This window comes from Hoplias malabaricus, chromosome 6 (assembly GCF_029633855.1).
Source record: "Hoplias malabaricus isolate fHopMal1 chromosome 6, fHopMal1.hap1, whole genome shotgun sequence".
Lineage (NCBI taxonomy): Eukaryota > Metazoa > Chordata > Actinopteri > Characiformes > Erythrinidae > Hoplias > Hoplias malabaricus.
This window is the reverse complement of record NC_089805.1, coordinates 31,332,143-31,452,627: the sequence shown is the minus strand read 5'-3', so window position 1 is coordinate 31,452,627 and position 120,485 is coordinate 31,332,143. Positions and strand designations below refer to the sequence as shown.

Genomic DNA, 120,485 nt, shown 5'->3' with positions numbered 1-120,485 from the left:
AATTTGGAACACACTTTGGACAGGGCACTATTTTCAAACGGCATCACACACTCACCTATTCACTCACATACTCACACCTATGGACACTTCAGCATGTGTTTTTGTGGAAGGGAGCTGGAGCACCTGGAGGAAACTCACACAGACACAGAGAGAACACACCAAACGTCTCACTGATAGTGACCCCAGGTGGTGTTTGAACCCACTAGCCCAGAACCTTGGAGTTGTGTGAAAGTGACAGGGACATTAACTGTTGAGCTATTGTGTGGCCCAGTAATAATTTTTCAATGACAATAATTTTATTTAATGATGTTAATACATAAATCCATATGTATGAAATATGCATATGTATAAATCCATAAGCTGCAGTTAACATGCACAATTCTAGACTAAATGTGCACATCCACTTTTATGTTTGTTTGCCATATTCCTCTGTGACATATTGTTCTGATCACTGCATTGATGTTTTTCTGTTCTTATGGAAACATCATAAACAACCTCCTGTGCATGAACCAGAAACAGATAAGGTGCTGTACTCCTGATTGGTTAAATGCAGTGGATCAGGAACAATGTTCAGTGCAAAAGAGCAGGACGTACCTTGCCAACAAATTGGGTGATAGTTACTCCGCTCTGGGTAACTGTCTGTGAGGAGTTTGGTGTGTTCTTCTTGTGTCTGTGTGGGTTTCCTCTGCTCTGGGTTTCTCCCACAGTCCAAAAACACACGTTGGTAGGTGGATTGGCGACTCAAAAGTGTCCATAGATGTGAGCGAATGTGTCAGTGTGTGTCGCCCTGTGAAGGACTGGCGCCCCCCGACACACACTCACACATTCATTCATTGTCTGTAACCGCTTATCCCGTGGGGGGGTCATGGTGAGTACGGAACACACACTCACACATTCATTCACATCTATGGACACTTTTGGGTCACCAATCCACCTACTGATGTGTGTTTTTTGGAAAGTGGGAGGAAACCGGAAGCACCCAGAGGAAACCCACGCAGACACGAGAAGAACATACAAACTCCTCAAACTAATTCACCTGGAGTGGGGCTTGAATCCACAACCTCCAGGTCACTGGAGCTGTGTGACAGCGAAACTACCTGCTGTACCACCGCGCCGCTCTGTTATTAATATGGAAAGGACAAAAATAATTCAGAATCAAGTACATTTGATGCATTAAAGTTACTTTTTAGGGAAGTTTTTTTTTTGGCCCAGGTGGACTTGTAGGTGCTAATTTAACACTGTAGATAAGTGACCACCAGTTCAGCTCCAGCTTTAGCTCCAGCCTGTATCCACCACCTGATCAAGCTAAGGTTTTTTCACTCATTGATAAGCTGGATCAGATGTGTGAGGAGGTAGGTCACTGGGAAAAGTGTGTGTATGTGTTTAATTGACACTGGGAATCTAGTGCATATAGGGGCTATTAGAAAAAATAGACAGGACTGGTATGTGCAGTATTAATTGTTCTATAAGATGTAAATAATCAAAATAGTGTAAATGTAATACATGGAGTGTATTAGATGTATCTATGCATACATGTCTATATACAGTATATACAGTGTACGGGAATTATACTGACAATGATCATACATAATGTATACATTGCCTGGCCAAAGCAAGGTCGCACACTCTAATATTCTACATTCATTGTCACTTTTTATCAGCTGCACAAAGCATAGGTAGAACTTATAGTTCCACAATTACAGACTGTAGTTGTATTTTGTTAGCTACTTTCACCCTGGTCTTCAGTGATCATTCCCCCATACAGGACCACCACAGAGCAGGTATCCTTTCTGTGCTGGATCATTTTCAGCACTGCAGTTACACGGACAGGATGGTGGTTAATATCTCTGAAATAGCAGCTTTAAAAAACAAGGGAAATAGAGTAAACAGGATTTTGGGAGTAATTCTATTGGTCCTTTCATCATGAAATCATGACAGTGTTAAGGGCATCTGGTGATTTCTGTCAAAACATGTAAAACAGCATTAATGGGGATACAAGCATTTGACAGTGACAATATAGTAAAAAAAACATTTCTGTTTTAGATGGTCATTCAGTAGAATAAAGCAAATTGAATTTGGAGTAATAAGAATGGATGGGACCTGATTGGTCGATCAGCCAGTGGTTGACCTTTGTTATTTAGTGTTTCTTGGTTGTGGCAGAGGGCAGTGCTGTCCACAGGCGTCTGGTTCACTGAGAGGCTGCGATGAACCGTGGTGCATCTTTTATTGGACACTCAGTCTTTATGAAGCTTTGTGATTGGCCCATGGTCAGCAGCTGTTATAAAGCCCCAGGGAGCATTGCAGCAGTTAAAAGGATTGGCAAAGAGGAAGGAAGACAAGTGAGAGGAGAGAAGAGGAGATGAGAGGAGAGGAGAGAGAAGTGAAGAGATACAGAGAACAGAATTTAAATGAGGAGGAGAGTGCATGAGAAGAGAAGTGAAGATGAGGGTGTATGAGAAAAGAGGACAGTGAAGGGGTGGAGAAGAGAGAGATGGAGGAGAAAAGTGAAAATGAAAGTGGAGAGAATGGAGGAGGCGAAAAAGAGGAGTGGTAGGGCAGTGTATCAAGTAAAGACAAATAAAGCTCCTTAAAGTGGACAGAGGGAGGAGAGGGTGGGGGGAGCATATAATGAAAGTGCTTGTGGCAAAAGACCACCACAAACTCCTCTTCTTAAGTCTATCACACACATACACATTCACATACTTTGTCTTTGACTTAATCCAGCTCACTAGCGTGCACTGGCACAGATATATATACAGAGCTGCCAAAACAGAGAGAAAAGAGGAGGTGAAGCTACAGACAAATCAGCGCTCTCTCTCTCTGTCTCTCTCTCTCTCTCAAGGGTTGGGTAGAGAGTGTGTCTATAGTGTGTGAATGTGCGTGTGTGTGTGTGTGTGTGTGCGTGTGTGAGGCATGCATGTGTGATTGTAATTAAAATGGTGATCTGCAGTTGTGCTCGCTCCTGTCTTCAGTTAGACTGATGCTTAATTAATGAATGGTATTAATTAAAGAGAGAAAACACGAGAGGCAGAAAGAGAGAGAGAGAGAGAGAGAGAGAGAGAGAGAGAGAGAGAGAGAGAGAGAGAGATAGTGAGAGAGTGTGTCTGGTGGTGTATGCAGCAGATCTAAGAGCTGTAGGTTTCTTGACACATTCAGTTGAGAAGAAGCGGACTCGTTGAGCAGTCTTAAAAAAGGTGCCAGAAAAGGTTCTCTGTGAATGACACTACTGGTTCCCTGACCTTTTGACTGAGTGCTTTCAACTGTGTGTTTTAAAGAACTATACACACGAAAAGGTTCTTTAGAGAACCTGAAGTAGACCGCTCCATTTGTAAAAGTGTGGGTTATAGGGGTTCTCTGCCAGCTTCTCATTTTTCATTAGAAGCACTACGTGTTCTGCACCCTTAAAGATAAACGTGCCTAAATGATTCTTTAAGTGTTGCTATAGATGGACCATGCTTTTCCTCATAAAGAACCATTCATTATATGGTCCATTTGAGGACACTTTAGGATGTGTAAAGAAACTTTGTAAAACGTGAGGTGCCTCCACACATTGTGTACGTTCCATAAAGGGCCTTAAAATACATTGGGTGAAGGTTCTGTACCCATTTACCAATTAAATTGGTTAAAATTAAAGAACGTTTCATTCTCTCCTTCTCTTATTAACCTCATTATGGTTCTTTGATAAACTGCACTCTATTGCATGGAAGTGCACAAAGAAAACTTTGTGGCACTTTTTATGAACATGTAATATTAAACCCCAACAAAAGAATGAAATAATAACTCTTTATTGATAGAATATTTTTGTAATTGGATCCATTTCCTCTTTTTCTCAGTCTACTTGTCAGTGCATCTTTAAGCACAGGGATGGTAAGCGTTGTTCAGGCCAGAGCACCACAGCACATGTTTCTGCTCCACTCCCTTACACAGTCTCTCTCTCTCTCTCTCTCTCTCTGTCTTCATCTTTCACTCTGCCTCCCTTCTCCTCGCCAGTGAGTAATAAGAACCATGTGGGAAAGCATCAGTGATGGATGGAAATGTGTGTGTACAAGGGAGTGTGTGCATGTGTGTGTGTGTATGTAAAAAAGAAGGAAAGAACAGGAGAGGGAGGGAATGAGAAAGTCCAGAGTATGGACTTGACAAACTGTAGATGTCTGTTTGTGATTAATGAATTTGTAAAATTTCTACCAACAACAACAACAACAACAGCAACAAAACCAGTCTCTCACTGTTGTGCATGTTTGTGGTTCATATGGAGGCATTCTTCCTTTTTGCCTCTCAGTGGTTTGTTGCAGCGGAGAGATGCATGCCAAGACCTCCTCACTCGCTGGACCTTTCCCTCCATCCACACTACCAAGCCCTCATTACCATGCAGTCTTTTCTCTCTTTGGAGGAACGCTCCAAACCTCTTCACTCCATTCCTCCCATCCCTCTGCTGCCCCCTGCTGATTACAATTTCCAATTCAACATCTATAACTTTCCTCTACATTGTTCAGGCCTGGGACTGTGTGAATATTCTTGCCTAATCTGTATAATGTATATAACAGTTATTCTGGACATTTCAAGAAGAAATAATAACTTTCTCTCACATGGCGTATTAATCTATTAATCTATAATTAATATTAAGTAAAAATTAATCTATAGGTATTGTTGTGATGTATTCTTATAAATAAAAGAGCGTAAGCTGTACACCAGTTCCCCAGCATTATATATATATGTTTAATATGAAATATTTTTGCAACAATTCTATTTTTTTCTGTTTTGATTATTTATGCCTTTTTCTTTAATGCCCACATTTAAGTGCATGTAAGCCATAGCCACACATCCTTAAAAGTATGCTTTTCATGTGTTTCATTTTTTATTTATTTTTTTAGCTTGCACCTGTAGCCACTACCTACTGACTGGGGAAAAATATAGCTGGAAACACGTTAGCACAGACATTATTTATAGGTTTTATTTGATCTGTTGTGAACTGAAGGACAGGTAAGAGTAGATACCAAAATTAATCAGGAATACGTTAATGGACATACAGTATGTGATGTGGGTGTTAGAATATAGTGGTTGGAGCTACAGAAATTAATTTCATCCAAATTGTAATGTATGTTTAAGGTAATTACATCTGTAGCGCTCCATGGAGTTGTGCAAGTATGGTAATATGTATGCAGGCACAGTAGAGTGTGTTTAGTCATTATAATATTACAGCAGTCCATGTAGATATTTTACATATTGTTTAAAAAAGTTACAGAAATATCTGCTTCTTGATACACAAACTATATTGCTATGGTAAAGACTCAAGCCATTGCACTGGAGAGGAAAAACTAAGTAACCATGGTTACCGTTCCACTCATATTCTATTGCCATGGTTACAGCTGTTCTCTAACTGTATCACCATGGTAACAATTGTCCTTTCGCCCACAGGGATAACACAAAACATGGCTGCAGCAAGAGAAACGGTATGAACAACTATGCTTAAGATTAAAGCATGACCAAAAAACATACTTGAAACTGGTACAATTTAATTTTATTGGTATTTTTTTGGTATTTATAATAAAAATATGTGTCTGTTATTTTGTATTTCTTTTCACAGACCAGCATTGCCTAATAATGTCCAGTGACTTCACATTTGAAATTCGTGAAGCCCCTGTTTATTAGAAGCCTTGCGCTCAGACTTGCAGCTAGGAGTTCCATGTTGAAAGCAAGATTGGTCTGGGTCAGCATCTCCATAGTGCCTCATAGGCTGTAAGATATTTGTTGCCTAAGGGACAACAGCCCTAGGGCACACAGATCGGAGGACTCCACATACATACTGTAGTATAGACAGTGACTTTTGGGGTAATGAGCCGGCTGTCAGGACGTCTGCGCTCTGGAGGTGTGCGTTTGGCTTGTGAAGCTCTGGCTGAGGAGGACTGCAGTGAGGCTGAAGGCTCTTGGATGGGAGATGTAGGGCCTGGAGTCACTTCAGCAGGGCCTATTGACTCTGGCCCGGCCACTTCACTACACTATGGATTTTACTCGCCTCCTTCCCTGGCTAATGGTCTGCGAAGCCACGATGACCAGTTTCAGCGGCGAGCAAGGAGACGCAGACAAATGGACCATGTGGAACAAATGCACACGCATGAACAAGTGCACGTTCAGCAGCACTTGCACACACAGATGCACACGCACCAGCAAACACACTTACTCGAACAGAACGTGTGTATGGAACACTCAAACACACATCTACATTCTCACGCAAATGTTCAGAGGGATGCGAATGTGCAGTTGGACACAGATAAGCTAATTCACAAACTTACACATACAGAGATGGACAAACACACAGATTCCAGTTCCTCACTCATGGAGCAGGACACATCTCTTATTCCAGAGGACTTGTCTATAACTCCCAAAAGTGAAAAGTACACTCCCCCTGCCCATAGAGCCTATCCTGTGCAAACCAGCCAATCCTCACAAAATTACTCAGTCCTTAAACCCAGTCCTGCTGCTACTTGTAAGGCAGAGATGGAAAAAGAAAAAAATGCTACAACCTGTAAACCTGAAGTAGATCACTTACCAACCCCTGACATGTGCCATAGTTCCAATGCAAGACACAACCTGGTCACCACGCCTATAGAGGCTGAAAGGAAGTATACCCTGAGGAGTTCTGGTCGACCACGTTTCCCTTGCCATCTTCGCAAATCGTCACGTTTACGTAGAGCCACAGAAGATCATGTAGTGAAAAGGGTAGAAGAACAAAAAGTGGAGGAGGAGGATGTGAACATCTGGAGAGGAGATGAGATCAGACCAAAGGAGGAGCCTTCTTCCAAAGTTGCTGTGGCCGCCTCATCCCTTGATGTTTCGCCAGCACCAACTAAAATGTCTTGTGTGGCCCCAAATCATAGCGTTAGTGCGCCATTTGACACTGAAGGCAGTACTGTGACTCAACACGCTACAAGAGGTAAGCGACGAGGTCGTATTTTGGGCATGAGAAAGATAGTGGTGAAAATAGCCAGAATCCCTGTTCACCTCAGTCGTCGCCAGAAAAGCTACAAGATCTCCTCCCTAGACCCTGTGGGGGTGGGGACACGTGGGGAAGGTAACACGGGCGGTGATGCTGCAGAAGTGGGATCTAGTAGTGAGATAAATGTCCCCGTTCCAAAAGAACCCACTGCTCTTCTCCGCATGAAAAACAACGGGAAGAGTGTAATGGTCATGTTCCCTCCAGGCGAGCTACCTGTAATCCTGAAGCGCCGTCGAGGACGGCCCCCTAAACAGGCTTTACCAGGGCAGCCTGACATGCGTGAGACTAGGGCGGGGGCTGCAAATGCTGCAGAGCCCAAGAAACCACGGAGACGACGACGAGTAAAGCTGCCATCTCCGCTGCCCTCATATGTTAACGACACCAATGATGTCAAGGTAGAATATGCAGATGTCCTTTCCAAACTGGCCTTCCTGAACAGACAACCCCCCAGCACTGGTCGCTGCTCCCCACCACGCTGCTGGACTCCGACTGAGCCTGAAACCTTTCATACATCTCCTGAGAACCCAAATCTGTCCACTCTACTGCACCGCCTCACAGGGTTTCGCCGACGAGGCGGACGAGCTGGCTGCATGGGAGGGAGGGGAGGAGGTGCTGGAGGGTGTTCGGAGGCTTTTAAGAGGTCATTCAGTGACTTCTTCGAGACAATTGGCAAGAAGCGGAAAGTACCTCCGTCTGAACCTGGAACTCCAAGAAAGAGAGGTAAAGGGGCTAGTGGGGCAATTAATAGGGCATCTTTGACTGAGCAAGGTACCCCTGTGTCTGGGGAAAAAATTAGAAAACGACGTCCACGAAAGAATGGAACATTAAAAGGAGGTCAGGGTATTCAGGACCAAGACTGGCACAATGAAAATAGTGGGTGGGGGGAAAAAGGTGGTCCAGGCACACCTGAAAGAGCAGGTAATTACCAAGGTTCTGGTTCTCCCCGTGGGAGCTTTCCCTATTCTGAGACTGGTAAAGGAGGAATGTACCACAGCCCTGCAATGAGGGGGGCTGGCAGTGGGGAGGAGTCTCAGGGACTGTTTGCAGGATATTTCCGCTCCTTACTTGATTCAGATGATTCCTCAGATTTGCTGGATATTTCCATGTCCAGCCCTACAGGACGTCAAGATGCTCGTAAACTCACTCCAGGGTATGAAGGAAGCAGCCCAGGTGCAGCCCAACGTTGGTCTCCTGCTTACCCTAAGAGAAGCCCTAAAGGATCTAGTTGTGCTGGGGAGGGGTCACAACTTGCTTCATCCCAATCTCAGAGCAATTCTGCAGCTAGACCCCCATATTCATACGTTTCCCAAAATTCTCCCACCACTTTTCCTAAATCTCCTGCTCTTTCCCTTTCCCGGTCGCCCAGTTCTCCCCATCCATCTACTGGTGGTTTTTCCCAGTACCCCTCACCTTATAGTGGAAGTGTCACACAAGGGGCAAGCATCTGCCCTGTGCCTCAGCAGCAGCACAGGCAAAGTGACTGCAGCTTTACATACGGCTCTAAAGCCTCCCCTGCTCCTTCTACACAAAGGCAGATTAGTTATTCAAGTTTCCAGACTTCGGTGAAACGTCATTATGGTGGATATCCTGGACCTGCTCAACCACCTATGCATCAAAGTGAGTCTGCTGGTCCAGCATCACCAGCTGGAAATTACATGTCAATATCAAAGACTAGCCCCTTCTCCTCATCCTCATCTCCTCCTGAGGGCTGCAGACAATTCCAGTCCTCTGCATCCTGGGGATACAGGCAGGGCCAGATCTGGGGAGGTGACGTATTTGGTAATCAGCAGTTCCACGGCTACTCAGAGTATGGAGTTGGTGGCTCAGAATCCAAAGACATCCTGGATATATCAAACTACACACCTCAAAAAGCAAAGCAACGTCCCTGTCTTGACACACTTTCTGAGTCATCCTCTGACTCCTCCCACACAGGAATGGGGAGCTTGGGGGGGCCTTATTGCTCTAGGGATGTTCCAGTGCCTGAGGGGCAATCTAGCCTATCAAGTCTGGAAAAACTGATGCTTGACTGGAATGAAAATTCGGCAGGCCCTTCATACAACTGGAGTCAGAATGTTTTGTTTCAAGGTGGGACTAAATCAGGCCGTGGCCGCAAGAAAAGATCAGAGCAACAGAGTGAACGAGAGCTATGCCCTATGCCTCCAGGATCACCTGCAAGTCCTTCTATGCAGGGAGGTGGACCAAAACGTAGTGCTTCTGCAGGCAGACAACCCAGGGGTGGTAGGGGAAGGGGGGGATTCTCTCCTTGCCAAAGGGACAGACCTGCACCACCCAAAGCCAAACCTCAAAAACCTGCAGCTACAGCTACAGCAGGGCCAATGACTTCAGCAGGGGCACTATTCCAAGAAACATTGGATTATTACAGTGGAGACAGTAGCAGCCTGTCCCCTCTCAGCCATGCCCCTGAGCCCTGTGAATACCCCTCCCCCTACTCTGCCCATACCTCTACTCCGTCTTCTGATGAGAGGTTTGCCCAAATTTATCCCTCAGACTCTGCCTCTCTTTCCCCGAGTCTGTCCACACAGTCCGATATCCTAAAGCAGTACCCTAAAACAGGCCCTTCCTCACAGACATACGGACATGTTGCCAGGACATTCAGCCCAACTCTATCCCCAAGCCCTCGTCTCCTGCCACAGTGTGGCTCTGCCATGAGCCCACACCGGGTTTCCACAAAGGACCAGTTTCCACAGTATGATTCCCCCAGTTACAGTGGCTCTCCTTGCTGGTATGGGCAGGGTGGGAGTGTTGCTAACAGTCCTCACAGCTATGAGGAGCAACGATCCACTACCATCGCTATGCCCTCCCAAAAACGGGACATATCATTAATGGGCCCTGGAATGAGGGTACCGTCCCATTCTCCTTATCCCCCACCTGTAAATAGAGGCCCTACCATGTCATCTTCTTGTACAAGTGGGACTCTAGACTCTTCTCCTCAGCATGAGGAGCTGGGTTACCATGGAAATATGGACAGCTATGCACCCCTTGGGCATCGTTATGTATCCCAAAATGCTCGAGGTGGGGTTCTCTGCCAGCTACTGGACCAACCCAGTGATGAAGGCTTCACTGTCACCAGCCTGTAGTTAGCATTCTTGCAGCAAACAACAAAGGTGAGCAAATGATTCTTAAAGATGGTTAACATGAAGGCAAATCATAAAGGGTATCACTTATCATACCAGTGTTAAAACAGGCACTATCAAGGTCATTTTTAATCTCCCATAGTGCTAAGTAGATGTTTCCTCAAAGGTTCATGGCCTTTAAGGTGCAAATGAATATTGTCTCTGTCCAAAGAAAAACATCTATCTCCAAAAGAATACCTTTGTAGGAGAAGGGAGAAAAACTTAACTTTCAGTGGAAGTCAGTGTAAAAGATTTTATTCCATGTAATGTTGGAGTATTTTGGTCCATTCATAAGGAAATTTTCAGTGTGTTAAGGAAAGCTGCAGTGTAAGAGAGCTGATGAGGTAAACTAAAAACTGACAAAAAATTTGATGTTTTTCTTTCGATAGCCAGCATCTTAAATAGCTAGTTGTATCTCAGGGAAAAGATTCATGTTTATTTTTTTTATAGTATGGAAAAAGGTCAGGAAAATGTGTATAGGGTGTAAATAAAATGTAATAGAACTGAGGTATAATTATATTCTGTTTTTGTTTTCTTTTTATCTTTTTCTGAATATGTTCAGTACTCTGAGAATGTTAGTGTATATAGGCCACAATCACCTCTGTGTCTTAAATATTATATTATATTTTTCTCCAGTTTTTGTTTGCTCATACTTTTTTCTCTTCTTTCAACAGATGATTTGGACTACACCCTTTTCATATTTTTAATATTTTGTACATTAGATGTTACAGAAGACACTTACTAAGTAAGACAAAAGAGATTTGGAACTGTGGACTATAAGCTGACTTCTCCAGCAGTGACAATCAAGATCCAAATTCACACACCACACAAACACACTCTCAAATGCATGCTCTACACTCACACAGTTGTTGACCTGTTTACACACACACACACACACACACACCTGAAAACGCACATTGATGCACAGATAGACACTATCTCGCGCACAAGACCAGTTGTGGACCTTGGGTGGAGTTTTTTAAGGACGGACGGGCACACTGCTAATATCTAATAGAAGAACTAACTGCAAAAATGCAGGAATCCTCTGAATGCAAGTATGACTCATTAAAGCTAAAACTCAGACATGCCTGCAACTGTCTGTCAAACCAATATGAGAGACCATGCCAAAAAAACAAACAAACAACAACAACAACAAAAAAAACATTTTGGTCTACATTCTGATCTCTCTTTCCTGTTTCCCCTCTACTCTGATTCTCTTTCTGTGTCTACCTGTTTCTTCTAGTCGCAGCATCATCTCTGACCATATCACTGAAGAGATTAATTACATACTCTCCCCAAAAACCAACCACCTTTTTAGGGTGACCCTGCTACCTACTTTCCCCTTATCTTACCTTATGTGCTACCTGCTCCAAGATACCAGCATCTGTACATAAGTCACACCGACAGACCCAATACGAGAGGAACAAACTACAATGAGAACACAGCTGAAGCTTAAACAATCACAGGAGTAAGGAAACATTTGAAAACTTGTACAAACCCATTGCAGAAATGACATGAGAATGTTTAAGAATTTTTGTTTTGAAATGTAAGAGGTGATGTCAGTTTTTAAGTGGCTTCAAACGGTTTATCTTGGTCCTGTACACAAAGTCACTGCAGTCTTTTTAACAGGGGGTCTGTCTGATTTGAATGCCCTTTTCCTCTGCTCTTGTGCTTGGCCTGCAGCATGGTCACACCCTAGCCAACCCCACCCCAGTTCTTGTCTCTGTGTCTTCATCACTTGCTGTCGGGAGGACAGACACTCATGCACTGACCCCAAAGAAGCTGCTCTGGCAAAGGTGCTGAGAGGCCAGTCCTCTGGCCATTCTGAGCACAGAGGTCTGGAACTCAGGGCGTGGACAATGCCTATTCTCCTACTCATTCTCCTTCTCCTTTTTTTCTCTCTCTTCACTGTTCCTATTTCTTGTGGTCCGCTGTGTCGTACAGTGATTTTTTGTGATGAAATACTGTATCTGTCTGTTCCATATACTGTATCTAAAGTGGGAATATTTAAATACACATTCTGTTCTTATCATTGCTTAACTCTGTGCTGCCTCTACTCTGTGGAATGATAGAGAACGAACATAAGAATACTGCAGATAAGGAGAGGTGAGCAACAGGAAGAAGAAATATGCAGTAGCATACACCATAATAGCATCATTTAAATTTAAACCATATTTTAAACTAATTGGGAAGTGGTCCATTCATTTTCATGGTTGATAAGTTTTATGTAGTAATTAATAAATATTCGATAAGCTACAACACTTCTGGTCAAATGAGAACAACTGTGCACTCTGCTTAAGAGAACATTACTGATGAAAGCACACAAAAATATGTGTTCCCTTGAACAGTCAAAGGAAATACAGATGTATTCAAAATCAAGATTTTGTTTTCAAGGTTAACCTAATGCTACATTGGGATTAACCCACTGTCAAAATGTTCCTGGATGAACAATGGCACCTCTGAAAAACATTAGTGTTAATCACTCTTAAGTGTTTAAATCATAGCCTCTATTTAACACATTCACAAAGCCACTTTTTATTAAGACTTGTCAGTGTTTTGTAGAGGTGAAAGACTGGTGGCTTAAAATCACATCATGTGATGAAAACATCTGGCAACTTTTTCGACTAGTTTGTACAAAAGTACCTGCTTATGTGCTAATTTGAGAAAAAATATATATTTAATTTCTTTTCAAGAGGAAATCAGCCACCTGTCTACAACGCGATTTGTTTCGGCCAGTGAGTGGCGCCAAGTGCCTTTTTCCCCCTACTGTAAAATCAACAAGAATATCGCGAATCTATCCAAACAGAGAGTAAACTTTTGGAAGAAGTTAAACCGTTGAATTTCTGATGAGAGATTCCACACCCCACCCACCTAAATATACAAGTATACAAATTATGCTAAAATAAATAGATACACAACCTACGTTTATACAAAACGTGAATGTAGCCTACATAAAAGGGAGTTGGGGACAATCCTGACCCTGTAAGCTAACTTATAGTCTACATTACATTTTTAAAAGCATTTTTTTTTTCAAAAATCAAAAGCACAAATACTGCGGTTCCAGTGTGAGAACCAGTTTTAAAGCTTATCAAAACATGAGCCCATAAATGCAACAGTCTAGTTTGTGTTTGTGTGTGAGAGAGACGCGGTGTGTGTGGTGGGGAGCTATATCTTTAGAATGGACGACTTCAGCAGCTGTTTTATGGCGTTCACTGCTGTGTTGTGCGGTGATGGATCCAGTGCCTTGTTGTTATTCTGGCCGTGCAGCGGCGCTCGCGCAGACGAGGCTCCGTGGTGTCTGCGTCAGTGACGAGCGCGCACGGTTCAAACGAGGACACGAGCGAGGGCGAAGGAGGAGTGCGGGAGACTCGGAAGAAAACAACACGAAGCCGAACAGCCGCTCTCAGCCTGTGTGAATGAGACCGACATTTAACAGATTATTTGTAGTCTGTTTCACAATATTTCCGACAGTGCTCTGTCCACAAGTATTCGGACGCGCCTGACCTCAATCCTGTGAGGTGGAAATTTCAAGATACATTACAAAGAGGCACCGATGTTTTACAGCTGTTCAGTGCGCATGCGCAGAATCAGCGCCTTTAGTTAAATTGAGATTATAATTCCAGTCACAAAGTTCAGGCGAAGATTAATCGCTTACCTTCCTTCACTTATTTTTTCTAATCTTGTTTTCACAGTTAATTTCGTTAGCTTTATTCTACAAGTGTACAGGACACAAACCCAACTCATACAGTCAGTGAGTGCACACTAATGTCCCTCAAATCCTGTGCACTGCGTAAATCTTCGAGTCCAAATTAAATGTTGTACCTTAACATATGCCATTGGTGTTGTTTATACCATAGACGACATATCGAGAAATTAACAGTCAGTGCCGTGGCTGAACCTTGGAGCTTAAAACTGCACTGCTCCAAAGACACTCTCAAAAAGGCAGATTCAGACAGCCATGGTTCCTTGCTTTATTAAACTAAGGAACCAATCAAATTGCAGGGCGGGGTTTTCAAGCTGCAAGGGAACAGTGCATATACATGTCTATGGATCGGTGTATATGCGAGGCGGGGACTGAGATTCCAGTCTTTTCCCTGGACAGTATTTATACTAATACTTATAATATCAGATGATCAGGGCAATTACTTCATGTAGTAAATGGCTATTTAAAATATTGTGAAATTAGTTATGCATCTCCAATGGCTCCAATATTCTTGGGAGAGAAAATATTTTTCAGTATGAGAAAAATATTTTTGCTGTAAGTAAACGTTATTGATAAAAGTAATATTTCGAGTTGTTGGTATGGGGTCACGCCCCTGTTTTGGATGCCTGTGTGTGTGTGTGTTTGTGTGTGTTTATAAAGAGGGGGTCGTTAAGAATGCACACATGCCGCTGGGAATGAGTGTCCAGCTAATTCTGCTGCTCCCCTCTTAGAGCCCGGAGCTATGTGGAGCTCCAGAGGGGGGGGCATGGCGGCCTGTGTTAGTGGCGGATTGAGGCGCTGTCTCCCCCGGGTCTTCATGCTCGCACTGGCGCTGGTGTTGCTCCTCCAGCTTCTGGTCAGTTCCGTAGTATTTCGGTCTTCAAACGGAGTCGCCGAGCAGCCCGACTTCACGGTCATCAGTATTAAGGCCGGACGCCACAGAGACTCAGCGCAGTCAGAAGCAGTTAACCCCGCTGAGAGTGCGGAGAGGGGCTTAGAGAAGGGACCACCAGCTCTGTGGACTCAGGAGGAATCTGCAGGGGTGGGCGCCTACGAGGAGGAAAATGAACTGAACTCTCACCAGGTAAAACAGCTTTAAAGAGCCCATATCAAGGAAAATATTTACTCATATTTTAAAATAGTATTACTCACTGCAATACATTGTTAACATTGTATATGATTATCCTTCCAGCCGTTATGGTCCGTTGGTGTTAACAGAAAATGCTGAAAAATGACCCTTCTTGAATTTCTAATTTTGGTGTAACAACACCAACACACTTTCTCAGCAGTAAACACCACTTTTTAACTTTAAACTTAAGTTATGCTTCAGTCAGTGCTGCATTGTGAATAAAGTGTAATACCCGGCAGCCAAATGAGAACAAAGATTATTAACATCTATAAATCTTAAAGGCACAGTAATCAGAGAAGCCTGTGTAATCTTAAGGGATAATGAAAGGTTGAAAAATGACTGTGTAGAACTGAATTCTGACAAGTTTGGTGCACCGATCATATGTAGATCTTTCGCAGTAAGCAAATGCAGTGTTTTATGTGAAGCAGCCAAGAATCTCCATGCACAGGGAAAATGTTCTGATCAATATTGATTGATTAATTATATATAATAAAGCACAATAATAAACAAATAATATATTATTAAAGCTATATATCCCTTGTCCTTATATTTTATGGATTCGTTTAAAGTGGGTTACACTACAAGGGGAATCCCTCTAAAAAAATTTGTGAAACTGGTACTCTGTCCTTCCTCTGAGTCAGAGTGGCTGTGACTCATCTTTTCCCCTGTTGCATTTCCATGGTTACATGTAGATTGGGTATTTGTGTGTTTGAGCATTAGAACTGTCTCTTGGTTCATGTTGAATTTTCTGAACTATGCTTTTAAAACACAGATACCCACGTTCGGATCAGACCTTAAAAGGTTTTCAGGCAACACAAAGAGCACATTCTATGACCCCAAAACATGCTGCAACTAGGCCTAATCCTGCCAGAGGCATTTCTCTCTCTCTCTCTCTCTCTCTCTCTCTCTCTCTCTCTCTCTCTCTCACACACACACATACACACACACTCTGTCTTGTTGAGAGTCAAACCTCAACCCTCTAACAAATTTTGCACTATGCTCTAAGATCTTCTGACCAGTCTTAAGTGCTCCAGATGACTGCTTATGTGGTTGTTTTGATTACCCAAGCCATTTATGTGATACATCAAACAAGTAATTTTACTAAGAGTGATGCAAACAATTTTATAAGTCATGTCATGTAAAGGGTTCACTTGTGTTTTTTTTAATTGCCTAGTGCAATTGGGTAATAGCACTATAGTTGTATTTGTTCCATATAATATATTCCTGTCTTGTGGATGTGTGTCTGCAGGTAACTGATAGAGGTTTAGTGCTTCAGCCATGGGCATCAGAACAACCATCCTTCAGTGCTGAAGTACAGCGGCTCACCCAGTTCATCTCTACACCAGAGGTAAATGAGTGGAGAAACATTTTGCTTTAAGATGCCTCCAGACCTGTGCACTGCATGATTAGGTGATTAGCATCTCTGCGCCGTACCGTGTGAAAAACACTGATCAAGATGGAAAGAGAAAGTGTTTCATGTTACAACTTGTAAGATTGTTGTGGTGCACACAACAGGTGCTTTGATTAAACCACCATCATCATAGGTCTCAGGGAAAGATATAAATAAATAGGGTTACAAATTGTGGTCTTAGTTCATATCCAAAGACAGTTTGATCTCTACAGTAAGGAAGCAGGTAGTATTTAGACGGTCCACTTGTATACTGAGTGGGGAAAGATGTATGATAAAATATTTGTATCCAGATTCAAGTGGTGTCTCTTAAATTACTGAAGAATTTGATGAGTATGAAAAAGCAAATGATGTAAATCTTAAAAAATATTTTTTTTGGCTGATTGGTAGCTACATTTATGTAGCTCTTTTCTAAATACCCACATTTTCTAGTCTCCTGTTACTGAGAGTCCCTTCAATCGCCATGAGTGTGCAGCATCAGCATCCAGACCAGTATGCTCACCACACAGCAGCTATTAGCTAGAGAGGTGACAAAAGAGAATGATTGAGCCAATCATTCATGGCCTTGAGTACCCAGATCTCAGCCCGGTTGGACACCTAAGGGAGATTTTGGTCCAATGTATTATACAGCATTTTCTACCAGCATCATTAAATGTCCAATTTAGGAAAGAGTGGTGTTCCATCCCTCCGGTCTAGTTTGAGGGACTTGTAGAAATTATGCTAAGTGAACCTGTCCTCGTGGCATGTGATGACACTTTACATTGTTGTTTTCCCTTTTCGTTTGTCACAAGTTCGTTCACATAGCACTTTTCAGTACTTCTTTACAACTTGTTTCTTTAGGTGAACTGTTCCAGATGGCAGGGTTCAGAGGGTTCCCAGCCTGTAGTAGAAAGGGCAGAGACTCCGTGTGTCAACTACTGGACCAGTGGCAATGCTTGTGTGGCTTATTCCTTCAGGTAAGGAATTCTTTAACACTGCTCCTAATGTAATGTGAGCCCATGAGCTTAAGGTCACCATGCTGAATGCATCAACCAAAGGGGTATAAAACTGTTGTGGTGGAGTGAAACTGCAGAGTGTGGAGTAAATGAACACCATTTAATACCCTGGGATGAGTTGGAGTGGCACTTGTGATCCACAACTAATCATCCAACACCAGCACCTGATCTTACTAATGGCAATGTGGCCTAATGTTATCTTATCCCCTCTTCATTGTAAGGGACTATAAATAATTGAACAAATGAATAAATGGACTTAATGTGAAATATGATTAAATTAAGTGTGGTACTCGTTTGCAAGTCCTAATCAGTGGAGCACTATCTATGTTTTACAAAGCAAGAGGAACTAATATTGGCTCTGTTAGAAACACCACTAGATAAATAGCATCTAGTGTTATTCTGTGGTGCAGTCTTTTTCGGTTCCTGTTTGTTTTGAGGTCTTCTTGCTTTCAGCCTTACGCTCAGTATAAAATGCAAGGTGATGTCTAAAAATTTAAAGTGTTTCAGTTTTTCTGCCCTGGAAACATCATAGTTACTTTAGAAGATTATCTGAGTAGTGGTTCTGCTGTAACGCAAAACCCACTAAACATTGCTCACTTGGTTTTGAGGCATCTGGCTGATTCTGAGCATTTACACTTCACTGAGCTTTACACTTCGCAATTTTACTGACAGCCACACATGCTGAAGCCACCACACAGAGATAAAATTAAATTAAGGAACACAGTTCTCAGCTTGATTTATACTGTGTATGCAAAATACAGTATATGCAGTTAGCAAATGTATTAACTGTTTGAAAATACTGTAACTCATTGATTGAGTTACAGAATTAGAAATAAATTATAAATACCTCTGAATGATTTGGTTATTCATTAGAGCATTCTTCTGCATTTTGCAAGGCTGTTTCCTTTTGCTCAGCTCACCAATGCATTCTTAACAACGTGATGATCAGTTTCTCATGATGTCAAATATGTTGGCACTGATTCAAGCCTTAAAATGAGCTGATTTACTAGCACTGACATATTTGTGTCATGATGCTGAGAGACACTAGCAGAAAACTCCAGATACAGATACCACATATAAATCAGTTCTAAGCCTTTGGATTGTTCATACGATGACATACAACTAATTAGGTAAGAAACAAACAACAAGCCTGTTGTCCCATTATTTATAGACCCCTAATATAGGACAGAAAGTAAAAACTGATTGTAATTTGACCACAGTTCACCAACATTTGGACAAGATGACATTCTGCACTTTAAATACGTACTCGTTATGTTGTTTAAAACTCAGTGAGGTACAGTGCAGAGTCAAAAATACACAATTTGTTCTTGTCCATTTTTAAGGACTTCAATTTGTATTATTTACTGGGGGTAAAATCCAAACTTTCTGTCACCTCGGGAGGCTCATTTATAAGATGTACTTGAATTTCCTTCTAAATTTGTTCTAAAGATAAATTCACACCATTTACCTTCAAATGATTCACAAAACAATGTTCACAAAACAGAAACCACAATGACACTGGTTGCTGACTATGAACTAATTTATGTCAGACTGAGTGAAAACAACCACAATTTATAGATAATTACATAAACGTTTTTTTCACATGCAGCTATTTTAAGATCAAACCTGTGTGCAAATATTTTATGAATGTGACATGGGGCAGTGTGGCCAAAACATTATATTATGATACTTAAGGACAATTTCATGATACGTACATTACTAACTCATGTATCTTTTCACATAATGTAGTCGACCAAATCCAGGTAAACAGATCTAATAAACCACTGTTTATAATTAAAAATGCAGTTGGTGCTTTAAGTTCAGAAAACTGAAGACAATAACGATTAAATATCAACACACTGCCCTCCTCTAAAGAAGCCCCAGGTTCTCTGCCATTATAAAGAAGAAGTCTCATTGACTGATTTATGTTGTACTTAATTTTTGTATATGATGTGTAGGTTTACATTAAATCTTAGTTTTTAAAATAATAGATTGTATTTCATAGTGATATTCATAAGAACACCTTTTAACAAGACAGGCTCTGAAACAATTTGGCTTTGCTGCTAGTACCAGAGTAGTATGGTGGATTTTGAAGAGAGCTGACTATCGCGGCAGTGTTTATTTGTGAAGCAGTTTGGAAGCACTGTGTTATTTACATTCCCTGAGAAGACTGAAGTTAGTGTTTCCTGTTCTTGTTGAAATACTGCCACTAATTTTGCTGGAGTTGGTGAAGGTTTTTCTACCTTCCTGACAGACAGAGCAGTTGTTGTCTTTTTTATCTCTGACCTTTTTCAGCTGAGAAAATAAATCTAAGACAAAGCACTTTTACTTCAGAGACAATCCAGTTGAGTAGAAGTTAAATATTCTCTCAAGAACTTCTGTGAACTAATGGTTATATTTCTAAAGGTACCTTTCAGGCCGACGTGCTCAAATGGATCTGGACAGACAGTTTGTCCCCAACTTCTGTAGAAGCAGCTTCTGCTATTTTGGGAAGAGACTTGATTAAAAGTTGCTCCAAGAATTTGACTGCATTCAGCTGGGAGAGCATTGAAAATGCCACTACAACCAATCTTAATGGCCAAAGAGTAGTAATGTACATTCCAGTAGGTTTTAGATATGACGTGACTAGCACAGTTCTCTTTCTTGATCCCCTTGTAGTTTGGATGGAAAAGATGCTGTGTTTCTAGAGCGAACATTAAACATGGGATGTGAGGTGCATCGCTTTGACCCCAGCAGACGGCTCATGCAGTCCAGTGGCTCTGGATTTGGATCAATCCAGCATCATCAAGCTTGGCTGGACTGGAGACGCCCCTACGGTCGCCCTCACAGAGGGGGTCAGGGCTCTGTGCCTCGTAGGCTGCTGGACATCATGGACTCTCTGGGTCACAGAACGGTACTGGCACACATCTGTCTTCTCATTTTCATTCTGACAGCAGCACAGAATCCCCTGCGTGATGCTTTATCACCATGGAGATAGAGTCTGTGGTCACGCATGGCTACCATGGCAACAGAGTCTGGTGACTCATATAGAGATGTGATGTCCTCAGGGAACATGTATATGTTGCTGGTAATCTTTGATCATTAGATAGACACTGCTCTCCCTCCATGGGGATCACATGGGTTTCCTTAGTGGAGAATGCCTCATTTCATATTCTCTCTGTCTTTTAACTTGCTCTGTATGTTCACCTTCTTTCTCCCATACAGTCTACGGTAAATATTGATTCAGGTTCATCTTTCAAGATGTATTATGTTACATTTATTGACCATCTTTATAAAACTGTAAACAGTAGGAATGTAACAAGGTATTAATTCAACCATCAGTAGTGTGCCTCCGCGATCCACCAATTTGAAACTGATTATAAAATTTCTCTTTCTTTAAAATTTAATTTTTTTTCTAACTTCATCAGTTGAGCACTGGCAATGAAAAAAATATTGTTGCTGTGTAAAGAAAAAAATAGTAACTTTATAGGAGAGGGGGGAAAATAATAAAAAAATAACTTTCAGTGGAAGCCAATGTTAAAAAGTATTAATTTCATGTCATTTTGGGGCATGACATTTCATGAAATTAGTACACTAAAAGAATTACAAGAGTTGGGATGTGTTTTTCTCTTGAGCCTCAGATGACAATGTTTAAAATAAAACTATCACTAAAAGGTTTCTTCCGTTTATTAGACAATACTATAACATTTCTGGTCTCTGATCTTTGCTCAGTGCTGTATATGCTCACTCTTCATTACAGAGCTCTTTATTTTTTGTTTTGTTTTGTTTTTTTATACATAGGTGGATGTCCTGCGAGTGGATCTGGAGAGTGCAGAGTGGCGTGTTTTGGAGAGTTGGGTTCAGGATGGAACCCTCCAGAAGATCACTAAGCTCATTGTAACTATACATCTTCAGTGGGCAGGGTTTGAAATAGGCGGGGCTGAAGTGGAAGTAGTGCGATTCTGGTACAGTGTACTGAGTGCACTCCGTAACTCAGGGTTCCGTCTTGCTCACTCAGCTTATGGCTCAGGACACACAGTACTGAGACATGAACTTCCTCATACACACAGCTCATACACACTCAGCTGGGTCAGGACTCGTGAGGTATAAACTTTGAAAATACACTGGAGAATCTCATCACCCCTAACTAGGAGCCACAGCTTTGAGGATCTAATTGCTCAAATCAGCCACTGAAGAGGAAGACAGAAACTAATGTGACTGAACTGTGTGAAACTGCTGCAGAAACCCAAACTAATCAAACATTGGGTAACCTTTTAGAAAAGGAATTTTGTTCTAGACACTGTGGAAGGCATAGGCACACTGGACTATTATTTTGCATATCATGCCCACTAAATTAAATGCAGATCCACATCTACAAAATCAGAGGTCACTGAAGGTTAAGCATTTGCGAGATTCAGGTTTGTTGCTGTAGATAAACAGAACAAGTATGGACATAATGCTGTTTTTAATAGAGAAGGAAAAAAATCAACTAAACAGTCACAAAATCTGTATTGTTGAACCACTGGCAATAAATGATTAATTATGGACAGCTAAATTCTAGTTCCCTGCTGAAGAAATGCTTTCAAATCTGGAGATGGTATTGCTGTATATAAAAAGAAAAGGCATGAACATAATAAAACATTTTAATTGTGAGAAAATAAAAACATCTAACCAGGCATATACTCAGTAAAATCAATCCAGGATGGAAAGTATCCATTATTCAGTATTCAGTCATTCATTGTCTATAACCACTTATCCAGTTCAGGGTCACATTGGGCACAAGGCAGGAACACACCCTGGAGGGGGCGCCAGTCCTTCACAGGGCTACACACACTCACACCCAGGGACACTTTTTGAGACCTACACCTACCAACATGTGTTTTTGGCCCATGGGAGGAGCACCCGTAAGAAACCCATGCAGACACAGGGAGAACACACCAAACTTCTCAAGGTCCCTGGAGCTGTGTGACTGCCTGCTACGCCACTGTGCCTCCCTATCAGATCCAGGGTCTTGAGGTCCTGCTTTCAATCCCTGAATGTATGAAATTCTTGAGTTTATGCTCACTGAAGTCTGATGAATCATTAGGAAAAGCACATTCCCATTCCAAATAAAAGAGCTGTTGGTAAACTGACATTTAAATACAATTAAAGTAAAATGTTTAAAAATGTGTCTTTTTTGTTGAATGTTAACATATATTCAATGGGAAAAATATACAAAAATCTGAAAACGAAGCACTGTTTATTGTTAGAGTTTGAATATTAAGACCATATGTGTTCATTGTTGAATTTTTATATATATAATGTGTGTGTGTTCATTGGTGATAATTTACGGAAATGAAGCAGTGGGCACCTACATCCAAACCCAATATTCATTCAAAATACAGTTTAACTCAAACCATACTATTTACATTTTAATTATTTAAGTGCGCAGTTGTGTGAGCAGAACTGAAGGACAGATTTAAGCTTAGCATTTGTCATAACTCATGAAAACAGTGAGATTTTCTTTTGTTTGTGCTTTGTGTGTGGTGTGAGATGTCATCTAGTGGTGGAGTTTGGAGCTGCAGTTTGTTTATAGTCTCCACAGGCCAGTTCTGTAAAGCACTTCAATGGTAGCCTTCTTTATTCCAGTGACATCTCATTATATTTTTCACGTTTGTACTGATACCTTTGCACAGCTCAAAGTATTTCAATAATTTCGTAATTTAATCATCAGATTAATCTTGTGATTTTTGACATACTGTGACTGAATGTACAACATCAGGGCTATTATTAATTTATTACAGTTCTGCTAGACTGATTGCGCTGTCAGGGGTGGAAAATACTTTGTGGATCTGTACTCAGGTATTACTTAAAATTGAATATAAATATTTGTAATCAAGCATTAAAAAAATATAATTAAAATCTCAACTGACATCATTTCATTTTTCAGTTATTTTCTTTTTCTCTTGTTAATCAGTCAAATTTTTGCTTTTAACTGCTTCATCCCAGGGGAGGCACGGTGCTGCAGTCACACAGCTCCAGGGACCTGGAGGTTGTGGGTTTGATTCCCGCTCCAGGAGCCTGTCTATGAGGAGTTTGGTGTGTTCTCCCTGTGTTGCCTCTTAATTTTCTGTTGAAATGTTTACAATGTTTATATAGTGATGCATTCAAGAATATCTATAATATGTAAGATTGTTTTGGTTGTTGTTCATACTTCCAGTCTAACTAGCATGATTTTGACAGTCTTTGTTTCACTTTCAAGATAAGTTTCGCTGTAGCTTTTCTACTCTGCATTGTCCTACACATTCTCTCAATTTGTTTTTGTTGCTAAAAGAGCTTTCCACAATGTAGCAGTGAGGCTGCTTTTCTATATGCTTGTAAAAGGAGATTAAAAGTATGTATCACAAACATTATGAAAATAGGATATTAAGTTGGCAGTAAAACAATAAAACATCTTTGGACAACCAATAATTTTAGCTGATTTACTATAACACAAATTTGATTATTTTAAATTATTTTAATTTTTTTTAGTTTGTGTTTCCTCGAGATAAAAATACAGTGTTTAAGTAGATTTCATTCAATTTGGATTAGAATCAGTAAATGGATTTTACTAAAAAGCAAGGTATTGAATTTTCTCAGCTGCTAAAACATACATTTTTTAATTCTTCATTCAGACCAGTTGCATTCTGAATTCTTACACAAATCCTCTCTTGCAGAAAACTACTAGGGCTATTCTTATACAGACAAGTCAGTTTGTGGAGGAAATGAGGTAGTTAGGCTAAATCTGATAACCACTTCCAGTTTTTCACATTCTTCATTCAACCATTTACAGTGTTGTGTACAACTTTCTGGAACTGTAATATGTGCGCACTATTTAGACCGTATAAATGTAAAACTTTTAAATTAAACTTAAAGATTTAAAAAATTGTAATAGTTTATAGTTCACCAATAAAAAGTCTTCATATCTTGTTTCATGATTTTCACCTCAGTGGCAAAATCCGAACCCGCCAGGGGAAATCTTTGACTGCCTAAATCTTCTGTAAATATAATTAAATGTGGCACTTAGCTTTGAGTGTGTGTTGTCTATGTTTGAGCAGTTTAATCTTTTACCATTTTGTTTATGTTACTGTTATTTACGTATTAATGATAAACTATCCGAGTGCCGTTGTGATTTCCTGTCGCTGGGCTTTACTCATTGGAGCTTAACAGGTATTTCGCCGTGTGTCTGATGTGCTGGAGCAGGTCTGAAGGTGAGGAATGTGGTCGGTCTTCAGGCGGAGGGCAGATGTTTTCTCTCGGGTGGAGCTCACCAACGCGCTCTAGACCCGCCCCTCGGCGCCTGACACACAGCTGTACCGACCAATCGCGTATCAGGACCGCCTTGCCTTGTCCAATGAAAAGTGAGTAAATCCGGGCCTTGAGGTCACTGGTTGTCCGATGGTTGTAGTGACGGGAGGTTCAGACATTTTTCTCGGTTAAGAAAATAAAGAACAGTGAAATAAAGTGATGTCAAGGTAGCGAGAAGCCCAAGCGCACACCGACTTCAGCAGCGAGGACCAGTATCTATTTTCTTCAGGTGAGAGGAGTGTTTAGTCTTTAATCCCAGTAGCGGAATGTCTGAGTGAGTTTGTGCTGTTTGCCTGTTAGCCGAAGAGCTAACCACTTACTTCCTGCTCTGTTCAGGGCGGGCCGCGGAGTTTCGCTCTCTCCAAGTTTACTAAAGTTACTGTCAGCTTAAGAAAAGTGGATAAAAAACAATACTCTATACATAGATGTATAATATTATGTCTGAACTGTAAGTTCCTCACTTCTTTTGCTAGGTTCAGTCTTATACTGCTGGAGACCGGGAGGTATTTTCCTGTTCACTGTAATATTGTATCAGCTGAGCTCAACATCAGCATAAAGTTAGTTACAGCCTTGCTGTAGACTGTTACTTCTACTGTCGCCTTCTCTCCTTCCGAGACCTTTACCCTCATGAAGAGTTTACTCAAATCTAAAACACATTTTCTCTTCTGAGCTGTGCAGTAAAACTCAGGATGTGGATTTGTGATTTCTTCTCAGTTAAATGGTCTAAACCCAGCCTTGCCCTGCTTTTAGAGAGATTAGGACATTCCTTTCGATTTAAACCAAGTCTACTCACTTGATACAGGTCTATAAGTAGAGCAGAATGAAGGAGCTGAATAAACTCTACACAAGAGGATTAACAGAAGCAGTAATGTACCCCATTTATATGTCTACACTGTATATTTATATATACAATCTCGTTTTAATTCTGCAAGGGGTTTGACAAGAGGGTTGTCAAAGAGTAGTTGGTAAAAGATAATAATCCTTTGCTAAAGGCAAAAGCACTATGCATATTGTTTTCTCTTCCTCAACAACCGCTTTGATTTCATTGCTGGTTGTGCAACATGTGGGGATTAAACCTTGGAGTGCTGGATTATGGTTGGACCTGAAGTTTACTGCCAACACTAGATCTCCCTTCCTATACATATATTTTGTATATTTGATTTCGATGTGATCATTGATGCCAGAGCATTATTTGATTTAGAATCGCAAGACTTATTCTTTATTCAGATTCAAAAACAAATGAGTTAATGTGTCACTGCACTGTAAAAGTAACAATAAGTAAGCAGTTTTCACTTGTAATGTGTATGTGTGTGTGTGTGTGTAAATATAATCATACACAAGGTAAGATGTAAATTATCCTATTACAAGCTTATAGCTTCACATAGGGCCCACCCCACTTTCTTCCCAGTGGCAGCCTCGTAATTTCTAATCCTACAGCTACACCCTAATGTTGCTGTGGCCGTTTATGATCCGATCAACAACCAGCTAACCATTGAGCCCATCACACGAGTACCCAAACCACTCATTGCATCACTAGCTCTTCACAGGGGTCATCAGGCAGGCACCTCCCCTCATCAGTGTTTCGCTGAAATAAGCCCACAACATCTCCAGAAGGCTCAACAGCAAAGTCTGGCATCCCAGACCCACCCCCCTCCAAGCTAGCTTTATAGTCCTACCTTACTCTTAAACACATTACCCCGTAAATTCACACTAGCCTCCCTGAACACTAGGGCTGTACCTAGCCCTACTGGCACTGTTAATGCATGCTCAGTGCCACCAGTTCCATGTGACATTTACGTGCTACATCACCAACCACCACAACAGCACCTCTATAGTGCATTTCCCCAACTAGTCTGTGTTCTCCATATCCACAACCACTGACTAGACCTTCTGATAATTCCTTTACAGCTGCCCTTATTTTCCAGCCCCTGATGCCGAACTGCACAAGCAGGGTGTGGCATACTTGGCTACAAATCCCCTAACACCTATCTCCACCGGTGTAACGTGCATGCCACCTGCTTCCCCTCACCTCAGCCGCCAAGTCCGCATACTTCAGCTTCTTCCTTTCGATTGCTTTGTCTACTGCATCCTCAAATGGAACTGTTACCTCTATGAAATAAACTATCAGTTTTCTTTCAGAGTACAGCACCATATCTGGCCTCAGTGCAGTTAACGCAATACACTCTGGGACCTTTAGTTTTTTACCTACGTCCACCAGCAATTTCCAATTGCTTGTGTACACTCTTGAATACGTTCACCCTCATGCACAAACCTAATCACTTTGATATAAATAACACATGAATAATAATATTCATGGGCCACCACACACACATACTCACACATTCCATAGAGTACTACTTGGCATAATTGGCCTTATCTAGCTTTATCTAAAAATAAAAGGGTTTCTGCTTCACTGGTTGAAGCTGCTCATTTTTTATTTATTTAATTTTTGTTCTGAAATTGTAAGAATATAAGCAAAAGGCTGTATAGCAGTCTGTATTGCAGCATATTAGTTTTGAAAAAAAAAACATACAAGAACATTCATAATTTACCAAAACTTGTCATAATTATTTTATTTAATATTAAAATGCTATTAACAAGCCACAATGTTTGAGATTACTTTTAACACTTAAGCTTTAATTGCCAATATCATTATTTATGCTATATTCATAACTTCAGTAACTCACTTATTTGCTGATAATTTAGATTTTGGATTTTTTTTTTACCACTAGGTTATGTGATTTTTGGGTTTCTATAATATAGTTGTTCACAATCACCCAGAATATAGTTACTTTAATTCACCTACTGCAGGTATATTTCTCACACAATTTAGTGCCTGTACAAATATGGTTATTAAAGGAAATTGCAATGCTTTCTCTGACAAGCCACATCACTTCTTAACAATTAGCTGATGCAGCTTTGCCTCTAAAATAAAAATGTGAGAAGGAATTGTCTGTGTCTGAGACGGAAGATGTGCAGCAGTTTTGGTTCTCCTTTGATCACCAGTCATTTTGTGTTGTGTTTCTACATATCTGCATGTGCTGGAAAGTGCATGAAAAAGCATGCAAATGTGGGTCAGTTTCCACAAAGAATGACCAGAAATAAGGATGTGAACCATTTGTTGGGATCCACAGTGAATTATATGTGAGAACTCATAGGACCCATTCTGTTTTGCTGTCTTTGGTTTAGCAGGTAGGAGAGAGACCTAATTTTCATCATGCCTTTGGTGATGCGGAACATCGAGCCACGGCACCTGTGTCGTCAAACCCTGCCCTCGGCTGTGAAGAGTGAGCTAGAGTGTGTGACCAACTTCACACTAGCCAATATCATCCGGCAACTTGGCTCCCTCAGTAAGTGTCACTGTTTTTGGAAGCTGTATTCAGCATTTAAACCAACTCTAACCTTAACTGAATGTGTCTGTGTGTGTTACAGGCAAATTTGCAGAGGATGTGTTTGGCGAGCTTTTTGTCCAGGCCAGCTCCTTTGCAGAACGAGTGAACACACTTGGTGAAAGGGTGGACAAACTGCAGGTCAAAGTCACACAACTTGACCCTAAAGAGGAAGAAGGTAAAACAGAGAGATAACAGAGAGATATGCTAAATATATAGAGCATTGATAATGCTTTAAATCTGAAATTTCAGTCAATGAAGTGAGCCTTAATCATTGTAAAAACTGTATATACAAATTGTTTCATTGTTAAATATTTACATATATTTTAATAGATGTTATGATGTAAATCTGCCTGATTGATTTCACAGGTGCGCACATTTCATTCCTTTCATTGTTTCATTTTCACCCTTAGATTTACTGACTTCCTTATGTTGTTTCATTGCTTAGTTTCTCTGCAGGCCATCACCACTCGTAAGGCTTTCCGCTCTAGTCTGATCCAAGACCAGCAGCTTTTCATCCGGTCTTCTCTGCCTCAGCCAGTGCAGGATACTTATGTGACCTGCAATGAACCGCCTCCACTCAACATCCTTAGTGTTTACAGGTATAAAATTACACTACGTATTTCATACTGATGATTACATTGGAAAAGCTTTCAAGGCATTGCTTCCCTTACTCTGAGACATCATGTTTTTTTTTTGTTTTTTTTTTATTTTTATTTTTTTTTATGGGAATTCAAATGTGTGTTGACTACCTAAAATACCTTTTTAAATGTGAATACATTAATTTAATTGCATTCAGTATTTTACATTTTGAGAAATCATAATTATGATCAATGTACTCAAAGGCAGCACAGTGTCGCTGTCACACAGCTCCAGGAACCAGGAGGTTGTGGGTTCAAGTCCCACACCAGGTGACTGTCTGTGAGGAGTTTGGTATGTTCTCCCCGTGTCTGCGTGGGTTTTCTCCCACGGTTCAAAAACGCGTATTGGTAGGTGGATTGGGTACTCAAGTGCCCATAAGTGTATGAATGTGTGTGTGCTACCCTGTGAAGGACTGGCACCCCATCTGGGGTGTGTTTCTGCCTTGCGCCCAATAATTCCGGGTAGGCTCCTGAACCACTGTGACCCTGAAGTGGATAGAGATTCTTTTGAGATTTTAGCCCAATGTTTTAAGCACAACCATTGTTAGAAAAATCTCTAAATGGGATTTACCATTTGCACTTTATGTATACTGGGCAGAACAGTATGAGATTTTAAATTCTTTTTGTATGTTTCTATTCCAGGGATGATGGAAAGGAGGCTCTTAAATTCTATACTGATCCATCATATTTCTTTGACCTGTGGAAAGAGCAGATGCTGCAAGACACCAAAGATATCATGAAAGAGAAACGGAAACACAGGGTAGGATTCACCAGCACAAAGTGTTCTGCCTTGTGGTCTTCTTAACGTATATTATATCTTACATTTTGTTTGTTTTCTTGAGTAGAAAGAAAAGAGAGAAAACCCAAATCGAGGCAACCTGAACCCTCGCAAAATCAAAACCCGCAAAGAAGAATGGGAACGCCGGAAGATGGGAGAAGAATTCGTTGTCCCTAAACATGATGCTCTGTAAGTTAAAGTGAAGGAAATGATTAAGAAGTAACATATTTAAGGTTGGAGCTGTTTAATGAGGATGTGTGCCTCTGTGTGTGTGCTTGCGTGTTTGTGCATTTGTGTGATTACTTTTCCTCTCTAGTCATCCCGATGTGTTCAATGGCAGCATTTGCTCAGGTGATGACATGGGAATAATGGATTCTGAGGGAACACTAGACCAAAGCACTGCTTCCTACAGTTACGATCCTGGCTCCCCTCTCCCGCCACCAGTGACTGATGATGATGGTTTCTTGCCACCACCCCCTCCAGATATGACGTAAGTATTTTCCACAGCTTAGCATTTACTCAGTGTTTATAGATCTTGTGCTGTGACTAATGTCTCTTCTCTTACAGGTATAATGAGGGACCATCTGCAGCTTCTCCTCAGAAGCGAAGTAGCTTGTTAAGTCCTTCTCAGCCTCCTCCAGCTCCCCCAGTTATGGCATCCTCTCCTCCTGGCCGTCCTACTGTGGCTCCTCCTGTAGCACCACCTCCTCCACCACCTATAGGGATGGCAGTTCCACCCCCACCTCCATCAGGCTTTGATTCCCCTCCTTCCCCTCCTCCTTTTTCCACTGCTCCTTCCTCTATCCCTCCTCCTCCACCTATGGCTTCAAGTATTCCATCTCCCCCACCTCCTCCTTCTGGTGGTGGACCACCCCCACCACCCCCGCCACCTCCTCCCCCAGGTCCTCCTCCTCCTTCTTTTGCACCAGCTGCTCCAGCCCCTCCTCCTCCCTCAGGTGGAGCCCCAGCCTCTTCTGCCCCCAAGGCCCAGCCTGCCCCTGCGGGTGATGGCCGCAGTGACCTCCTTGCAGCCATTCGGCAAGGTATGTCCAGGTCTACACAGGTTTTATTGGTATGGAATGGCTTTTCTACTGTTTCCTACATGAATATATAACATTTTTAAATTACTCTACTTGCACCCAATGATTCTGGACCCACCATGACCCTGAACTGGATAAGCGGTTACAGATTAATTAATTAATTAATTGCATTACATTCTGGTTTAGACATGCATCACAAACATTTGTCAGTGTGGATAAATTATTCACGCTCATCTGCTAGTTGTTAAGTGTGTCTGTGTTTGTTTTTGTGTTTGTGTAGGGTTTAACTTGCGTAAAGTGGAGGAGCAGAGAGAACAAGAGAAAAGAGACGTCGTGGGCAACGATGTGGCTGCTATCTTGTCCCGCCGTATTGCAGTGGAGTGCAGTGACTCTGAAGATGATTCTTCAGAGTTTGACGATGAGGAATGGTCTGAATAAGTCTACGTGTGATGCGAAATATAATTTTTATTAAGCCTTCCACTTATCAGATTGCTTGTTTCCCTTTATTGAGGCCAACTACAGTGCGTGTGTAAGATCATGGGTTCAGAATGTATGTGCACGTGCGCATGGTTTATTCTGACTCAGAGTGAATTATTTAGATCATTAGCTTGCTGCTCCTGTTTCAGAGCACCTGCTCCAGTGTATTGAGGCTATAAATGAGTAAATTGAGAAGTGAGAGCGAAAGAGAGAGAGAGAGAATTATATTTTTTCTTGTTGCATTCCGTCTCATATTTGTAAAAGCTTGGTATTAATCACCTAAAACTGTTTTTCCTACAGCCAAGCCAAGTAGGAGCCACATTATCAATTTATAATTTAGATACTAAACACTTAGTAACATGCCTTGTTGTGCTTGTAGGCTATATTTTCTCATGGCATTATCCCTTATTTAGATATCTTTTTGCCAGAGCGAAAAGCTCTAGCGGTCTGTTAAACCAAATGCCTGTTTTGTGTTCATGGCCTGTTGCCGTGGTAACTGATCTCTCTCTGTGTGGGTGCAGTATGTGTGTTCTCTGACCTCAATGCCTCATGTGGCATTATGGCATTCCATGTGGTGGTTTTCCTTGTCCTGTCCTGTCGCTAAAGTCCTTATCCTTTATTCCAAAGTGCCTGATTTATTATGGTTAAAGTGCCTATTCATTTAAAGCCAAAGTTTTATTTTTATTTGGTACATTTCGTTAATAATGCTTTACATTTTTTCTATCACTGGTTTAATTAAATAAAAATCTGATTTTCCAACATGCTGTGTGTGTTGCTTCTGGAGTGGTTTATGCAAATCTGCCAGTCGTGTGTGTGTGTTTTATTCTATGCATATCCCCACCCCCCCTTTCTTCAATTGTCAGGACGCCATAGGACCACCAGAGAGCGGGGAGTATATTAACTGTATCATTCTTAGAGCTGCAGTGACACTGATGTCATGGTGGTGTGTTAGTGCAGGTTGTGCTGGTAAATATGGATCAGATACAGCAGTACTGCTGAACTAAGGTTAGTCCACCAACCAATAAATATCCAGTCAACAGCGCCCAGTGTCCACCAGTTGAAGGATTAAAGGACGGTCAAAAAAAACTGCAGCTGCTTTCTCTGACTTCACATCAACAAGATGGGTCGTTGATGTAGGTGTGTCTAACAGAGTGGAGAGTGAGTGAACAAAAACTGTCTGATCCACTCGTACATTTCTGATCTAAATCCTATTGAACATCAATGGAAAACTGGAACCTGCCACAGAATGCACACTTCCAACCTGAAACAGCTGGAGCTCTCTGCTTAGGAAGAGTGAGCCAAGCTACCTGTTGACAGGAGCAGAAGAGAAAGCACTAGAAACAAAGCACCTGTCCATGTACTTTTCGTGTTTAATTTTTGAAATATTCTGTTGAATAGTCTTATTTTCAATAAAAATAGAAATGATGGGTACCAGATACTATACTTATAAGTTTTTTTTTTTTGTGTATAATATTTCAGCACGGCAGTGACACTGATGTGGCAGAGGAATGGTAATGTTTGATGTACTAGTATGAGTGGGTCAGACACAGCAGTGCATCTAGAATACACACTGGCATATTTTGTTCAGATCCAACTTGTAGATGCAAAGGGGATAACCCCCCCCCCCCCCCCCTCATTGGTGAACTGGTCAAAAATCACCATCTTTGGCAGGATATTTTTGATTGGTGGACTATTGTCTGGTCCAGCAGTGATACTGAAGTTGTTTTGTTTGTTTGTTTTGAACTCCAGGAACACTGCTGAGACATGTCACCATCATGTCAGTGTCATTGCAGAACTGAAAATCATCCACTACCCAAATCATACCTGGCTCTATGGTGGTTATTGTCATTCTAATCATTAGAGAAAAGAGTGAAATGGTGCTGATAACGTATGTATACAACAGATATATATGTTTACTACAGTTTGTAATTGTGGAAAATATGGAAAGTAGGTCTGAAAATGGGCAATGAGATTACAAACAAGGTCGTTTTAATGTTTTGGCTGTTGTAGTTGAAGCCAAACTATAAATAAAGATATATATAACCTAACGGTAGGTGCTTGATATGCTCCTACTCTAAACTTAAATATAATAAAGGGGTGTATGTTTGCTTACATTCATATGTTCACTTTGACTGTTACATAATAACTAATTTATAATCTACAAAAAGACATCTGCATCTGGTGCAGTTTCAATCTGGCTGCCAAAACGCTGGAATGTGGCTGACAGCTCAATAATCCTTTTTTGTTGTTTACACTGCTGTTTGTATTCCTCCCTCAGACATCCTCCTTGAACATGCCTAGTGGAAGCGAGCATGCAGGGAGGCCCGTTTCTCCTCCAGTGATGCAGTGAGTTTATGTAATACTAGCTGTGATTTGTCAGCAGCATTGCTCTCATGCCAGATTTATCCAAAATATGACAAGATTTTATGCAAGAGCTTTGCAAAGGTTTTTCATGGTAAAGACACAACACACATCAGTCATTTTACTAAAAGAGATCATTTCTTTATTTCTTGTTATAAACAAGACAGTGGTCTTCTTAAAACATTTTAGTTAAAAAACCACATTCACTCATGTTGGTAGACATTTTGTGCACCATCCATTTATCACATGTGCAAACAGGACTTTTATGATGTATAAAAACACCCATCATTTTGCAGTAGTACCAAATGGCAAGTAGTTCAATCAATAAATACATACATAAATAGGGCTACACAATTGGCAACAATAGTATTCAAACAAAACTTGTTTGAAAAGTCAAGTCATCATTTTAAAGTGCAAATAATGTTTTTTTATTATTATTATTATTATATTTCATCTCTCTGAATGTCAGAGTTTGAGAAGTATCAGGCACAAATTGAAGACAATTAAAGCAATACTATCCTTAAGGAAACATTCTCATCTCCATTTAGTATGAACGCTACTGCACTGGTGAAGTAGAGGTCATTACTGTTCTTGGTACTTTGAAAATGAATGAGAATAAACACAGATTTTTCACAGATACAAAAATCAGGACCCTGAAACAGTACACATTTGAAATGGAGCAGGAAGATGACTGTGAGTCATACAACAGATACACATGACTCGTGTTGCACGAGTCAGGCTGAGGTCTTGGTTATACTGGTACAGCGAACAAATGAGGTTTCTTGATGAGGATGAGGTTTTGACACTGGTTAAGAGGCAATGTATCATGGCACACTATGGTATGTTTTCTGCTGTGCTCTTTGAGGGAATGTAAAGTGTGCTGTGTTAGACGTCACTCGGTGTGTGCGTGTGTTTGTTGGATGTGTTTGGCAGGCAGCAACAGCAGGCCTTTCTGAGTACTCTCTGGATGTGTGTGTTCCGGTAGGCGTAAATGAGAGGGTTGAGCAGAGAGTTCCCTGTGACCGGGACCAGTGTGGCGTATGTGTATAGAGCTGGTGAAGATCCGTCGCCTAGTAGACCGTATAGAGCAAAGGGCACCCAGCAGCTGGCGAAGGTGGCGAGGATGAAGGCGAGGGTGTGTACCCGGCGGTGGGCGTGTGTGCGGACTGATGGCAGTGTGTGTCTCTGTAGAGCAATCTGGTGGGTGTGGCGCAGGACCACCTGACAAATCCAGGCATTGAGCTGCAGCATGAGGGCCAGGGCCAGCAAGAAGCTTCCGCAAAGGGTTGCCAGGTGCACGCGGGTCAGGGGCCGCACCACGCTGCAGGATTGTCCGTCATCCAGGCAGTTCCAGCCCAGAGCAGGCAGAGCTCCCTGCAGGCCGGCCAACGTCCACCCCACGGCCAGGGCGCAGCGTGTGTGTGTGTGTGTGCGGCGGGAGCCGTAGGTCAGTGCTCTGTGAAGGGACAGGAATCGGTCCAGAGTGATGCCCAGCAAAGAGAACACAGATGCACTGAGCGCGCTCACTAGCAGCCCCACGCTGCCCAGCTCCAGCACCTCAGAGGACACACACCAACGTGACAGGAAATGCAAAAGCAGTCCCACGCCGGCCAAAAAGTCCGCCCAGGCCAAGCTCCCGATCAGCAGGAACATGGGGGCCCGCAGAGACGACGAAGAGAAGATGGTCACTACCACGATGGCGTTCTCGCAGCAGATCAGTGCACCTGACACACACAGGGCCACGTCCCATGGGGTCATCACAGACACCGCCAGTGGGTCAGGTGTAAGATGGGCAGGGGAGAGCTCCAGGAGGGGGTCGATCTCCAAGACAACCTCCAAACCCACTTCGGAATTATTGAGGGACATTGCTGTGGAGGAGAGAAAATATGTGCATACCATAAATATCACAATCAACACATCCACTGATATTGATAATGATTGATAAAGTATCGGATTCCAGATTTAAACAGCCCTGATTTCAGCCATGTGATAAAACTAGGCGACTGATTATGCAGTACAGTCACATGAATTTAGATCAAAACCATGAACGGTCTCAAAACCAGCCAATTAAAAACCAATCTACACTCTCAAAACAAGGGTGCTGTCACTGGGGGTTTATCGCTCACTGGCGGTGCCCCTGCAGGGATAGGTCTCATTACCTTTAGATAAAGTATTTAAAGGTACCATGTTTATTTGCAATTGTGTTGATCCCATTTGGCCTGCCTTGACTAATGTTTTGGCTTGTAATGCCTCTTTAAGGTACACGACTGGACGTCAAACCCACAATGACATGGTCACATTGCTTATACCTTGATGAAAATCACTGTACCTGTGGATTTCCCACTTTTACACTTGTGAAAATTGTGTTATAGAGATGTAAGTTACAGCTATGACCAAACACCATCAGCGACCTATGTTTTGACCGACAGTATGTCCGAATATGACCCGAATATGTCTTCAGTCAAATGAACAGAACATCGTAGTGGAATCCACAGGCGATATCTAATCTTCACAAGATCGAGCTCCAAGACTAAACCCAAGTAATTTTGGCTGAGGATTGCCTGGACTCCCGCGCACGAAGAGCGACGCACGAGATCAGACGGAGGCGCGCGCGTGCAGAGATTACTGATTCTGCTACTGATACTGATTCAATGTCATGCGCTACAGGGTCTACAGCCTAACAACGCCGAAGAGATCAGTCCGTGGCTGAGTCCTCGTTCATTCAGTTCTAAAGCGCAGCAGCGAGAAGCAGCAGAGACTTACTGAAGGGTCCGGCAGCGCTCAGAGCATCAGGCGAAGAGTCCAGTGCAGTGAACGTCGAGCTGAGGGGAAATCACGGCGAGACTCAAGCAAAGTGTCGGTTCCAGCAGCGGCTTGTTAAAGCTCCTCGACTCCGCGGTTCCTCGCTGTTCGTCCGTGGCTCCTCTCCGTGCTCTCCGCTGAGTGTCAGTCTGATCCGCTGCGCTCTCCGCCTTCACTCAGTCCCCTCTGACGTCAGTTACGACGCAGGGGGTCGATTCCCCCTCCGCGCAGCCAATCACAGAGCGCGCGGACGCGGAGCCCACTGGCGTAATTTCATTCATAAAAATGCCGCATTGTTTCACCCCGCCCACTGCGACGGAGAGGGAGAGAGAGAGGAGTGGGGGAGTGGGGGAGGGGGTGGACTAGGTGTATACGACAATGACTCAATGTGATTTATACCACAGCTGTAGAACACAACAGAGACCTCGAGAGGACTCCATCAGCCCAGTGTTCAGATCTGTGTGTGAAACTGAGAGACCACCGTCTGTTTCTTTCAACTGCAGGCGAGTGTCACTCTATTTTATGGGGAGATCCTAGAAAACCCACCCCTTTATAAAAGAGTGAAGTCAAATGAATGAATGAAAGAGAAACCCCCTCCAGTGAAACACAGTTGTGTAACCTTTAACACGTCCGTGTGGTGTGGTCAGCCGGTCAGTCTCAAACAAGTGGATACACACAGCCGGAGCTTTTCATGTCCTAATCCTAAGGAAACAATCCTGTCAGCTTTTGGGGCGGGTCTTTTGAGGAGCTGAAGTGAGTGGCAGATTGGTGATGGCACTAACTGCATATTCAGCCACATGTACTGGAGGTATAGAGTTACATCTAAAGCACCTTTAAGGCATTATGGGACTTTCATGAAATTACTTATATCATGACTCTGAATGGTGGCGCAGTGTCGTAGTAACACAGCTCCAGGGACCTGGAGATTGTGGGTTCGAGTCCCGTTTGGTGTGTTCTCACCGTGTCCGCGTGGGTTTGCTCTGGTTCCCTCCCACGGTTCAAAAAACACGTTGGCGACGCAAGGATATGTGTGTGGCCCTGTGAAGGACTGGCGCCCTTGAAACACAGAATCACGTTCTGTGTTTCAAGCTCCAATTGTAGAGAATTGATGTTATGACGATGTTGTATGCTACGAAATCAACAGCAAATGAAGGGTGTTCTCAGATCGTTCACAGAATGAGCCTCAGGAACGAAGTCGGAAAACTCTTCAAGACGCTCCCATTTCAAACGTCATTTCCTATTGGTGGGCAAAACGGAATGAGTTCAGCCCAGATCCAGGCGGGCTCGAAGTCCGCGATTTGGTGACGTCAACAACGTGTATGTCCTCGAGGGTCACTGATTCAAACACGAGCATCTAGGACCAACTCTTCTGGGGCCTGCGTGCATTCGCATTTAGCAAAGTAAACACTCCTTATAGCCTGATGTCCCAATGTGTGTGTGTGTGTGTGTGTGTGTGTGAGTCACCGCTGTCGGTGGTGCTGAAACTCCGACAAAACCGGAGCCGAGCTGATCCAGGTGACGTCAGAGCTGTCTGCGTGGCTGCTGTACATTCACCTTCACTCGATTTAACGACCTGCTTTGCCTCACAGCTTCACCTGTCTCTGTGTTTTATCTGTCTTTGCTCTTCTGCCTCAGTCCTGCATGTCCCCCCTCTCCATCTGTCTCACTGCTTTATTTGTCTCACCTCTCCCTCACCGTTTCATTTGTTTCACTGATGTATCTGTTTACTTCATGCGTGTGTTCACTCCATCTGTCTGCCTTGCCTTTTTATTTCTCACTCTCATCTTTTCTCACCCCTTTATCTATCTCACCATTCCACCATTTGTTGTATTTCTTCATCTGCCTCACTTCAACTGTCTGTGCACAGTACAAACCCTCCTGAGCCTGGTCAGGCTGATAGCACTTTCCGTGATAAAGCCCACCAGTTAGACGGGGAAACGCGCAGAAGGAGGATGACATAATTTCCTGGCACATGAAGGGGATTCTCGCTCTGACCGATGGAGAGTGTACGGGGGCGGAAGCATAGAGCATGTGGCTGTGCATAACGATGAAACTGGTCGGCAAGATGAGGAAGAGAAGGGAAGAGAAGAAAAGAAATGAAGTTAAAAGAAAAGAGAATTCTAATACAAAAGACAAGTGTGGAGAAAAAAAGGCAAAGAGAGGAGAGTGGGGGTTAGGTCTATATAAGGGCATGGGTTTCCGGGGCTTTTCAGCTGGACATAAAGGATAGAGATGTATTTTATCAAAACATTAAAATCATCCTGTTGTCAATAAAGCAATTTAAAATTCCCAGGGTGGGTTTAAGACAATGACATTAGGATGTCAAGTAATGAAACCACATTCACTCGATGTGTGTGTGTGTGTGTGTGTGTGTGTGTGTGAGTACTGCAGTTGTGTTATGCAGTGATACATTTTGACGTTTATTGTGAGAGAACCTTACGTGCCCTGTTCTGTGATCTCCATGGCAGCAGGAGGTGCGAGGGAGTATGTGTGTGTCTGAGAAAGAGAGAGAGCAAGTGTGTGTGTGAGTGACAGAGAGAGAGAGAGAGAGAGAGAGAGAGAGAGAGAGAGAGAGAGAGAGAGAGAGAGAGAGAGAGAGAGAGAGAGAGAGAGGAGAGAGAGAGAGAGAGGACTGCGGAATTTCTCCCAGTTACCTAATAAAAAGAGCACATGCGCCGTCTTCACCCTCCAACAGGACAAGCACACTCACAGCTTGGTGCATTGTGTGTGTGTGTGTGTGTGTGTGTGTGTGTGTGTGCCAGGAACATATCACAATGTGGGGACAAAACCTGTTTCCACACTCAGGATGACTGGCCGATGCTCACATTGTAAATCATTATAATCATTTTAAGGTGAAGACATGTTTCAAGATTAATGTTAATGTTAAAAGTTAATGGTAAGTCTAAATAAGTGGAAGTCTATGTAATGTCCCCACAGTTCATAGATACATGACCATGTCTCTGTCCACAGAGAGGTGTTACAGAACAAGAAAGAGAAATAGAGGTGCAGAGAGAGGGAAATGGAATGAGTGTGGGTATGTGTGGGTATGATTGGTCAATGTGGGCTGGAAGTAGGATGGAGGGATTAGCCGGAGAGTGGGAGAGTGGGAGTGGGCTCCTCCACTTTCACTCAATATGATGCATTAAAAATGAGTTTCAGTCTGTGTGCAATAGCTTGCTGTTTCTCTCTCTCTCATGCGCGCGCACACACACACACACACACACACACACCACCTACAAATCCTGCTCCAGTTCAAACCCAGGCAAAGTGCTTGTAGTATTAACAGGTGATAATTGGATACTGATTAATTGTTCTAATGGTTGTTGTTTTGAAAAAGGTTATGGAATCAGAGACTAGGCTTTTGGGGTCTTGTCAAATGAGAGAGTAAAAGGAGCACAGAAGAGTGCATGAGACTGCAAAGAGGTGAAGGACTGAAGAGTGTATTACATAACTATACCAGCCTCTCTCTTCACACCAGTATTCATTTTTTCCTTTTTCTCATACACACACACACACACACAAACGCACACATTGCTTCTGGACATGCACAGAATTTCTCATTCACTTTCAAAGTTCTGCAGTGGCGAGAGAGAGAGAAAATACGGTTTGTAGAGATAAAACATAGAACAAGAAAGAGACTGGGTAGGAAGAGAATGTAGAAAGAAAGAGAGTGAGAGAGAGAGAGAGAGAGAGAGAGAGAAGGAATTCCTAAGAGTAATATGAGTCAAAGAGAGTGAGAGAGAATGAAGGGTCTTATTTAATACTCCTCCAAATGGACCTTAGTGCTTTTCTTCAAGAAGAATATAAGAGCAGTGTCAATCATGTGAGTCTTACATATAACATCAGGACTGCAGGGATATGACTCAAACCTGAGCCATGTGTTCAGTTCTATTCAGAATTCTCAACAGCTGGAATTCTCAGATGCAGGGCAGTATTTTATATGAACGACAATAAGAAACACACAGTGCCTAAAACTGAGGGAGAAAGTCATTTTAAACTGTATGCGTGTGTTGCTTTTTGCAGCCCCTGCTTGAGGTTTCATGTAAACAGCTTCTTGATGTGTGTGTGTGTGTGTGTGTGAGAGAGAGAGAGAGAGAGAGAGAATGTGTACATTATTGTGTATAATTTATGTATGCCTGCCCAGATTGTGCATTAACATCTAGCATTTAGATTCAGAGTACCCATATGTTATGTCCTGGGGGGGGATGCCGTGCAGTGTTTGTGGTGGACCAAGGGCCAAAATAAGAATATGCAAGTAAAAATTAGATAGATAGATAGATAGATAGACAGACAGACAGACATACAATACTTTATTGTCAGATCAAAGATCTGAAATTTGTCTTACATAGAAACAGTAGCTGTACTGAGACACAGTAAAATCTTCAAAGCGCCTCAAATCTTCAAAGCCGTGGTGATACATGTAGCATCACTCCTACACAGCTCCAAGGTCCTGGGGTCATGAGTTTGGTACTCCTCTGGCTCATTGTTCATCTCAAGTTGTTTTTAACCAGTTTCATTTTGCTGAAAGCCCACTCACAACCAGCAATAGTTACAGGTAAGGTACAGAAAATCCTCAATGCAATGAATATTTTTCCAAAAATGCTCTTATATATGGCATTAAGAAGCTGAAGAGGGGAAAATTTATGAGGAAATGTGGCATTATAAACTGTGGTCCGGCCTGATGCTTTTATCAGTTCTTCTGACATATCCCCCAACCTCAGAAGAGGTGCAAAAGATTTGCATATGGCAGCTGTAGTCTGGAACCTTGCACTACAGTATCAGTCTGTTGCTGCATCACCCTCTGTGACAGTTTCTGTCATGTGTTTCATAAGTTAGCTTTGCTACTAATGTGACAGCCTATCCTAATGAACCTATGACATTGAGCCAACTAAGTTAGCCTTTGTCTATTAAGGCCCAATAATTAATATTAATTATTTTTTTGAATTAGTATACTATTGCAATGTTGTGGTAGACTATGGAAACAAAACATTATTTAGAGTTTACCTCAGGTTACAGATAAGACATCATGTTATTTCTGATTGTGTATTATGCAGTTTTCAGCACTGACATTCACGGTAGTATTGAAGCATTTTATAACCACAGGAGTCTGTTTAATGCAAATTATTTGCTTTCACATTTGTGCTCACCTTTCTTGGGAAACAGTTTTGTAAGCATTTGCTTTCCCTCATTTCTTTTTTTGTGTCTTTCCTGTCTCTTTTCTGAAAACCGGATTGGACATCATCTTCCATAGCACAGATACAATGTGCACTGCTGCTTCTGCCGAATGAACGCTGTTAAATGTGCCTATAATTAAAAAGCCTGGACTAAACCATTTTGTGCAGGAGGTTGAGGGTACCTGTCCTGAGTCCTGAGACTCTGTATGTAGACTAGGAAGCACAATATAATCCATCAATCAATCGATTTATTTACCCAAAACATTAGTGTAATCTCTAAATGATGTTAATATTTAAAGGAAAATAAAATTCCAGACTCATCAAGGGCCCTCCCCCAACATGGGGCCCTGGTAATGCAGTCCCACTTTTTACCCCACTATGATGTCCTGGATGTAGCTACATGCCAAAGAGCAAACATATATACGATATCTAATAGATAATTTGTAATTAGGTTGGTATTTAATGTTAAGCCACACTCACAATAAATATTTACAGTTTGTAAAACTCTTTCTGCAAAGTAGGCAAGGACGGATATTAGCAACGCTAACAGTTCATCTAACAAACTAAATCAAAACCCCAAAACACACACCCGCACACAGCAAAAGATATATACCATCAAATCCAACATCCCAACATCACTGTCCAGGACCAGAGGTGTAGCCCCCTGGGCTCCTGCCAGTAAACCTACAAAGTACATATATATAAATTGTTTCAGATATAAAAAAAAATAAAGTAAATGCTTCTAATATAAATGTACATATGTTTGTTTATATATATTTTTTCTATGTGATTGTGGTCATTTTCATCCGTGTGTGTGTGTGTGTGTGTGCACTTGTGTGATAATGGGCAGACACTGGCCTTTGTATATTGAGACAGGGAGACCAGCTGTCAGGTTGCAAGGGAACCTCTCATGTTACACACCTTCCAGTCCCTCTGGTTCAGAATGCATGACGTCAAAAGACACACGCACACACATACTGACACAGACAGACACACTCATCACTGCATCACAGCTCAGCAGACTGTGCCTTTCCTGAAGGACACAGCTGGGATGCTGCTTTAACTGGTAGTTGCTGTTTTTTGGCAGTGGTCCATTTGCTTGTTCTTCAGAATGTACATTTGGCATCAGGCAGGTTTTTTTTATTTTTAGACTTTAGCTATTTTTAAAAGTTAGTTTGATTAATTGTACATTAAAAGCCAGTTTCAGGAGGTGATACCAGTCAAGTTATTAGTCTTACGTGATCTTCGGTTTTCTAAAGTGTAACTTTATATTGAAAGTTCACACATACAAAGAAAGAGGGAGAGAGTAGCGAGGGTAAGGATGAGGTGTGTAGCAGTTGCTCTGTGTTGTACAGTGCTGCTAATGCAGCTGATCACGACCAGTTCACAAACTGCAGGTAAGACTCAAACAGAAGTGTGTGTGTGTTTATGTTTCATATTCTGTAGCAGATTATACTTTACTATTAAAGTATAAACTGACTGGATTTCAACATGGCCTCCACCTATAACTTTTAACCTCTAACATTTTCCCCTTGGTCTATTACTCACCTTAAAAAAAGCCATGTTGCTGTCATTATCTCCCAAGAATTCTCTGTATATGATTTTATAAGAAAACTGGACAAGCTTTATAACACTGGTATGTTATTGGACTCCAATGGCTCGGCAGTTAGCAACATTAGGACAAAATGGCAGCACAGCGACTCAGCTTAAGGTCTTACATGGGGACATTTTCAAGTTTCAAACATAGTTCTGCCATTTCATCAATTTGAATCATAAACCCAGACATGCATGGAATTTTAAATTAATATGAGACTAGGTTTGATCCATGTCAGTTACGTTAGATATTTAAGGTTTAGGATACTTTAGAGGTCAGAGCTCAAATTATATACTGAAGGACACTGATAAAGGCCTGTTGGGAAATAAGGCAGTTTATTAGAAATCCATTACCTGAAGATTCTTTCACAAAGAGTTATGATATGATAATCCCATGTCCTGGATTTAACCAATTATATCACTGTGTTTGACTGCTAGATTATTCATCCAGTGGAGACTGTTCGCAGTTCAGTTCATGTGGTAGCTGCACCAGTGGAGACCCCACCCTCAATCTCACACGCTGCATCTGGAGAAGCTGTGACAATGGTGAGAAAGAGTAATATTCATAACATAATATACATCCCTCTGTCTGTCTCTCTCTCTGCACACACACACACACACACACACACACACACACACACACACAAGCTCAGGTTGACATGTGAATCCATCTCTGTAGAGCGCTTTGAGGGAACAGCACAGTGAATAATTAAAGTGCACGCTTACACACACACACACAGAGGCCCAGCAGGCATCACACACAGACACCATCCTCAGTAAATAATTCAGAGGTATTATCTACCCTGAGGAAAATGTGGTGTGTATGAGAGAGCGAGGGGGGCGGGGGGCAGACAGAAAGACAGACAGACAGACAGAGAGAGAGAAAAGGGGACGAGCAAGCAGATGCAACAACTTCAATCCCTCTCTCTTCTTCCTGTCTGTCTGACTCGCTCTCTAGTTCTCTCTCTCGCTTTCTCACAGACAGTCTGCAAACTGTGGTTTAGTGATAAAAGTACCCTGCTCCCACTCTGCACTGCACACACCCTCTCACTGTGCTCACAGATACAGACTCAAACGTGAGCTGCTACTGTTGCTTTAGCTGTTTTGAAATTCCTCTTTTTCTGTTCAGACAATGACACACGCTGCATTTCTGACACTGAAGATTCTGGAGACTGTGCAGTGTACAATGACACCAGCTCCTGCCCAAGTGAGAAACACACATACACACAGTCGTCTCTCACACATCACAAACACATTTGCATTAATTGTTAACTTCATATGTGTGTTTTATTTGTATATGTGTAGTTAATGGGGGTCCTGATGACAGTGGTTCAGGTGAGTATTTATATGTTTAATAGCCAAAAGTGGCTATTAGTTTATTTATTAAAAGTGAATTTTTATTTACAGTTTTTCTCAGTCACATTTCTCAAAACATTCCCTATAAACAGCACCACATGGTGCCTGCAACTAGCTTAAAATCCTTATTTCAAATACCAGAATGAAGTATCTGTGTCAATAAACTGTCAGTTTCATCAGAATGACAAGGCTTTTGTCATCAGTTATGAACAAGACAGTTGAGGAATATAACAGTACAACATTAAATATCACTGTATGTGGGAGACTGACTTTAAGAAACTGGACCAGATTCATATTTGTGTTCTGTACTATTTTTTGTTGTAGGTCAGTGAGAGACTGTGTCAGTATGATTAAAAAAAGAAAGACAAGGCGGTTTAGCACAATGCAAAACAAAAATGTGGCAAATTAGAAATATGAACATGGGAAACCCTTTAGCAGAAATGTACATACAGGGCTATGTAGACCTCATGATGCCCCTGCCTGTTGTGCCTCAGATTCTCATCAACAACACATCGTATACATCTTCCCTTGCAATGCAGCATGAAAAGAATATTTTTGAATGCCTCATTCAGCCTCTACAGGCATCAGCTTTGATCTCCTCACATGCTGCATCAATAGCAGCCAGCAGGGTCATCTGAGTATGTGGCTGGCTACTTACTTATTTCAAACTATTGATCCTGGTTATTTTCTTGTTCTTTCATTGTCAGAAACTGTAACACTGTTGTGCTCTTTCTAGATATGTTTGGCAAGTGATGGTTCCTGAAATGCACCTCTACTTTAGAGAACTGGTTGATTATTGGTTGATCTAAAGCTTCAAACACTGCCCTTTATCAGTGAAAATCATAATTCACCTGAGAGCTAATCACCAGTTCAGTAGAAATGTACTGAAACAGAAATGTACAATGAATCACAGCTCATGACAACTGGATCAAAATTTCTGAGTGTACTGACTTTCAATGGACTTGTGCCTGGATGTTTTGGGGTTTTGAACTGTTCAACAGAGAACCAGTCTAATAAATTCTGATCAACATAACATTAATTAATAATGTAAGAGAAAGCAGACAGTGATACAAAAGCATGTGCGTGATTAAAGTCAAGCGTGTGCTGTTTGTCCAAGATAAATGAGAAATGGCGTTTTTCAGGGGTGATTATAGGAACAGAGCTTTTACCGTGCATTCATACTAGCGGGTGACAAGTTGCTTATGTCACCCTAACAATAACCCTGGCCGAACTTCAGACCATGTGTCTACGAATGGTTCAAATAATTTCTTGCAGCCAATCATCTAGAATGTTGCCTCACAGCGTCATAACTTATTTGCATAAAGCTGAGGAAATCTCAACTTGATTTGTTGCTTGCCTCACACCCCCAAAACATTTACTGTCTACGGGAAATGCGTTCAGTATTTCGGACTGCTCTGGCATCTGGTCACCCTACTGTGGGCAACGAATCTACATCTTTTTCACCTTTCTCTCTCACTTGAACCTGGCTGATTTTTTCTTGAAAAAATTCGAATATCCTTGGCGGACCACACACATCAGGTTAGAAGTTGGGTGGGCATCATCATGTCTTCTATTCTAATATACATACAGACCATACGAGTCTAGCACTTTGGCTATACCAGTGGTGCAAGAGCTCTCTATAGTGCTTGAATGACATCCAGCAAAATAATAATAATAATGTATTGGTACTGACTGAGTGATAAAGTACAGAAATCCTCATCAGAACTTACGTCACTTACTGAACTCACCTGCAAACCTCGTCATTCGTGTGTTTGTGCGCGCGCACGGCTTCAGGAAAAGAGGCGGGGGAGGTGGGTGGGGGTAGAAGAGAAAGTGGATTATACCATTTGGGTGAGGGGCGGGGGAGTAGGGATTGCAGAATTATCCTTATTAATAAATATTTTGTTTAAACCATATGTACGTTCTATGGATATATTTACATAAAAAAAATAGCTTATGAGAGATGAACCTGCATACACTTTATTTATTTATTTCTATTTATTTATTTATTTTTTTCTTTTTGGTAAAAGTGGCTAGAAACGCCCATGGCTTTTATGAGGGACACAAGAAATTAGATGATGTGTAATTTGAACCAGTAATTTTAAGAAATCCACCCTGATCTGAGTTTTTCTGCGAGTGACTGAGAAAAACAATAAATCTGAAGGATATATCTGAGAATGGACATCTAGACCATGTAGGGTTTTACTAAGAACTAGAAACTTAAGAGTGAAGTGAAGTTAAACTATTATTGTCACATTAAACTGTATTTGATTGTGTATGACTATGCTTATTTTCCAATGTAGTAAATAAGTAGGTGACTAGGAAGAAAATAAGCAGCAACAATTTGTGTAAACTAACATGTTGCAAACTTTTGTGAATATGTAAAAAAAAAAATTACAAAAATCAAAAAACTTAAAAAGCAACTTTGCTGTTAAAACCAAGCCCCTTTACAAGAGAAGGAACAAAACATTCTTAACTGTGTGCTGTGAATGAAATAATTCTAAATACGTTTTTGAATATATCTGTTGGTCTGACCATCATTAAATGTTAGCACAATGTCAATAGCAAATGACAATTTAAAATCATGTTCAGAAATGACAAAAAAATGAAATATTAAGTATTTTTTTATGATTGCTAATAATTACTAGCAACTAAATGCAACAATATATATATATATATATATGCAATAGATTTATTCAAAAAAGTATTTAGAATTAAGACCTTATTTCATTCACAGCACACAGATAAGAATGTTTTGTTCCTTCTCCTGTAAAGGGCTTGGTTTTAACAGCAAAGTTGCTTTTTAAGTTTCTTTGATTTTTGTAATTTTATATATATATAAACAGCAGGTTTAATCTCTGGACACAATTATTTGACTTTTAGTCAAAAGTCAGGCTTCGATAAGAAATTGAGTCTTACCTCATCTAGGTCTCTCTCTCTTTCAGATGACTCCTCTTCTGGCTCTGTGCCACAGTTTTCTCAGGCTTCTTTTGACATGGCCAGCTTTATAGGGGGAATCATACTGGTACTGGTGCTCCAGGCAGGGGCCTTCTTTGCCATGCGATTCCTCAAGACCAAGGACAGTACCTATGAGACCATGTGCGTGTCACTTATTTTCACCCACATATATTTTTGTCATATATTGATATATTATTCAGATAAAACAGCCAAAGTATTATAATCTCCTTTGTGTTTCTACACTCCCTGTCCATTCTCCAGTGACCATACAGGAGCATGTTGTAGTTTTACACTTACAGAGTGTAGTTCATTGGTTGCACGGCATATATTGTTTGCCCGGTTTCACTCATTTTTTAATAGTTAGGACCCACATATGACCACAGCAATGCAGTTACGAATTGTGTGGTGGACCATTCTCAGCACTGCAGTGACACCAATGTGGTCTTGGTGTCTTAGTGTCTTAGTCTTGGTGTGTTATGCTGTTACAAGTGCACCAGACACAGCAATGCAGCTGGAGGCCTGACAATATGTCATCCACATTTCATTTATTCATTTATTGACCACTGTTAAAGACTACAGAATGAACAATATAAAATATACAACACCAGATGAGCTTTTTCTCTTGACTTTATACCTACAAGATATGTTTTCTAATTCAGTGAACACTGAGTGGGCACAGTGTTTAAAAACATTCTAATGCAGCTACCACATCTGTGTCACTGCAGCACTGAGAATGATCTACCTCCCAAATAACAGGCACTCCTCTGATTCTAACCATCATATAACTGGGGGCTAAAAATGGGGCTAACAATGAGCAACAGTTGTACAAAGGTCTAGCAGTAGAACTACAAAGTGCACATGTATTTTATAGCTGATAATATGGACGATGAATACAGACGATTTACGGACGATTTAAACCTGTTTGAATAGTTTACATAATTGCTGTGTGTGTGTGTGTGGGGGGGGGGGGGTTAATAGAGTGACCCACAGTTTACAAATTTCGAGTAGCACTGCTGTGTCTGATCCACTTATGCAGTTATCTCCACCACGTCAGTGTCAATGCAGCTCTGAGAAAGAGCTGTGGGGGTCAAAGTGCTCCTGTGTGGTCAGTAGAACTAGTAGTACCAGTTTTATTTTCCAAAGCCAGTCCTGATGCCTGATGCTGATCTGTTATGTTTTTTTCAAACTGTTCTCTCTGCATCTCTCTCTCTTCCTTTCTGTGTCTCTCAAATCTCTGTATATCCCCATCTAAAACACTTGTGGCACATTCTTTTAAAAAAATTAATGTTTACTTTCTGGAAAGGTATTACATGACTTGCCAAGGTTTTGTTCTGATTGCAAATTTATATATAGTGATTCCAAACAATACAAAATTGGAAGACACTTTAAATCAGAAAATGCGTTTTGCTTTTGTTCATGTCAGTAAATTGACATATATATGAAAATAAGAATAAGACAATGCACAGCCTCAGTAATGTGTTTGATCTTGTTTTGTTTTGTTTTTCTGTAGTGATCAAGCCCAGTGAAGCAAAAAGTATCAGTAAAAAGAAAAACAGGAACTTGCAGAAGAACAAGACAAATGCTAAATATAGCAGAGACAGTGGGACCATCCAACACAAGCATTGGAGAACTTAGACTGTGGTGCTTTTTCTGTTGGCCTTCTCTTTTTATTTGTTAGATTATTTGAAAGGTTCCATTCCAAATAACTTTATAAGTCTTTTTCCTTTTTAATTAAATTAATTTTATGTTAGACATTAATGAGACTGAACTTTACTCACACTAGAATGTATTAGAGAAATAAGCGCGTACTCTCTTCAAACCTCGTTATATCCAAATTTGTTTAGAATGGAAATAGAGTATTTTGGAATTAAACTTTTCATTTATTTATTTATGCAAATTGATTTGTTAGTTTCAGTTTTGTTTGCCTAGACAGAGACAGTAACACATGCAAAAGTCACATTACACACACTATTTATTTAGCTATGTTTCCCCAAGAGCGATTGTGTCTGTTGTTTCACATGAATATTGTCATTGTTCATTGAAAAATATTTATCTCCAAAATAGCAACTTTACCGTAGAAGGAAAAAAACCTTCTTAACTTTCAATAGAAGTCAGTGTAAAAAGATTTAATTCAAAATAATTCTGGAGCATACCTAATGGTCGATTCTTTGTTTTTGTTTGGTTATTGGTTGATTCTGCTTTGTTCAAATGATGTGGTAAACTAAAAATTGACAAAAATGGAAAAACATTTTTCATTGGACAGCGACAATTTATATTGTTTATGGTTTGATCAGTTTTTCTAAAAGTTATAACATGGATTGTTATCCTCTATATATTTAATTTACTGTTGTGTTTCACTTTTGTTTCTTTACCAAACAATAAATTGATGTGGTTATACAATCAGAGTGGTTGTAATTATGGTTACAATTAAGGGCATGAGTCATTTTAAGCAAAATATTTCTCATGTCGCATAGACAATAGAATCTCTATTATATTATGGGGTGGCAGAGTTCCCAGGATTCACAATTTTTTTCAGATGTGGAGAGCAAATTTTTTCAGATGTGGAGTTTTGACCCTTCCAATTTTCTGATATTATTATTGACCAGTTAACACAAAAACAAACATTTACTGGTTTTGTTTTGCAGTCACCTAATACTGACTGGCATGAGATGAAGACCAATTCATGCACAGCAACCTGTTTTCAAGCCATAGTCACTACAGGTCTTCCTCTTATAATTTCACAGTATACACTGAACCCTGTGGTCTAGTCTACTCTTAAAATATGGGCTCAATTACAAAAGCACTTAGAATTACTTCAAAGTCTGTTCACGCAAAGCCTGAAATGTAATAATTATACTTTCCCTTCAGCTTAAACTGACCTAGCTTGTTTTGCTATGGTAAGAAAATGGCATTGCCGAATTTGGTCATTTCTACATTAATGAAAATTCCTAATTGTATTCATTTATGCATTAAAAATAATATTTGACAAAAAGATCTATTTCTGTATTTTCAGATTTGTCGTTTAGCTTGAAGTTACAGCCCATCATTTCCCAATCTTCATATGGAGAAATTCTTAAATTCTTATTGAGGTTCCCTCTTATTCAGGAGGTGTCATATCACAAATATATTAATTAATCATGTCCACAAACAACACAGACAAAATAAAACCTGACTGGGAAAAAGGACTTGGATTAGAACTTTCAGAGGAAGAAGGGAACTGTGCATTGCAAATAGTAAATGGAAGCACCTCCTGTGCAAAACTGGGTTTGATACAGTTTAAGTTCTTTACTGCTTACATCCATAGAGCCAGGATAGCCTCATTTTACCCAGTTGTTGACAAAACTTGTATAAGGCATCATGCCGACTGCAAACTTATCACAACTCTTGGTCTTGTCCTGCTGGCAGGACACTATATTTGAAATTCTTTTTAGGAAAGTGAGGTAGTTAAAAAGCCCAGTGCTATAGTTGCTATTGGTGTCACATCAAATTTCCAGCTTAACTTATAAAAAAACATCATTGCATTGCATCTCTGTTGGCCCACAGACAAATTCTACTACAAACCGGATTCCAAAAAAGTTGGGACACTAAACAAATTGTGAATAAAAACTGAATGCAATGATGTGGAGATGGCAAATGTCAATATTTTATACATAATAGAACATAGATGACAGATCAAAAGTTTAATCTGAATAAATGTAACATTTTAAAGGAAAAATATGTTGATTCAAAATTTCACAGTGTCAACAAATCCCAAAAAAGTTGGGACAAGTAGCAATAAGTGGCTGGAAAAAGGAAATTGAGCATATAACGAACAGCTGGAAGACCAATTAACACTAATTAGGTCAATTGACAATGTGATTGGGTATAAAAAGAGCTTCTCAGAGTGTCAGTGTCTCTCTGAAGCCAAGATGGTAAGAGGATCACCAATTCCACCATTGTTGCACAGAAGGAGAGTGCCACAATACCAGAATGGTGTTACCCAGTGTAAAATAGCAAAGACTTTTAAGTTATCATCATCAACCGTGCATAACATCATCAAAAGATTCAGAGACTCTAGAACAATTGCTGTGCGTAAGGGTCAAGGCCGTAAAACTCTACTGGATGCTTGTGATCTCCGGGTCCTTAAACATCACTGCACCTCAAACAGGAATGCCACTGTCAAGGAAATAACAGAACGGGCTCAGGAATACTTCCGAAAGCATTGTTAGTGAACACAATCCACCGTGCCATCCGCTGTTGCCAGCTGAAACTCTACAGTGCAAAGAGGAAGCCATTTCTAAGCAAGTTCCACAAGCTCAGATGTTTGCACTGGGCCAGGGGTCTTTTAAAATGGAGTGTGGCAAAATGGAAGACTGTTCTGTGGTCAGACGAGTCACGATTTGAAGTTCTTTATGGAACACTGAGACGCCATGTCATCCGGACCAGAGAGGACAAGGATAACCCAAGTTGTTATCAACGCTCCGTTCAGAAGCCTGCATCACTGATGGTATGGGGTTGCATGAGTGCTTGTGGAATGGGCAGCTTGCATGTCTGAAAAGGCACCATTAATGCAGAGAACTATGTTCAGGTTCTAGAACAACATATGCTCCCATCTAGACGTCATCTCTTTCAGGGAAGACCCTGCATTTTTCAACAAGATAATGCCAGACCACATTCTGCAGCAATCACAACATCATGGCTACGTAGGAGAAGGATCTGGGTACTGAAATGGCCAGTCTGCAGTCCAGATCTTTCACCTATAGAGAACATTTGGTGCATCATAAAGAGGAAGGTGCGACAAAGAAGGCCCAAGACGATTGAACAGTTAGAGGCCTGTATTAGACATGAATGAGAGAGCATTCCTATTTCTAAACTTGAGAAACTGGTCTCCTCTGTCCCCCAAAAATGGCCTTGTCCCAACTTTTTTGGGATTTGTTGATGCCATGAAATTTTGAAACAACATATTTTTCCCTTAAAATTATACATTCGCTCAGTTTAAACTTTTGATCTGTGATTTGTGTTCTATTCTGAATAAAATATTAGATGTTGGCATCTCCACATTATCGCATTCAGTTTTTATTCACAATTTGTTTAGTGTCTCAACTTTTTTGGAATCCGGTTTGTATAATGGAATTAACAAGTCCATTTAAAGCAGTGCAGTGGCTTCAGTATCTGATTTTGCATTTAGAAAAAAATCAATAATTCTACTGTTTGGTAGCCTTTGTCCTATTTTTCTAGCATTTAGTTTGCTGTGAGTAAGCAAACAGACCCCCACACACACACACCAATAATTGTGTACATTGTGATTTTAGACTTCATTTGTATCCACACTATACTTAAATCAGTGTTCATTATGTTATTTTCATGTTTGTACATAGTTATACCCCTGATTTTGTAATTATCCCTGTACTGTGATTTTTTTATATATAAATATTGTTATTTATTTTAGGCCTTTTTCCTCTCTTAATTTGTTTTACAAAGATGTTAAAATAAAGAAAACATAAACCAGAATTTATAATGCAAATGTAAACTTACAAATTAATATGTTAATAAAAATAAAAATGAAGGGTGTGACTACAAGATCAGTTCTATAGAGGGCGACACAGGCACACCTCACCATTTTGGATCAGACTGAAAATCAACAGCTTTGATAACTTACGCTAACAGTGATTTAAAAACACGTTGTTAATCTTCTGCAATGGTTCGATGATGATGAAGAAATTTTATGCCGACACCATATTGAGATGTAAATAAAATTTTGATGAAAAAAAGAACAGCATTTGATAAACTTCTAAGAAGCTTGTGGAGAGCGTTAGCCAGTTCTGAACTTTCCTCTCTCCCTCTGTCCAAAGCTCTCTCGTTTATATGGGTTGTTTTTTTCTGTGAATCTAAAGTAAACATGTAGCTCTTATTTACGTAATCTTATCTTTCTTGGACTAAGAGAGAAACCTGTCTCTAGTGAGTCCTGGACCCCTAACCTTATCATTGAAAATCCATAAAAACAGAAACCATATGGTGTTTCAGACACATGCATGTGCAAATTTCTATGTATAATATGTATCTTCTACAAACTGAAGTACTCTAACAATTCATTTACATTGTGTGCGTGTATAAATATTAAGAGAAGTTTAACTTGTGAACCACAAACAAACCTAGACTGACTTTTTTCTTTATAGCTTGCTCAGATTCCACTACTACGGAGCCCCTAAAGGGACTGGGGGAAAAATAAATGGGGACTATTGATTTTGCGTTCCCTTGCAAAATATTTTGTGTTCCCTCGCAAATACATTGCTCCTTTGCAAATGTTTTATGATACACAATTGTCTTTGTGGCAACACATCAGCACACTGCAGTTTCCAGGGAAATCCAGCCACTTGAAACAGATATTATATATGTATTTATTTATCTCTACTAACACACAATTTAGTTGCCAGTGTGATTCGTTCATACATCTGTATGGAACTGCCTAATATCAGAGGAGGTTGTGAACAACAAGTTTGTATTCGATTGGTAGCGTCCTGAAAGTGCTAGTCAGAACGCCGTAGTTCCACACTAACAGGACGTAGGCGGCTTTGTGAAAGGAAGTGTAATTTATTTTCAGTATTGTGAAGAAGACGTTGAAAAAGACTTCTACGCTAACACCATTCTTTCATTGCAAAATAATCAGGTTTATTACAATGAAAAGAACAGCATCTTAACAAGGCCCTACAGACAGCTTGCTGAGAATTAGCCAATGTCTTCTGACATGTTAACTGCAGGTTTAGCTTATATAGGTTGGTCAGTGTCAACATGGTGTATACTATGTCTTTTGTTCACTTGATTTCCTCTCCTGGTAAAAAGAGATAACTTTTAAGGACATCCTGTCTTGCTACCGCCAGGAAAGCTTACCCAACATCCCATTCACACAGAGACAAAAACCCCTGTAAAGCCAAAAATTTAAGAACAATGTGTCATCCTATGTACTGTACCCACTTAATAACATATGCCTATGCAGACATTGAATTCTACTTCATTTTAATATACTTCAAAAGTAAAAGTGTGGACGGCTGGGTTGTTTTTATTATTGTTATTGACTGGGGTACCAAGCAAAGTCTCTTGCAAAAATCCGGTTATTCAATAACAAGATGGAGGGTGTAAGGCAGTGGCTCAACACACAGAGATCTCAGGGAACGTTGCTGACTGATCTTTATAGAGACGTGGCTCAGCGTGATGACTTCGGACACGGCTGTGGAGCTAGAGCCGTTTGCTACACCATGCATTTTGTTTTATCTGGGAATTCTGTTTTTTTCAAGCTGCAGTAAAAACAGGATACCATTTTCTGCCAGAACTGACTTTTACACACATTACTCCAATACACTACCAATAGCTACACATTTATTCAGGTGTTCACTCTCCATTCTCTCCCACTGTTTGGAAACTGTTCATTGTCTGTATCTCTGTACTGTTCATAGCAATTAACAACACAGCAACAAACGTTTCAGTTGGTGCTCCCCAATAACATATCCATGTTTTCTGCTCAGAAGAGATGCTATGTCTTTATATTCCAGTCCAAGATCAAAGTAAAATTCAACAAGCTGCTCCATAGTTCACCTGACACGCACAGCAAGCACATAATCAGCAGCAAGCACATAATCAACAGCAAGCACAGTACTACGGAGCCCACAAAGTATTTGCGAGGGAACGCAAAACTATTTGCGAGGGAATGCATTATCTTTGTGAAGGAACGCAAAAGTCTTTTTTCGCCCCCAGTCCCTTTAGGGGCTCCGTACAATTCTGCCTCCAGGCTTTCTGTAGCTGATTACATTAATATCTATGATTTTCTCCACAATTGCTTTTTCATCTTAGATACTGTAACCACTCTAGATACATATTCTGTACATCTATGAATATCATATTATTATTCACCATCACACCACCATCATATTATTCTGGTTAATAAATATATAAAGGTATATACATTTAGTAACGTAAAAAATATCACTGTTTAAATATAATGTATTCATGATCTGACCATTTTTGTACATTGTCTTTTTTTTTTGTAAAGTTAAAGAGAAAAGCGGTGAACTCATCAGAAAGACAGAATTAGTGTGGGTAATGGACAGAGGAGCTCAAAAAGTGAAAGGCCTGTGTCACAGAAACGTCACACATGAATAAGAATTTATGAGTAAATGTCGTTACCACGACGTGTTAATCTTGTATCTAGTCTAACTATAATACTTGAAAGAATAAGTTCTAATAAAAGTTTCTAGTTCTTTTTAAAAAAAATGCTTAAAAGATGACCTCCAGTTTTGTGTACACCAGTTTTTCTACAGAGTTCAGGCCCGAGTTATAAACTCAAGTATCCCTTTGACCATTTTAATATTTTTTGCCATAAAACTCATTTGTTTAAAATAATTCTCATGTCTCTATATTATTTGTTTATTACAGTCACATGTTTTCTATATTCTTGCCTCTGGGGAAATGTCCCATGCCTGATCTATGAATAAGTGGATTCAAATATTTTTCATATGCTCAGTTTTTTCCTAATTTTTTATCCTAAATTTCATAAATATTCCTAAATTTCATCATAAATCTCAACAAATTTGAACACATTTCTCTCTGAGCGTCTAATAAAACACTGTAATGTTGAGCAGAGCTTTGCTAAACAGTGTGAACAGTGTTAGAGCTGTAATGATGGACTTTGAGGTGTATTTTATTGTCCATATAAGGTAAAGGACTCACAGGAGATGGGTCTCTCTCTCCCTCTCTCAGTTCTAGAGCATGAGCTAATGTAAATAAGGGCCATATGTTTACCTTAGTTTCACTAAAAAAACCTTATGGATGCTGAGAGCTTAGGGCTGGAGAGTAGAAAGAATTGACTCTTTCTAATCTCCAAGCTCAATAGGAAGCTTGTTAGACGCTGTTCTTCTGTGCAATAAAAATTTATTTACAACTCAAGATGGTGTCTGCAGAGACTTCCATCAACATCATTGATATTTAGTAAACTACAACACAAAGAGACAAGGAAACGTGTGTCCCAGTTCTACTCTCTCTCTAACCCTTCATTACTTGAACACTGCTCCCCATTTGTTCAAGCTTACCCTGCCATTAAAGTGATTACTTCAAGGAAGGACTTAGTGCTCTGGGCAGGATGGTGTGAGACTACTCTGTGTTTGGTGGTTTGAGAAAAGGGCACTGATAGAGCTAAACATATACATTTACATTGTATATGTATAAACATATACAATGTACTTTTTTAACTAATAAATCTGACAAAGGTCTAAAACTAAAAAAGGGTCCCTATAGGAAAAAAAATAACCCAGATATTAGTCAAGAGGTGATTACATTCCAAAGGAATGTGAAAAACAAAGGCATAATTCGTAAAGGAAGGAAAAGGGATTATGGGATACATAAAATGACTTTGAACATAGTGTTGTTCACTAAATAGCGATGATGTGAAGAGGTGAAGGTAGTCTCCGCTGACACACTGTCTTTACTTGTATAAAAAGATTTATATATAAAGAAAGAGCAGCATCAAACCAAGAACTTTGGGCTACTTGTGAGAGGGTTCCAGTCAATACTTCTCTGAATAACAGTGTGTGCTTCTGCCTTGTGCACAGTGATTTCAGGTAGGTTCTGGACCCACCACAACCCTGATCAGAATGAAGCAGTTATCCACATGGAAGTAATGTCTCCTCTGTCTCTCCAGAAATGAACACTCAGATTAATATCATCCATAAATATTTATAGTAATAAAATTTATACTGATATTGTAGTGTCTGAAGCTCCATATGGTTTCAGTCTTCATGGGTTTGCTATGTTTAGTTTAGCAGCCCCTGGGCCAAAGGTCAAGGTCTCACAGGAGAATCCTCTCTCAAGCAAATCCATGGTGCTTGATTTGATGCTTCTTTGTAATAAACATTTTTGTACACATTTATACCATTATCTGGACCTCTGGTATGGTGTCATATGATGAAGCCAAATTGCTTTATAGTTCATAAAGATATTAAATAGAAATACCCTAAATTAAAGTATAAGCTGTAGTTAGTGCAAACCAGAGACTTATTCATAGATCAGGCATGGGACATTTCCTCAGAGGCAAGAATATAGAGACATGTAACTGTTTTAAACAAAAGAGTCTTATGGTAAAAATATTAAATTGGTCATAGTATGTACAAAGAGACACTTGAGTTCATGACTCAGGCATGAGCTCTGTAGAAAAAAAGGTGAATGGTGTGTGGAACAGCGTGGGATGGCCTGGTACCGCATGATGTGAGTGTAGTTTTTTTTTAAAAAATACCTTGTATCATGCGGTACCAGGTCTCACAGGAGATGGGCCACTCTCTCTCTCTCAGTTCCAGACAGATGAGATCATTTTAAATAAGGGCTTTTACTTTTGTTTCAACTTTTTTGTACACAGGTAAGATGGCATCAGCAGAGATTCTTTCATAATCTTCACACCATCATGATATTGTAATATTATATTATGATTATGATATGAATTGTTATTTATTACTGAAATCCTAAAGTGGATGAGTGGTTACAGAAAGTGAATGAATAAAAAAGATAAATACTTAATTAAATATATTACAGTATTCAAAGTAATATTATAAATGTCTGAAATGTCTGTCTGAATCTATAGCAGATTAACTGTAAAAAAAAAAAAGTGAAACACATCACTGCTACAAAGTGTATTATGAAGTAAAACTGACTAGGAATAGTGAAGAGGAAGTTGTCAGATCAAAAAGACTTAATTAAAAAAAAATAATATGTCAAACTTTTCCCAAAACTCTATGACCCATGTGTCAGGTCAAAAAGAGAACCGGTTCCAAACTTTATTAAGGCTTTACATGGCCTTGCCCCTATCTGTCCCCTCTCCTACATCCCTATGTCCCTCCATTCGAGAGATATTTGTTCAAGACTTTGACAGAGATAAATGACTGAAACGCTGATTTAATCATAGAATATGGAAATACATAAATGAAAAGAATATCCCCTCATTAATATAGGCTAGTGAGATTCCACGTTGACCCAGGAAAAAACAAGTGTGTTTGTGTGAAGAAACGCATGAACTAGGCCTTCTTATAAACAGAGAAATAATTCAGTACCAGACAGAAGGGACTATGAGAGTGTTCTTGAAACATATATAAGGGCCAGCTTTTATCTGGACCTAATGGTATGGTGTCATATGATGAAGCCAAATTGCTTTATAGTTCATAAAGATATTAAAAAGAAATACCCTAAATTAAAGTATAAGCTGTAGTTAGTGCAAACCAGAGATAACTCCAGATGGCCCTGGAAAATAAGTTGAACATGGGCCAAACTCTCTGCATAAACAAAGGCATACGAGAGTCTGGATTGAAGGGAGTGTGGTAAACAGAGAATGACCTTGAACTGAGAATGACTTTGAAATACAGATAACAGCAAAAATGTCCAAAAATTTGTTTAAACTTAAAGAAATCCTACTCATAATATTTAAACTAATGGCACATCAGAACCTTTCAGCATCTATATAATATTATGTTTGCATGGAAAGGAAGGGACTTTTGAAAGTAATGGGACCCATCTTATCATCCCCAGAAATGGTATAAATGTGTGAGCACGATGTGTGTTATGTATGCATCTTTCTGAACCTACTCAGGTCAATGACTATGAACACCTTAACCTGCTTTAATGTCAAGAACAGGATTTTATATTTAATGAATTCTGTAACTAGAAGCCACTGAAACTGCTGGAGGACAGGGGTGATATGGGCAGCTTTATTAGTGGGTGCTAAGACTCTGGTCATGGAGTTTTGAACTGAAAATGGTGGAGTGTATTAAAAGGTAAGGTAATAGAGAATTACAGTAATCTAACCATGATGCAATGAAAGAATGAACCATTATCTCAGCATCAATACAAGAAAGCAGAGGAAGGAATCCAGCTATACCAAGGGATGGAATAATGCAGACTTAGTTAGAGATTTGATATGTGAGACAAAGATGAATTTAGGGCCAAACAGGTGTTGTTTGCTTGCAATGGTGTGAAAAAGATTCAACGCTGACACGGTCTTGAGTTGTAAATACATTTTTATTACACAAAAGAACAGCATCTAACAAGCTGAATGGAGTCTGGAGAGAGTCAGCCAATCCTTTGTTCTCTCTCCCTAGACCCTCAGCTCCTCCATATAAATATATCTGTCTGGCACTGAGAAAGAGGGAGAGAGAGAGAGAGAGACCCATATGTTGTGGGCCATTGACCTTTGGACCGGGGACCCCCAAATTAGACATTCCAAACCCATGAAAATAAAAACCATATAGAGTCTCAGACACTTAGAAACACAAGCATAAGTGACACATTTTCATGTACAATACACTTCACAGGACACAGAGATCTCGTATAGATGATGGGCTGACATTCGTATCACCAATAATAGTCACACAGCTCCAAGTCCCACTCCGGGTGACTGTCCACACTGTGAGTGTGTGAGTCGCCCCGTGAAGGACTGTGTACCCAGTGATTCCGGTTTGCTTTTATAGTAAATTTGTTGTAATTTTTCCTAGTTTTAATGCTTTGGCTGTATTTATTTATTTTAAGCCATTTTTTCTTTATGCTGCGTTCGAGGGGTGTCGGAAACTGGGAAATTACATTTCCATAAATTGCACACAAACGGCGGACAAAGTCACATTTACCATTTGGGATTCTAGAGTTTATGAGTTTACGAGATGTGGCTTATATCGTGACTCTTTTGATTGTTTTATTATGCATGTTTTCTGTAAATAAAAGCCAAATATTATGATCAGATTTGTTATTGTTCCAAAACCGTTTAGTTCTTATTTATTGATAAAACTATGGAAACAAATCTGTCTTACCACCTTTGAATTTGTAGAACTGAATTTTTTTTTGCACTGAAATTATGCATCTGAATATAATTGCTCTTGAATTGAACTCATGAACTTTCGAGAACATGTTTTCACTGTTATTATTCAGGGTTAATAAATTCAGAAAAAAAATTCAAGCTCAAAAAAATTCAAACAATATATTTCGAAGTTGCTCAAATTCGGTAGACGAAATTCAGACACCAAAATACGAGGTACAAAAAATTCAGAGTACGTACACATCCGGGACACAAATGATTAATTTGGATTTTCTCTTTCACCTTAAATGCTGCAGTAGTTGCATTCTGTCACCGCTAGATGGCGAAATACGAACACAACTTCCATACCGTGGAAAAACTACGTTTAGCTTCATTCCGCGGATATTATCTCTTTATTTTCAAAGTGTCCCAAAAATCTAAAAGTCTCACTAAAGATACAATATAACGGACTATTGATGTCCTGAAGATGAATAAATTTTGCTGTGGAATTTTTTTGTAATGGCCCTGTGAACAAAACATGTGCAAAGCAGGTGAAAGAGAAAATCCAAATGAATCGATTGCTCATCCTTGGTGTCCCGGATGTGTATCTGGATTTTTTTTGTACCTCGTATTTTGGTGTCTGAGTTTCGTACCGAATTTGAGCAACTTCGAAATATATTGTTTGAATTTTTTAATCTGAATTTATAAACATTGAATAATAACAGTGAAACGTGTTCACGAGTTCTATTCAAGAGCAATTATATTCAGATGCATAATTTCAGTGCAAAAAAAAATTCAGTGCTACAAATTCTAAGGTGGTAATATTTCAAAGACCGATGAGGCAGATTTGCTTCCATACAAAACACTTTTTGGGGACATATTGTGTACAGTGGGTGGATCTTCAGTCAAGCACCTGAACGCACGTAACCGCCCGGTACACACAACCTTCCGATGAGCCCCCGAACGCCGCATTAGTCTCCGGTTGAGAGGAGGGCGGGCTCGAGCAGCTGGGGCTGCGAGCACGTGGTGGTGCCGTCTTTAAAAACGGAGGCGTAGCCTTCAAAGGTCGGAGTCTTCGCGAAGTAACTTCTTATGACTTGGATTTTACGCGTTTTATTAAAAGAGTAATACGCAAACTTATCATTTTTCGAGAAAAGAAAGGAAAGAGTGTGTATCCAGAGGGCCGTGCATGTAGGTGAGTTACCACTGCCCTTAACATTAAATGTATGTTTTTTATGTGGTTTAAACCAGAACACGGCGTTTGAACGTGCAGTAATATATTAGTTAAGTGTTGCGACTTCTTTAGTTGCGCTTTTGCTCACAGATATTACATTCATGTGGTTTTAATGTACCAAGAACTGACATAATCCAACCTTTTTTTGGGGGGTGCTGTACTTAAGATGCTGTTTATGTCCCGTGGGGTGGGGGGGCTGCTTCCTGCAGCTCAGTAGCAACTGCTTTAATACGTAGACCCCCTGGGCGGCTGGAAATCTTGAGAAATGAAACCTAAGAGACCCAGGGACCTGTTTTGTCTTTCCGTTTTAGGAGTGTTTTTATTGAAATGACATGCTACAGCTGGCTTCTTCTTTTACCCATCTGTTGAAACACACTAAGCCTGAAATACACAACATTTAAGTGTCTTTACCGCGGTTTTCGTGTACACGCTCAACGGGAAATGCCTACATCAGCATTTCACGCCCGAGCGGGACAAAGTGTAAATCTGCAAATCATAGCTGCTATGTGTATATCAGTCTTTAACAAGAAGTGGCAGGATGTCATTTACTGTATAAACAAGGTTTATACAAAGTGTGAACGCCGTCCTTAATCATCACAGGAGCAACTGGAGACTGAAGGATTAGGTCTGCATTTTAAGACAAAACACGAGGAAACACTGTTCTCTCTCGCTTGTGTATGTTCAGTGAAGTATATTGTATTGTCCACATATGCATGTGTTTTTGAATGTTTGAGACTCTGTCTTCATGGAGGATGAACTAATTGATTTAAGGGTTCATTGGTCCAAAGATCAATAACTCTATCCCTGTCCCAGAGCATGAGATAATGTAATTAAGAGCTGTAAGCCTTAACTCATTTGGACAAAAACTAATCGTATATAACAGTGAGATGTGAGCTGAACAGGAGAGATGAGACGACTTGAATTGGCTGAACTCTCTCTGGGTTTCCATAAGGGCCCATCAGACATTCTTTTGTGAAATAAAGTTTATTTACAAAAGTTCTGTGGCCATAAATCTCCTTTGTACACGAATTACACATATAGCAAAAAAAAAAAAAAAGATATTAAAAAAAAAAAAGCCTCCAGATGCCGTTTCTCTGCTATAAAAATTTTTTCATGCTAGAAAAATCCTAGAATACAAGACAGGTGCAGTGTGTTTAGACTTGTCAGTTTTAGTTTAATTAAAACAAGCCCTGGTGTAATCGCTCTGTTAGTGCACACCAAGACTTGCCTGAGCAGCAATTTCTGAATGAATTTGGTTGAGGTGTCTTTGAAGTGTGAATGTAATACAAACTGAGGTATATTTAATCATAAGGCCTCATAAGACAGTATTAAGGAATGTTCAGTGTTTATGTTCAGCCATATGCTATGTGTCTGTGCTACACAGAGAGAAATGTTGAGGATGAGCTGTCAGTGAGGACAGGAAACTATCAATTTTACACCCCCCCTTAAGAACATGCAAATGTAAACTATCCTCTATGTTTACCTTATTTGGAAAGGAGAGGACTATATAGATCGGGGTCCTAGCCAGGAACGGGGGAGAGAGAGACGTTTAGACATGGAAGAGAGAATATTGGAGAGAATCTGAGCGCTCAATTGAACACTACTCTCACGGGATCCTTAAGAACCCGTAAGACCCTGTTTTGGTAAATAAAGATGTATTTACACTTTTAACCGTGTCTGCGGAGATTCTTTTCCATCACCTGTCTTCACAACACAGCAAAATTTAACAACAAAACCAAAAGCATCGAAACAAACCAAACACAAGATATGATGTCCCAAGACACAATCATTAGTATGTGAGAAACCGCATGCATTTTTTTTTTTTTTTTTTTTTTTTTTTTTTTTTAAATGCCGAGAATAGACCTAATGTTGTCTTTCTGTAGCGGAGTTCTCTGGTTTTTGCAGTGGAAGAAAGTCTGCTGCTGTTTTGAATTTTTATTTACTTTATTTCAAGAACAACGACAATGATACAATTTATTATTTTTATTATTATTTATAAAACTGATGTTTCCTTGTTTTTGTGTCAAATGAGTTTATGAAGCCTCAGATGGTGAGTAATTTGGTTATTTATTCTGCCCTTTCTCAAGTTAAAATTGTGAACGATACCCTTCATATACAAATCCAGATTTGTGGGAAGTTGGTCATATCTTATTGAGGTATTTAGTGAAAGAGCAGTCAGCTTCTTACTAGGGTGTTTATGGCATGGAATTTTAAATATCTCTGCCCAATGCATGCTAAACAATCAGGTTGTATTCTACATTTTGGCGTAGGTTTCATTATTTTTGTTTTAAAATGTGAACCAAGGGTTTTTATTTTATTTTTTTATTCCCCCCACTCCCCCTCCTTCCTCTATGACAATATGTAACTATGCTCTCTCTCCCTCTCAGCTTGTACACATAGACATTGCCAGTGGTAAACTGGGAATTTAGAGGAGCAAGCCAAAAATGTCACAAGATATCCAGATGAAGACAAAAGCACAAATGAGAATTTTCCAGCTGACTTGTCAGGTCAGTATAAACTCTTAAAATGTTATGAATAATGCTGTGATTAGATCACGTGGCAACTGTTTAACTTTTATTGATCATCAATCAATCTCTCTCTCTCTCTCATGGAGAGTTGATCAGTTCATAATGGGTAATGTTAAGAGTTGCCATTATGAGTCAGATTTAAACACAAACTTGACTGCTGTTGTGGAGATTTTATAAGAGGCTTGTTTGTGCTGGAGGTCTACATTTTGTGGTGATTGACAGGTTTCTCTGGCCAGTCAGTGCTCTGCAAGGTTTACATCAGAGTCAATAAGGTTCCACACAGTGGAAAAGCACCATCAAATTCTTGTTTAGACAAGTTGGTATGTTTTATCTAATTAAGTGGTGCTGTGTATTGTTGGACATTAATTTAAATTTGTCTGTTCTCTGCAGAACTGTCATAAGCGGTATAAGACGATGAAAGACTTCAAAGCGCACGTCCGCAGTTATAGTCATAAACAGGTATTCAGGTTTCATATCAGTACATATTCGGGTATCAAAACAGAAATTTGAACATAATAGTAAAAATTGGAACTTTTCCACAAAACTTGAGAGCTAAATAAAAGTGGGACATACACAATCAACGCGTCAGAAGGGGAAAGTGAAAACATTTCTTGATTGTCTTAGATCAGTGTATGTGAACAGCTGTGACACTGAATTGAATGCAGCACCCCTTTTGCATTCTTATCCCAAGCATTTTTTAAATGTTACACCCAGATTTTTATTCCAATTAAAAATGAATACTAAATATCAAGCACACAGGTTTTTTTTTTTTTTTTACTAAACTTACCCTGCTTTTCAAATATCAAGTTGCATTGAAGTTGAAGTAAATCACTTTCTAAATTTTAATTTTGCTCTTTTTCATACACAGCAAGTGGCGTTGCTCTTTAAGACAGGTAGGACAGGAGTTCTCTCTCACTTTTGTATGCTTCTGGTATAGGCATGTGTGTTTTTAAACTCTGTACTAGAGGTTAAATCCCAGCAAAACAGTGGTCCTAATGTGACTGGAACAAAATATGTTCACCTCCAAAGGCTGCTGGCATGGTGTATGACTAAATATAAATAAAAAAAATACATCTGTATTTTCAAGTGTGAAATCTGAATAGTTTCAGAATATGGTGTGACTTTTAGAACGGAGAGACACACACCTAAAATGTGCCATTGTAGTTTTGCACATCGTTTGGTCTTTATCTACTAGAAACAGCATCTGATTTCTTGGTGCTGTGTTGTAAAACCCTCCTTTGTTTAACAGAGTGAGCTTATCAGATGAGCCCAAGTTAGGGAGTGTGTGGCCCTCCAAACTGGTTTAAATGTTAAGCGAAATTGTGTAATTCAACTAAAGCCAAAAAAAAAAAAAAAAAAAAAAAACAATAATAACTGCAACAGTGCAGTTATGTCAGCTGCAACCAAATGATCATAGTAACCAAAGTATTGGGTACTTCATTACTCACAAAACTCAGGGGGGAAAAAAAGCACCTGTGATGCTTTAAATTTCTTTATTCTTACTTTCAACACTTTAACCCTGTGCACAGGGTGAGGGAGGAAATGGGTTTTTATTGCCACTCGATCTGTGAAAACAAGTATTTCCTTTTAAGTCCAATCCACAGGCAGCATTCTGGGCTTGAATGTGGAGGAAAGCAGTGACCATTTTGTAAACAACAAACAGCAGGGTTGTTTGTGAACAACATTTCTGTCCATCTTTATCATTGTCCATTTAAATACACTTTCCATATTTCTATATACATTTACGACATCTGTCACTGACTGATTACAGAGCATTGTCATCAGTTCAGCACTTAATTTAAAATTTAGTTTCAAAATATTAATATTGACAAAGCCAATAGGTTTGTTTGTCACGTTTGGTCTATGGTGTGGATTATGTTTGTATCTGAGTTTTATTGTATCAACCAAAATCAAGAAATGTACTATTATATAAAATTTGGCCATATTGTCTAGCTCCGAGTATGCTACAGTGTGTTGTGGTGGTTGTTGTGTTAGTATCCGGTAGTATTACAGTGAGATGAAACTCAATGATTACAATGAGTAAATACAAATGGTGAAATAAAACAAGCTAGTGTCAGATTGAAAAGGCCTGTTGTCCTAAATGTCTGACATGGTTACTTGCCTAATGTAAAGTTCACGAACACAGGTTACATGTTAAGAGTACAGGTTCCATTCTTCACTAAAGTATTAAAACAGATTAAGGTACAAGGATGGTAGGTCCAGGAGGATAAACAAATATGCTTTCTCAACCCCAGAGCTCACCATCACCCCTCTAGTAAATTCTATTTACATAACTGCAATGTAACAGTTCCTTTTACCTTCCCCTCCCTCTTCCCTCTCCACTCTCTCTCTATTTGGCACATCAATGTAGCTCTGCATAAAGGACCCGGTAAGACTTGCTTTTTGTACACCTCATATATGGGAGTATGTGTAATTTGTATATAATGTTAGTTATGATTTTTATTTCACCTGCAGTTTTCTTGCCTATGCTTGTTGTTCTGGATCATTTGAGAGTCCCTGATGAGAGAAACCCACTAATTGGTGAGTGTGTGTGTGTGTGTGTGTATAAATATGTTGAGATATCACAAATTCAATGTTAATTTACTAATTCACATGCACCCATGTGTAGGTCTTGACATGGTGACGTTCTGTATAACACCAGAGAAATGTGGTGCCTTTTACCTATGTCATGTTTGTGAGGAGCAACTGAGCAGTCAGCATATTATGGATCATCTGTTTTCTTTTGAGCATTACTTCAAGTACTTGGTGAGTGGATTAATGTACACGTTAGTAGTAATGTTTACTGTACAAGGTATATTTATTCATTTTATTTTATCCCCCTCCCCCCTTTGTGTTTAGGCCTACAGTAATCCAGAATTTCTGCATTTTGCATGGTTAAAGGACTCGTTTTCTTATCTACAAACCAGTGCTTTGAAAGAAAACCGTGCCAATGGGCCTGGAACTCTGCGGGTAAGTAACTTTATGCTGAAAAGTGAAGACGTAACTTCCACTTCTGTATATTTGAAGTCTCTGTGTCACTTTTGTGTCTGTGTATAGGTTTTTGAACTGCCTAAGATGATGCTAAAGAAGGGTAAAAAACTGACATATCAGCAAGGTAACATTTTAATATTTGTTTGCATACAATTTTTTTTTTTTTTTTTTTTTTTTTTAAAATGAATGAGGCCCACTGAGTTCCACTGACCATAAAGAGGCACTTTGTAGTTTTAATTACAGACTACTTGTTGCTATGCATACATTATTTCTCCCCCTTCGCCCCATGTTCTTTAATGGTAAGGACCCTCACAGCACCACCACAGAGCAGGCATGATTTGGCTGATGGATCAGTCTCAGTAATGCAGTGACACGGTGGTGGTGTGTTAATGCATTTTGCTGGTACAAGGGTCAGACAGAGGTGCTGCTGGAGTCTTTAAACAGAGTTTAGTTGTTGGCCCACCTTGTAAATGTAAAGTCAGACAATAGTTCATCTGTTGCTGCAGTTTGTGTTGGTCATCCTCTTGACTTTCATCCGTGGATACAGGAGTCTGTTGGTAAAAATTTTTTGTGGACTATTCTATTCAGCACCGCTGTTTCTGATTTTATTTATACCAGCTCAACACCCACTAACGCAACCCCACCACGTTGGTGTCACTGCAGCTCTGAAGTATATCCACCACTCAAACTATACCTGCTTTGTGCAGGTCCTGACCCTTCACCAGAGTAAAAGGTGACAATGTATACAGATAATCGGATGGACTCCGGTCTGTAATTGTAGAACTACATAGTGCTTTTGTCTGGTCAGTGGAAATGGACAGTGAGTGTAAAACAGAGGTGGTCATGATATTATGGTAGAACGGTGTATGTTCTTACAGGTGTACTCTTCCAACATATGTAATATTCTCTTTATAGTTTAGATTTTTGTAACGAGATGGCTTATTTTGAATGATTCTTTATTATTCTCTCTTGTACTCTAGTCATGGAAATGTTCTCCAAAACAGAAACACTGACAGAATCAGTCCAAGGTTAGAGCTCTAATTTCCTCAATTTCCTGACTATATTGTCAGGGTTTCCCCATTTTTATTACATTTCCCATTTCATTTTACAGCCCAAAGACCTAAGAGGAAAACACTTCAGGATTATATTACCAACCCTGCAAGGACAAACCCTTTACTAGGTGAGGAAATGGGTCCTATAAAAATGTTTGGGCATATTAGTTGTGGTAGAAAAACAATACCAAGTACTGTAAGTAAGCAAACAGGTAAGAGGCATATTAGTGCAGGGTATTTATGAAGAACTTCTGAGGAGGATGCCCAGTGAATTCCTCTCATAGAAGCAGTCTGAGGTTGTAGCCAAACTCTTTAAAAATTTTAATTACTTATATAATTTGTATTTTTTTTTTTTTTAACTGATTACATGTTTTAGTCAGTACAGATATTTTGTTTTTCTGTATATGCTGCTTCATTGCATGCCGTTTTTGACTAGACATATTCAACCTGCCTTATAACATTTTTATCTCTGCTCTATACTTGGTTCATGAACCTATTTACTATTGAGCCATTTCTCTATTACTGCTTTTGACTTAAAGCATTTTAATATTATTTATTTAGAAATAGAAAGGCTATTTTTGTATTCTTCTAAAGAGGTGGGAGGGGGTAAATTACATTTTGAATAAAGGTGTACACTTGAATGCAGCAGTTCATAATGCATGCAACATGCAGAGGTATATTTTTGCTGAATTGTGTAAAGTGATAGTGCTGAAGCATGTTTGTTGTTGTGCATCTAGGTTTCATAGGAAAGGGACAATGTCTGTGTATGACTTAAATAAATAACTTAAAAATTTATTTATAAATAATAAATAACAATCTCTGCTTGAAAAATGTCTGTTAACTAGGTAAATGGAGTATTAGATATAGCAGTTTAATTTTCTCTTTCCCAGGTTTGAACTTTCTGCTTGAGTACTCTTGCCCAGAAAATGAATGGCACTGTGGGTATCTTTGCATTCTGTGCAAGAAGAAACTTCCAGCCACTGAGAGCATCTCTCATTGCATCAGTTTTGATCATGTTTACTACTACTTGGTATGTATTTATGGCTGTGCAAGAATCTGGTGGAGATAAAAGACAAAATATGGGAAAAATATGATTTGATAACTGAATTAGGGATATTACAAATATGGGGAAATTATTTGTATTAATATAAGGTAATATTAAAAAGTATAACCTTTATATTACCCCTGAAAATGCCTACATGCAGAAAATCATGGTCTAGGGGTACAGGGCACAGATGTTGCAGATGAGGTTATGCAGTCTACTTGGATTCAGTTATCTCCAGGTCAAAGATACTTTTTAAAAAGTACCTAACCGGGAACTCGCCTTCCCTCCATGTAATGTTATATTTTGGATATAATGTAACCAACTAAGAAATTGAATGTTAAACATTAAAGTATTGGGGTAATTTTAATTGTCTAATTGATCAGTTTTTGTGCCACAACACTGGTAGAAATCAAGAGAATTCTCATGTTAAAGGAGGAATGAGTAAATCCCATTCCATGCTGAAATTATCTCACCAATGTGATCGGTAATGACTCAAGCCACAGTTGGGTTTTGATTTAGCCCTGTTCACCTGAATTAACTAAACCTCAAATGCTATGATAATAAAATAATTCATTGTGTGCTTGCATGTTCATATTTTAGGAAGAAGCTCACCCAGCCAGCTTGGAATGTCCTAAGAGTAGTTACACTCACTACTCCTACAGTTTCCACAAGAAGATTTTTTACCTGGCCAATCAGGCACAAAAAGAAAACCCACCAGGAGAAATACAGGTAATCCAGCTCTCCAGTTTAGAATTCAGTGACTTCTTTCCAGTTAAGCAAAAGAAGATTTTTAAATGTTTTCTTGAAATGCGTAATTGGACAGACACTGGTGCAAAAAACAGTGAATATAATTTTTATAGAACCATTATGTATCATACAGCACTGTTTTAAATCACAAAACATGAAGTGTTTGGCATTATTACTAAACTTTTCTTGGCTTTCTTTGTCAGTGTGTGCATCTGGATTCCTCATGCTTTAAAGAGATTGTCTTCTCAAACTACACAAGTGGTAAGAATACACATGTCCCTGAAAAAAACAACTCTTAAAACCTAGTTGTAAGTGTCAAGATTTGAATTTAATACATTTTTAAAAACCTTGTGGAGATTGTGATGTTGGATTTTAATTTGCCCTTTGCTTTGTTAATCCTATTTTGAATTTGTTTGAAATCCACACAATAACCGGCAAGCCAGATCAACAAACTGAATCAAATGCTCACTTTTTTACATGCTTATATCTGGTTCAGCTTCCAAGGGCAGGCCAAATCTAAATGTTCCATGTTGATTGAGGTCCAGTCATGACCCTATGTATCACTGTTTTGAGTGTTAATTTAGACTTGAGCATTTTTTTTACCCTTCCCTCCCCCACCCCCTTCTCTTTAAAGCTCTGGACAAACTGCAGCTGAAAAGACAAGAAAGAAACCAAAGCGAATTCACAGCCAGTGTTGTATCAGGGGAACGAATCTGTAAGCTATATATATATATATATATATATAATATAATATAATATAATTTTTTTTTATTTGTCTCACATTAATCTGTTCTGCTAATTGTAATCCTCTGGATTTTTCTTCTGCAGCATACACTCAAGAGGCTGCTGCATCCCCTGCATGTCTTACAGCCACAGAGAGCTCTTCAGAAAAGAAAGCTGTGGAAAAGCCCACAGGTACTGTGTACATGACAAAACCCCAAATCTTATTTCAAGACAGTGTATGCAAAAGACCAACCATAGTTAGAGTTAAAGCTTTTCAAGGTTGATTTGTATGTGTACACTATTGAGGAATGGTCATTTTATTTTATCTAATTACATTACATTTCTTTACTTGATTACTGCTTACAAAATGCCCCATGTTACAAACAGATCACTGATATTAAGGTCACCCCCATCAGGTTATCAGGAACCAGACATCCTCTTAGTGATGTCAGAGGTCATCTAACACCAGACAGGAAGTAATCAGTCAGCAGAAATACATCTGTTGGCTTGTCTTATGGCACTTTGACACATGTATGGTAACCCAGACTTTACCAGGAGGAGCTGAATGTGTGTACTGTGGTGGAAAAATCATGACAGAAAATAAGACAGCTCTTTAGTCTCTGAGTCGGCGTCAAGTAAGACAACATTTATTAATTAACGTGAGAGAGGGACGTGCGCGCAACCCTGTTTTTCACCTCTCTGCTGACCATTTTTGATCAGCATCTTTTTATACATGGAAAACCCTTTGAAGTACACCATCTGTTCACTCTTTTACATTTCAGTCATCTTTCGCTGTATCCTGTTCCCAAAACTCAGTCTCCTGTATTTCTAACACCTTTCCAGACGTGGCCTGTGCCTCCCCCTCTACCTCCTTGGTCTGGAGACAAAGGGAGGTGTCGATATGTTATTTGAAACACACACACAAGTCTGCGGTCTCACACAGAGAATAAGGAATAAAACAATTTCAGTTTACACAAGCATGCGTGGCCATTGCCGATTAAATATCTTTATGGATTATGAATAATTTATATAAACACATTTATACAGTACACAAACACCTGTAACATGTATGGGGTATTAACTTGACTATAATCTGCTAGCCCCTAGTGCAAAATCAGTGAGCTCCTGTGAATAGAACCAGCAATGTTCTGGGAATCTCCTGCAAAATTGCGGCCCCATGCCTAAAGTACCCATAACATTTCCAGCTACACACAGAACATCTCCCACTCTGCCCTACATGTGTTAAAGGACCACTCTGGAAAAGGCCTGGATCTAATTCTTTGGAACTTTTCTGGATTAAATATGTGAATACGACTTTAGATTGCAGCCCTTGGTGTCTTTTAAAACTGTTAGTCTCGTGCATTGTGGTCCTAACAAAATAATAATGTAAAGTAAAACATTCTTTTCTAGGGCCTGAGAATTTCCAATAGAAAATTTGACCTGAAGTAGTTCTGAAGGGTGACTGGACCAGACTGTCTACCCTTAGCTCCCCACACATCAATGAACAATGTACCTTCAGGACTGAATTTTAGGACTGTATTTAATGTAATAAGATATAGCCCACTTTATTAACATGGGCTGAGAGTGAGATATAAATTGTATTTAAAAAAAAAAAAAAAAAAAAAAAAACCTAGAAACAATGGTAAATCTTTTTTACCATCTTTTTTACCCCCCCCCCCCTCCCCCCAACCTCTTTCTCATCAAGTAGGTTCTGGCACTGACAGTGGAAACAACTGTCAATATGTTTTCTGTGTGGTAAGTGCAAATGCATTTTCTTTTATACCATGTAAAACATTTTATTTTCAAAATTGTTAGTTAAAGTTACATTTATGGTGATATTTATATATTGTATTACAATTATATATTTATTGCAACCTTTTTCTTGAGTTTGGCATTGACATCCTGTTTGCTTTGTATAGTTTCAGTATGCGTCAGTAACCACAATACAAAATATTATGCTGAGTTGGTACACTTTGCATGTCATGCAAAATTTATATTTAGCTATCCAATGTCTTTACTGAGCTTGGGTGTTGTGACCTTTTATCTATTGGAACAAATTGAACTGACATTAAACATAGGATGTGGTAGCCATAAACATCCTGGCACTATTGTAAAGCTGACCGTGATTGTGTCTAGCAGACAGAGTGGATCAGGTGTGGGTGGGTGGTTAAATGGTAAACATTCTAATATATGCTTTAGTACGTAAATAAGCATTTATGTACAAACTGGTTGTAGCTCAAACCAGAGACGTATCCCACTGGTCATGGAAAAAACCTAGATGTGAAATAAGAGAAGATTGTAAGCCAAAAGAATGCACATGGAAAGACATAATTAAATGACTGAAAGGGAGTGAATTTTGGAAATCCACATTTTGTTTAAGTGTTCTTATCTATGCTTCAAGGCCATTGTGTAAGACCAGATACCACACTTCAAACTAAAATGAATACATTTTATGTATTAGATCTCTTTTCTGATGCTGTAAGCTGAGACTTCCTTCAACATCTTCACATCATTGCTATTTAGTAAAGAGAACCTAATGGTGACAGTCAATATTTCAAACTAATCGTATACACATCAGAACCTAATGGTGTCCATAGGTCATTATGTATACAAGGAAGGGTATTTGGATGTAATGGGATTCAACTCAGCATTTTATTTATTTAATTTTTTTATTTTATTTTAATTGCCGGGCGGTGTAGAAGAGACATCTGGGCTGACACCTAATGTTGAAACATTGGGCATGTGCAAGTAGCAACTGTTAATTCAGCCATATTTCACATTCCAGTTTGTGAAATATTTGGAACCGTTTGATGGTGACCAGACGTTCTTTTCCTTGGACTGTACTCTTTTTGGGACCTAAAAAATGCATCCAGCAGGGATTTCTAAATTGCTAAAAATGTCTGGGATTTTGCTGCCTGCAGGCTTTCCCCTGTCCCATTTCTTGCTATAAGCCCTAAATACTTCATTAAAATATTTATTGTTGCATGGACATGCACCAGGACCTGGGTGAGATGCTGCTGTTTGACACCATTGGCTCTACGTCTCTATTGCTTTCTTGATAGAATACGCACACGTAGTTCTGACAACCATCCGGTTAAATACAGAATCATCTCTTATTTGAACACTAAAAGATGCTTTTTGTTTTTAACTGATACGGGGCTCCTTTTGTTTAGTAACTGAGGTCACACTGGTGATGGAAACATGCAGCTCTCTCTCAGCCAGCGAGGGACAGATCTTCCACCTAAACAAAACGTGCTTTTCATTGGTTGCCACCATTTATTAATCCAATCTGCAGCCAGAGATCTGTTGATCACTCAGTGCTGCAGCCAATGGAGTCAGTCCCTCCTACAGGGGGTGCTTTTGTGGCGGCGAAAAGAACTGGGAACTACAGCTCTGCATTTAGATAGAACAAATTTTAGCACTGTGTCCTGGAGAAACTACATACACAAATCACATTAGGGGATTCAATTTCGTATAGATTAACAATAACATTAACAAACTATTATTAGAGTAAGTCAAAAGTCCAAAGAAATTAATTCTATGATATTTTTGACTGGACATATGATAATGTAATGAGGACAAGGCTTTCTTTTACACTCTTGGACCAATAGGATTCTTTCACTTCACATCTTATTTTAGCTAAGGAACAACTTAAAATAGTTATTTTAAACTGGTAATACAGTACTTGCAAAATATATGGACAGATTCTGCTTTGCCATTGTTCAAAAAGGCTACTGACAGGCGCTGACCATTCTCATGGCAGTTGGCATAAATGTCTGACGCCAAACATGTTTTATCTGGCTGACTACAGTCGAGAAGGATTTACACGTGCATACTGGTCTTCCCGCCCTTGCATTCCTTATTTTGATTTCACAAGGTTGGCAACCCGACTCGCACTGTGTATGCTGAGAGAAGGTGTAGTGAGTTTCCGGACTGCGAGTGTAATTTCAAAACAACAACACAAAAAAAATAAAAAACTTGACTTGAATACCTGTTACAACCTATAATTAACCAAATTGAAAAGCCACTGAGGCACTCATTAAGATACCATTACAGTAGCAGAGGAAACCTTATTATTGATGAATGTAAAGTAAGCCTGCTGAAAAAGCCAGTTAAAATGTTCATGCATTAAACACGGAAGTATTTAGGACAGACTGATGTTTGTTACTTAATGACATTGACTGTATATTTTACAGATATTTGTATGAGTTAATTATTCACAACTCAGTTTTGTTTTACTGCCTGTAGATGTTTATTCACCTTTTTCTGGTAAATACAGCAGCTCCTTGCTTTACTTATTTTATACCTTGGCAAAACGTTTGCTGCTATGAAGCAATTACCCCAGATCCCCCTGGTTAAAGCTTAGCCCCTCCTAATCAACCATCTCTAGTGACGGCCTGTGGAAAGGTGAGCAGAAGGAGTGAGGGTTGAAGTGTTTAAGGGGTCAGAGTTGAAAGCTTAATTGGGACATACTCGCGCTGCTTCAGCGCTGCAGGTCCTCCGTCCACCGCAGTGAGCAGCTCAGTGTTTTACTGCATCCTCGAACAGAATTGGGTTGAATTGTGATAAACATTCTCCAAACATAAAGAAGAGACTGTGTTAAATATATAGTAGGAAAAGGCTGGGTCACAATATTTATCAAAGTCATCTTGTCTGTCCCTATAACGACATGAATACATGGATGCATCTGACCGTTACTGATTTTGAAGAGTAAACGATATGTGCAGAGCTTTGTTTACCTTTGTACAAAAACGGAAAAAAAATTCAAGCCAGAACACCAGAGCGAGGTGTTACATATCTATAAGGGTCCAATTGATAAAACAGTGCTATAGCAAATTCAGTGTTCTTTATTTTGAGTAAGTCAGTAGCTAGTTCCCATTGATTCCCTGTTCCCTTATCAAGTATAGATTACTTGGTTGCTAAAATGTTAAGGTGCTTGCTTTTAGAAATGTTCAAAAAATTAAATGTTAAAATGTTTCCTTCTTGCTACTGTGACAAAACTGAAGCACCATGTTGAGATGACACTTTGTATGAACAGAAAATAACAAGCTTTCCATGATCATACATACACTGTCCGCAACTGACAAGATAAACTATTCTTATAGTTTTTGTTATTATTGTAAACAAAGACATTGATAGGAAACACCAAAACTTCTCCAGACCTTCCAATGAAAAGTTGGGATTTTGAAATGCCAGAAACACCTCTGACGATGGCAAATGGTGGTCAATCAAATCTAGCTTTGCTCTTGTTTTTAAAGTGATATATTATCACCCCAGAAACTAAATAAAAGTGTGAGCTCCCTTGTTAATTGAAGCAGTTTAAAGCATAGAGGTTTCAACCTGGCTAGGTCTTAGGAAGATGTACAAATAACACAATGGAATATCTGTTACTTTATTGTTTTTATTATATGAGTCAGACCTTTGGTGCAAAAGGCCTTTGTGATCTGACAGTGGCAGCTGTGTAAAGTGTCAAGGAAACTGTTCAAAGCATTTTTGTTTTGTTTAAAAAAAAACAAAAAAAAAAAAAAAATTTAGGAAATGGAAAAACATGTGAAACTCCTTAATCCGGGTTCTTGTGTCTCATTTATAAGAAGATAAAACACATGGACATTTGTATAAAAGGGATTTTATATATATATATATATATATACAAAACAAAGTTCATGAGCGTTTGGAGTGAAAGAAACATTGGTTTTATGTGATACAGTGCTGTAAAGTCTGATCCCATTCCTTCATTTCAAAAACAAAAGTGCGTTGTATGAAACAGACGGACATTTTCTTCTGGTCAGCGTCTGAAGCTTCGTCCTTTGCGCCTGCAGGTCAGTTGAGGAGTGTAATCTTTTCAGACTGATGTCAAATATAGGTTACATTTTATAAAGACTCTAAACAGAAGAACAAAAAATCAGTTTTGTTCCACTCTTACCTGCTGTGTGAACATGCCTATGTTTCTCATACTCCATTCAGTTCACTATATGAATTATGTCTTTGTTTTTCACAATCCCTTAGCATGTAGTCATTACCAATAACTGGGTTTTTTCCCACTCACCAGTGAACATGTCTCTGACAAATGTCCAAAGCTAAAAGGGTTGTCTTGACCCAGCCAGGTTTATATGTACAGTAAAGATATTGTAAATGTTTTAAACTTGTACCTCACAAATTTCAGTGTTACTGGTTATCCCCCCCACCCCCAGTTTTTGTGGGTAGAAGTGTTTTATTAATAAAATGAGTGTATTTTGCTGAAAATGCATATTCTCAAAGTCCATGGCTGTGGAAATGATAAATCTGTGTTGCTGACTTGAGGGGGAGTGCCATCCAGTGCTGCATACACAATCTGTTGGACTCCAATATTTAAATATATTATTTAATATAATGTACCAGAACAGTTATAAATCTTCATATAGTTCATGTAATCTGTTGGTTGCAATAAACTGACATGGTTTTCTTAAGCAAGTTCTACCACCTCTATCTTGAGGCATACTAAACTTATGGGGAATTATTAGTCATAGTGACACTTGAACACTGGTTTAATGTGTTTGTGTGAAATAAATGTAAAAAAAAAATTAATTAAAGTGATATTTAGTTGAGACACAGTTTATTTTTCTTTCTGCAGCAATGTGACCAGACCTTATCTTCTATATCAGACTTCAAATTTCATATTAAAGGAACGGAACATAAAGCGGTAAGTCTGAATGTTTGTTTTTCATGGGTGGAGAGTACTTACCTGTAGTGGGTTGCAGATAGATGTATCACACACACGTATATGAACACAGAAGTGACTAATATTTTAATGGTTTTGTGTGATTGCAGAAATTTTATGAGCTGTTTGGATCAGGTAATATCTTAAAAATAATGTTACTCTTATAGCTTAAATGTTTGTTTGAGGGATATGTAGATGGTACATATTTGAATTTCTTGGTTACTACTGTTGTTGATATTGTGCCCAGTGCTGGATTTGTGACTCAAGGCATTTTAAACTCTCAATTTAATTCAGGAATAAAATGTCAAAACTTGGCAGGCATTAGTCTCATATAGAAAGATTAAATGATGTGACTTTTAGTCCATTCAGAAGACAAATTCAGAGCATTTTTAACAAACTGTCTTAGCATTGTCCATTTGCCTGATATGATTTAAAAGCTAGTAAAACTAAGGATTTATAGTGGTCCTTTGTCAAGAGTTTACAATTAGCATCAGTAATAAAGGGACATTGTGGGACAACCCAAAAGTAGCTGACACCATAAGATGCATCAAAATATCAGAACTACTTTTTAGTTTATACCATGTTTTCTGAATTGGGCAGATGACAAAATCTGTGGGTTTTTTAAGTTGGTCGATAGTTTTAGTTGGAGGTCCAGTTCACCAAATCATTGTGCTAATGCAAGGAAGCATCAGTTGCACTTTGTAGTTCTTGAAATGCAAACTGAAGTCCACCTGTGTCTTTGCCTACTTGGTTAGCCTGGTTTACCCTGTTCTTTAGTGGTCAAGAAAAAGTATCACAAAATGTAACTGTTGGCTTGCTCAAACCCAGGTTCTGCCTTTGAGAACACTGTATAATCTCTTCTCAAATCACTGCTTGTATTCTTGTAGTGTGTACTGTTGCAATCAATTATTCAAGCTACATTGCAGAGTGGTTTATTGCAAACAGTGGCCAATAAAACTAATCAAACAATGGCAATGTAAACAGCTCAACACAACCACTCTATCTTAAGATGCCACGTTGAGTTAATGCACTCAAATATTCAACCCCATCATAAATGTCTTTTAGTGCTTCATTTTTATTTATTTATTTTTAGATGGAATGCTAATTAACCTAATTTGCAATAGCTTTTTGTAATGTATGTATTCAACATGATCAAATCTGTGCTAATGCAGCTTTGATTATCCAGGGGCTGATTGTATGGCTTATTTGAGCTCTTCCTTTTGCCTAACTGAGTGTATTTGTCTTTCTTTTTAGGCTTGTACAATGGTATGTATTTCTTTAAGTCACATCAAACTTGAAAGCCAATTATACAACAATTTGGTTAAAATAAATAACTGAAACTTGTCCTAGGGGCGCATACCCCTGTACCATGTTTGACAATGATAATTGGGGTAACACACAGGCTGTTTATATCTGGGCCCAGGGGCCGACAATTTGTGTTAAGTGTGTTGCATATATGGCGACCCTGCCCACCTCCTGGGCATGGGGAAAAAAAATTCAGACTCTGAATTTTTTTCCATTATCAGCCCTGTAATAAACACACAGGCCAATTAGACCTGACAGTCTGTTATATTTAAAGCAGCCGGGGATAAGATGCTTTAAGTATAGAGCATCATAACTGAATACAGAAATGTTATCATCCAAAATGTTTTGTTAAAAGAAGCAAAAGTCAAACTCAATACAATAGGATATTGTATTGAGCATGCAGTCATGCTAATGCAATCAATATACTGTCCACTGGACAGATCTACTGTGCAAAGATGTGTGCTACATGTGCACAAACTTCTTCCACAGATATGAGAGGTTTGTTTGGGTTCATTTAATTTACAGCTTACACAATTACCTGTGTTTATTTTGCCTGGTTAGGACCCATTCCAGAGATTACATTGTACCAGTATCTGTCATCTTCCGACATGAAGTCAGCACCCCCATTGATAGGTGAGCATAAACTGCTTACTATAAGTGTTCGGATATCCTGATTATGCTTCAAACTGAAATTATGATGTTCCTGATTTACCCATTTGCTCCCTGTTGTCATATCAGGCCTGCAGCTACTCACAGTGCTTGTGGACAGACAGGCTAAAGGCGAGACCACACCGATTTACCTGTGCCATGCATGTGAATTTAACATCTCCACATCAGCCTCAGTCCATCTTGCCTCTCCTCAGCACTATTACAACTTTTTTGTAAGCACATTTAAAATAACCACAGAATATTTATTATAATAACAGATTTATTGTGTTATGTCATTTTAACGATGTTTTAAAATCAGGAAAACAATTTGTCTGTTTTATTAGGCACACACGAAACCAGACCTTTTATTACTTGGTACTTGTAATTTGGACCGAATTACAAGTTATGCACAAGACGAAGAAAGTAAGAGAAAAAAGGATGTGATGGTGCTACGGGTAAGGGTTTTTATTTTTTATTTATTTAATTTTAATGTATATATATATATATTAAACATATTAGGCAATGCTGAATTAATGTGAGTATGTATGCAAATCTAATCACATTATCAGGTGTGTGAGATTCCAAGTCAGCTGTGGAGGAATTTCAAAAATCAGTCTTATGAAAAAAGTAAGATGGAAAAATTCTGCCTATTGTTGTAAAGGCTGGAAATTACCCTTTTCTATTAATTCATGTTTGTTTCTCTCACCCTGCATCTCACTAGTCATGGCAACAATTTGGAAGCACTTCTCAAAGTTGAGCCCGTGTTTTGAAGGTTGGTATCTCATCTTTGGATAAGCTGATCTTGCTTTGATTTCTGACACTTGACATCAGTGTTTAGGAAAAAAAAAACTCAAATTACACTTGGCAAACCAATACTGATTTGTCCAAAACACATTCCTTTTCCTCAAACTCCTCAGACAGGTTTCAAGATGACTTAATGTCTGAGATGTTAATCTGGGTAGGTCTAGACAAATAATGCACTCTGCTGACTATGGCAGATGGACATGAGCCAAACCTGTCACAAATGACTTTCTTTGTGTAGAAGTCTTTATGATCTGACATAGGGCTCAGATATTTAAGCAGTTTTTAGGGGCAATGGGGCAGTCAAAGTATAAGTAGAAAGAGTAAGTTTATAGGACGGGCCTTTACATTTGTATGTGGTTTTCCATAGTTCAAAAACGAGAGACTCTGCAGACATACACACAGAGTTGTGAGAGGAAGTCGCCAATAGTTGGTGAGTACTGGTACTTGACATATGGAGCCATTTTAATTTGAAATGTCAAATATTATAATAAGTGTCAAATATATTAACTTCCTCATGGGACCTCATGAGAAACATTGCATATGTTCTTGCTGGTTACACATTGCTGTATATGTATGTAGTATTTTTAATTTAACTTAAACCTGTAGCTTAAGTGTGGAATTGTTTATATTGCTTTCTTATTGCTCTAAACTAGGTTTGCAGTTTATAGTGAAATACAGCACAACCTTGCCTTATCCAAAATGTGGATACCTTTGCTTGCTTTGTGAAAAGAAGCTTTCAGAAATGGAAGCTATTGCCCACGTTCTGAGCTTTTCTCATGTGTTCAGCTACCTTGTGAGTATTCTAAACCTCAACATGCTTTGGTTACCCATACATGAAGACTGTACATTATTTTGTTTTGCATAAATACTTGTATTTAATTGCATAAATACTTTGAATTTTTTTCCAAAGAATTTGGCACATCCTGGTTCTTTGAGCAAGAATGATGAGAATCAAAAGTCATTGGTTATAGACTTGGCCCAGCAGGCAGAGAAAATCAATCCTGATATGGCTTTGCGGGTATGAATGTAAACTTATTACTAAATGCAGTTTCTATTTTTAGTGTTTGGTATCTTTGGGTTAGACCAAACAAAGAAAATGACCCATTGTTACATTCTGGTCCTGGTTTGCTGATTATTCACACTGACATCTACAGTTGGACCAATATAGCCACTCCTATTTTTCCAGTTGGTAAAAATACTGCCATACTGTTGCTGTTTTGACTACCAACTCTGGGATTAATAGACTTATCTGTACATGTATCACAGATAAGTGCATTACTCCCAGAGTTGGTAGTCAAAACAGCACCAGAACCTCCTCCACCGCACAAACCAAGAGAGGGTTTTCCTAGGCTTATTCAGTGTCTTGTGATTCACATTTGAAAAGTTTTGGTGCTTTTGGTTTGTGTTGTGTTAATACCTGAAACAAAACACCTCAGAATATTTGAAAGGGGCCAAGATCCACTTGCTCAAATGGTCTCAGTGTACTTGTTTGCTGCACATTCGACTTCAAAGGGAAGCATGCACACTTAAACTAACAAACCTCACAAATGTACTTGGTTCAATTAAAATGAGACCTGGTATGATTTGTTCTATCACCTTTTGGGTTATTTAGCGATTCATCCAAACTGGCAATTTACTCTTGCTATCTATTATTATTATTATTATTATTATTATTCCTTTACACAAATTAACATTTCAGCAAGTCCTCTACATACAAAGGAGGTTGTAAGGTAACTACAACGCTACATGTCAGTTAGTTTGAATGTCACACCTTTGCCTTGACATGCAGCGTTGTAGTTACCTTACGACACAGTACTCTATGGTACTGAGTAGAAGAAAAGATGGTGGGGATGGATCATCAGCAGCAGGAGACAAGAGGTTACCACTGATGCCATTTGGAATGGTTAAAGTTCATGGCAAGACTCATTATCCACAGTCTTGAAAAATTTATTTAGGGTGTGGATTTTTTTTTCCTCCCCCGTCATAGATGAGACAGTAACAATACATTGTATCATGTGTAACTCTTAGTTAAACAAATGGACACTGAGTTTTGTAATGTAGAGGACTTACTTTACTAATATTAGAATTATGCCTTTATCAAGGTGTTATCTCGTCTCCTCCAGCAAGATATTGTTATTAAAATAATAGTTTTTATATAATTTTCTATCCGTTTCTAGCAAGTGGAACTAGACTTTGGGAAATTTCATGAAATCAATACCAGCACCTTTAATGTTGGTAAGTAGTTTCTACCTGTTGGAGAAATGGTTGGCGTATAATGCTGTTTGTGTTTTCTTAATTTTTTTCATGACTTTGGAATTTATCATTTCTGCCACCATTAGGCATTAAACATTTAAGACCTAAAACCAAACTCTGAATGAAATTACATTTTTCTCCACTGCAGCTTTGGATGCTCTCCAGTTGTATTTTGGGCAAAAGGACCTGGAAGAGCTAAAGCCTTTTCTTGTTCCAGGAGCCAGATTAGGTAATTGCTTTATTTATTTATTTTTTTCCCCCCTCCCACAATCACAAACTAGACTACTAAAAGTTGCCCCGATTCTCCCAAAAAGAACTTCAGACACCTGGGCGTGATTTCAAAAGAAAAAAGGGTCCAAACTTATTTTCATGTTAAGAGCCTCAGAGATTAACCTGGGCATAATCCTGGAAAAAATATATACAGTGCTCATGAGACTTCAACATTGATGGAGTGCAGGGCAGCAGACTAATGCCTCCCTTTTGTTCCAGGGCCATTTTAAAAATGGCACACTGAATTAGACAAACTCTTTTGGGGCTTTTTTTGTATGATGTTGAATGCAGTAAAACCTAGTGTCTGTAAAAGGCATTAGTGTTGGCAGATCACTGTCAGCGGATTACTTGCTTAATGCTGCGCCCTCCTTAATTCCCATAGCAATGGTAAAAGCGAAAGATGTGTCAGTCTACACACATCAAACCTACAGCCTTTTGTAGTTTCTATAGGCCTTTATTTTTTATTTGTTTATTTTTTCTTCCCCCAAGGAAGAAAAAAAAAAATATATATATATATATATTCATTCATTAAACAACACTTGCATGACAATGATTAAGATTGGGTTTCCAACCATTTGCAAGCCACAGCCAGTGTTTAGGGTTTTGGAGTATCTCAAGTTGGATGTGAATAACCAGAATCAATCATTTTGAAATAATTTTGAAAACCTACTGCATACCTCTTTTGGCAGCAGAGGCAGAAGGGGTTATGGAGTTGGTCAAGTTAATTTATAAACTTATTTCAAGTAAATTTGTGTACTGTGCATGGTTTTACAACTTTAAACTTAATATATCCTATTCTTTGTTTGGAAAAAAAAAAAAGTCTCCAGTTTGGAAAAGAAGCATGCAGAATGTGTCGAACGAAGATGCATTTCTACATCAGACACCGGGCTGATTAACTTGGATCCAACACATGCAGAAAATTCTGCACACAAAGCCAATTCATTACCACCTCACCTCCAACCGAACAAAGAGCCTCTAAAAATTAATTCTGCAAATTTAGCCTCCAACCATATAGAACAAGGGGATCCTTCATCCATTACCACAGAACCTTCATTGCATCCTGAAGCATCATTACACATTCAGCAGGAAGACCCAATGGAATTGGACACAGAACACCTCAGGCAAGCATTGCCTCCTTGCAAAAACAAACAACAAACAGCAATAACTTCTCAACCTCAAGAGACAAGCTTTGCTAAAGAATGTCAGAAACTGGTACAAAATCAAAAGGAACTGTTGGAATTTACTCAGAATCAGAGGCAGTCTCCAAATTGTTTGAAGAACAAGGAACAGCCAGGTGTGTTGACTTTTATAATGTTGGGAATGTTAAACAGGGTTTTGTATAAGGCATGGGTGTATTTTGTTGTTTTTAAATTTCTCTCCTCATCTATTTGGTCTAGGAATTCTTTTACTTACAATTTAATTAGTAACCTCTGGTTAATATTTTAAAAATGAATAAGAATAGTCAGTTTATTTTTGAATGATTAAAATTCTGTTATAGATATAGTAGCCAGCAAAGAATAATACGTGTCCAGTTGTTACAGTACTTATAAAATTGTTGGGGAGGGGGTATTATGCAGCTTAATTGCAAAAGGAGTGAACTGTTGGAGCTGAAGGTCACTCAACCGATTTGCAGTTGAGGAAATCAGGCAGTTTATAAACCCAAAATCATTTGCTGGCTTGTCTGACTATAACATACTGCAAACCTACTGTACGTTTGAAAAAGTCCTTCTGCTTAAAATGTCTGACCTGTTATTCTCTGCCAAATTAAAATAATATACTTCTGCATAAAAGACTCACAGGTTTCAGTTTAAAAGAGAACAGGTTCCATTCTTTATTAAAGCAGATTAAAGCTCTAGTGGCGTTAAACCTGGTAGCTTTTAAATAAAATGGAAGGAGTGTACTCATTTATAAAACCTTTCAATCACTCCTCTTTTATACATTCCATTTTCTGAGCTGAATCTCATTACGTCCAAAAGTCTTGTCCATTTTTGTAAACATAATTTATGTACACTATTAGATTCTAATAGTTATCAGTTTAGGGCTTGAAATATTGCTTGTTGGACACTAAATTTAAACCAAATTTAATATGCTTTTTATTCAATTGAAGTAGAGCTAAGTGTCCTTATCTATACTTGAAGGCTGTTCTGTTTCCCAGATTCCTTATAACACTACATGAATTGTTTTTCCACTCATACTATTCTCTTATCTTCAATGGGTCATGGACAAAACCGAGGTCCAAGCTATCTCCAGCCTTGAGTTTGTTACAAGTTGGTATTGACAGAGCTAAACTATTTAAAGTTTTATACAATGTCTTTAATATTGTTTCAAGTGTGTGTAAACAGACAGAATTTAAACCCTAACCCTAGACATCTTTTAATTTTAGAGTTAACATACACTAACATATGACTGCTCACCTAAACATCCAAGCTGTCATACTGTAAAGTTTGCTGACAACATGCCAGTGCTTGGATGTGTATAAAATAATGAGTCTGGCTACAGGCAGGGGGTTGTGGTGGAAGTTTTTACCCTGAAAATATCAGACAGGCAGTTCTTGTGTCAAGTAACAAAAAGATTTATTAAGAGTAAGAGAGCGTGTGTTGTTGCATGAAACCAGCAGGCACACTCCCCTGAGAGAAGGTTACACACAGTTTTATCTTTTCCTGACACTGACGTGAGGAAGTGAAACAGAGCTTGCTCCATGTTCTGTAGCCTTGTTCTCCTGTCTTATCAGCTTTAGCAGCCTTGTAAGCTTGGTTGTGAGTACGCGATGTTCGTGTTGCAAGGTGCAACTGTCTGTTTAATCTGATGAACGTGAGCACATGCTGGTCACTTCTTCACGTCAAACGCCAAGGTACATTTTGCTCAGTATCAATCATAAATGAGTTTGTCTTTACAATCCCCCCTATGATACTATCAAAATTTACCTTAAAACAGTCCCACTAGACATGGCTATGATAATATGGTGTAAGCGTCCTAAGTCAGCTTGTCGCTGAATTTTACTAGGCAATCGCGTGCGCTGCATTGTATATGAGTAAGCGTATTTCTACAAATTCACTATGCACATGTGAACATAAGCGAGTGTTTTATTAAACAGAAACAGGTGGTCCATCAAACAGGTCTCCCAACTCCAAGGCATCCTCGTCCGGGAGGGGCAGTGTTGCTATGTAAGTCAGCTGATTCTGCTGGAGAGAGAAAGAGCGGAGGAGGAGAGAGGAACAATGGGAAAGCATACATGGGATTAACAGTATGATGAAGAAAAGCCCTATCAGCATGGGCAGGACCACGGTCAGCAGCCAGTGGCCCCATGGCCCCCACAGGGCAGTCAACTGTTCGAGCCACCCAGTTGGTTCGGCGCCCCGAGTGGCGTCTTCTACGTATCTCTGTAGTGCAGTTAGGTTTCTTAGGGCTTCCGCAATCTTGCCATGGTCTTGTCCTTCATCCGGGATGTATGTGCAGCAAGTAGTACCGATTATTTTGCACACAGTTTACATGCAATGGCTGCTACTTTTTATTTATTTATTTATTAATTTAGTTTTGTTTATTGAATGTTCTTCTCTTCTATACTTAATGTATATTTATTTTATATAAAGTATAAAATATATAGTGCTTCTTTTGGGAAACTCGGACCTTGGGTACTCAATTTAGTTCCACCTCATGTACCACGTGTTGTGAGTGACGAAGTCTCCTTGAATCCTTGAATGTCTCTAGGCTCAGCCAGAGATCTCTCCACTGGCAAGTGGAAGAAACCAAGGAGATTCCATGCCAAATGTATGTGACATAATTCATAAAGTGAACGATATTATTATTATTTTCTTTTTAAGCGTGTACTTCAAGTGGACATTAATGGTGTCTGATCAACATTTCAAGACCTAATATGGTAGCACAGTGGAACTTAATGCAGTCCATAGGTCACAATTTGTATATGTAAAGTACAGAACTTTTGGTTGTAATGGGATCTAACTCAGCATACAGAATGTTTAAAAAAAAAAAGGAAAAAAAAAAGTCAATTGTCCCTGAAAACTGTATAAAAGTGTGAGCTCCCTGCATGCTGTTTTTAAATCTTCCTAAACCTGCCCAAGTTAACGTGTCTGTACCTTAACCTGCTTCAATAAAGAATGGAACCTGTTTATCATAGACAATTTGCTCATTTTTGCAAAAAAATAGACTTGTAACACACAAATTACATTTCCAACATGTAAAATTAGACTTGTAAAACTGTCACAGTGCAGGTAACTATGTCAATATTTATGTACACCTTTCACTTTATTCTTAAGGATTTTTCTCTCTTCCTATGACAGTGCCTCAAAGCTCTGCTTACAAGGAATTCAGTCTGCTGTGGAACTACTTGAAGACAACAAACCGAGAACCTGTTATAGGTTGGTAGTTAAATTAAAAAAAAATTGTATATTAATTAAATTAGTTTCTGTGGTGGATGGTCTAATAGGGGTGTAGCATGAGTTGAAAAATTTGCCATGCCATGAAGTAAGGCAATTGAAATTATTTGCAAAATCATTCAAATAGCATAAATACTATTAAAAAGTACCAGTACCAAGCTAGGCTAATGTCTCTGGAAGCCAGAAACAATTGTTCACTGTTGGGCATAATGGCACCTTTTCCCAGAAGAATTCAAGGTGTGTTTTTTTTTTTTTTTTTTTTTTTGTTTTTTTTGTTTTTTTTTTTTTTTTCTTTCCCCTTTTTCCCCCCAGTTGAACTGTGTGAATATATTATACAAGAATGTGCATGTATTAAATATGTTGTGTCTCCACAATAAGTAAACATCCACCTTATTTGAAACCTAGAATGAATGGCTCTTAGTTAAAAAGCCCTTCATGTGTATTTTACATATTGTGTTTAGGCCCTTGAGGTAATTGGGTGAACAATGGGCAACTACAGGAGCACAGAGGCTCATCAGTTTCTCCAGATTTGAGAATCCGGACAGTGCTGATGCACAAAATTCACTACCACCTGGTGTTTCTGAAAGCTGATGTGCTGCCTGCTCAAATCAAAATGTTCACTCTCAACAAAATCACATATTAAGGAATGATTATTTATAAAATATTTGTTCCTATTGGGTATAAAATTGTTACTACAGCATCCAGTTGCCATACAAACAATGTCAGTAGAGTCTATGACCACTAGCAAAATACCTGTGTGCAGTAATAAACAGCTGGAAATTGCCAACATGGAAATCTCTTGAAAGGACCAAACCCATCATAACACTGAAAATAATATGGATAGTTTAATTATATAAAAAAAAATTCCAGGCTGACTGTAGCAGACATCAATTTTACACCTTATTGTGTATATACACACTGATATTGGTGAATGCATTAGTCTCAGGAAGAAGTACCAAATGTTAGAATTCTAAAGTGCCCATAAACGCTAAACTGTCAGGCACAATTTTCTTGTCTGTATAAGTAGCTGTTAGTTTTACCACTGAAACATGTTATTCATTTGGCGAAAGGGAATGCCAGGATACTTGACCAAACAATCTTTGCTCTGAATAGAAATTTCCCACACCTTCATCCTAAGTATTCAAGTCATGAGTCCTGAGATGGATTCCAAACATGTACAAATGCTTGTTCTTGTAAATTTTTTTGGTCTGAGGCCCTCAATGATTTTGAAACTCAGAACTGCTCTACATTTGTTTTGTGATTTGTGGTCTTATTGACATGCTGAACAGTGCTGTTATGCTCACTGGTGTTGCTTACACAAACTGAACAAAACATAAATGTTACGTCTATGGTAGGATAGCTGGTTGGAAGAGAATGGTTTGGTGAATAGATTTTCACCAGTCCCTGTGTCCCACGAGTTGTGTGAATTGGAAAAAGACAAAACAAATAATTAACCTCCTTTATGGTTAGGGCTCGGATGCCTTGTCCTGTATGTACAATATATTTGGTGATGTGAAACCTACAGAAGTCTGAGAGCACAATTGGCCCCAATGCTGTCTCAGCAAAAGAATGGGAGGATGAAGCATATTTTGGCTGGTTAATGGGACTGATGTCAATCTCTGGTAAGAAGTCTATGGATAGGTATTCAAGTATAAAAGAAATAAGTAGAGATGGACAGAAGTTGGATGCAAAGATTTTGTTTTAATGTCCTGGCTCATGTTTTTCTCATGGTGACACTTTTTTCCATGATTAATATATTAACGAAAGGCTTCCATTTTAATAATGTTTCCATATCTTCCATATCTGGTTAGACAATCATTAAAAATCTGTTATTGAAACATTTTATATTCTGATATATATTGATTTTTAAATACATGTTCAATATTTCAATATGTATTATTTATTGCTCAAGTCACTGACTGATGGTCATTACAGAGTACTGTCATGAGTTAATTGCAGTCAGTTTTAAAGTTGCTTTTTAAAATATTAATATTAACAAAGCCAAGAGGTTTTTGTTTGATGTTGCTTTCAGTTCTTGGCAGTTTTTCTGTCTCTCATTTTGACAGAAATTAAGAAATATATTGATACAAATTTTGTCCATATAGTCCAGCCCTATTTACGTATTTAATGATTAAATCAATGGTCATTTAATTTTTAAGCTTTTTAGCTCTGTCAGCTCTTCATTGATTCTGATTGGCTATGACTTACTAGCATTATGGATGATAAAATTACTTGTCCATAGTGTCAATGGAAATGGCTAATTCTGTGATAAAGGTCTCTCTTTGCGCTACTTTGTGCAATTTAAGTGTAGGAAATTTTGTGATCTTATGGGTTGTGTTTCTTGCTAGAAGTCATTAACATGCAGCTAATAATGAAGTTGTTGTTATTCATATATAAGACTGCTGCAGTATGAAATCTGAAGTGGGATAACACAGGAGCTTATTTTAAGCAGAGTAACAGCAATTAGGTTATTACTTGTTTTAAGAATTTGTACTAGGAAAAGGGCAATGACTGGAAACTGATGTATTGTAACAGTATTTGGCAGGCTAAGTGCTTTATTGAATGTGAATTTTGTATCGTAGGGATGAAAGTACCCACCATGCTGATGAATAAAGGATGAGAGTCCATTGTATGTCAAGTTTTAGTAACTGGGAGCGATTTAATGACGCCTAGTTGGGACCCCTCCATCAGAAGTAGAGAATGATTCTAAATGGTTGGTCCATTCAATACACCAGAAGCGGCAGGGACAAATTTATTAGTGGAAATATCTGATATAGAAATTTTGGAAAATGATGACTGTCACCAGGAAGGAAGACCAAAGTTCAAAATGATTCTTGTACTCTAGGGGACATTGGAGGAATAAAGAGAGAGTCAAGCATTCTCTCCAATCTTTAGTTTAATCAGTTATTTGTAGTAGTATATCTAGAGCATTTGTCATGCACACCGTTCCGTTATTCTTACATGTCTCAGATTGTCCCAGATGTTCCCAATATTGGACTATTAGGCCATACATCTTTGTTACCAACTACCCTCTCAATTCTCTCTTGTCAGCATTATCTCTTGCAGAGAGTCAGATCAAGTCGCCCTTTTCCACTCAGGATGCACATTGGAAGTTGATTAGACTTCCCTAAATCTAAATAAAGTAGGTTACTGCTAAGCACTTTCTCTCCCCAACAGGCAATCAAGGGTCACGACCTAAGGCCAGCATTTAAAAGGCACTTAAGACATGTATTCAAGCACAGAATGTTCTGTATCACAATCAACACGTTGATTAGTGTATTATAATCATTTCAGATTATATAGTGTTAGTTTGCCTTTACTCATTAAATTGTTTTAGATGTTTCCATCACATTTCTCTTTTTATGATTAATAAACATATAAATGAATAATACTTAATCATTAAACAAAGGTAAAAATAAAATGTATAAGATAACATCAACCACAGACCAGCTATACTTTGGGCCTAGGTATCATAACTCATGCATGTAAAAGAAATGAGTATAATAAGAGTAAATGCAAAATATATACGGAGTAGGTTATATAGGAGAGTACATGTGATTATGATTTAACCCTCAACTTCAGCAGGCTTGTTATCAACAAGACACTCAATGGAGACATAAATGAGCTGAGGCATTTCGAGGGGCAGCTCATCTAGCAGGATATGAGCTTCATATTCATATAAACTTCCTCTCTACCCATAGTGAATGTAATGATGCTCAGTAGTTTTAGTAATCAGACTTTTCAAACATGGGATGATGCAGCATCCCAGAGATCAGAGAAATTGTCACTGCCACAGCCTTGATTAGGGATTAAAGTGCAACAGTGGTTACCAAACATGTGACACACCACCTCACTTTTCTGCCCAGATCTTGTCAAGTGCCAGGCAGTTCTGATAAAACATTTACGAGGCATAATATAGTTGTTAGCCTAAATGACTCATGACACAGTGCATGTTATTGGTGAAGTGTTGTTGTTTATATCAAATGTAATTAATCCACATTTAGTCACTCTAACCAGGACGGATTCAAAGCCTGCAGCTACAGGATTTCGTGCTTTGAAAGAATCTGGAACCCATCTTGGGGCTCTGATAGCATCTAGATATTTCAAATGATTCCCCAAGATAGCTCTTTTCTGTCTGATTTTTGTCAGAAGCAAGAACCGTAATTTTTCCAATAGAGAGAGAACCATCAAATCCCATTTGGCTTTGAACTCTTTATCAGGCTCTTTATGTACGTGGACAGTGCAGTGAAGATCTTCAGCTGACATGACATCGATGCATTCTGCTTGGAAGTCCATTGTAGAAATTTAGACTTAACTTTGTCAGTAGTTTATTGTCCACTGTTAAGTTGTCCAGCTTCCTCTCATGTGTACAAGGACAAGCAAGTTAAAGATATACTGCGTTTTTAAACATAAAACCCTGTCCAGGAGATTAATTGGGCAAACCTCAGAAAACAAACGTGTGTGAGAATTTTTCTCCTGTCTTGCAAAGAACATTCTGATGGCTCTGTTATAAAATCTGTGACTTTTGTGCCAGACGCACCTATCAAATGAATTGCTTTATGTGTAAGCTGAGGTCTAATTGGGGAAATATGAAGCTCTAAGAGTCTTTTAAATGTGTTGTATAAATAAATATGACTTGACTTAACTAGATGTAGTTGCCCCTGAATCCAAGTTCTACTACTGCCACTGTCATCTTTATTCTAGGCATGGTAGTGTAAGCAATAGTTTGTGTTAATAACAGTTATCTGCTTGTGGTCTTGTTCAGGCATTCCATCCTCATCTGGCTCCTCTGTCCTGCTCCCCTCATCTCAGTCTGCCTGCCTCCATGGTTCTCGGGCCTGCCCCCATGTCTGTTTCTGGCAGTAGGACAGTCTCTTATGAAGTGATCATGCCGTCTGCAGGCAAAACAGCCTGAGCTCTATCCTGAATTTTCTTGTCCTCGACCATAAGTGCCTCGTGGCACTTTGCCAGCTACCCTTTTCCACAGGGTTTCTGTCAGTTGACGCTCTTCCTTCTGCTTCTTTGTCTTTCTTGCTATTCAAACTCCTTTTCTGCATGTGCAGCAAACTTCTCCACCTCTTTCAAGCAACCTCATTGACCATGCAGTGTGCTTCCACATAGGGACGCAAGTCTGGGTGCAACCACAAAAATAATTAATATTTTAGATGAATTCTCCTTGGGTCATGTTGAGATTGATACTGGCCTTTGATACATGCACACAGCGCATCCAACTTGGTCATGTAGGCATGACCCAGCTCTGTGGTTGCATATCTGTGTCATGGTGTCCTTGCACTCTAGTCTAATCTACCCTCATTCAAGCTGCCAACATTCCTCTCCCCATCATTGAGATCAAGGAGTGAGGTCCCCACCTCTTATCTCAGCAAATGTCCATGGCCTAAACACCTGTCCTATGTTGTCACCCTTGGGCACTTGCCTCATAGGCATGCTGAACTGCTCCATTGCCTCCAGCCCAGAAACATCGTCTTCTGTATCGCTAGAATAGAGCTTCATGCTTAATGGGGCAATTCCTTTCGCTTTTGGTTTCACACATTTTTATTTATTTATTCATTTTTTAATCCTTGCAATCGTCATTGTATGGACGAGGAAAAAGTGTTGTCTCAATAGTGTCCTCAGCAGCTTGCTCGTCATACTTTAGCTGCACCTGGCGACCCAGCCAGTGGTAAGGTATGAATGCTTTGTCTCCAGCGCATTAATCATATGCTTAAGTCCCTTTGGTAGTAGTAATGACTTTGGATCTCGATTGGGGTTGATTAGCAAGATGCCTGGTGAGGACCAGTCGAGATGGACCTGGCCATGCCTGCTGAGATATGACTGGAAACCTGTCTAAGAAGGTGGGACAAAAGGTTTAATCTGAGATTATGATGGTAGTATGAGGAATCCTGTGTAATTTCAGCTTTAATCTTGGCTGAGTAGCAATGTGCTCAAGCAGCATGGATTTTTGCATCAAGTGTATAGTGAGATCTGCAAGCTAATTTAGAAGGACAGTTATTGGTGTAGTGCAGCACGGTGTCGCAGCAGGTACTGTCAAAGTCACACAGCTCCAGATGACTGTCAGTGAGGAGTTTGGTGTGTTCCCCCATGTCTGCGAGGGTTTCCCTAGGGTGCTCCAGTTTTCTCCCACAGTCCAAAAAAAAACTTGTTTGTAGGAGGATTGGCTACTCAAATGTCTGTAGGTGTGACTTTGTCACCCTGTGAAGGACTGGTGTCCCTCCAGGGTGTGTTCCTGCCTTGAGCCCAGTGATTCTGGGTAGGCTCCGGACACACTGCGACCCTGAACTGGATAAGCGCTTACAGACAATGAATGAATGAATTACGGGTGTAGGATTCGCAAGATGTAAGAAAATTATGCAGCATCAGTGCAGAATTTTTGAGATGCTCAAACAATGTAATGAAGTATTTGGACATGCAAAATCTTAAATTCTGATTCATCTTCCTAGTTCTTGAATGTAAAGGATATTTTCTGGCTGAGGGCACATAAGGCAGACACAGCAGGAATAAATAACTCAATTTATTAATTATGTGAAAAACAGGATATCTTCTTGTTAATTAATTCTTTGCCCCTTTGAAGCATGCATCATAAGCCTCAATGAAATATTTGGGCAGATGTGTGTAATTAGGGGGAAGGTTGTCCAAAGCCTAAATTGAACACTAAGTAACATATACGAAATTTCCCCAGAGTTAACTGAACTGGGTGAAGCCCATTGTTATGGCAATTAGTTTGGCCACCAGAAAGGAAAACAGATTCTTCTCAGCTCTGAGGAGAAACCAAAGTAATAAAGACAGAGTCAAGTATTCACTCCAATCTCTAGTTTATTTGGATAATCACAACAATTTATATATGGTATTTGTCATGTACAATTGTCTTATCTCTGGTTACTTCCCCAAGTCCTAGACATTCTCGATATGATTCTGCTAGCTCAATTCTTACTTCTCCTTGTGTTGCCCTCTTATGTATATGTGATATTTTGATTAAGCTTCCTGAAATCTAACTGAAGCATTGCCTGCAAAGGACTTCTTTCTCAAAGCTACACACAGCATGTTCTGTTCTGTACCATTATCACTGCATGTCGTCTACAGTGTTAAATCATCATACACAGATTACAGTGTTAGTTTACTGCTGAGATGGGTGTAATGGAAAAATGCAGAGGGCTTGATTCTACTGTCAAGAATGGTGGTGCCAAATCCATCACACTTTGGAGTTCTGTGTGTCACTCTGCAAGTTGAAGTAGCCTGTGGCTACTGTTAGAGCTAGTTCCTAGGTAGTTGCAAGTATTTTGAGTAAATTACTGTTAGTAATACAAAAGACTATGAAAGTTGCAAACACAATGAGTCTGAAATATAAGAGCAACTAGTAACATATTGCTTACTTCTTTCTGACTAAAATTGACTGAATTTATTTCCCAGCCTTTCACTATTAGCATTTACGATGGAGGTAGTAATCAGGGCAGGGAGAGGTTTTACATGATGGTACTCGGCTATGGCATCAAAATAGCTTCTAAATTTCTGAGAACCAAAAATCAAAATCCATAAACAAAAAAATTAATTTTATAATTGAGAAAACTGTCATTGATATTGAGAGTTATAAAACAGGTTTGTAAACAGAATATTTCTGTATATATCATCTATTTTAAGTTTAATATTCTTGAAGAATCCATTTTTGCTTTCATTCATTCCACATTTTCTCAGTTGCGCTTCTCTGTCTCCCTTTTGCCTCCAGAAGTTTCTTGCTTTTGATGGGGGTCGGGATCTAGACAGTCATTGGCTGCTGAAGTTGTGCCCCGCCCACCCAGACGATTCTGCACATAAATGACTCTCAGCTTCTATGACGAACTGTGCACCACTAAAAGACATAATAGTTAATAAATATTTGTTATGGCTTACCTGTGTTTGCCGGTCGGTCATTTTCCAATCAGGGTAAGATTGGCACAATCTCGCTGACATAGCGGGGTGTGCAGAATCGGCTGGGTGGGCGTGACTTAACGACAGCAGCCAATGACTGTCTAGATCCTGACCACCATCAAAAGCGAGAAACTTCTGGAGGCAAAAGCGAGAGTAAGAGAAGCACAAGTGAGAAAAGGTGGAATGAAAGGGAAAACGGATTCTTCAAGAATTTTAAACTTAAATTAGATACAAATATTCTGTTTACAAACCTGTTTTTATAACTCTCAATTTTAATTACAGTTTTCTCAATTACAAAATGACTTTTATTGGTTATGGAGTCTTTTTTTTTTTTTTTTTTTTTTTTTTTTTTTTTTTTGTTCTCACAAATGTAGAACCTATTTTGACGCCATACTCGGCTTCCGGCAATTACGGCTTGTAATGGACAGCATGACGACCCTGACAACTACTGTGCCTTGCACACAGCAGTTGCTGGGGTAGTTAAATGAAAATCTAAGGTTGGCTAGGCTGAAAGTTTAACGGAGTAAGTCTAGAAGTCTGTCGCTTGTCAAAGGAAAACTTGTACAGGAACATTTTTGGACAGAGGAGAAATGATTCCTACAGTATTAGAATGACCAGTGAACAGTTTAGGTAGATGGTATAGTGCAGCGCTAAATGCTTCTGACCAAATTTTAGGACTAAAGGCTGAATTTGTGAAGGCTATTAATAGCATTGATAGTTCATGTCTGCCAGGGAAGTTAAAATTGTTGTGTCTGCAGTTTGACTTACTGCCTCGTATTAGATGGCCGTTGACAGTTTATGATGTTTTGGTCACAGATGTAGAGAGGATGGAAAGGGTTATGAACAAGGCTACAAGGAAGTGGCTAGGGATGCAACAGTGTTTAACCCCCTGAAGTCTGAGGTCTTTCAGCCACATCTGAGGTGATCTGACATGCCTAGAAACATTTAACAAATTTCACCTACCTAAAAAATTTGTTCCCAAAAACCTACACATGTTCATATTCAGCATAAACCCAGCAACAATAATGATAGAGACTTGTGCATGTCATTCATGTGTTTTTTGTTTAAATTAACTCTAAACAGGTACTTTCCAAAAATCTATTTTCAAAAGTGATAATATATAGTGAAAAACACATTGAACATTAAGTTTTCTTTAGAGCTCTGAACTTTGGAAACATGGGTGTTGGCTAGACATTAGTGTTTACAGCTTTCTGATATTCTGAGAAATCCCCTCCCCACTGTCAAAGATAATGGCACGTTATAGGGGTGTGCGATATGATGATATCAGATCGTGAAGGATCAGAATTTATCCATGATACACTATCACAGGGAGGTCTTTGGATCGTGCTAATGCACGTTAAGTCCACTAAAGTTCTTATACGTTTTTTGTTGTTTTTTTTTACATACAGTGTACGTATTACACATCAGTCGAATAGGCAGACTCTTGGGACACAGATGATGCAATAATGTAAGTCAGTACTCTAAATTGTATGACTACTAAATTAAAACCAAAAGAATTTCACATTCCATGCATGAGATCATGCATTAGATCATCTCCAAACCTGAAGAGCCCATAAGCAATTCACACAAGCACAAAGCATTCCAGCACTTATGTACGTTGTTCCCTTCAAAACAAGACCAAATTTTGGTCTTTCCATCAATCCACTCATTAGTTATCCTCATGTTTGTGTAAAGAGGACTTGCAAAAAAAAGAAAAACAACAGTTTAAAATAATTACAACAAATGAAAAAAATAGTAATTTAAATATGTTCCCCGTGGATCTCCCACCATGGCCGTGTAGCTTGGGCTCAGCATTAACGACAGGTCCATCAAGTCTGTAGACCAATCAGAGGCAATGCTTAACCAAGGAGGCAGGGAAGCAACCATGCTTTGGTGCCTAACAGATGTGCACCATGAGAGACAACGCAAACAGTTTTTATGGCAACAGCAATCAAAATAAACAACAATCAAAACAATAAATATGTTTTCAAAGCTTAGATCCCTTTCTCTGTCTGCCCTTAACCGACTGAGACCATTTAAACAAAGGAGGGGAGTGAGGGAGGTTGCCTCAATCTACAGCCAATCAGGGAAAGCTCCCTCCTTCCAATGCGTCTGGCCTTAAAGGGGAAAGAATACTGGATTAGACTCTAAATATCTGAATAAATCTAGGTGAGTCAGACCTTTTTCCCTATTTGGCAAGGGTAAGAAGCCATTTGGAGAGGTGCATGAGGTCAGTTTGTCAAGGAAGGTAAAATGTTGCCATTAAGCTTAGATAATTTAGTCTGAGTCTCAGAGACTTATCTTTCTAAAACAACCAGGTAAAAAAAAAAACAATATCTTTTAAAAATCCATATATTTGAGAAATAGACCCTTTTAAGATTTCTGGGGGTATGATTTTACGTTTAGGTCAAAAACTCACTGAGTTGCACAAGTATTTTGGCACAAGTTCTGACTTATCCTGAGAGCAGGAGTGCCTACTCCAGAGGGTTAAAAAGTGTGACATAGTATGGGAGAGGTGTACTGGAGCTACCACTCACAAGTTGTGAGATGATTTTGTCAGGATTGAAGAATGCAGTGGTAAAAGCAGCAGCACCAGTCACAAGAGCAGGAAGTAAGGGGAATCCGAAAATACCTGTACAGGTAGCCAGGAGTTCATTAGAGCTAAGGGATGTGATTGGCTAAGTACAATGCAGAAGAGCAGGCCTTGGGTCAGGTGATTCGTGGAAAGCTTTTAGTAAGGCCACTTCACCAGAAAGAAGGCAAATGATGATTAGATTCATTTGTGATCAGAAAGAGGAAGCACAGTGCGCAACAGCAGCGTCACAGGCAAAACAGAGCCAGTGGCTTCGCTGGCAGAATCTAGAGAAGCAGATCATCACTTGGCAAGAGTTGTGGGCAATGGAGGCAAGTCGTATCAAGTTTTTGCTTGGAGTAACTTATGTCCATCCAACTCTACAAAATCTTGGACAGTGGGTAGGTGAAGACCCTAGTTCTAGATTATTTACAGGGGTTTGCACGCTGAGGCATGTTCTGTCAGTTTGTCGCAGGGGCAGTATACATGGAGACATAATCAGGTGCTAAGGTTTTAACATGTTTGTTGGACAGCAAACGCATAGAGGTAAATGCATCGACGAGTGGGTGGGTGTAGTAACAAAGTGGTTAGGTTTGTGCATGAGGGGGAACATTTGAGAGAGTGCACAGGCTATAAATATTGGTAGATGGGGTAAAGCACAAGATTGAAAATTGCTGGTGGATGTAGGTAGAAAACAGCAGGTACCAGAGTACATTGTGTTAACTACCCTGAGGCCAGATATGGTGCTGTATGGATAATTTATTTTATAGAGTTAACAGTTCCATTAATTAGAACTGTAAACCTGGCTTGGAGGGGGAGTGGGGGGACACCAGACTTCCCTGTTGAGCCTTCTGCAGGAGTTGTGGGCTTAAAGGCGAGGAGTTGTGGGCTCTACACTGACAGGGGGAGGTGCCTACCTGATGACCCCTGTGAAGAGCTAGTGATATAGTGGTAATCAGAGATTGAACTATGTAGCAAAAGTTTGGAGAGATTCTGTTTTTCAGGGTGTTCAGGGCTCCACACTAACGCAGTCTCATTGTCCTTCGGCCAATTAAAAATGCAGCATGTAATGAGGCAAATGCTTTTGGGATACTTCTGAGATTGAAGTGTTGTATTAGGTAAATCTGTATGTCTGTAAAAGACATTATTGTGGTTGGCCCAGAGAAGGCAGTTGTATTTTCCAACATATACTTCTCACAAAAAGGCTATCTGACATGTTCATGGCCACAGGGGTATAAACCTAATGATATAGGCATGTAGACTGCTTCTACAAACATTTGTGAAAGAATAGGTTGCTCTCAAGAGCTCAGTGAATTCAAGCAGGGTACCGTGATAGGATGCTATCTGTGCAAGTCCAGTTGTGAAATTTCACCACTATTAAAGAATCCACAGTCAAGTGTCAGTGGTGTTATAACAAAGTAGAAGTGATCCGGAACAACAACAACTTGGTCACAAAGTGGTAGGACACGGAAGATGACAGAGCGAGGTCAGCTGATGCTGAGGTGCTTAGGTCGCCGACTTTCTGCAGGGTCAATCACTACATTTGTCCTTCAGATTTGGTCAAGTACATAAAGATCTTCATGACATGGGTTTCCATATGCAAAATTTGCAAAAATTCCTATGCAGTGGTGTAGTGCATGCCACCACTGGACTCTACAGCAGTGGGGGAGTGTTCTCTAGCGGATTGTTGGACAAGTCTAGGTTTGGGGGTTGCCAGGAGAATAGTATTTATTTGTCTGCACTCTGGGATGTCACGCAAGTTTATATGTGGGCAAAGGCAGACTAGTGAATACATCTGGAAAGTGTGTATATAGTGTATGTGCCCATATAAACGTCAATGAAGTACATGGTTTGCAGACAGAAATATTTGGGACTGGTACTAACATTTCAGTACAGAATGTACTCAATGTACTACATAATTGCTCATGTTGCTGTTTTTTCTTTCTTTTTTTTATTTTTTTAATCAATGCCCCATTTTTTCTATGCATAAACACCTAACAAATTATTAATAATATATTACCTCATTCTGTACTATATTTGTACTTCAAACACATTGTACCATTTTGGTGTGCACCAAACTAAGACTGGCAGGTCAAAGGCATTGCTCATATCTGCTTAGAGCTGAAGCATTTAAGCATAATGTTCCACATCGTAGCTATTTAATTAGCTAACTTATCCCAAAGTATAAAAGTAAAATTATATTTTAATATGTACATAGGTTTTTAAGGGTGACGATACAAATCTGTGTTCATAGCTCCATATCTTTTTAATCTTCAATCCCTGATGCTGTATATGTAACATAATGTTTAGTGTCCGGTTTGGTATGGGAATAGTCGCTGGTTCAATCCCTGTGACCGACAGGAACATCCATAGCTGAAGTACCCTTGAGCAAGGCACCTGTTCCTCAAACACTGACGATGGCTGCCTGCTGGTCCAGGTTTGTGTTCACTGCCATGGATAGGCTAAATGCAGAGGTTGAATTTTGTAGCGTGGTTATACAGTGATAATAAAGCATGTCACTAATTCACTGTTTCCATTTACCTGAGTTAATAGAAGCAGTACTTTTAACTTTTAGTTCTTTATTTAAGAACTTTAAGGAGAGCTTCCTGTAAGTGCCCTTATCATTGAATAATTATTTCCCAATTATTGTAAAGCTCTTTCAGTATTTAGATGGCTAGACCATTGTCATTTAACATTAGCTGTTTACGGTTTATTTCTAAGCTATATTTTCTTTTGTATCTAGAGTTGATTGCAGTTCCCTTCTGTATTCTTGAGCCAGGCTGGTGATGGAAAATTAGGAAAAAGATCAATAATTGAGCATATGAAGAGTATAAAGATCCACTTATTCATAGGTCAGGCATGGGACTTTTCCCCAGAGGCAAGAATATAGAGACATGTGACTGTAATAAACAAATAATATAGAAACATTTGATTGAAATAAACAAATAATATAGAGACATGAGATTGTTTTAAAAAAATGGGTTTTATGGCAAAAATATTAAATTGGTCATGGTATGTGGACAGGGATACTTGAGTTTATGACTTGGGCATGTACTCTGTAGGAAAAAAAGCAGAATGGTGTGTGGAACAGCATGGGATTGCCTGGTACAGCATGATACGAGGTATTTTTAAAAAAAACCTACACTCACATCGTTAGGAGATAATGGTAGCCTAAAGAATGCAACCTAATTAAAAATAGGAGGGTCGAGATGATCTAACCCCAAAAGATGCCTAAATAAACTGTGGTTTTCCTTGTCTGTTTGTGAGTGCTCTTAAGGCCTTCTGAGATGCTCTCCAATGCTTTAAGATAATAAAAGAACCTGCTGAATCTTCCAAAATGTCGTCTTCAAGCATTTCTTTAGACTAGAATCTTTTATTTAGACTTATTCTTTCAAGTATTATAGTTAGACTAGCTACGAGATCAACACGTCGTGGTAACGACACTGGCCATACACACACACACACACACACACACACACACAGACGCAGAATTTGCAGCCACTGAAGTATACTACAACCTACAAAGGTTGCGAGGGCAGTATGTTTCAAATTTTTGTGTTTAATGCCTTACCAATCTCAATGTAATTGTAATGTCCATTCCTTTTGTTTTATATTGTTATATTATTATTGTTGTTGTTTTCTTTTATATGTCCAATTTCTTTAGAGTGAAAATCTTTTATGTGTGTGTTTTAGGTTTGAGTTCCTTAATTGAATTTCACACAGATGGGCAACCTCCATTCTACTTGTGTGTTCCATGCACAGAGAGAGTTAAAGAGATCTCTATTATTGGACATCTGACCAGTCGTGATCATCGAATGATATATCTGGTAAATGCAGACATTGCATGACTATATTGAATTCAGCTCCCTTTAGTAACCTTACATAGAATGCTCATTTAGTTGTATGCATTTTGTTCTTATTTGTGTTGCCTTTAGAAGTCAATAAATTATGCCCCGCTGCTAGCCAAAAGAAAATTCACAACCAAATGGCTGAGAAAGCAAGCCTTTGCGCTGGAGATGAGAGAAGGATATGGACAGGCACAGGTTTTACATTTTTAAATTTTGATCTTGCTGTTTTGTTGTTTGTTAATAATGCGTTGTACATTTCTAAACCTGATTTTAGTAGCTTCAGCAATCTCCTTGGATGTTTTCTTTGCTTGATGCATGCTTATAATTTGACTCTTCTGAAACAGATGTTTTCCACGACCACAGGATGTGTCTTTGAACATGGTTGTTCAACAAATGCTACTCACTGCATCAGTTAGGGTTAAATAACGTGTAGCCAACTGAAACATAATCACCCATGTAGTAATTATCCAATGGGAGGCTCTTACCTGTTTGCTTAGTTAAATCCAGGTGATGACCTTTTTTTTTGGCCAGGCAGTGTACATTTACAAGTAGTATTTTACAGGCAATATTCTCTATCACTGCATACATCTTTTTTTTATACGTTTAAGCCAAAATATAGTGGATAAAATTTCTTAAATTTTTAATGAGGAAAAACTCTTTAGTGGCACACTTGCAAAACCAAACTTAACACTTAACTACTCCTTGATTTGTAGCATTATGTTAGCAGCAATTCAAAAAATGAAGCATTGGCTGCCTTCATGTTCTCACATGAAGCTTTGAACAGGTGATTAATAAAGCTCAGTTTTGAAATATTACATTAAAAGCATTTGATTAAACACTTTTCTGAATGAAAGTTCATCACTGAGGTGTCAGGAGAGTATGGTATTATCCAATTAAATCCATGTTTATCTGTGTGTTGAATTATAGAATTCTATTTGTTGTCCTACTTTAGATAGTGCTGTTGGACAGTGAAGATTACAGTCAGACAATGTACAGTCCCATATTAAACGGTGAGTGGAAATACAGATAAATGTTTTTATAATAATATATATGTAACAAGTGTAATGTAAAATTGTACTTGATGGCCATGTAAAAGTGTTTGTTTTTTGGGTGGATTTGTCCATGTTCGTGATGATTATAGTTTTGGGAAAGCTGAGAGATTCTCTTGTGAAACTGACTTCAGAAATCACTGATGAAAGCACAATGCCAGCTTTATCATCTGACTCCTCCAAATGTGATGGGAGACAAGAGAGTGGGTATATTTTAATACCTGTTGCACACACACAAACATTTCTATCTACAAATTAATACACAACATATCTGCTTCACCAATTTATTTTCGGCGCTCCATGTAAAGAAAAGGACAATTGACCTGATCACCCAAAAGAAACAGCAATGTCAGAAAACTCTAGTTCTGGCATTACCTCTAAATAAAGTGTGTTTAAAGATTTTACATTAAATCAGATTGCATGAATTCCATGCATATATAATTTTTGCTTAAATGTTTTTACTAGGTTCTGATGAAGGTCCTATTCGCACTTCACCTCATTTATGGTCTTATCTCACTAGTCCCAACAGAAAAGAGCCTGTAATTGGTTAGTGTTTATCATGTACCTCACTGCTTAATAATTATAGAGATTAAATATTACTATTACTGTATTAATCCCCCCCCACCTTTCTTTTCAGGCTTAAGTATGGTCACAGAGTTCCGCACTTCCTCTGGTCAGAACTCTTTCTTGTGCTCAGGCTGCAACGTAATACTCCCCACTAGTAAATATATGTGCCATCTGATTAGTCCTCGCCACCGTTACATCTACATTGTGAGTCAGGTTTTGCTGTTCAATTCTGAGAAATTTTAAAGTTAGATGTCATTTACTTGGAGTGCCACATTGAAATGATCATATTGTGAAGGTGCAAGGTATCTGTTTAAACGTCGTGTTTCAACAGAAGGATAAGCACCCAGATCTTGTGGAAATGTGGAAAGGTTGCATTGACTTCACGTCTAAAATCACAGACCTACAAGTGAAGGCAAAAATTGTGCAGGATTCTGAAGGATGGGGATGCCTCAAGGTTTTCATCTTTTGTCACTCACTATATAAAAATATTATTAAGAGTATGTCTTAGAGTTATACTTCAATGCTTGCATGTTGAATTTGTAGGTTGTGGAAAAGGAATCACAAAAACAGAAGGAACGCTCATCAAAAAGTAAGAGTAAACAAAGTCAGTCTGCATCTATATTGTAAATTATAAGTTTAGTTACATTCTTTATACCATGCTATTTAATTTTTTATTGTTGAATTCCATGGCCCTGTACTGTCCTCATAACCTTTTGATTAGATTCTAAGTTTTTCATAAAAGGAGACATCTGCTTACAAGATTGCAATATTTTCAGTTGTGGATCATGAGTGCGCAACCAAGGCTCAGGAACCAGAAACTTCTCAAAACTGTAATGGAACCGGTGAGATTCAGAATGTTATGTTAAATGAATGTGATTGAATTTGATTTACTGATCACAATGGACTGACTATATATTTAGTGTAATTTTTATTTAGTACTCACAGGGCAGGAGTGCCAAAAAAGCCAGAGGCAACAACCAACAAAAAAGAAAAAGAAGAAAATGAACAAACGCAATGTTTTGATTGGTCAGTGTAACACATATATTGACATTTATTTATTAACTATATATATATAGACCCATTCCAATAAGTTAGAATATCATGGAAAAGTTGATTAATTTCCATAATTCCATTCAAAAAGTTAAACTTTCATAGATTATAGATTCAGGGCCCACAATTTAGACAATTTCAAGTATTTATTTGTTTATTTTCACATAATTTGGGCTTCCAGCTCATAAAACCCATGAAAATAGGGTTTCAAAAAATTATATATATTTAAGAGTTTTACAGTCAAATTATAAGTTTTGCTTTTGAAAATCTGAGTAAGGAAGAGTGAACTTAATTTTTGTGTGGGTGAACCTTTCATAACAGCTTTAGAGTTATTGTTCAAACACTTTTAAAACAAAATATCAAAAATATATATTTTTGCTTGGTTCAGTGTTATAATGATATTTTACTGCCCCATCTGAAATTGTTTTTCAGGGTTGAATTTTGTTACATGTGTAACTCATGGCGGAATGAAACTTTTCTTCTGTGAGCTGTGCTCGGAGAGATGTTATTTAGACCACATGTCTAGTGTTACCCACCAAAAATTCTGTCTGGTAAGTCATTCTATCAGTACCGTTCTATCAGTAAGGTTGGATGAATGGGTGAAAAATAATGTGGATCTTGTTTTATACAGGAACAGAGATATCCTGGTTGGACATCTAGACATTCTAACTTGGAGAAGCTGGATGAGATCACTTTGCACATAGCAGCAGTGGAAAGATGCGCAGGGATTGAAATGAAAGTAATTATGCAAATGTCAATTTATCTATGAAATTATTGTTTATAAGTATTCTTTTTAATAGATTTGTCATATTAAATACTCAAGCAGGGGCAGAGCCAGAGGGTGGCTAGTGTTGGCCAAGGACCATTTCAGTAGGAATGCAATTTAACAGTGCATCTCAAACAAAAGCTTATTATGTGGATCTTCCTATTGTAATTCTACTCTGTGTGAGTAATGGTCTCAGTCTGGCCACCACTATGAACATTGTCTGGCTCTGCCACTGAGAGGTACATAAATGGAAAAATTTGAACTTTTTTTTCTGTTTTTTCAGAAACTACATGTCTCTGACCAAATCTTCACAGCTTTAAAAACAGCACCTATCTGTGAAGGCAAGTTCTTTTCTGTGAAACATTCAAAGGGTTTTGGTGACCTTATAGAACTATGAATTTGCTCTTATTTTCTAGTTGCCCTTATGATAATTTGCATTTCATTCATTCATTCAGCCCTGTCCCTGCTGAAATTACAGCAGACAAAACTAGAGGATGGAGTGAACCTAAGAGGGAGCCCTGCCTCTCCAGAGCCCAAATCTAGCACAGCATCAGACTGTACAAATGGTAACAATTAAATTGTATTTTCATTTAATTCTAGAATTATTTGGTCAAAAAGGTACCTGAGTGTTACATCACATTGAATTATCATTTATTGTTTTTCCATAGCACTCCTGACATTGCTGAAATTTAACCTTTGGTTCAATGCTTTAAATTTATTTATTTGTTTGTTTGTTTTTGTTTAGCAGGAAATAATGTCAATGTTAAGGATCACTCAGTGTGTTCACCTGCAGCTATTAAGCCTATATGTTTTCAGCAAGAGCAAACCCCTGTACTGGAGAAATCTGTGACTCCAAGTGAGATTTTTTTTTTATTATTTTTTTTTTCCTGCTGCTGGATATTTGGAAAACAAATTAAATAATGGCATCTTCATGTTATCCCTGAAATAAGAAAGTACTAACAACATCTTTGATAATGTGTTTTGTCTAGGTGAAATCTCTGATTCATTCAGCGGAAGCCCCAAACCACCTCTGGAGCCCTGTTCTGCTCCCTCTGTCCCTGTGTCATTCCTTTCCACTTCCCCTATTCCTTGTAGCCCCACTTCAGACATCTACACTGCCAACCATTGCAGCTCTGTTTCTTCTCCACCACTTGTTCCTTGCAATACATCAAATACCTCTGTTCCTCTGCCCCCTCTCTCACCTTCTATCCCTGACCAGCCACCTCTCTCATTTTCTTCCATTCCTCTGGCATCTGTCCCCGATCTACCTCCTCTGTCCTGTCAACCTGTGATTACCTCGCAGTCTCAGTCTTCACCTCCACAGCAGCCCCTAAATGACCCCTCCATCTCTTCTTTACCACTGTATGAACCCATCTCTCCCCCAACTCTATATGAACCCATCTCTCTTCAATCTGCCCCTGACTACAAGGCCACACCGTGCATTGTTCCTTCAGCATCTGCTTGTTCTCCTGCAGCTTCTTCCCAAAACTCTGTTTCACCTATTGCTCTGCTCCATCTGTCCCAGGGACGTTGTGTGGAGAGTGAAAATCAAGCATATGGTAAGCACCCCCCCCCCATATTCTTTCATATTAAGTGATTTGGCATTTGTTGAGTGTGTAAATCAGAAATTATTGGCAAATTATTAAACAATCTTGCCTTCTCTTCTGTCACTATATTATGAAGATTTTAAGGCAGGAACGGCTGGATGTTATTGGATCAAGGCTCAGACTAAAAGGTCCATTTTGTCTTGTGTCATCTTGCAGTGTATCGCTAATATTCCTTAAAAGGGATGTTGTAGCCAGTGTCAGTGGGGGGGAGTCAAAATTGATATAATTTCACACAAAAGTCTAAAAATAAACTGGACAAAATTATTGGCTCCCTCAACTTAATATTTGCTTGCACAACCTTTGGAAATGGGTTTTAGATCCGGACTCACTGCTGGCCACTTCAGAACTCTCCAGCGCTTTGTTTCCATCCATTTCTGGGTGCTTTGTGAAGTATGTTTGGGGTCATTGTCCTGCTGGAAGACCCATGACTTAGGATGCGAACCTAGCTTTCTGACACTGGGCTTTACATTGTGACACAGAATCCTTTGGCAATCTTCAGATTTCATGATGCCTTGCACATAGTCAAGGCACGCAGTACAAGAGGCAGCAAAACAACCCCACCCTGTAGCTTACTCGAATACATTTTGGAAAAATGCAGTCTAGCATTTTTATTTCTGTGTCAGCAGTGGAATCCTCCTGGGTCTCCTCCCATAGTGTTTCATTTCTTTCAAATGTCTACTGAAAATTCACACTGACAATGATGCATCCTGATACTGCAGGACAGCTTGAATTTTTTGGAACTTGATTGGGGCTGCTTATCCACCATCCGGACTATCCTGCATTGCAATCTTTCATCAATTTTTCTCTTCCGTCCACGTCCAGGGAGATTAGCTACAGTGCCATGGGTTGTAAACTTGATTATGTTGCACACTGTGGACAAAGGAACATCAAGATCTCTGGAGTGGTAACCTTGATATTTTGGATCTCGAGTCCTCAGACAGTTATCTTCTCTTTCTGTTCTCCACATTTAGTGTGGCACACAATGCAAAGATTGAGTCAAATTCTCTTCTTTTTTATCTTGTTTCAGGTGTGATTTTTTTTTTTTTTTTTTTTTTTTTTTTTTTTTTAAATATAAATATTGCCCACACCTGTTACTTTTTAAAGTCGTTTTGGATAAAAGCGTCTGCCAAATGCATAAATGTAAATGTACTTGGCATAGGTGAGTTTAATCGAGCATCACATGCTTGAAACAGTTATTTGCTCACAATTTTAAAAAGGTGCCAATCATTTTGTTTGGCCCATTTTTGGAGTTTTGTGTAAAATTATATCTATTTTGGATTTCTAGTTTTATTTTTTTTTTTTTTATTTTTTTTTTTTTAAACCTGTTTTTTGTGTTGTTCTAATACACACACAGAAAATAAACATGTGTATTACAAAACATGTGTAATTGCAATAATGTTCTGGGAAATACTTCATTAGCGACATTAGTGTTACTAACGTGTGTGCGCTGTGCTGGTACAAGCTGATCAAGCACAGCAATGATGCTGGAGTTTTTAATTGGCCAGCTAACATGACATTACAGCTGTAACCGCTAATGCATCTGACTAGCCAGGTACATTGTCATACAGGCATCCCACTGTAAAATCCTAGGCCTTATACTTGGATCAAAGGTAAGTGTTTTAAGACCTCTGGGCTAGAGGGTGGCCAACACAAACTCTACAGCATCTGAGTCTCTGATTTTACATTTGCAGTGTATGCCAACAAGGTAGGTGTGTGTTATAGAGTGGACTATAAGGGAACACAGTGTTCAGAATATGCTGTAGCACTGTTGTGTCTTATCCACTTTAACCAACGTATTGCACACCACTACATCAGTGATTTTGTTACTTCAGGTGCGTAGCCACGCGTGGGCAAACTGATAAAACCCACCTAGTCAATCTTTTGCAAATTCGTAAAGTCTCATGTGGACATGCTCCTTTAATGTTCTGCGCACATTTCCATGAGCCAGACTCAAAGCTGGAGCATGATGGAGGTGAGGGGAGTATGAGGAACACGCTGCCACTTCTTTCTTTTTGTGACTTCAGTAAGGCGCATGCCCTCCCCTCCAAAGCCCACGTGCACACACACACAGAGGAACAAAGTTCTGCACACCCAATTTTGCCAAAGCCCACCCAACAATCAATGTCTTGCTATGCTGCTACTGTGTTGCTTTAATGAAACAAACATTGTTGGTTGTTTTTTTATTTTTATTTTTTATTTTTTATTTTTTTTTGCAATTCATTACTGAGTTGGAATCAAATTGTAATGTCTGTGATGAAATATGTTTTAGTGTGTACCCAGTCCATCCTAACAAAGGAGACCAGGCCACAGTTTACTGCACCTCCACACTTTTACCGTTTTCTGAACTTGTCCCAAGGTTTGTGCTACTTATGAAGAAAACAATAATTTTACTTTTGTAAAAAAAAAAAAAAAAGAAAAATTGTGACACATTTTCCTATTGCAGTGTATTCCAAGAGATGCTGTGAAATAATGCTTTGCACATTTTTGTTCTCAAACTGCTAACACTGTTTTTTAATATTTTCCCTGACAGTGGGAGGACAAAGCAATGCCTATATATTTCTCAAATTGCGGAATCTTCTCAGTACCCAACCAATTATAGGTATGTAAGCTTCCAAAAGATTCTCTTCGGATGTTGTAAATGCTTTTTTCAGAAATTTACCCTGCAAGGTTTATTTTGTTCCTGTTTGTTCTTTCCCCCTTTAGGTCTCTCTAACATACTGGAATGCCGATCAACAGCTCGGCCTACTTTTTTCCTCTGTCTGAACTGTGCTGAAAAGATCAGCACCAAGAACTTTTGCTACCATATGACAAGTGAGCGGCATCAGCACATTTCCATTGTGAGTGGAAGGGGTCTTTTTACAATGATCAAATGTTGTTCCACTTAATATATTCTGTGTAAATTGCATATGTTCTGATAGGTTTTACATTTTTCAGATGGTTCAGTACCCTAGGATATTTCAGGAGTGGCAAGGCCAGACCAGTCTTACGAGCACTATTCGTGACTTGGCTAAGATATTAGCATTGATGGAGCAGGGCCTAGATGCCAAGGTAGATTATTAAGAATTACAAACTATGAACTTTGTTTTGACTAGCCTTCATTTCACAAAGTTTTTTGTTTTATACAGGTCATTAAGCTTGACCAAAAGCAGTATGAGAGTGTAGAGTCAGCAGACTTTATCAGTGGTGAGTATGTCTGTATGTGATGATCTGCATGTGAAATATACCATTCAAAAGGAAATCATCATAGGGTTATTTAGAAGAGTGGGCATAGCAAGGCTTTATCGCCCACTGGAGTTGATGTTGAGGACAAAGTGAGGTTTAATCACTCCACAGATTTCCCAGTGTAGGCATAGCAAGATTAAACCACTCTGTATAAGGTGCCATAATGAGGTTTAATCACTGCGAGATCAAACTTATGTCATAGCAAGGTGTAACGTCTCCATGTATCCTTTTCACAGATGATTTGTGGCCAATGGTTGTCTGGCAAAATTGGCCTTGCCTGGTTTTATTTATACATTTTCATGTTTGTTTAGGAATTACTTTGGGAAATAATGTTTGGGGATTTGTGCAACAATTTCATTTTACAGATAATTTTGATCTGTGTTTTATGTGTTTGTACATTTTAGCAATTGAAATGCTGCAAACAATATATGGACCAGAGCAAAGCCAAAGTTCTCTGCCTCTACATTTTGCAAGTCCAAGTATTAGAGGTAGTGTAACACCACAGTCACAGTGCAGTGTACCTTTCCACTACATTCAGCTGCAGTCATAATTAATATTTTAATCTGCATTTGAATACACATGTCATGTGATGGATGCCTTTCTGTGCTCCAGAAATATTTGCAGCAAGATTACTGCAAGAATATGTAGAGACTGCTAGAGAAACGCACAGATATCAGCCTCAGCAAAGCTGTGACATCAATCCAAGTCAATCACAACACAGACCTGGGCACCTTAGGGAAGCAGCAGAGGGAGGTGAGATCATGGAAACTAAACCAAATAATTTGTCCTGTTCTAGTTAGAAATGTTCTAAAACTGAATTAATGTGTATGATTTTTACAGGTTTTGATTGTATGCAAGGCAGCATTTATCAAAGATCTGAAGTCAATAACCTCACTAGGAACTTGATAAAAACTTCTGAGAGCTCTCAAAAAACCACAAAGGACTCAGAAAAGGAAGCTGTTCAGGCAAGACAGACTCTGCATCAGTTTATATCACAGAAAAGCCTTTCAACAGAAACCAATAGCAGAAACACTGGGCTTCACTCTTCTAAGACACATACTGAAAGTACACTGGAAACACCTGTTACAGGTGAGTAGTTATATTTAGTATTCCTTAAGAAATATCCTCTATGTGTAACTAGAGAATATAGGTGGTGATGTTCTCTTTCATTTTTCTAATGAAGGTTTCTATACGGTACAATTAAACATTGATTACATTCAAAACAGAGTATGTATGGGTCTGTGACGCACTGGCTTATGTGGAAGAAATCCTATTTTATGTGAAGTCTAGTAAAGGAAATGTTTATAACATATACTCATGGAGAAGGATGGTTCATGTTACATTTATGAATTTACTTACATGAATGAGATATTAATAATGAAGTAGAAGAATATCAAATTAAATTGTAATACTTGCTAACAAGTCAGTCATATATTATCAAGTTAACAAAACAATTATGTAAGTTGCTGGAGTGTTGCTCTAACCTTGGACCACTTTCTCTTATTCATCTCCATTGACAACTGTTAATTTACAGGACAACAGTCTTTGGTATTGTTTTCTTCTTGGTGACACAACTTCTTTTATTTATTTATTACTGTTTCTGATATGATTTTTTTCCCAGGTCATTTAAATCCACTTGAATTACAGTCTTCACAGACGCCTAACAAGGGGTTAACAGAAATAACTATACACAGCTCGCCTGTGATGTGTATAAAACAGGAGAAACCTGATTTTGATGAAGGTAAAAAAAAAATTAAAAAAGTATAACATTTTTAACTTTTTTTTTTTTTTTTTGTAACAGATAAAATGATGTCTTTGTGGTGTTTTTTTAAGGTAGAACCAAAAATACTGGCTGCTTGATCTTTTCTCCCCCCCTAGTTCCTCAGTTGTCTTGTGGCTTTGGAACGCCTAGTCCTAAAGAACCCACAGGTAAGAATAGTTTAAGAGTATGGCACAAATTGTTTTAAAATGCTTTGGGCATTTCAATTGGCATTCATTCTTTTGGGACATGATGAATTAATAAATCTTGTTTACACAGGGAATCAGCTCAAGCACACAGAGCAACTGAAGAAATACATAAACAGCAAAAGAAAAGCGACAGATGCTATTGTTGGTAGGTATATACAATATAAAAATATTCAACACAAAATGAATCATGAATTGGCCATCCATAACGTTTGCTTGGATTTATCAGAAGAATGTGTTCAGTGTTATGTGAATAAAAAATTAAATATGTTTTAAAAACGTGTGTAACCAAAAGTGTCTGAACCAAATTGAGGGCCATTGAAAGACTGTTCTGAGGATGCTACCTAATAAAAAGTGGAATGTGCAATATTGTTGGTACTGTTATGGCAATATCTAAGTATCACCAGAAGGAAGATCGATGCTCAAAGAATTCTTCGGAGAAACTAGAGGAATAAAGGCACGGAGTCAAGAATTCTCTCCAATCTCTAGTTTATTGATCAAAATCATTAAAAAAATGTCCGTGCGGAATTTCACAAACGTCCGGGATTTTGTTTTTCTAGAGCTTACATAGAATTACGAGAAGCGTTTTGTTCACAAACTAGTCCCGCCCTCCCCTACTCCATTTGGTTTGCTTGAGTGAGAAGGGGGTGTGGTGAAGTAGCCTAAAATCTTCGGATTGGACGGTCTAACTATAGAGCTAACGTTATTGGTCGATACCCTTCTCTGTAAACATTTAATTGACCAGTCTGCACGTCAGTAATCGCCCCCCCGGAGATGTGTCCTCTTTTTCACCATCTCAGATCTGGTCACCCTAAACAAGTTCTTTCAGGTCACAAGTACACTAAGGCCTACATAATCTAGTAAGATTTAATCAAGATTAATCAATACAATTACTCCCTGAATATATTGTGTCATTAGTTATTATTAATCATTACTCATTGGTGTTAATCTGCATTTTCCCATCACAGGTACATACTATGTTAACCAGCTCATGTTGTCAGTCACATTGTCTCTAAATGTAATAAGTTTAGTTAATGGCAGTTGGAAGGGTACCTGTACTAGAGAGGCTTCAGCCTCTCCTGGACAACAGATTCAACTGAACAAGCTTCAGCTGTCATATTAAAGTTATGTCCCAAATTCAATTTAACTCACATGTTTTTGTTACTTTAGAACATATAGACATTATGCATGGGTACCATAATCCTAACTTGAGTCATGAGGGAGAAAAAATATATAAGTTAATGTGGGAAATCAGATCATTAAGCCAAAAGTAAAATTGAATCATTAAATGTTCAGTAAAATTGTATAGTTAGATAATTAAATAATACTGGACATGACAAAAGACTCATATCATGATTTGATAACTACCTTCCCCTTTTTTTTCATGTCTGTCACAGGTCTGAGCTCACTGATAGTGTGCCAAAGTGAAGGTCAGGCTCCACTGTACTTCTGTGTGCCCTGCTCCAGCAAACTTGACCATGACTTGATCATCAACCACCTGCTGAAACCAGGTCACAGAGAGAGTCATCTGGTGGGTCTCCTTGGCTAAAACAAAAACCCAGACACCAAGGTTTTTTTGCTCCTAAATCATAATAATTCAAACCTGTGAATAATTCAGCTTTGTGTTCATGTTATGCAAAGATCTAAAACACTTATCACCATAAAGCCCAAGACATTTGCAGTTCGTTTTTAAGATTTTCAAACTTTGTGAAATTCGCGCATCTTACACAGAAAAGTACTTTGATTCATGCATTCATACATGGCAGTAAAATCCTGATAAATAGGATTCAGCACTAGTAGCCAATGGATTGTACATTATTTAAAAGTACTTTTTCCTTCAAATAACACAAAACATCACAGGTATGGCAGAAAAATATATCTTTTGTGGAATATTTATAAAAAAGTGATAAAGTGATGGGAGTTAAATCCTGATTATTCCGTTTTCCCACTTCCAGCTTTTCTACATTTGTGGATAATGGCTCTCAAAGTGTTTTTTCTGAAGTCCTAGAGCCTTAGTGATGGCTTTGTAACCTTTCCAGACTGGTACATTTCAGTTTCTCTTTATGTATCTCTTTAGAATGTGGAGTCTTGTGTTGATTTTGAGATATTTCGGCCCAGACACTAACAGACATTGTTGTTTATCTGTGGGGTGTTTTTTTTTGTTTGTTTGTTTTTTTTTTGTTTTTTTCTCATATATGTGTGAGAGAGAGAGAACTGCAAAAATGAGGGGAAATACAGACATTCTGATGTTTTGGTCAGGTCAAAAAAAAAAACACTTTTAAGCTACTAGTAATAATTGCATGCTGTTATTCTGTGCACGATCACTGCAGGTTATGATACATTTTCTTGATTGTAAGTGTTTGTGATGTTTAAGGTGGGTAGCACCAAGAAAATAAGATATGCCTATATGCATGCCGTTTAATTTGATTTCTGGGTTCCTGTCAAAATAGGTGTTTGTTGGCTTCACTGAGTGACAAATATTACTAGACACTCTGTAAGCACTCAAAGATAGAGTTTAAAAGAATACATGGAAAGTGGCCTTAAAGTGGATTCATTTGTTATTCAGAGGTTTAATCAATTTTTACAATGTTTGTGTTTGTGTCTTCAGAGGCATCGTTACCCATGGTTGTTTGATAGCTGGTCTGATTCTGATACTAGAACCCAAAAATCACTGACACTTATGCAGCTTGCTTACCAAGTGGAGCAGACCTTTGAAGATGAGCCAGGCCAGCTACAGGTAAACAACTAGACACTTATAATAGAAATGGAGCATCTGCTTGTTATGGGAATTGTAAAGAGGATATATTAAAGCCTCTGGGAAATCATTTTGAATTGCATTATTATTATTATTATTTTTAGTCATTCTAAACTTGGGTGTTATGTGAAACAAAGCAAAGTTTAGATAAACACAAAACAGAAATATGATATATCTCTCTTCAACAAGGACCAAAAATATGCTCCTCAGAGCTCTCTGAGAACAATGTGGGCGTTGTCCAAAATACTAATAACAGTGTGTGACTGACAGCTTTCTATCACTAGAGAACAGAATGTTGTTTACATTACCATAGCAACACACAGCCTCAAGATAGAGCTAAAATTGCCATTTTACATAAGATACCCAGGTGGGTAGAATTGGCATTATACAGCAGTTCATGTACAAACATACGGACAAGGAATTCAAAGATGGTTCTGACGTGCCGGGAGCAAATAATTTGCACTCACAGTTGGCGACAGACTGGTAGGTTTCTTGCGTCTCCAGCAGAATTAAAAACGACAGACTTAAATATACACCTAGCTAGTTGTTAGCTGATCTTTCTGTTTTGGTAGTCATGTTCCAGCCTTAATGTCTTCCTGGGTGGCCTGTTGTGAGTCTATGTGCTTTTATAACTCAGTGGACATTCAGCTAATTGATGAAGAATTAGGAAAAAGATCAATAGTTGTGAGCATATGAAAAGTATAAAGATCCACTTATTAATAGGTCAGGCATGGGACTTTCCTCACAAAAAATAATATAGAGACATGTGCTTGTTTTAAACAAAAGAGTCTTATGAGACTCAGACATGAACTCTGTAGGAGAACGATGTGTAGAACAGCTTGAGATTGATTGCCTGGTACAGATGATAAGATAAGAGGACATGATAAGAGGTATTTCCTATGATATACTACATCCTTAGAAGATAAGGATACCTTTTTAATTGGGCTCCTATGGAATACAACCTAATTAAAAAAAATAGGAGGGGCGAGATGATCTCACCCCAAAAAGGTGCCTATGTAAACTGTGGTTTTTCCTGGTGTGTCTTTGGTGAGTGAGTGCTCTGGAGGTCTTCTGGGACTGCTCCCCAATGCTTTAAGAAAATAAACCTGCTGATCTTCCAAGAGGTCGTCTTCAAGTATTTTTTTTTAAAAACTAGAAACTTTATTTGAACTTATTCTTTCAAGTATTATAGTTAGACTAGATAAAAGACTAACACGTCGTGGTAACGATATAATTAGGTAAGGTAAGGAAGAACACTTGCACATTTAAAAACACTGTACATTAATGAATACTGCTTTTGCAAAACACCGCGACCCTAAAATGGAAAAGCAGAAAAGATGTATGTATGCTTTTGCAAAACACATCTCTATTTTTAATAAATTATTTCAGGTCATAATCCAGTTTAGAGTTGCATGTGCATCCAGGTAAAGCACACACACAAAATGCTGGCATAGCTTGGTGGATAGCTAGCTCACTCGCCAAGATGACTACTAAGCTTTAGCTCACCAGTCTCTTCGACACAGAGGAGGCACAGCTATGGTTGCCTTGTGATTGGTCAAGGTAATACTGACATACACATTACCCACTTTTAGGACTGCCCATTCTACATTGAGAAGAGAGAAGTACTAGCCATAATTGAGGAGAGATTTATCGTATATCTGTTTTATGTTTTTTATTTAAACTTTGCTGAACATTCCACATAATTTAGAATTATACAAAAAAGTCTAAATTAGTTCCCAGGGGCTTTAATACATTTTATATTACAGTTTGGAGATGGTCCTTGATATGTTGTTGTTTATGAATTTTGAATATGTTTTGTTTTGCATGTTGTAGGAGATAGAAGTGGAATGTGCTAGCTTCAAGGAAATAAAGGACCTGTCATTTGACAAAGGTAACAAATATTAAATGATACTAAAAGTAAATTGGCTCCTACAGACTAACCCTGTTACTTTTTCAAGTTGTTCATTTTTATCCACATTTCCACATTTCCTTCTACTGTTTTTGTGTCTTAGCTATTGCACAGTTACAGAAAATTAGAAAAGAACAGAACCTTTGTGCTCTTCAAACCTATGTTTCTCCAAAGATGAACCCAGGTAAGAACTCTTAAATCTGTGTAAAGACACCAGAAAATGTTATCTGGATGCAGGCACTAAAAGTTACATTTATAATCAGTTGAATGAAGATCCATCTTATTTTTGTCCTGTCACCAATTGTTGTTAAGTTTATAGAGTTTATAAACAGTTTACATTTTATGACAACCTGTGTTTGAACAAGTGACTTAGCAACATCCTGCACTTGTCATATTGAAAAGACTTCGGTCATTAACGTCTGACTTTGTAATAACTGATTAAAATATCAAAAGCTCTCAATCTCCAAAACACAAGTTTCATTTTAAAAGGAGAACAGCTTCTAGTCTTAATTAAATCAGGTTAAGGTGTAACCTGGGTACATTCAAAGGAATACCAGGGAAATAGAAATGAATGCTCATAGAACTCTGATGTTTATAGTTTTAAGGGGCGATGAAACAATTACCCCTCTATTTTTTCACATACAATTTGCTTGGTTGGATCCCATTATTTCCATAACACACTACTATCATAGTAAAATATATGGTGTATACCATTAAGTTCAAGTGTGACATCATTTTAAGATGTAACACACTTTAAGACACCATTAAATTCAAGTAAAATGATTTTGTTTGTCTGATTGTTTGTTTATTTATTTATTATTATTTTATATTAATCCCTCATCTATGTTTAAAATACATTTCTACATTCTCCTGTTCTCTAGTTGTGGATTGCTAATGGCTTTTGTCAGGTTTAAATGAAATGAAAGATTTTAAAACTTAAGACTTTAAAACCCTGTTAATGTTTTATTATGACATGAATGTTCGACGGCAAATCTGACTTATATCGGGCAAGCCATATGAGGTTCTGGTTCATAATAGCTTGCTGGAATTAATATTCAGTTCATCTCTAATGTTTCTGTAGTACTAATGAACAAAGAATATATCAGTAAACGGGCCAAAAATTGACCAACTTGTGAGTTGTGTTATATATTTGTGGTAGTTTTAGTGAAACAGGAGAACGTGGAGACAGCATTGACAACCCCTGATTTATCAGAGCTTGCTGACTTACCCGACATGAGTAAGTTCCATTAAACCAAAAAAAATAATTCCAAATTTTTTACTGTGTTAATAAACTATAATTATTTGTTTATTTTTCATTTTTTTGTAGATGCACAGAGGCCAAGGACAGCTACAAAGCGCACGGCTGCTCAGTCAGATTCCTCTTGTCAGGCCCTCCCATTGTTTAAACAGATTAAACTTTTAAGGACTCTTTCTTCCAGTGAAGACATGCCTAGGCATCCTAGATCCTGGATGTTTGACCTCCAAACACCTAGTCCTCCTAGCCCACAGAATCCTACAAATAGTGTCACACCTGTCATGTATCCCAGTGAGTCATTACCTCAAAACCAGGACAAAGCTCAGAACACCAGCCATAATTATGTTGACCTGCCACATGTTTCTCTTTCCAGTTCTGAAACTAGTGCCACTAGACCCATAGAAAAGTACTCATGTCATGTCCAAAAGCCAACCACCTCAAACAAGGCCTCCCAGGAGTCACTGATTAAAGCCACACTTAAAAGCTCAGGCCCGGACACTCCTGTAATTCTTCTGAATGCATCCGACCCTTTATTATTGGCTCAGAAGCCTTTGGATTTCTGCTCTGATAAACCTGCTAAGCAGTCTGAATCAGTAGTAAACTGTTTAAAAAGACAGCGCTCAGAAAGTGAGGCTCCCTCTTTATTATCTGGGATTAAGCATTACCCTTCCAGTCAACTGCAACCATCCCCTCTGCTGCTGAATATTCCTGATCTTTCTGAAATTCCAGTAAAAAGAAGATGCACTGATAACCTTGTTAAACCAGCTGAAGAGCATTCTAATTTGTCCATAGGCCTTTCAGACACATCACAGATATCTCTTTCAAATTCCTCAGATAGTTCATACCCCAGGACTCGTACCGAGACACCTTCATACTTGGGTTTGCATGGAAACAGCAATGGACAATCTTTATCTATTCCCATTGGGGGACCTCAGCAAAAACCTCCGTGTACTGATACTGGGGCTCACTTTGTGGAGACACAGGGTCAGTCAATTGCTCGACTACATGAGAGGCCCTTGATAAAGAGGTCAAGTGAAAATTCATGGAATTATGAAAATCGACAGTTTAGCCCTGACACGCCTGATACAAAGCAAGTGGCTGCCCTCTCCAGTGAGACTAACAGGAAAATGCCAGCTAAAACCGCAAACATCTCAGCCTATGCTTGTAATGATAATTCTGCCATATCATACTCTCTTCCGGCACATGATAGGTATGCTAATTTGTATTTTCCTATGTCCTCTGGATGTGGCAGAACCACCTCTCTTACCAGTTCGGTGATACCTAGATATAACATGCCTTATCCATATCATGATTATAAGCAATCCGATTATCAACATGCCCCAGCCATTGCTTCGTATAGTGCTATAGCAAATAATTACGCTGCGGTAAATGATGAAAGTGCCATTAACACTCAGACTGGTAAAGAATTTATTTCTGCAGATGTTAGGCAAATGTACATCACAGATACTACCTCAGATCGTGCTTCCCAACAGGTTTATCAGTCTCAGCAGGTTTTCCAGCCCATCCAATATTTCCAGTCTCTAGAAGAGTATCAGGCCTACTGTGCTTTCTATGCTTACAATCAACCAAATCAACCAAACTAGACAACCTCCAGCGGAAGCATCTCTTCTGCTTATGGACACAAGCCCACCAGCTAGGTGACCACAAGAAAGTCTGACTTTTATTACTGAAAATTCTAATTTTCTAAGTTACTTTGTCTTTGCCTTTCTTTTCCAAATCGTTAGAAGACTGTACACTATATGTAGCCATGCAGAAAACGTTTTATTGGTCAGTATATCTATTTTCTACTGTGGCAAAAACTATGTATACCTCTAGCAAGCACTGTAAATTCAGACTTTAGTTTGGCCAGACAACCATCTTGTTCTGTTATGTACAATGTAAAGAACCTATGCATTGTTCTGTTTTTCTTTTAAATGTTTTTTTACCATAGGTGATAAAGTGTAATTTTTCAGATGTAGCATGATTAAAAACTCTGCTTTGTTAATTTCACAAAAAATTATCCTATTTATTTTTGTTGATTTTTTTAAAAATATTTTTTAACAAATTTTTTTTATATGGTTCTTTTAAATTCATGGTAACTATGCAATAATTTATCATGTATTAAGCATGTATCAGTAGCTTGGGCGGGGGGGGTATATTTGGTGTATACTGCAACAGAGCAAGTCAAACAACACAAGCAGTAATATACAAGTGTTAAAGTATAATGTGCATTTGGAATGCCATTATGACTGTACATTTCAGTCAGTACTCCAGAAGTGGAATGGTGTTGGTGCATCACCGGTAAAAGCTTTCTAATATTTAGCATGTAATTTTCCAGAAATTATGGTGTAACTTTCATTCATTCATTATCTGTAAGCGCTTATCCAGTTCAGGGTCGCGGTGGGTCCAGAGCCTACCTGGAATCATTGGGCGCAAGGTGGGAATACACCCTTTAGGGGGCGCCAGTCAACACAGGGCAACACACACACTCACACATTCACACCTACGGACACTTTTGAGTCGCCAATCCACCTTGGTGTAACTTTTTTTTTATCAGATATAAAGTGCAAGAAACTAATATTATTGTCCTTTTTTCATGGCAGTTGAGTCTGACAGCATACTTCCTGATGCTGATGTCAGATAAGCTATGGAGCATTTCCACGCTTCATCACAGGCTATAGGTCACCCCTACAGATCATAAAACTTATTCCGTTTTATGCTCATTTTGACCACAGCATTGAACAATACAACACATGGGAGCTCCCCTCACAATACTAATCCCCTTGCATTCTCCACAGAGGATGTGCATTCAGTGCTGTGTGGAGCAAATGCACAAGAAGCTGCTGGGCCAGAATCAGAATAACTTCAATTGTCATTTCGGCTGTACTTGAATAGTTGAAATGACTATTAAATTGATTCTTATTCTGGCCCAGATGGTATTACAAGATGTGTGTCGGACAGTTATTTTCAACCTATCACTGGCCCAGGCTGCTGTTCCTATATGCTGAAAGACCTCTACCATTGTACCAGTGCCTAAATGACCTGCTGCTGTATGCAGCAAAATGGCTTCTGCTCTGTTGCACTCGCACCTATCGTGATGACGATTTTGAGAAACTGGTTTTCAGTCATTTGAAGGTCATGCTGGCCATCTCTGGACCCAACAAATTCATATACACAAATTATAGTTCCTTGACAAGTTGCTATGTCACAATAACAAACTCTAATGCACAGCTCTCACCGCCCAGACTGGACCAGCCTCAGCTCACTGACACCTCACTA

The 120,485-nt window shown here is 38.9% G+C and overlaps 6 protein-coding genes across 14 annotated transcripts in view; 5 read left to right on the top strand and 1 right to left on the bottom strand.

Annotated features, from left to right (window-relative positions):
- The window catches only part of ahdc1 (AT hook, DNA binding motif, containing 1), a 27,401-nt gene extending 15,243 nt beyond the window's left edge, over window positions 1-12,158 (top strand). For both annotated transcript variants that reach the window (XM_066674737.1, XM_066674736.1), the window contains 3 exons: window positions 5,416-5,450; window positions 5,585-10,119; window positions 10,803-12,158. In XM_066674737.1, the coding sequence (XP_066530834.1) occupies window positions 5,833-10,092 (4,260 nt within the window). In that variant the 5' untranslated portion in view covers window positions 5,416-5,450; window positions 5,585-5,832 and the 3' untranslated portion in view covers window positions 10,093-10,119; window positions 10,803-12,158. The remainder of the gene's footprint in view (window positions 1-5,415; window positions 5,451-5,584; window positions 10,120-10,802) is intronic.
- Window positions 12,159-14,530: 2,372 nt separating this feature from the next.
- LOC136699876 (probable methyltransferase-like protein 24) lies at window positions 14,531-23,746 on the top strand. The gene is made up of 5 exons (XM_066674922.1): window positions 14,531-14,915; window positions 16,210-16,308; window positions 17,209-17,324; window positions 20,022-20,256; window positions 21,144-23,746. Exons 1-5 carry the CDS (start codon window positions 14,574-14,576, stop codon window positions 21,450-21,452), a joined length of 1,101 nt encoding a protein of 366 aa, XP_066531019.1. The 5' UTR covers window positions 14,531-14,573; the 3' UTR covers window positions 21,453-23,746.
- A 1,016-nt stretch (window positions 23,747-24,762) lies between these two features.
- Window positions 24,763-31,748, top strand: wasf2 (WASP family member 2). 2 transcript variants are annotated; one of them, XM_066674580.1, is made up of 9 exons: window positions 24,763-24,897; window positions 27,861-28,018; window positions 28,101-28,235; window positions 28,506-28,659; window positions 29,341-29,458; window positions 29,544-29,665; window positions 29,793-29,966; window positions 30,044-30,519; window positions 30,797-31,748. In XM_066674580.1, the coding sequence occupies exons 2-9, from the start codon at window positions 27,886-27,888 to the stop codon at window positions 30,952-30,954; spliced, it is 1,470 nt and encodes a 489-aa protein (XP_066530677.1). In that variant the 5' UTR covers window positions 24,763-24,897; window positions 27,861-27,885; the 3' UTR covers window positions 30,955-31,748. The 2 variants fall into 2 exon arrangements, with proteins under 2 accessions (XP_066530677.1, XP_066530678.1); XM_066674581.1 differs by having other exon boundaries at window positions 27,858-28,018.
- A 1,746-nt stretch (window positions 31,749-33,494) lies between these two features.
- Window positions 33,495-36,281, bottom strand: gpr3 (G protein-coupled receptor 3). Its single transcript, XM_066675344.1, has 2 exons — window positions 36,118-36,281; window positions 33,495-35,222 (listed from the first exon to the last, which is right to left on the bottom strand). Exon 2 carries the CDS (start codon window positions 35,218-35,220, stop codon window positions 34,240-34,242), a length of 981 nt encoding a protein of 326 aa, XP_066531441.1. The 5' UTR covers window positions 35,221-35,222; window positions 36,118-36,281; the 3' UTR covers window positions 33,495-34,239.
- A 6,320-nt stretch (window positions 36,282-42,601) lies between these two features.
- cd164l2 (CD164 sialomucin-like 2) lies at window positions 42,602-49,492 on the top strand. Its single transcript, XM_066675850.1, has 6 exons — window positions 42,602-42,727; window positions 43,362-43,469; window positions 44,053-44,130; window positions 44,229-44,258; window positions 47,225-47,378; window positions 48,748-49,492. Exons 1-6 carry the CDS (start codon window positions 42,652-42,654, stop codon window positions 48,761-48,763), a joined length of 462 nt encoding a protein of 153 aa, XP_066531947.1. The 5' UTR covers window positions 42,602-42,651; the 3' UTR covers window positions 48,764-49,492.
- Window positions 49,493-61,106: 11,614 nt separating this feature from the next.
- On the top strand, window positions 61,107-119,181 carry LOC136699210 (uncharacterized). 7 transcript variants are annotated; one of them, XM_066673726.1, is made up of 65 exons: window positions 61,107-61,225; window positions 63,652-63,771; window positions 64,183-64,251; window positions 64,661-64,685; window positions 66,164-66,181; window positions 66,268-66,333; window positions 66,422-66,558; window positions 66,652-66,762; window positions 66,850-66,907; window positions 67,764-67,811; window positions 67,895-67,963; window positions 68,726-68,865; window positions 69,481-69,609; window positions 69,831-69,888; window positions 70,262-70,342; window positions 70,456-70,542; window positions 72,059-72,105; window positions 76,961-77,029; window positions 77,158-77,182; window positions 78,302-78,313; window positions 78,914-78,985; window positions 79,091-79,233; window positions 79,345-79,455; window positions 79,570-79,627; window positions 79,722-79,772; window positions 80,172-80,234; window positions 80,458-80,597; window positions 80,715-80,822; window positions 81,982-82,039; window positions 82,206-82,286; window positions 83,148-83,621; window positions 86,626-86,703; window positions 100,907-101,040; window positions 101,149-101,256; window positions 102,014-102,071; window positions 102,203-102,313; window positions 102,576-102,656; window positions 102,748-102,881; window positions 103,009-103,131; window positions 103,221-103,266; window positions 103,454-103,519; window positions 103,614-103,703; window positions 104,160-104,278; window positions 104,359-104,466; window positions 104,777-104,834; window positions 104,949-105,059; window positions 105,239-105,349; window positions 105,483-106,052; window positions 108,370-108,456; window positions 108,631-108,699; window positions 108,804-108,937; window positions 109,035-109,148; window positions 109,226-109,283; window positions 109,727-109,810; window positions 109,935-110,075; window positions 110,163-110,411; window positions 110,944-111,063; window positions 111,156-111,251; window positions 111,361-111,435; window positions 112,685-112,818; window positions 113,896-114,024; window positions 115,876-115,933; window positions 116,055-116,135; window positions 117,111-117,188; window positions 117,279-119,181. In XM_066673726.1, the coding sequence occupies exons 2-65, from the start codon at window positions 63,709-63,711 to the stop codon at window positions 118,808-118,810; spliced, it is 8,016 nt and encodes a 2,671-aa protein (XP_066529823.1). In that variant the 5' UTR covers window positions 61,107-61,225; window positions 63,652-63,708; the 3' UTR covers window positions 118,811-119,181. The 7 variants fall into 7 exon arrangements, with proteins under 7 accessions (XP_066529823.1, XP_066529825.1, XP_066529824.1 ...); XM_066673728.1 differs by having other exon boundaries at window positions 72,056-72,105; window positions 103,012-103,131; XM_066673727.1 differs by having other exon boundaries at window positions 72,056-72,105; window positions 105,242-105,349.
- Window positions 119,182-120,485: the final 1,304 nt, after the last annotated feature.

Excerpts from the sequence above, each read along its gene's own strand:
- LOC136699876 (XM_066674922.1), top strand. The coding sequence starts at position 14,574 with ATGTGGAGCTCCAGAGGGGGGGGCATGGCGGCCTGTGTTAGTGGCGGA. Across the intron at positions 14,916-16,209 it reads ATGAACTGAACTCTCACCAG|GTAACTGATAGAGGTTTAGT; the intron begins GTAAAACAGCTT and ends GTGTGTCTGCAG. Across the intron at positions 17,325-20,021 it reads TGTGTGGCTTATTCCTTCAG|TTTGGATGGAAAAGATGCTG; the intron begins GTAAGGAATTCT and ends ATCCCCTTGTAG.
- wasf2 (XM_066674580.1), top strand. The coding sequence starts at position 27,886 with ATGCCTTTGGTGATGCGGAACATCGAGCCACGGCACCTGTGTCGTCAA. Across the intron at positions 28,236-28,505 it reads TGACCCTAAAGAGGAAGAAG|TTTCTCTGCAGGCCATCACC; the intron begins GTAAAACAGAGA and ends TTCATTGCTTAG. Across the intron at positions 29,666-29,792 it reads GTCCCTAAACATGATGCTCT|TCATCCCGATGTGTTCAATG; the intron begins GTAAGTTAAAGT and ends TTTCCTCTCTAG.
- gpr3 (XM_066675344.1), bottom strand. The coding sequence starts at position 35,220 with ATGTCCCTCAATAATTCCGAAGTGGGTTTGGAGGTTGTCTTGGAGATC.
- cd164l2 (XM_066675850.1), top strand. The coding sequence starts at position 42,652 with ATGAGGTGTGTAGCAGTTGCTCTGTGTTGTACAGTGCTGCTAATGCAG. Across the intron at positions 44,131-44,228 it reads TGACACCAGCTCCTGCCCAA|TTAATGGGGGTCCTGATGAC; the intron begins GTGAGAAACACA and ends GTATATGTGTAG. Across the intron at positions 44,259-47,224 it reads TCCTGATGACAGTGGTTCAG|ATGACTCCTCTTCTGGCTCT; the intron begins GTGAGTATTTAT and ends TCTCTCTTTCAG.
- LOC136699210 (XM_066673725.1), top strand. The coding sequence starts at position 63,709 with ATGTCACAAGATATCCAGATGAAGACAAAAGCACAAATGAGAATTTTC. Across the intron at positions 82,040-82,205 it reads TACCAGCACCTTTAATGTTG|CTTTGGATGCTCTCCAGTTG; the intron begins GTAAGTAGTTTC and ends TCTCCACTGCAG. Across the intron at positions 104,279-104,358 it reads CCCACCAAAAATTCTGTCTG|GAACAGAGATATCCTGGTTG; the intron begins GTAAGTCATTCT and ends TGTTTTATACAG.